Below are 141,767 nucleotides of genomic sequence, written 5' to 3'. Positions count from 1 at the left end.
CACAGACTTCTATCCTAGTACTTTTAACACGATTATGCTTATTTGTATATTTGGCTCCCTCTAGTGGAATGTAAGCTTATTGAGAATAATGGACCGTGTCTTAACTACAGTCAGTATCCCCAATGTCTCAGTATAGTACCTGGCGTGTGGTGGATACCCAGTAGATACCTGGATGGGTGAATGCCTCTCAAGTAACAAGGACGATAGCGAGAGGGGTCATGTAAGCCCTCCTACAACTCAAAAAGCTGCTCACAACACATGCTCTACCTACAGTGGTATCAGTAGCATCACTGTATGTACAGGGCAGAAACTTGCCTAGTTTACGCACTAGCCTTTCTTCCATTCCATTTGTAAGGCAGAGATCCAGGCAAATTTTCATAAACTCCCTAAGTATTTTGTTTCAAAGAATATTGCTGAGTAGTAACATATTCTCCTATTCCAGAATTCCAGGAAATATCTTAAATCATAAATAAAGGATAACCGCTCTCACCACGGTTTTGTTATGATTTCAATAGTCACAAAATACGATGGCATATGTATGACCAATATGAGATATGGAGGATTTCGGGACCCTCCCCCACATGTAAAGCCTGGAGGTGTGTGTGGCCTCATCGTTGAGAAGGTTTGGTCTCCCACATCAAGGTCTTCAATGAGTGGACGGAACTCAGGCCTCTCTGAAGCCTACCTCAGGTCTGCCCATCTCTGCTGACACTGTCTAGTCTCCCGGGGGGATCCTGCTACAGGAGCTGCCTCCCAGGGGATTCTGGGCCTATTGCTGTCATGGGCTTTTTTCAACCTATGGCTCCACATCTACAAATCTTTCCTAATTCCAAAAAGCCTGGGAAAGAGAAGTAAATTCATGGGGTTGGAGGTTGTCATCTCTCAATCTTCCCCCTTTCCCTCACTTTTTGTGTCTCTCTGAAAGGTTATTTCCTGAGCCCTTAGGTTCTCTCTGGCCCACTGGGTCCTCCCCCTGCTCTGTGGTCCAGTTGGGTTCTACCTTTAGAACTATTTTAATGCCTCTCTTCAGAGTCCTAGGCACTTTACTAGGCAGTCTGTGATGAAGGCTACAGGCCCTCTTCTTGAGGGATTTCATTCTAATCATTGAAGTACATACCAGAGCCTGTACATGAAATACACTGATCTCTAAGAGGAACGTGTGATGGTTGGTCAGATCTGAATGTGAATCTGAGCTGAATTCTTACAGTATCTTTATGTGGCTTTCAGTGAGCCTGGTTTCCTTATCAAAACCATCCTATGGCTCCTAATTCTCCCCTACACTGGCTCCCTGAAGCTGGTGGAAAGAGGAGGCAGCCCCCGCCCGCTGCCAAGTCTCCCTCTTATAATTTTATTTATTTATTTATTTTTCCCCAAAGCCCCAGTAGAGTTGTACGTCGTAGTTGCACAGCCTTCTAGTTGCTGTATGTGGGACGCGGCCTCAGCATGGCCGGAGAAGCGGTGCGTCGGTGCGCGCCCGGGATCCGAACCTGGGCCGCCAGCAGCGGAGTTCTTGCACTTAACCGCTAAGCCACGGGGCCGGCCCGCCAAGTCTCCTTCTTATTAGCTAGGCAGTTGTTCCCAGAAAGTAACATATCCACAGGAAAGTTTCTCTAGTTAATTAATACTTTTGTGTCTATAACCTGGCTAGTACCATGGCCCACAGGAGATCTAAAACATGATTCCACCTCTTAGGGAGCTTATTACATTGTTGGGAAGACAAAAGTTATTATATACAATCAGAGAGCAGATAGAGCAGGTAGATCCAGTGGTATGCTCAAGCCAGCATGTACCAGGTCAGGAGAGCCAACCATAAAATTTTTAGGAATTTTGTGAGCCAGTTGTTAAACTGTTGATAGTTTGAAATTGGCCATGGGAGAAGTATTTACACCACAGAAATTGGCAAGCACTACAAACCAGGGTTCCAGAAACTTGATTGTCAAAACACCTACCAACACACAAGTGGGTACACTCTCTTGTCTTATTCCTAGTCGTTCCTCCTCAGTATCTTGGAGGCTGTTGTAGAAAGCTTGAAACTTTCAGAAAACTTCCTGTTTGAGAAGTGGAGAAGTACTCCTAGAAGAAAAAGTAGGGAAGAAGCCCCTCAACGTTGGTCCTGGCAATGATGTTTTGGATGTGACACCAAAAGCACAAACAACAAAAGCAAAAATCAACAAATGGAACTATATCAAACTCAAAAGCTTCTGACAGCAAAAGAAACAATTAACAAAATGAAAAGACAAACTACAGAATGGGAGAAAATTTTTGCAATTCATATACTGAATAAGGGGTTACAACCAAAATATATAAACAACGCATACAACTCAATAACAAAATACAAACAATCCAATTTTAAAATGTGTGGAAGGACTAAATAGACACTTTTCCAAAGAGGATATCAAAATGGCCAACAGGCACATGAAAAAACATGCTCAACATTACTAAGCATCAGGTAAATGAAAATCAAAACCACAGTGAGCTATCACCTCACACCTGTTAGAATAGCTATTATCAAGAAGACGAGAGATAACAGATGCTCGAGGATGTGGAGAAAAGGGAACCCTTATACACTGTTGGTGGGAATGTAAATTGGTTCAACCACCGTGGAAAACAATATGGAGGTTCCCAAAAAAGTTACAAATAGATGTACCATATGATCCAACAATTCTACTTCTGGGTATTTATCCAAAGGAAATGAAAACAGGATTTCAAAGAGATATATGCACTCCATGTTTATTGCAGCATTATTCCCAATAACCAAGATAAGGAAATAACCTAAATGCCCATCAATGGATGAATGGATAGAAAAGATATGGTATACATATACAATGGAATATTATTCAGCCATGATAAATGAGGATATCCTGCCATTTGCAACAACATGAATGAACCTTGAGCATATTAGTCTAAGTCAGTCAGACAGAGAAAAACAAATATTGTATATCACTTATATGTGGAATCTAAAGTCAAATTCACAAAAAACAGAGTAAAATGGTAGTTACCAGAGGATGGGGAGTAGAGGGATAAGACTTATATTGTTTAAGGTACAAACTTGCAATGAATAGTAAAAAAGTCATAGAGATCTAATGCACAGTATAATGACTATAGACAAGAACATTATACCACAATCATCCAACTTACCAAAAGACTGAAACTTATTTATCCCAAAAAGAAAGGATAATTATATAATGTGATAGAGGCACTAAATATTGCTACAACGGCAATCATAACACAATATATAAATGTATCACATTAACATGCTGTACACCTTAAATTTATACAATGTTATATGCCAAATATATTTTTAAAAAAAGAAGTGGAGAAGTGGAAAAAGTTTTGGAAATCAGGAAGCCCTTAAGAGGCTAGCCAGGGCCGGCCCTGTGGCTTGGTGGTTAAGTGCGCGCGCTGCGATGCTGGTGGCCCGGGTTCGGATCCCAGGTGCGCATCGAGGCACCACTTCTCCGTCCATCCTGAGGCCGAGTCCCACATACAGCAACTAGAAGGATGTGCAGCTATGGCATACAACTATCTACTGGGGCTTTGGGGGAAAAAAATAAAATAAATAAAAAAAAAAATCTTTAAAAAAAAAGAGGCTAGCCAGATGGCAGATACACACTATGAGAAAGAACTGGCAGGTGTGGTGCCCTCTCCCACAGGCCGCAACCTGGATTTTTGAATATTTATGCTCAACATTAGCACAGTGACTCGAATTCCTATTAGAGTTCCATTCAGATTAGTAAGGTCCTCACTGGAATCTTATTAACACCTCTAGGAGTCTGAGCCATCACTCGCTCACCAACTCAGATGAATTCATTTCATTGCCTAGTCTCCTCCTCCGACTTCTCACTGAGATCAAGGGTCCTGAGAGGACGGGAGGTGTGACTGGGAAAGAGAAGAGGCGTGTCGCTGTGGGGAAAAGACTGCGCCTGGGTAGAATCCACAGGATGTGGGGAGAGTTCCTGGGGCAGGAGGAGGCGGGGGGCATCAGGAGGAGGCCCCAGGACATGGGGGCAGGTACAGGGAGGGAGGTGGAGCATGTTTTGCCTCCACCCAAGAAATAGAAAGGAAGCTCCTCCTTTCCCCTCCCAAGTTATTATTCCTAGACCTCAGAATTATTACAAGTGACTGCCCTTAGCTTAATTTTGGCGCTGGGCTCTAGAGTCAAGGAGAACGAGAAAGATGCAGAATCCAGTCACCTATTATTGAAATATCTGTGAGCACTTTCTTATGGCCCGGGCTAGGAAGATAACTTGGAAAACACTCATGCAACAAAAAAAGAATCTTGTCTAGAGGTGAGGACACTTGAGAAGCAGGTCATTCATAATATGAATCTAGGGGAGTCAGATTGAGGCACCCCAGTTTGGAGGGCAGACACTTAGCGTCCTTAATAACACTGGGACTGTGGAAGAGGGCTCAACCTTTCCTTCGGAGGCAGGAGAAAAATCCCCTCGGTGTCCACAGCTCCAAATCTTACAGCCTTGCCCAAATCTTTATAATAAACAAAATCTTTATTAATAAACAACATCTTTATTAATAAACAACCTCAGTCCACTGAGAAATTCACCCCAAATTTATTGAGACACTATAGTTTTCTTAGCAGGTAATTAAGCATAGAGATGCTGAACCCATCATCCTAATATCTTTGTGTGGTTTGGGAATTATCTTTGAAAATGTGGTATTTAAAGTACTTGAAATATTTAAGATAATTTAGCATATTAGAGAATCTAATGAATTGAAATTGTGATTACAACTAAAAAAGTATAGTTTGAGTATTTGATTCTAGACTTGCGATTTTAAATTAAAAGGTATGGGAGAATTTGGTTGAATATATAAATAATAGTGAGGTGGTTAAGATAACTTATAATTCACAATATTTATTGTGAATTTGTTATATTTAAAGTTTGTTATATTTAAAAGAGTTACTTTTAAATATAGGTAGCTTTTGTCAGACAAATGACAGAAAAATGAAGTTTACAAATGAAATTTAAACATTAAATATATATTACAAATTAACATAGTATTTTTATGTTATAGATTAATAAATTTACAAATGCAATTTAAAATGCTTAAGGAAATTTAATTAACAAAGTTTGCAAATGGAACTAAATATTAATCAAAAGCTTAAATGTGACTATAAATTTTGCTATAGAACAATAAGTATATTTGTGTATTTATAGAGTATAGTAGAGTAATAAGCTTTCTAAGTTGAACTTAAAACTTAAAGTTTTGCAATTTGTGTCCTTAATTTATCAAATACTAATTTTAAAAACCAAAGTAGCCATAAATTGTGTTTTCTGTGTGCAAAAGCTGCCCTCATGAGCCAAAAACAAAACCAATGAGAAAGAGCCCAGAGACAGTCGACACTGACAGGATTGTTTTACTGTGGAGGAGTCTGGGGAAACGAATCCTCAACTCCTAGTAAGTGGCTGACAGTTGTTGCAGAGCACAGCCCATTTCTGCAGTGGGGACTGTCACCATCCGGAGGGGGAAAGGACCTTGGTGTAGCTCTCCTTGGCTCCAGGGTGTCACCAAGCAGCCGGCCTGGGCGACCCTGCTCGCAGCTCTCAAACCCCCCATTTGCTGGCCACACGGCCAGAGGACCACACTATCCCCAACCTGGGGCTCCGAGTGGGGATGTGGCAAGGAGCACCTCTCTTTCCTCGCCCCCTACGTTAAACCTTATAAGGAGGCCAAACACGTCCGCTTATCCAGAGGGCTGGGGTGAAGGAGGCCTGCAGAATGAAAGCTCCCCTTTCTGCCTGGACCCTGACTGAGAAGTAACTGCAGCCTGTTTCCTAGCTTATCATAAAAGGATGAAAAGTATTTTCCTCACATCGCCCACCCCCTCAGCTGTGTAGTGGACATGAATTAGATCTTCAACTCAGGTTTGTGAGAAAAACAACTTTAATCCCCAGATTTCAACTTGTTTTTATTTCGAGAGCTCATTCTGCCAGACTCCAGAGAAACATTACTTCAGTCTGTCTTGGAGTTTTCATTCTTCTCCCAAAATCTAGACTTCAGGATGCCTTCTCAGTACCACAGTGCTGCAGGGGTGGGCATCTGTCCACGCAGATTCCTCCCGACACGACCACCGTCAGCACCCACCCCCATTCTCTGAGGCTGAAAGAACACAGCCGAGGCCCCCAAATCTGTCTGAACCCGTGCAGCCTTTCCTTCCTGGCCTCACCTGCCGGGCAACAGGAAGACCCACGGGCCTCCCCTCCCCTCTTCTCACTCTCCCTCTCCCTCTCTGTGTGGGAGGGTCTTTCCCTAGTCTCAGGAGGGAAGCCTCAGCCTCCCTCTTGGTTTTGGCCAAGAAATTTTGTCTCTTCCAGGTCTTCCCTTACTCATTCCCGCAAACCCCAAACTTCCCCTAAGGGCTTAGCTTGCAGGCTGGCTCCGCCTGGTACCTGCCACACCCGCTCTGAGGTAATAAGCTCTAGGTCCAACCTCAGTCTGAATGGGAGGGTGAGATGAGTCAGTGTCTCAAGGTGCTACCCCCCCCACATTCTGAATGACCTCAAATGTTGGTGATCTAAGGTGTAGGATCATATTTGGGTTTCTGGCCTACCTGAAAAAGTAAAATAGCCACCAGGGATACTGTTTGGAAGTCAGACAATCAAGGAATGAAACTGGAGTTGCTCAAGAGGCAGAGGGGGTGGCCAGAGGAAGGAGAGACAGGGATTCCCCAAGGCTGGTGGAGCAGACAGGTGGTGGGGTCTGGAGTGGCCACGTCTGCCCCACGCTCACATGATGTGAGAAGGTGGGAGGAGCCTCTGAGGGGGCACCTGCTGGTGACTGTGGACTGGACACTTAACCCACACCCTGGAGCAGAGGCGAGGACCCCAGGTAGCCGAGCCTGCAGTGGCAGGCCGGCCCACCATGAGAAGCACTGATGCAGTCATTCTGAAAAAAGCGCACCCCCTCCCATCCCCGCCCCGCTGTGCTATGGAGGCCCAGATCCCCACAGGAGTATCGGGTAGCCAAAGAGCAATGGTAGAGGGGGTGACCACCAGAGATAAGGCCCCTAGTCTCATCTTCTGAGGCCATGTAAGCCCAGGGATCCTAAATGGGGGGATGGGTCTGGGGAAGGAGCCCCAACAAGGACTGACATTGGAGGTTGGCTGTTTGAGAGGGCAGGGGGCAGAGCGAGAGCAGGGAGCTGGGCTCTGCTCAGCCCTAACAGAGGGGAGCAGATGGGAGAAAAGTCAAGTATGGGAGGACAGGAGGGGCAGGGCCAAAGGGACCTGCACTCAGAGAGGGAAGTGGGCAGCAGGGAGGGCCTGGAGGTGGTCCCAGTTCCTGAGGGGGTTTCTGCTGGCACTGTCCCTCCAACCTCCAGTCACCAGAGGCAGAAGCAGGCAGCCTCAGACCCGCATGCAGAAATGCATTGCTTAACGACAGGGATGCATTCTGAGAAATACAGTGTTAGGCAATTTCGTGGTTGTGGGAACATCGTAGTGTGTACTTACACAAACCTAGATGGTACAGCCTCCTACACACCTAGGCTCTGTGGTACTAGTCTCACGGGACCACCAGCACATTTGCGGTCCATCGTTGACCAAAACGTTATGCAGCGCATGATTGTTCTCTATTCAAAAACTCCTGCACGTGTATTGTTTCTGTAAGAAGGCATAGAATAGAAGTTAAGAATGTGTCGAAGAAATCAATGAGCAGTTTAAACTGGTTCAGCAGAATATTGGCTAAGAGAAGTACGGGTGATTAAATTACATAAATGGGAAAAATTAAAATAGAAATAAAACAATCAGCCTTGGCTTTATCTCCCAACTCACACCCCCAAGGCTGGACCCCAGCTCAGCTCCTTGAGCCACTACAAACTGGGCCTGCATTGTTCAGCTCCTACTGTTTGGATCTGTTCTTAAAAATAAAAGATGCCTGTGTGTAGACCAGGCCACGTCCTTCACCCTAGAAATTCCACGGACAGCCCCGAGCTGAGTGCTCCAGGTGGGTGCTGGAGCTGGGTCCCAACCTTGCCCTGGGGGGGCAGCCCCGGAAGTCAGGGCTTCAGTTCAAAGTACCTGAACAACAAATTCATTTCAATCCTCCATCCACACCGTGATCTAGCACGCAAGTCTCCCCTTCATTAAGTTTAACTTGCTCACTGAAATCCATTTATACACCGCAAAACACAACAGGAAATCACTGTGGGAGCGTGTGTGCCCACAAAAAGAGTTGTCAGACTAAGTGGGAACAGCTGTTGCCACGTTTTGAGTTTTTTCCTAAATAGTTGCTCATTAATTGCTTATTTTATAGCACCCACTAGAGGAAACAGTAGCAGATATCTAATGACCGAGAAAAACTTACGGAAGGAAAACTCCATTTGCTTTTGAGTTATGCTCACAAGTCCGCCTGCTCCCACCCCTCTCCCACCAGGATTCTGAAGATCAGGGTCTGAGGGCTAACGTCTGGAAAGTCCCTTCTGGCCCTGTGGTTCCTGTGAGCTCCCAGAGGATGGGGACTGGGTACTATTCCTCTCCGTGCCCCACCCTCGGGCCCTCAATGAAGTAATTGTGAAGTTAGAAAAGCCAACTCCCTGAAACAGAATGGCCTGAGGCTTCAAATTCTTGTCTTTCTCCATTGAATCCCCTAGGGGGCAGCAATCCTCCAAAAATAGCCCTATTGTGAACGAGCGGCTCTTTTTCAGCTAAAAGATGACGCCTAAAGTTCATTAAAAGTAAAAAATAACAGCTACAATTTATTAAACACTTACTCTACGCCTAGCACTGTGCTTAAGAACTCTTGTGTACCAAGACATACAACTAAACAAAAAACAACCTCACACGAAACAACCTAAATTTGAATTATTTCAAATCAGGCTCTGAATGAACACTGAAGCCCCCTTTTCTTAGTTTTCTTTCAGGAATTGCCTAGAGGAGACTTTTCCCTTGTCCTTCAGCCTAAATTCATATGATAGTCTTCTCTGTGATCCAAGCAAAGAGTCATTCATCCATCCATTCATCACTCATTCATTCATCCAACACCCATAGAGCAATTACTACGTGCCAGGCACTGTGAGGGACACAAACCCAGTCGCCTTTCGTCCAGGCATCTGTATGAGTGAAAGCTATTTTCATTCTAATACTGAGCATAATTGCACAAGGGGAATTTATTTTAGAACTGGATGAACCTTCAAGCCGATCTCTAGATTCCCTTGCTCTCCATTTATAAAGCATTTTTCTACTGGAAGAACCCCTGCTTACTTAATCCTGAGAGTTTTCAGCTGGGTCGAAAAGAGGCTTGTCCTGAATGTGTCACCAGGAAGCACGATTTTCCAGGGAGCAGAGGGCAGCTTCCCACGCCCAGACAGGTGGCTTGACAGAAGTTGAGTGAGTCAAAAACTGTTTGGCTTGCACAGTGTTTTTATTGTTGTTGGGTTTTTGCTTGTTTGTTTTGTAAACTTGAGCAAACATTTAAAACTTGGAAGAGTTCACATAAAAATCTGCATTTCGAGGGGCTGGCCCAGTGGCGTAGTGCTTAAGTTTGAGCACTCTGCTGTGGCGGCCCTGGGTTCACGGGTTCGGATCCTGGCATGGACCATCGCACCACTTGTCAAGCCATGCTGTGGCGGTGTCCCATATAAAGTAGAGGAAGAAGGGCATGGATGTTAGCCCAGGGCCAGTCTTCCTCAGCAAAAAGAGGAGGATTGGCAATGGATGTTAGCTCAGGGCTAATCTTTCTCACACAGAAAAAATAAAGTTTAAAAGAAAAAATCTGGATTTCCAGATACTCTTTAAAAATCAAAAGCTCTGACTTCACTATCTGCATTCCTGCACAGAAACTCGGCAGAGGGCCATGTCCCCCGCACCTCCCGTCCCCATTCAGCCCTCTTCGTTCGTTAGGCTCCTGCCTGGCCCCTGTAGGTGACTGAGTCTGAGACCCTGGACTTGCCATGTCCAAGGCCCCTGCAAGGCCTGCAGGGAGTGCAGAGAAGGGTGTCCGCTCCACCCCTCTGGCTGACAACCTGATAAGTAACTTGTCCTGGTCCCACAGCCAGTGAATGGCAGGGCCTAGCCTCTGATCCAGGTGTCCTAACTCCTTGTACCAGCCAAAGTCCACAAGAAACAGATGGGGTAACTGAAAAGAGTTTAATAAAGGGGCTAGTTATGAAGGTGGGGCAGGTTTCAGGCAATGGAAAGAGAGAGAGCGGTGTCCCTCCCTACATTCTTCTCCCCCTCCACCCACCAAACCAGCGAGGGGAGCTGTTCCCACCCCTCCCCCCACCCTTGACGGAGCAAGTAGAGAGAGTGGTCACCAGTACCTGCAGAGAGTAGGGGTACCGTGAAGGCCGGCCAACAGGGGCTGTGGCCGTGGCTAGAGGGGCACAGCCACCCTGCAAAACCCCCCACGAGGAGCCAATGAAACTAACAGCCCAACCTCAACCTCCTCCACACTACTGCTCAGACCCAACCAAAGCCAGCGTGCAAGGGGGTCCATTAGCGGAGAGCATTCATGCCGGCCCCCAGACAGAGGGCAGGATGGAGGCAGGTGGAGGGGGGGGCCCACTTTTGCCCCAGGACAAAGAGAAGACCCCCAGCCTGTTCCTACTCCACCTTAATTCGGCCGCACCACACTGCCCTCAGCCCCAGGCATTGCCAACAAAGACGGAGGCAAAAAGATTAACAATAACAGTAACAGCTCCACTTAGCCTTCCAGACACTTCGTACACATCACCCCTAATCCTGACAACAACCTCGCAAGGCAGGGGGGAGGCTGGAGAAGGTGGGGGGAGGAGAGGGGAGGAGGAGTCCCTTTCTGTAACTGAAGAAACTGAGGCACAGAGTGGTAAAGGGACTTGCCAAAGGACGCCTACTTTATAAATGGCAGAGGCAAGATTCAAACCCCATGTCACTGGCTCCAAAACCCGAAATTATTCTGTAGTTACAGAAAACAGTCATCAGTTGTGCAGAAAGGAGGTAACCCAGCAGGCCTGAGACTACTCTCCGTAAAAAAGCCTGCTTGCGGTTGGCCCTTGGCTGGCATCTGAGAACCTAGATTTCGGGAGGGCTCCCACTGTTACCAGAACTGATAAGAGTGGCTCGCTGGGCGTAAACTGTACAATGTGGTTTATGCTGAGCACCTGCCTTCCCTCTGGGAGTCTGGAACTTTGGTACGTGCTGGGCAGAGTGCGCTGACATGTCCAGCCCCCAGCACAAACTTGGGTGCTGAGTGTCCAGTGAGCTCCCCTGGTGGACATTTCACACGTCTTTGCAACTCCTTGCAGAGGGAATTAAACACATCCCGTGTGACTCCTCTGGGAGGGGAATCTTGGAAGCTTGCACCTGCTTTCCTCAACCAGCTCCATGTACCTTTTCCTTTGCTGATTCTGCCCTTTGCTGTAATAAATCATCGCTGCGAGCTCGACTCTATGCTGAGTCCTCCTAGCAAGTCCCTGAACGTGGGTGCGGTCGTGGGCACCCCTGAGATATCAGTCACCTCTCCAGCAGCTGAAAGGGGACTGGGGGCTTGCAAAGTGCAAAGACTAAATGAAGTGCTCTTTCCGCATCACTAATGAAGAAATAACGGGAAATAGGGACCCAGAAGTAAAAGTTGAGGCTAACAAGCGAAAATTCCCTGTTGAGCCAGAGGAGCAGACTCAAAGTGGAGACCACTGAGACTGGACACGTGTGACAAGGGGCAGAGACTAAATGGAGTGGCTTACATGGCTAGTGCTGCACCTGGAGAAATCTAAGGTGGGGGCAACGGCCCCCAATATACGCTCTACTCTTCTTTCATAGTCATAGAGGCCACAATTTTATATGGAACACAGATGCCCAGAGTGAGACGACATCTCCCAGATTTCCTTGTAGTTGGCTGTGGTCATACGATGAAGTTCTGGCCAATGGCATATAAGCACAAAATTTGTGGTAGCTTTGGGGAATCTTTTTTTAAAGACAGTTGATGTTTCCTCTTCATCCTCTTCTCCCTCCTCCTATGCTGGAATATGAATGTAATGGCTGGAGCTCCAGAAGCCATCTTGGGTTGAGGAGAGAACTTTGGGAATGCAAGTGTCATAGCAGAGAACAGGATAGAACTGACACCATGGAGTAACGTTCTGGCCCTAAAATTTCTACATCTAGACTTTTCGAAAATGAGAGAGAAATTATAATCTGTTTATTTGGGGAATTCTGTTACTCTCAGTTGAATTTAATTCTCCCTAATACAGAAGAGATTCAGGATGAGCAAGTGTTTATTAAGTTATGTATCTAAAACCATAGAATCACCAGATTTTACATCAGAATAAAAATTTTTTTTTAAGATTTTCTTTTTCAACCTCCTCATTTTATAGTTGGAGAAACTGAGGCCCAGTCCCCTGTGTGATTTGTCAGGGTCACATGGCTCGTTAGGAACAGAGCTGGGACTAGGTCCCAGGTTTGGGGACTTGCAGGCTCCTGCTCCTCCTTCTGCTGTGAGAACCACCTCAGCTAGGCCAGGTCAGGGGAAGGCCTGAACAGCCACTCCCCTCCAGAGCACCCAGACAGAAAGAGCTGATGAAACGTACATGACAAAATCCCAGGGGTCTCCTAGGAGGCCATCCCCACTTCCTGTGTTGATGGAGAAGACCCAGCAGTGGAAGGCAGGCACGTCCTGGGACCTCAGAGGCCCCAGCTCCCCTTCTCTGCACTTCCTCTCACCCCACCAGACTTCATGGCTTCATCTTCCTTCGGAGTCTGAGCCCGGGTCTCCGGGGAGTGCCTCTGACCCGTATGGTGTGTAGAGCAGAATCGAGGCTGGACTCCAGTACCCTTTGTCCCTCCTGGCCAGCCACCTTTATGAAGTGCACAGACCCAACCACGTTATACAGAGGCGCTGGTCAACCTCAGGCTTGAGACAGAGCTCCCTGGGACCCCGCTTGCCTCCCAATGCACACCTGGCCTTGCTCACATCAAGGGAACTTTCGTTCCTACTGTAAATCACCGTGGCAGATGCCACCACTCATCGCTCACTGACATCAGACTGCCAGCACTTGCAATCCTTTGTTTCAGAGCGTTCTCTGGGGCTGAGACCATGTTTTCTGCCTGAGTAGCAGGCTGCAAGTGCAGGGGAATTAACAGCCCCCAGGAACAGCCTCCAACCAACCCTGCACCTTGTGGGGGATGCCTCTGAGTCTTGTGTTCTACGTCGCCCCCAGCATGATAAACTCGAAGTGCCTCAGTGGTAATCACCTCCCTACCCCTGTCTCACTCTCCACTCCCCTACCTAGGGTTCCTTCACCTCCCAAATCAAGTTGTACTCAAAGCCTTATCTCAGGGTCTGCTTCCGGGTGAACCAACCAGAAGTAAACCTCCTTCAGCTCTAGTCTGCTCAGATTTTACTTAATCCAGAGTTAAGGAATCTGAAGTTTGAATGGTTACCCTGTGCTCATGAACACACACACATATACATATATAGAAATTTCCAACATCTCTCTGAACCAACTATCCCAAACACATCCATATCCCTCAGCCACTTAGCTTGGCTTTACTGCCCCTCCACGAATAGCCCAGGAGTCAAGTAAAATGAAAACTAGAAGAATGAGGGAATAATGGTACTGGATCTCATTCATCTTTTTAACCCCACCCACCATCCACCATCACATCCAGCCCACAGACCTTGGTAAGAGCTCAGTAAATATCTGTTAATCAGAGAAGAAGGTGGAAGCTGTCATCCACTGCTCCACAACACCCTGCCGCCATCCCCTACTAGATTACCTTCCTGGGCACCAAGGAAGATCCCCCACCCCTACCCCTACTCTTTACGCATATAATGGTGCAGAAACTGCACTTGTTTTTTTCAAACTATTCTTCTGCATCTTCAGGAGAGGGTGCCAGGAACACGTTCTTGAAACAGGCTGTGTGTTTGTAAGCACATTTCCATTTTAGCAAGCACAGCTGTGGCTCCTGCTAGAGGCCTGCTGGCTCACTGAGGACCACTGATCTCCCCCTTGTCACCTGCCCAAAAGGAAGGCATAATTCACGGAAACTTAGAGTGCCTAATTCAGCCTCCCTCCCAACTCAGGGATCCCCTCAAGAGCTCCCTGATGGTTGTCATCTAACTATTCCATGAACACCTCAAGTGACGGGGAACTCACTACTACACTGAGGCCTTTCTATTGCTGGCAGGCTCTAATTATTAATAGTTTTGATAAGAGACATTTATTAAACATTTACTATGTGCCAGGCACTGTTAAAAGTGCTTTCCCTGTGTGAACTCATTTAAGCACAACCACCCCATGAAATAGCTGCTGTCATTACCATCCCCTACTTCACAACACAGAGAAGTTAATAGTTTGCCCAAGATCGTTGAGCTGGCAAGTGGCACAATCAGATTTCAAACCAAGACAGTCTCACTCCTGAGTCTTCCTATTTTGCCTTTTTCTTATTTGGGGCAGAAGTCTCCCACCACATAACTTAGCCTTTTTAGGTCCAGATCCTTGTGAGATTGTGATGAAAGCCAAAGACCCTCCTCTTGCTAATGTGTACACGGACACAAGATTCCGCATATAATTTCAGGGAGTCCACCTGCTCCAGCCCATGGCACCGGGTTAAGAACCACTGCCAACACACCAACACAGAATATTCTGCTGCCCCATCTATTTGAAAGACCTTTGAGGAGGTTTTCTATATCCAGTGGGCTTCCTTATGTCTCTCCAGGCTGAATTTTCCCAGTTCCGTATGAAAGAATCTTCAACCTCACCAGGAACCAAAGAAAGACAAATTTGAATGATAATGAGATTTAAACAATAATGAATGCTATTTTGTACTTTTGAAACTAGCAACAATAAAGACAGACGCGAAAATCATGTGCTTGAAGGGTTGTACTCATTTGTTGCTGCTGACATTGGACCTGAATCCACTACCTTTAGAAAGAAATCTGGCAACACAGAGAAGAGTGATGAACATGCCCACCAGCTTCTGACCCGATAATTCCACTACCAGAATTTATTCCAAGACAATGATTCAGATGGAAATAAAAGCCACATGTGGGGGCCAGCCCCATGGCTTAGCAGTTGAGTGCACGCGCTCCGCTGCTGGCAGCCTGGGTTCGGATCCCGGGCGCGCACCGACGCACCGCTTCTCCGGCCATGCTGGGGCCACAACCCACATACAGCACCTGGAGGGATGTGCAGCTATGACATACAACTATCCACTGGGGCTTTGGGGGAAAAGAAATAAATAAATAAAATTATAAAAAAAAGAAAAGCCACATGTGGAAAGATATTTATAGAAAACTTACCTCTAGAGAAAAAAAAAAAGGAAAAACTTAATGCCCAACAAAACAATTGGGAAACTATAAGCAAATATAATCAGTAACGTAATAGAGCACATCAAACAATGGAAAGTGCTATAAAAATATCCAGAGAAGAAGGGGACCAGAGAAAGCCACACCACAATGGTTGCTCATTATGGGGGGATAGGGCAGGAATGCCCAGGGAGCTTTCAAATTCGTGTTTTACTGCCTCAGTCTAAAAGGCGCAAGAGCAAACTATCAGAATAAAAGTAACTCAGAGGGGGGAGAGAGGCCACAAAGGGATCAGAGGAACACTTAAAAGAAACAAACCATAAATAATACCCTCCATGAAATGAGAAGATATGTGCTATGGTCTGGATGTTTGCGTCCCCCCCAAATTCATATGTTGAAATCCTAACCCCCAATGTGAGGGTATTAGCAGGTGGGTGCTTAGGTCACGCAAGTGGAGCCCTCATCAGCAGGATTAGTGTTCTTACAAAAAAGGCTCCAGAGAGAACCCTCCAGAGTGAAGACACAGCGGGAAGTCACTGGCTGTGAACCAGGAAGAGGGTCCTCACCTGAAGGGGACCATGCCGGCGCCTTGATCTTGGACTTCCAGCCTCCAGAACCGTGAACAATAAATTTCTGTTGTTTCTAAGCCAGCCAGTCTGTGGTATTTTGTTATAGCAGCCCGAATGGACTAAGACAATATGCGTCCATGAAACAAGAACAGAATGTTATATTTAGGGAAGGAAAAGAATAATCAGAAAACAGAAAAGAGCTCACCAGAGTTGGAATTATGATAGCTAAAATAATAAATTCAACAGAAACTCTGGAAGATAAAACAGAGGAACTATCCAGTTAAGGGAACAAAATAAACAGAGAGAAAAGATGACTAATCTAGAAGGCTCACTACTACCTAACAGGAGTCAGAGACCTGTTCAGAGAGACCTAACTCTCTCTCTGAACAGAGAGAGATCAGAGATGATTTCCAAGACAGAGTTTAACTGGTCTAACCAAAAGCACGTGCCCCACTCCCAGCTGGGTAGGGCAGGGAGGATCTGGCTCCTTTGGGTTCTATAGGGAAAGGGCACACTACCCCCAGCATGACTCCACCAAGTGTGTGGTCCCCGAAAGGGAAAGTGACAGGTGCTATTAGGAAATGAGGGTTAGATGGTGGACAGCCAAAAACTACAAACGTCACCACACAGGAGCACATGCCCACGCCAAGTAAACAAACGTTCTTCTCTAACTACTGGTAGAACAGCTTAACTAGGATCTTAGCGTCCTACCAAATGCAAAATTTCCCCCTCTAGACCTTTTGTGCCTCATCACAGGTGAGATTTCTTGTGCAAGTCCTACATGCCAGATGCTTCACATGGGTTATCTCATTAAAGCCTTACAGCAAAGCAAAACAGAAAATACTCTTAATATCCCCATTTTACAAATGAGGAAATTACTGCCCAGAGAAGTCAAGAAGCAAGTTCACCAGCTAATGAAGAGTAAAGCCAGGGTTTGGACTGAGGTCATCTGACCGTGGAGCGTGCCCCCTTGCCGCGCACCAGAGCGCTTTGCATGCCTCTCCCAGAGGCTGCCCGGCGCTCCCTGAGACTCGGATGCCCCACCAAACTCGGGACCCCAAAGACGACCTAAGGTGGGTCATTAAATGGCCATGAAAGCCTCAGTAGAGCCACGTACCAGGAGCACCAGGCTCGGCCCCTCGGCTCAGAGAGCCCCTGGCATCCCCGGTCACCCACGGGAGGGCCGTCAGACCTCCCTCGGTCACTTTCTTTAAATTGACATACAACATTGTATTATTTTCAGGTGTACGACATAATGATTTGATAATTGTATACACTGTGAAATGATCACCACAATAAATCTAGTTACCATCCTCCACCACACAGTTACATGTTTTTTCTTGTGATAAGAACTTACGATTTACTCTTAGCAACTTCCAAGTATGCAATTCAGTATTATTAACTATAGTCACAATGCTATACATTACATCCCTGTGACTTATTTATTTTATAACTGGAAGTTTGTGCCTTTTGGCCCCCTTCAGCCACCCCCCACTCCCTGCCTCTGGCAACCACCAATGTCACCCTTCCTTCTCTTCTCACAGCTCACTCAGCAGCTGCCCGCGGGTCTGCTCAGGCTATGGAACAGGAACCCCGCTCTTTCCCACATGGGAAGCAGATTAAAGCAGAAGCTTGGGCAGTTTCGACGGCACCAGACAGCTGAGACTTCCCCCCAAGCAGCAACAGAGAAGGCGCCCAGTGCTTCACCATGTGAGAGCAGCTATGCAAAGAGCGTCTGGGCTGGTGGAAGGTTCCACGGGCACAGGCTGTGGGTTGGGTGGAGACCCGCCTTGGAGCACCCTCCTCTACCTTTTCTGCCTCTCTCTCCCTTGCTCCTTTCCTTTAAAATGCTGACTTGGACAGAGAAGCTGTCAGTATTTAGGAAACATTAATTCTAACTCCATCAGGCATGAGAAAAAGTTTCCGAAGTGGGTCCCAATCTCAGGCCACAGACTCATGTGTGCAGAAAACTGTTTTTCTATCACTGAATTTAATTTGTTTTGATCCTCATCCCACCGACGTGGCAGAAACGCAGTCTCTATTTGGAATGTACCTACCCCCTGAACCTAGGATTTTGTCCAAGTCCCCCAAGCTTTGAGGGATGAGGTCCTCAATGTCTTCTTGTTACCTATGTGTCTGGAGGGTGTCACATCTGGTCACTTACTTTGTGTCCTACGCAACTGAAGGAGAATCATCCAAAAACTTTGTATGGCTGCTGTAACCACAAACTCAATGGCTTCAAACGACACAGATCCATGATCTCACAGTGTCTGTAGGTCAGCAGTCCAGCACAGGTTTCCCGGGGGGAAAATCAGGTGTTGGCCAAGCGGGGCTTCTGTTGGAGACTTAGGGAAGAATCATCTTTAGCTTTTGGGCCCAATTCAGTTCTTCGTAGTTGAGGGACTGAGGTCCCCAATCACTTGCTGGCCGTCAGCCAGGGTCACCCCAGCTCCTGGAGGCTTCTCTCCGGGCCTTGCTCATGGGCCCCTCAGCACCAGCAACAAGGCAGCAAATCTTGCTCACGCTTGGAAGACGTCTGTCTTGGCCTTCTGCTGCACCTCTCTGACGGCCTCTTCCGCCTTCCTCTTCTGCTTGATTCCACTGGGCCCACCTGGATAGTCCAGGCTGATGTCCCTATTTTAAGTCAGCTGATTAGCAACCTTAATTACATCTGCAAAATCCCTTCCCAGTTGTACGAAATTGGTGTTTGATTGAATAACCAGGGATGGGAGATGGCGCAGGCAAGGGGGAGGGCTCTTTGAAATTCCACCTTCCACCTAGACCCTGGGGTGAAGGCACCCTGGATGTGTGCAGGCAATGGCCCTGCACACCCAGTGAGACATCCTTCGCCCCTTCGGCCCAGTCACCGGAACATGAGACCCCCTTTCAAGGTCATGGTCCTCTTAAGGCTGAAGCTTTGCTGCTACTAGTGTGGCTGCCTTGGGAAGGCACTGGCTCTGCTCAGAGCCACCCTGGGATAGGAACCTCTAGAAGCCAAGGTGTTACCCCCGCCTGATCACACCACACAAGCCATTTCCTCTCTGGGGTCTCCCAGGGCACAGCATATTCTCACCCTGGGAACCACCATTCCTATTCTGTCATTGCTTTCCTTCTTCCTCTCTCCCTCACCCCGAGAGGAATCTTTCTTCGCATCCGGAGGAAATCGCCCTCTCATCAAACCCCTGTATCCCAAATAGTCTGGCTAGAACCGGAGTCCTGTCTGTTCTGGAGTGGCTTTAGGCTTCTAGATTCTGAGGCCTGGCCCTGCTTTCCTCTCTATCACATTCCTGACCTGAGGCAACGGGCCTGGAAGTCAGCTGCTTTCAAGTTCAAGTGTGTGTAGGGGAGAGGGAACAGGGGTGGAGAGCCAACTTGGGAAATACTTGGGTTAATATTTCAAACATGTTTTTCTGCTATTCTCCTGACCTGGTCTAGTCTTTAAAATGCCCTTGGCAATGGGTCCATCACAGGATCCCACCCCTGATGAATAAGTTGGAGTCAGCATCTCCCTGCCCCAGGCTGCACCGTCAGGTGCTGGGCAAGGAGGGGCTGTGGGCAGCTTTGAGGCCTGCATTCTACTTGTGGGCCTTTTTTGTTCACTCTTCAGAGCCTAATTCAGAGGTCACCTCTCTGTGTGGCCTCTCCTTCCCTTCAGTGTGTGTAATCACCCCCTCCTTGGGGCCCCAGGGCACTTTGTCCTGTTATTGCACTGACCACATGGCCAGGAGGCTGGGCCTAGATTAAATCAAAACCAACCCAGAGCCTTGGAGCAGAAGCCTCCGCTGAGATTACAACTTCCAGCCCCTCCCTGCCCAGAAACACCACCACCCCTTCCTCCAGGAGCACCTCACCCTCTCTCTAGTCCACTGAGTGTCTTCCCCCTGGATCCAGCTGCGCTCCTAATGCTCTCGCCATCCCACTCAGCTCCCCCCAGCGCGCACAGCTGCGTGGGCTGCCCCTGAGGTTAGAGCAGAGGCTGGCATCCCAGACTTTGAGGTTGTCATCATCAAAGTTCAAATCAGACATGTTCCAAGAAGGGGCTGTGGGGAGACCAAGGTGCCCATGGACCCTGGTGAAGAATGGGGCTTCTGTGGTATCTCAGGACCTAGGGGAGACTTCCAGGACGGGGCAGCCAGAAGGCCCTTCAACCCAACCAGGCCACCCCTTTCCCCCACCTCACTCAAAACTCATAGAAGCCCTTTCCAGAGCCCAGGGCTTCTTGGGGATTCCCACATTTGTGCTTTGATGTCCTTTCAAGGTCATGGTGACACACTCCACTACTGAGAGGGCTTGTTCTCAGGATTGGTCTGGAAGGTCAGAGAGAGACCAAGTCACAGGAATCTGCAACCTGGATGAGCGCACTGCTGTGCCCAGGCCCACCAGAAGGACCACGTTAGGCTCAGCCTCCCACACTAACCATACCAGAAAGTCTAAGAGCAGAAGGGGAACAGGAAGGGAAGAAAATCCTTCAGATCTTGTGGTTTCATTGATCTTCTGGCCAGCACTGGGCAAGGGCCAGTGGAATTTTAAAAACGAACATGATCCTGGTCCTTGCCCTCAGGAAGCTTATGATCATTGAAGAGAACCAAGACTTTCACATGAGAAAGTTAGACAAGACACTGTTGGGGGATAGAACAAGGCCTCACAGGAGTCAAGTCTGTGTGTAATGGAAGAGTGAGCTGGGCAAACAAGGAGAGAGAAGACAATGGGGTAGGAGCTACCACAGACGGTATACTTGTTTGCTAGGGCTGCTGTAACAAAGAACTGCAGACTAGGTGGCTTAAACAACAGAAATTTATGGTCTCACAGTTCTGGAGAATTAATTGGTCTTGGAAATCAAGGTTCCCCCTGAGGGCTGTGAGGGAGGGATCTGCTCCAGGCCCTTCTCCTTGGCTTGTTGAGGGCCATCTTCTCCCTGTGTGCATCTTCCCTCTGTGCATATCTGTGCCTAAATTTCCCCTTTTTATAAGGACACCTGTCATATTGGATTAGAGCCCACCCTAAAAACCTCATTTTAACTTGATTACCTCTGTTAAGACCCTGTCTCCAATAAGGTCCTATTCTGATGTACTGGAGGTTAGGACTTCAACATATTTTTTTAGGGAACACAATTCAACCCATAACAGGTGGCTTCAGGAAGGAAGAAAGACTTGAAAGACTTGAAATTTGCCCTTTTGAAGGGGCAGGTCCCCAGGCACAGATGGGCACTGGCTGGTTCTGCACTTTGTGATTACTGAATAATTCCCCAGGGAAGTTCTTCCGGGGATTTAGAACTGTAGGAACCTCTTTGGGGCCAGAAGACACTGTGTTGGGAAGGTCTTCTTCATGCATGCCCCAAGCATGGAGGCAACAGACTGCTGGCCCCTGGGGAGACTCTGCCCAGCCAGGAGCATTGGATAAGCCAAGCCCTCAAATTTTCCCACGAAAGTGGAAATCTGCTGGGATCCACATGAGGACCACAGTGGAGCCTGGTTCAGAGGGCAGCAAGCAGCCAGTGTAGGCTAAAGCAGAGGGAGGATTTTCTCCCTCTTCCCACCCCACACACAAACACAGGAAAAGTCAGACACCTCCCTCCACCCACTTCGATGGCTTATGGGTCCAGGACACAGACAGGATAGAAGGAGGAGGGCCACTGGTCCTGGGCCTTACCTTCATGAAAGGGCTTTAATTTAGACTTTCGATGTTATTTCCAAATGATGTTTGTTATGAGCCAAACTGTATCCTCCAAAAATTCAAATATTGAAGTTCCTAACCCCCAGGACTTCAGAAGGTAACTATATTTGGAGATAGGGTCTATAAAGCAATAATTAAGTTTAAATGAGGTCATTAGGGTGGGCCCTAATACAGTATGACTGGTGTCCCCAAGAAGAGGACAACTAGACACAGACACACAGAGAGAAGACCATGTGACCACAGAGCAGCCAGCCATCTATCAGCCAAGGAGAGAGGCCTTAGAAGAAGCCAGCCCTGCAGACACCTTGACCTCCGACTTCCAGCCTCCAAAACTGAGAGACAATTTTTGTTGTTTAAGCCACCAAGTCTGTGGTACTTTGTTACGGCAGCCCTAGAAAACTAATACAAGGTTAAATCTATATTCATATTGTAAGTGTTTTTAAACATTAATATTTTTAAATGTAAATATTTTTAAAAGACTGTAACATTTTAACCTGTTTCAGCATTTCTGCATTTATTAATGTATTGGAAACCACTACCACCACTCCTCAAAAATTGCAAGTGGCCCGGGCATCTCTGTCCCTCGGAGCAGCCCCAATGCAGGGCCTCGGCTGTGATGAGAGAATCCAGCAGCCCAATTGGCAACTCCCTGGAGATCTGGAATGATGTTGTGCCTGGACACAGCCTTCATATCTGGCCCTAGAGCCAGCTGGCACCATTAGACCGAGGAGAGGGCTCTGAGCTTTCCAGCAGGCTGGCAACTTCCCAGCCTCCCTCCTCCCAACCCCCATAAAACCATCTGGAAAATAAAAATAATACCTTCTGCTTCCTACTAAGCTCCAGGGACCCTGTGAGGGACAGGGAGAGATTATCCACTAAACCCCCCACATTCCTAGAGAAGGTTGCCCTGGAATAGGCTAGTATCTGGCCTCATTTGCCCTAAATAGCAGAAGGAAGATGCTAACCAGTGCTCTCTCCAGCTGCCTGGCTTTGCCTCAGGTCTATTTCTGCTTCTAGCCCCCTTGATTGAAGATGAGGCTTCCCATAGGGCTCCTGCTCTCAGCATGTCCTCCCCCCTGCCCCCGCCCAGCCTGCTCCCCACAGCCCAGCCCGTCTGAGTTTCAACCACCCGAGAGGTGAGTTGAGCAGTGCTATGCAAAGCCAGCGTACTCTCCAGTCACCTGGGGATTTGTTGGAATGCAGTTTCTGATTCAGCAAATCTGGCGGAGGCCCTGAGCATTCCTCCTGGTAATGCAGATGTTACTGGTCCGTGTGGAAAAGCGCTAGACAGCACAGCAGGAGGGATTTTAGTCTCAAAAGCGTTCTGGCAGAAACCTGAACTCCCAGTCAAGCATCCTGATGGTTGTTTGGAGGGAAGTGTGCTACTCTCCCTGGCGGCTCAGAGAGGGATGCAGATCTGCCTGAGCTCCTGCCCAGCCACGTTTCCTCACGTTTCAAGGTGGGCACGCAGCCCCAAAGTCAAGGCAGCATTTATCCGGCTTTCAGTCCAGCCCAGCAGTTAATCTTTAAGTTAGGGGCCTGGGAATCCATAGATAGGCACAGCTCAATTTTGGAGCGTCCCTGAGAAACAACACAGCTCCTCTCCAGATGGGCTTCTCTGCACCTTCCCTCCCTCCAGCGGGGGCTGGCCAGGCCCCAGGGTGGATTCATTCTGGTTAATTGCATTTTTCCTGGCAGGGCTTCCAGGCTCATGAAATTCATCTCTTGCCAAAGGCAAAGGATCAGCTGGCAACAGAGAGCGCGGGCTGCAGCTAATCATTTGCAATCATTTTTTAATGACATCTTTTTTCTCCCTAATTATCAAAATTGTGCAACTTACTTTAGAAATTTTAGAAAATGTTGAAAAGAATAAAGAAGAAAATAATCTTGCAATCCTACAACTCAGAAATAATCTGTTTTAACATTTTGAAAAATATCCTTCCAATCTTTTATGTGGTTAAGTGTAATCGGTATACAGTCCCACACTGGGCTCTCCAAATTCTTTGAAAGCATGATTTCCAACAGCTGCATACTAGTTTTGAAACTGAGCACGAAGAGGTTAAAAAGTCTTCCCTGGGCTAGAAGAAGAGAGCAAAAACTTGGAGATAAGCTTTGTTGACTGCAGCTGTGCATGTTCAGCATAATCAACTGTTTAAAACTAACCAGGTCTTTCTGTCCCTCCTTAGTATATGAGTGAGCTGTCTTTCCCAGGAAATCAAGGTCCAGACATCAAGATTCAGCCTCACAAGGCCAAATGCAGGCTGAAGAGGAAAACTCACCAGGGGCCGGCCCCGTGGCTTAGCGGTTAAGTGTGCGCGCTCCGCTCCGCTACTGGCGGCCTGGGTTCGGATCCCGGCGCACACCGACGCACCACTGCTCCAGCCATGCTGAGGCCGCGTCCCACATACAGCAACTAGAAGGATGTACAGCTATGACGTACAACTATCTACTGGAGCTTTGGGGGAAAAATAAATAAATAAAATTATTAAAAAAGAAAACTAACCAGAAAAGTCCAGACAGTGAAGGGAAAGAAATTCAGTCTTCAAAGCCAAATGCAGGCTGGTGGGAAGGTGCCAACCAGCACGGCCACATGCTCCCCCTCCCCTACCTAAGACCCCAGCACATGCTCTCCCTCGCAACCTTTAAAACCCCTTGCCTCCCATCTTTCCAGGAGACAGGACAAATTTGAGAGCTCTCGTCTCCTGGCTGACATCACCTGAAATAAAAACACTTTCCTTGCCGTAAGCCTGGCGTTCTGTTTTTATTCGGCCCCTCTTGTGTGGTGGGTAAAGAATCTGGGTATGTGTCTGCTAATAGTTTCCCCAAACAGACTTTGAGCAAGTTGAGGGCAGAACTTGCTCCTTTTTATATTCCTAGAATTTGACAAACAGTAGGTGGTGAACAAAATTCTGTTGAATAAGTGAAAATTTCCTGAGTTTACTGTTTACTGCATAAAAGACTACACATACATTTTTGCTGTTTTACATTTACTTCTTTTAAGGTATCAGTATGCTGACATTTGGCAAATATAACTTCAATCCCAGTTGAATCTCTGAAGGCTAGATAAGAATATTACAAAAAATATAGAGTTCCAGTGCAGTTATCCTCTGCAAGCAAGGCCACCTAGAACTCTTCTATGGCTCTTAAACCTTCAGTGGGATTCCTGCCTCTGCTGACAAATGGGGAAAATTCTAGAAAGGATGGAAATCCTTGATTTGGGTGCTTAATGGATTGGTCACAAAGTTAATTCAACATTAGAAGGGGTAGAAGAGGTCAATTCCACACAAATGTAAAAGAAATCAACAGTCTGGCATCACCTGGAAAACCCATGCCGGGGAAAACGGGGTGATAGATGAGTGTGGGGTGGAGCGGACAGCCTCCTCTTTGCTGCAGCAACGCAAAATTGAGCCCTTACCTTTGGCCCCTCTGGCACTCATCTTGTCTCTCCCCGCCTTACAGAAAAGCAAGCTATGTCCCGTCACCTTTACAAATTCTAAAACCAGGCTTCCCTGTCACAGTCAGGGCCAGAGATTTTCCATTCCCTCTTGTACCGAGGATATTTTACCTGGGCCTTAAGTCCATAACATTGATAGTTTGAGGGAAAGGAGTAGAAATGAAAATCTAGCCTTATGTAACCCTCCTCTAACTGAACAGAGGGTGGGACCAGCCCAGTCAGTCCAGATGACTAGGAACCTCATAGGAAACTTCAGTCCGTACTCCCCACTCCCTTCTCTGGGACTTACACACCCGGCACGTGAGGCGGGCAGTGAGAGGGAGCGCTCACCTGCTTTCTCCCCCACTGTGGGCAGAAGCTCAGCAACAGAACTCAGCAACTGGTGGCTTACCTCCAAGAGGGTGTCATACACGCCTCCAGCGGCCCTGAAGGAGCCAGAGCTCAGCTGGCATCCCATCCCAACCATTCACTCACTTGTTAACAAACATCCGCGGAGCCAGGCCTGCTCTGGCCTGGACAGGGATGCCGTACATTGAGGACTCAGGGTGGTGGAGACCATTGCTCACCCCAGCCCTCTGGCTCTGGCCACCTGAGATGGTGGAGCCCTTAACTCAATGGCTACACTTGTGCGTGAGAACTAACTAAAAGGGAAGGTGGTGTAGGGAACTGCTTAAGGCAAGACTGGGGGGTAAGACAGACCTGAGTTCCAGTCCTCGCTCTGTCATTTGCTGTACAAACACAGGTGGGAAATCGCCTCTCTGAGCCTCAGTTTCCTCATCTGTAAAATAGGCTAATACTACACCTACCTCACAGAACGGTGAGAGGCTCCACTGAGGTGAGGCAGGGGAAGTGCTGAGTCTGGTACCCAGCACAGATAAAGTGCTGTGACGAAGATGATGATGATGACGACATAAGTCTGACACCAATAAGACAAAGGGACAGATACTGACAATTCCAGAGCCAGCTGGCTCCCCAGGTTCAGTTTTCTCTGGGTTTCCAGGGGTTTTTCACTCCGTCAGCGCACAACACTCCTTCAGCCCTGCATGCTCCCTGATGTTTTTACTTAAAGCAAACAGGTTGTATTACTTTCCTGTGGCTGCTGTAAAAAGATACCACAAACTGGTGTCTTATAACACAGAAATTTACTCTCTCACAGTTCTGGAGGCAGAACTCGGAAACAAAGGTGCTGCCCATCCTCTGCACCCGAGGGTCTCCATTCCTTGCCTCTTCCAGCTTCTGGTGGCTCTCGGCATTCCTCAGCATTCCTTGGCATTCCTCGGCTTGTAGCTGCCTCACTCCAATCTCTGCCTAGTCGTCACATCACCTTCTGTGTCTGTTTTCTGCTCTGTGTCTCCTGTAAGGACACTTGTCACCCACCTGGATAATCCAGGATGATCTCATCTCAAGACCCTTAATGTCTTTACATCTGCAAAGGTAACATTCACAGGTTCTGGGGATTAGGAGGTGGACATATTTTGGGGCAGCTACCTTTCAGCCCATTACTCAAAGGAACTAAGCACAAGGGCTTTAGAATCAGCCTGACCTGGAGACCAGCTCCATCACCACTAACTGGTTAGATCACCTTGATTGAATTACTTACCATCTTTGAGTCTCAGTTTTTGTAAAAGCACCAAGAGTGCCAATTTCTCAGGGTTGTTTTCATAAGCTAATATGTAAGAAGCCCTCGGTAAATGGTAGCTGCCATCACTAACGATAGGTTTACCCTGCTAGGCTGCAAGCTCCTAACAGCAGGCACCATCTCTCTCTGCTTCCTTTACAGGTCTATCTAGCATAGTCTGCCAACAGTCCATCCTCAGTGAAGACAGGGTGATAAATTGGCTGAACAAGTGACCTAAACAGCCAATGTCACCATTACATGAGATTCCGCAGATGTTAGGAAAGTTGGGTTCAAGTTCTCCAGAGATCTGAAGGAGGCTGTTAGAGGGGTCCACCAGTGACCCCAACCTGAGCATTGCAGGGCCCAGCTGGGTGGGCTTTGGGCAGAGAAGAGGACCACTAGGGCAGGCACGGACTGTACTCACTGGGCTCTGTTGCTACCATTCTTTGAAATCCGCCCCCATGACCTCATTCCTGTTGTGGGTGTTGGGAGGGTGCCTACTCTGGAGAAGCCCCAGAATTTCATAAACAGATCAGGACTTTAATTCCCAGAGAGGGGCACTTTTCCAGATCACAACTGGGAATTCACCTAATCATTTCCCCTGTTCCAGAAGAGTCAGCTGCACTGGCATATTACAAACATCACATTACATCTGAATAACCCAGGGAGCTTGCTCAGTGCAGATTCCTGGGCCCCACCTAGACTGCCTGAATGAAGCTTTAGTGGGGTAGCAATAGGAATTAAACATTTTAAACAAGCCCCTTAGGTAATTCTGATTCACTTGGAGAAAAACAGCCATAATAATCAAATTATAATCCAACCCATCTCCAGACATGAGCTTGATCTCCAGACATTCCAGCTAGGAGCCAATATGTCAGACTGGAAAGAATAAGATCTTGTGAGTCAAACAAGATTGAGATCCAGACTTAGGTCCTCCATATAATAATAGCTGTGGGACTTTGGGCAAATTACTTGACTACTCTGGATCTCAGCTGCTTCTTCAGTAAAGTATTGTGGTGGTAGTTGAATGAGAATTACATAAAATGCCAGCATACAGTAGGTTGAAGCAGAGACTGCTACTGTTCACTAATCCATTTCCTCTTTTTCATTGACACACAGTTAGACTGTATTTCCAAGCATCCCTGGCATTTAGGCACAGCCATGTGACTAGTTCTCACCATGGGAATGATTGTAAGTGATGTGTGCTTGTGCAGACAGAAGCTGAAGGAACAGATGCGCCTCCTCCATGTTCTCTTTCATCTTGTACCAACTGGATGCAGGTAACAGGCCCTCGGGAAGTGGAGAGCTACAATACGGAAGGAGCCTGAGTCTCTGAATCACTGGGTAGGAAAGCCACTCACCAACCAGAATCCTGCCTTGGACATTTTTGCAAATGAGAAATAAGCCCATATACTTTTGGGATCTATTTTTTACAACTAATATATAGGTGGTCAGGAAGTGTTCATCCTCTTTCTCCACCTCCAAATAATAATCACACATTACCCAGAATTGGTACAAGAGTTTTATTCTACTCAAAGTTCCTTTATAGTGTAAACCATGATCTCTCTGTGGTAGGCCAAATTCAAAGATGGCCTCTCTGAGATTCCTGTTCCCTGGTCATTCAGTTAAACACGAATCTAGGCACTTCTGTGAAGGAATTCTTCAGAGGTAATTCAAGTTGCAAATCAACTGACTTTAAAATATGGAGATTATCTGGGTGGGGCTGATCTAGTCACACGAGCCCTTTAAAAGACAGAAGGGGAAGTTGGAGAGATTCAGGTGTGAGAAGGATCCATGTGCCCTTGCTGCTTTGAAGGTAGAGGGTCCATGTGGGAAGGAATAAGACAGCTCTGAGGAACTGAGGGCAGCCCCCGGCCAGCAGCCAGCAAGGAAACAGGAACCTCAGACCAATAACCAGAAATAACTGGATTCTGTCAATAACTTGAAAGAGCTTGGAAGCCGATTCTGCCCAAAACCTCCAGATAATAGCCCCATCTAGCCAACATCTTGATTTCCAACATCTTGGGGTACCCTGAGCATAGGACCTAGTCAAGCCCACCCAGACCTCTGACCTACAGAACTGTGAACTAATTAATTAGTGCTGTTTTAAGCCACAGGTTTGTGGTAATTTTTTATAGCAGCAATAGAAACGAATACATTCTCTAAATCTGTTTCCCCACTATTTTTTCAGATGTTCTGTGGGGCGGTGGTAGAAAGTAGATTGGATGAGATCCAAGAACACTTTTAGCTTCCCATCTGCTCACTCCTGCTCGGTTGTATATTAGGGGCTCCTTGCCCTATGGCACTTACGAACTGGTGGGGACATGGCGCAGCCTGGGGATTAGTTGCAGCTTTAGGAGCAGAGATGATCCACTCCCCATTTCACCAGCCCCCAAAGTCAAAACTTAGAAGAGGGACTGCTGTCAAGGAAAATAAGGTTCAGCAAAATGATTTGAAAGGTGCTCACCTTCAATCTCCCAGTGGATTTCCAAGCTGGAGAATGTTGAAGATCCATCAGTACTTAATCGCTTCTCCACCAGCCCTGGGTGCATGGGAGGGGAAGCTGGCTTCTCCTGATTACATATCCTGGAACCCTCCTGGCCTGATGCATATACTCTGATTTCTGTGCCTCTTATCCTAAGACACTCTCCAAAATCAGAAAGTGTTCCTACACACATTACACCCTTAACCAGATGAATTTAAGAAGTTCTCTAAAGTTTCTCAGTAAACAAGACATACAGGTATCGTCATGAGATACTGAATATACAAACAGACAATGGCCAGACTGAAAATAAAACTCTGACCCACAACCTGTAGCAACCAGTCCAGGAAGCCAAACAATAACTCTTGTAGCAATCAACCCAAAATAGCCAGGACTTGGCTAATAACTGGCAACTTTCTTAATTTTTGCCCCCATTTCCAATTTAGGACTCACCAGAGAAAGCTACATATGGGCCCCTAACCCATCACGTGGGATGCCCTGCTTCTAGGTAGCCCGCCTACAGCCTCCTGACGCCATCAACCTCCAGTCAGGGCATAAGTGACTGGAGTCTTCCCTTTTTTCCACTAGAAAGCTTTCCCCCTCCTCTGCCTGCCTTTGAGTCTCTGCCAATCCCAAGTGATGATGGCTGACTCCCTTGCTACATAGCAAGCTCTGGATAAAGAGCCGTTGCTAGTTCTCCTTTAGGCAGTCTTCATTTATGTCCACCGTACTTACTTTACAAGCAGATTTAGGGCCCTGAGACAGAAAGTGATACAGTAGTTGTTTCTAGTAATGTGAATTATTCATACCAATTCCAATAATAAAAAGAGAAATTTCATATAGGGCTTTGGGAGTGTTTTGTGGAAACTCCAGATCAGGAAAGTGTCTGGGCCATAGGAAGATCCTAGAACCAGAGTTTGGAAAAGCCATCAGAGCTCTCTCACTATCCTGCATCTTGTCTCAGAAAGCTTTATCTTGTCTTGTTGCAAACAGGCTTCTCGCTTCTCTGGTCCATATGGCAGAAAACACGACCATGGACAGGGCCTGTAATTAATGGTGCTTGTCCAGTCACCTGCAGGGAGACGACTCTTTCTCTGTCCTGATTCCAAGTGCCGGGGGAAGGGACATCGTCTGGACCACCTTGGGTCAAGTGCCAGCCTAGAATAATTTACCAGCTAAGTCCCCAACCCCCTAACCTGGATGGGGAGTGGCTGTTGGCAGTCTTGTTTATGAACGTGGCAATCAGGAGCCCATCACTATAACTCTGTGGAGGGAAGACTGGGGAAGGGATTGTGCCTGGAGAAAATGTAGAGGAGCAGACAACCCAACTGGGGTTCACTCCTTTCCTGACAGCACAGTGAGACAGTAATGACATGGTGCCAGACTCTGTGCCTCCCAGTATCCCAATATCACTATCCAACGTGGTCTAATCACTGATTCTCCTTGTGAAGACATTCATCCATCTGTTCATTTAACAAACTGCAATTGCACACCCCAGCATTATGGTAGATGCTGGGTATACAATGGTGAAAAAACCCCATAATCTCTGGCCTCATGGAGAGGGGGATACCACCACATAATTGGACAATTACAATGCCATGGAAAGTATTATGTTCCATCTATAAATCAGATCAGGGGTTAGGCTGAGAGGGGGCTATCAAGAAATGCTTACTAGAGCCAGCCTTGATGGCCTAGTGCTTAAAGTTTGGCGCACTCTGCTTTGGCGGCCTGGGTTCGCTTCCCAGTTAAGGAGCCACACCACCTGTCTGTCAGTTGCCATGCTGCGGCAGTGGCTCACATAGAAGAGCTAGAACAACTTACAACTAGGATATACAACTATGTACTGGGGCTTTGGAGAGGAAAAAAAAAGAGGAAGATTGGCAACAGATGTTAGCTCAGGGTGAATCTTTCCTGCAAAAAAAAAAAAAAATCTTCAAAACAGCAAAAATTAAAGGGGAAAAAAAAAAAAAAGAAATGCTTCCTAAAGAACATGATACCTGAAAGGACTCTTGAAAAATGGAGAGGTTGGTAGAAATAGGGGAAGGAAGAGTGTTCCAAGCAGAAACAAAGTTCATTGTCGAGGAAGGACATTTGGCAGGACCAGAAGTAATATAGTAAGGTTGACATGAGGTATATTGGGGTGAGAGTACTGCGAGGTACACTAGAAAGGGGACAGAGACTAGATCTGAAAGGACTTGAAAGCCAGCAGTATGACAGCAATGGGCTTCCAACACAAGAGTGATCAAGGTGACGATTTACATTCCTGAAAGGTCACCATGGCTGAGAATGGATTGGGGGTATCTCTAGATGGGGAGACCCAGTTGGGCAATTGCTGCAGTTACCCTGGGGTTGCTAAGGTGAATTAAGACAGCGGCCTTGGAGATGGAGAAGAGCAAACTGATTCAAGAGATGTCATCACATGGGTCAAAAAAAGGCCATGGTAGGTGGGGTGGTGAGAGGAAGATATATAAATAAAGTTACTACTTGAAATAATGGAAGAAAGATTGAGAGATTGATTCTATCACCATTTATTCGGCAGAATCACAAGGCTGAATCACGAGCCTCCCTGCAAACCTGAAGTTTGTTCAGTTCAGAGATTATCTAAGCGAGGAGGAACTTATAAGTCACCCATCACCATGGTCTTGTGGGCTTTCTCATCTCCATGGGACAAAGAGGAAGTGAAGAATAGTTTAGGGTCATCAAAGAGCAAACTGATTCAAGAGATGTCATCACATGGGTCAAAAAAAGGCCATGGTAGGTGGGGTGGTGAGAGGAAGATATATAAATAAAGTTACTACTTGAAATAATGGAAGAAAGATTGAGAGATTGATTCTATCACCATTTATTCGGCAGAATCACAAGGCTGAATCACGAGCCTCCCTGCAAACCTGAAGTTTGTTCAGTTCAGAGATTATCTAAGCGAGGAGGAACTTATAAGTCACCCATCACCATGGTCTTGTGGGCTTTCTCATCTCCATGGGACAAAGAGGAAGTGAAGAATAGTTTAGGGTCATCATTACGAGAATTCAGTTAAATACACTGAAAAGCTAAAACGGTGCGGTTAGGGGAGAACTGAAAATCTGATTTAGTCCTGACCACCAAGTAGAAGTGGAACAGAAACAACCAACTAGGCAGAGATCCAATTTGGATTACAAAAAGCCAGTTCATCAGTAGGATTGGGACAGACCGGAAAATCAGAAGCAAAGGAAGGGTCAATTAAGCACACAAGTTTTGCTGTGGCAATATGCAGTGAAATCCAAACTGCACCACATATAAAGTTTCCTGCCAAGGAGAAACGTAATCTTCCCTGGTGGCAAAAGTCAGAATCTCATGACATCAGCCAGAGAAGCACAAAAGAATGTATCTCCTAATACAAGATGCCTCTAAGCCATCATGAGAATATGCTCTCCCCACCCAGCTAACCAACATTCACCATTTACTGATTTATTTATCTAACAAGCACATTCCATTTCATAGCCACATTCTTTCTAAGCTGACAGGTTGAATAGAGATATGCCTAAAACGCAAGCTCTCCAATGTACATTTTTTCCTTCAATGTTGTGAGATGTATCTTTCTAAAACACTGTTTTACACACACCACCCTTCGTGTATTAAAAACCACAAATTAGGGCTGGCCTGGTGGTGTAGAGGTTAAGTTTGGATGCTCCGCTTTGGCAGCTCGGGGTTAGCAGGTTCAGATTCCGGGGGCCGACTTACGCACCGCTTATCAAGGCCACGCTGTGGCAGCATCCCATATAAAGTAGAGGAAGATGGGCACGGATGTTAGCCCAGGGCCAATCTTCCTCAGCAAAAAAAAAGAGGATTGGCAACAGATGTTAGCTCAGGGCTAATCTTTCTCAAAAAAAACAACAAATTAGTTATCCACTGCCTTTTTTGTCCAAATAAAATTTATAAATTTTAATCTGGTTACAATAGAAATTTTTAAGTTAAAGTTTTAATTTAAAGATTTAAATCTGGCTTCAAAAGAAATATATTTTCAAAGAAGAAATTTTCAAAGAAGAAAATTAAAATCACCATAATTCCAACACCCAGAAACAATCACTTCTGTAAGTTAGGACACATTGATAACATGTGTGACGGGGGAAAAAAGTAAATTATAAGAATTTTTAAAAATCTCCTTATTCCTCCATTATGGTAGACTGTGTTATCATTTAAAAGATGTGCGGCCCCACCCTGAGAGAGGATAACACTTTCCTGCCTCATTGCATCAGTGTGGGTACATGACTGAGGCACCCCGCCTGGCGGGAGGGTTCTATATCCCCACCCTGTTGACCTCAGGAGTGGCCATAGGACTTGCTTTGCTCAATGAGGTGATAGAAGTGATGTTAGCAGAAGCTTTAGGAGTCACCATGTGCTTCTGCCATGTTCTCTCTTTCTTCCATGAGACTAGTGTAGGGGAGGAAAAATAATTTTCCCCCTACCCTTCTGAGTTCTTAGCTGAGACCGCTGTAATAAAAGACAGATTAACAAAAGAAAAACGAACAGAAGTTTATTGACATGTATGCTCATATATATATAGGAGATACCCAGAGAAAAATGAGTAACTCCCCAAAGTGGCTTAAAATTCACTTACATACCATCTTTTATAGGAAAAGGGGAGGAGGGATGTAGGCCTTTTAGAGGGGAGTAAGTGGCTTGCAGGAAAGATGAATGGGCCCTCAGAATAGATGGGAGGTGTGATAGTTTGTGACAGTTTGTCTGGGTGTCATGTCGACTTCTACTCTCCCCTCCTGTGATAAGGGTCCATCCTCCCTGGCTGACGTAACTCCTGGGGAGGGGGATCTATGACAACTGAGTTCCTTTTGGAGGATCCATCTGTAGGCAGATAAGGGGAGTTCAGAGAAAGTCTCTCCCTGCATTTGCTGTTTTTCAAGTGCTCAAGATAACCAATGTACCAAAGTGGCATATTTGGGGGTGGCCTGTTTCGCTACTCTTCCTTCTATACTTCATGTATACATATTTGGGGGTGGCCTGTTTCACTACCCTTCCTTCTATACTTCATGTATACGTAGGAGATATCCAGGGAAAAATGAGTAACTCTCAAAGTGGCTTAGAACTCAGGCTTAAATACCATCTTCAGCTAAAGGTGAAAGAAAGAAAGGTATGGGGCAGGCCAGTTACGGGGAGGTGACCAGGAAAAGCTGGTAAACAAGACCAAGGTTTGTTATGCAGATTTAAGGTGACACCTTCTCCACTGAGAAGGGTCCAGAGTTGTCTCCAGGGATTAATGTTTGTCCTTCCTCAGAGAGAGGGGAGGAGGGACACCTTTGTAAATTTATGTCTCACTTTTAGGCAAATAGGGGGAGGGCAGAGAACTTTACTTCTATCTTCTTCTCAATTACCTTCAGCTCAAAACAATCCTTCTGCCGAAATGGCATATTGTGGGGTAGCATATTCCACCCCTCTTCCTCAACAACGTCCCAAATAAGGACTGCTGTATCAGCCTTGTTCCCAGAGTGAAGACAACTCAGAGCAGAGCTGCAGACAGCCCACAACTGACATGTAATGTGAGCGAGACTGCACTTCAGTCATTGTAAACCACTGAGGTTTTGGAGTCACTTGTTACCACAGCATAGCTTAGCCTCTGCTGACTGATACACCCAAAGAGTCAACTGAGTTTTTCTTATGTCTGAAGAGAGCTTTTACGCATTAAAATAAATAAGTTGAGTTTCAACTTACATTTTATATATTTAAATTATATATTTTAAAACATAATTTTTAAGTTTTCAAACTCAAGCGTTATTTTATTTACAAATCAATTAATCTTGTGTTAATATTTTATTAGCCGATTTTGTTTTTTATTAATGTCTAATTGGCTTATAAATTTGATAAAGCACACCCAAATGTTTATCAAATTTTTAAAATTATATTTTACAAATTTCTGGGGTTGGGCCGGCCTGGTGGCGCAGCGGTTAGGTGTGCATGCTCTGCTTCGGCGGCCCAGGGTTTGCAGGTTCGGATATTGGGCGTGCACCATCGCACTGCTTGTCAAGCCATGCTGTGGAGGTGTCCCATGTAGAGTGGAGGAAGATGGGCATGGATGTTAGCTCAAGGCCAATCTTCTTCAGCAAAAAAAAAAAAAAAAAAAAAAGAGGAGGATTGGCATCTGATGTTAGCTCAGGGTTGATCTTCCTCACACACACACAAAAAAAAGAAAAAAAGAAATTTCAAAGTAAAATCTAATTTTAATACATTGATTCTCTCAGGCCCTTCAGAAACTCAACAAAGACGACTCACATTTCTATAGACAAAATCTTTCTAAATATTTAAAACACACTAAATCTAAAAAATTTAACCTTATAAATTTAACAAATTATAATAACTTAAACATTTAAACATTGATCTCAAACCTAATTACCTGTATCTTCTTGTGAATTTATATTAATATTATAAGTCTAATTCATCAGTCTCTTTGCTCACATTCTCACCTTAAAAGGAAGAAAAATAAACACAGCATACTATAACAATTACAAAACATGTCTAGATAAAATTCATTATTAGCCATAACTTAGCTTGTCATCAAAGGGTCTTTGAAAGTATTCTTGTCTTCTGGCAATAACAAGATATTCCAGACCCTCATAATTCCTGCCCTAAAATATGCAATGTGCTTCTCTCCAGGGAGCCCCTCGCCCTTCCTTGGTCTTCTGCCTGGAACACAGATAAGATGGATCTGCAAAGCAGCCCCTGAGGGCCACAAAAAAAAGCCAGAAATTCACAGTAACCTTTGTCCTTGAGATGCAGAACCAAAATCCCAGATGTTTAAGCTGCCGAGGTCCAGTCTTACTCAAATGCAATTCCTTACTGATTATTATATGAATAGAGAAGCCAAGAGAAAGCTCTACTCATGAAAAGGACAAATTGACCTAAAGAGGAAGATCTAGGGGTGGAGGGCGGTAAAGAAGAGAAAAGGAGATGGGAAAGGTGGTAGGGAGAGAGGTGAGATTTGGTAACCTCTGTAAAAACAATTGCATTTAGTAAGGATTTTTTAAAAGTTTGCCTTTTTTCCTCATGTGTAAAATGAGGATTGGAACAGTAACGTCCATAGGATCATTGTGAGAAATGCGCCAGGCAACATCAAGTGCTCTGCAAACGTGAGCTATCGTTATTATTTTAAGCTGGGTCTCCAGAATGGACTAGAACTGGGGGTTGGACACCATAGGAAATCCAGAAGTCCACTGTTGCTCTCCCCCCCCCCCCCTTTCACAACTGCTCCTCTGCACATCTGCTTTAATCCTATCTCTTCCTGCACATTGGCCTTCTCCCTGTGGCCATGATGCCTAAAACAGCCATTAACAACATCTTTTAAGTTTCCCAACTCCTTGGTTCAAGGCAGCAGGCAGGGGGCCGGCCGGGTGGCATAGCAGTTAAGTGTGTGCGCTCTGCTTCGGCAGCCCAGGGTTTGCAGGTTCCGATCCAGGCGCAGACCGACGCACCACTTGTCAAGCCATGCTTTGGTAGTGTCCCATATAAAGTAGAGGAAGATGGGCAGGACGTTAGCCCAGGGCCAGTCTTCCTCAGCAAAAAGAGGAGGATTGGCGTCAGATGTTAGCTCAGGGCTGATCTTCCTCACACACACACACGCACAAAAAAAAAGACAGCAGCCAGTCTAAAGCTGCATTTTCAGTTTCACGTTGAAATTTCCAGAGAGGCTGACTGCCCAGCCTGGATGGAAAGTCCACTCCTGGATCAGTTAACTGTAGCTGTGACGGGGGAGTTGTACGGAAAGAACATAGCTGCTCCTGCTATAACCATGAGAACAGTTTCCAAAACATGGAGGGGGAGAGCAGGGTGGGTCTGCTGCTGTGAAGACAGAACAACAGGTGAACACTTGGGTACACTTTCGCTGAGTGCGTGAGCATGCGCATGTGTTCTGACAAAGACCCTGACGAGAGATTCTCACATATTGAGCTATATGGGGTAAGTATTTGGGTTCAAAACTCATTTGGCTAGAACTAAGAAGCCTGATTTATGGCTTTCAAACATACACTGTACATCTGCTTAACCATTAAAGAACACACTCTCTTAAGATAAGAATGCATACTTCCACTCCTACAAGTAACGCCCTATTGGTAATGCCCAGATTAGTTCCCTTTCCCCGCATCAGGGTCACGTTGACCTACTTGCAACTAAATACCTCTTTGAAATTTTGATGAAAATGGTAACAATTTTACTAAAGAAATTAAAGACGATCTATATAAATGAAAGATATAATCATAGATCAGAAGACTCAGTGTTGCTATGACATCAATTCTTCCCAAATTCATCTAAACAATCAATGCCATCCCCATCAAGGGAATTGACAAGTTAATTCTAAACTTTAAAGGGAAATGCAAAAGACCTAGAATAGCCAAATCTTGAAAAAGAAGGACCAGGTTGGAAGACTAACACAACCTTCTTTCAACGCCTATCCTAAGTGTCATATTTCAGATAGTGGGTCACTAGCATAAGCACAGGAAAAAGGAGGCAGGTCACAGGGATATTCAGTAGCGAAGAAGGCAAAAAGCTTGGGTTTTCAGGTTGGTATTTTCATTCTCAAGAATCAGAACAGACTCTATGAGTCTGACTTAAGAGAAAGCTGATTGACATTTGAAGGCAACATCTTTGGAAACTACCTGGAGGACTTCAATTAAATGTATCCAACAGAAGGGAGAAAAAACAACGTGATTTTCAATTTTTTAATTTTATTAAAGTACAGAGTTAACAAGTTTTGAGTTTTCTACATAGGAAAAGACTGGTCAACTTCAGACATTTCATAGAAAAATGAGCATTCAAAAAACAAATATAAATCCATAGTTGCCTTTGTGACTAAAGGGAAAAAAATAACTATTTTAAAAGTTACCAAAATTCTAACCATATCCGAGACCATTATAAATTTCAAACAGTAGATTTACCACACATATTACATTTCCAAATTCTAATAGCAAGACATAACCACATAATTTGGCTACAGTTAATTGTTTCAGAAAAGTTAAAAAAATTAACAAAGTATGACTATAAAACTTTTGTAGAGTTTTTTTTTGCAAAGTAAAAAAACCTTAAATCTTCAATAAAGGAAAGCAAAAAAATCCTCTTAAATTTCTTATAAATAGCTCTCAAGACATATATTACGCATCTGCTGCAAGCTCTCTTTACCTGAGAGAATTTCCCAGGATCCTTTACCCCAAAGGATTACCTTAAAGAATTCTTCCATTACGTTACTCACATAAATATAATTAAATTTTATAGAAGTGGATTTGGACATATGTATTCTTAATCCGCCCTTCCCCAATTAAGTTTTTTCTGAAAGGATTTTGCTTTAAAAAAAAAAAACAAACCTCTTTGGTAAAAGCCAAATATTTTCCCCTTTCAAAATGAATGCCTCTGCAAATGATTTTCTAAGGGGAAAAAAGAGAAAGAAAGATCTTTAGAATGGCTAATGTTAGTTCTAAAGACCTGTGTAAACAGCTCTCCGGTCCTGTAAAGTAGTTCCAACATTAGAGCCCATCTCTGCCTGAAATGCAACACTAGATTAAAATGTCTGAGGCTTTACAAATATATTAAAGACGGCAGGAAACACAGCGGCCTTAACAACAAAGTCATAGGGAGTTAGTTCTATTAGCAAATTACAGAGATATCCTAGGGAGTTCAAAGAGCCAAGCGGCTACTGCACCGTCCCTGGTTAAGGAGGGCCCAGTGTTCTTTCTGCACATGCAGGGCCTCAGCTCAAGGTCAGACCCTCCTTAGCCGTAGGGTGAGCCCTCTTTCATTTCCCAGAGGGGTAGGACACGAATGGACACCAAAATCAGATGCTATTTAGAAAGGCAGGAAAGGGAGACAAAAGCCCAGACAGCTTAAATACAGACTCTGGGATTCCCTTTGCAGGGTGACTTGAAGCACCAATGGTGGGAAACTGGCCAACATTAAATGAGTACATACTCCTAAAAAGTCAGAGGTGGGCTGGCCTAGTGGTGTAGTGGTTAGGTTCACGCGCTCTGCTTCAGCGGGTTCACAGGTTTGGATCCTGGGCGTGGACCTGCACACTGCTCATCAAGCCATGCTGTGGCAGCATCCCATATACAAAAAATAGAGGAAGATTGGCACAGATGTTAGCTCAGGGACAATCTTCCTCAAGCAAAAAGAGGAGGATTGGCAACAGATGTTAGCTCAGGGCCCATCTTCCTCACCAAAAAAAAAAAGGCAGATGTGACAATGCCAGGGGTGATTAGTACTACACAGAGGACATCCAGAATGAAGAATCCTCTGAGGACTAGAAATAAACAGTGTGCTGTGGGAGCCCCCCGATGGTCATTCCCGAGGGGCACCAGAACCCCAAAGCCCCATCACCCCACAGACATACAGTCCAGCTACTCTACAAAGGAGCTCCAAATTCTTCTGGCAAACAACTCCTTCAAGCCATTTCCCAAAAAACTATGAGGACAAAAGCAAAATCAACTAACCAGCATTACAAAAACTCAACCCAGTAAGGATAAAGGAGGGTTTCCGAAGGCTTTGATAGAAAAGTCTCTAGTCAGGTGCCACGTCTAGGTACACAGCAACACTCCCTTCCCCCACTTGAGAGTTTCCACTCAGGAAAACGAGAGGGGAAAAAATTCCCACATCATATGAACAGCACAGAGGAAACATACACATACAGTTTTTTAAAAATCTTCTCGAGCTTTCATCATTAAGGGAGTCTGACCAGCAGCTTCAGGGAATGCACTTTTTAAATCATATACAAAAAGTTGTAGGAAGCAAAGGTCTATTATTTTAAAAAGGTATCAGCGAGTTTATCAAATGAACACCGTCATTATAGCAACTCAAAGCAATTGGCACAAATTTTCCAGTTTCTTAACCCACAATAGCACAAAAATGTAGGTTCTTTAAACCCATGAATGCTGACTCATCACCTGAGTATTGTTTATTACAATTAATAACATGAAAGTCAACTTATTTATATGCCCTCAGTCCTCAGAGTACATCCACATCTCTCTTGATCATTCAGATAAACTTGCTTAAACTTTCAGTTGAGAGTAAAAGTCAGAGTGACTGTAACTCTTCCTCCTGCATCAGACCAACCTTCAGAAAGGAACTTCAGGTCACAAACCGAGCCGTATGCAGCTGGAAAGCGTGGGTTGGCTGGGCAGGCTAAGGAAGGAAGCTCCGAGGGCCCTGCCAATGGCAATGTCCTTTCCTCTGTGTTTCCCTGAGCTTTTCTGCAGGGGAAGGGGCCCAAGAAAGGCCAGCCAAGGGATACATGGCCTTGTCAGCCTGACTGTGACCTGCTGTAAGGGCCAGTTCTAAAGGCACACGGCTGGCCAGACCCAGCGAGACCCTAGCAGGAAGAAAACGTAACGAAACGAGTTACTGATACCACCCCAGCTCTTGATCTGCCTCTCCTCGTGGCCTTTCCTAAAGCCAGTCTCAGGTTCCCCAGAGCCATGTGGCACTGCACCAGCCACTGCTACCCACACAACCCCTCCCTTCCACCCGACGCGTCCCACAGCACTCCCACTCCCACTGGCCACACAGGGAGGCTACTCATTCGTGACTCCAGACGACCTTCAACCCGCAGAGCTCAAAGAGCTCCTGGCCTATAAAAAAAGAAACTTGATCAAGTTTACAAAACAAGGCTCTCTCACACATACACATAAAGAGTACCTTTTAAAACTGAATCACAAACATTGTAAATAAGGCAATTCCTAGAGGAATTCATCTGTTGTATTTGTTTCCCCCCTTGTTTTCTTGGGAGGAGGGCAAAGGAGTAGAAATGAAGAATTTGACCAATTTCCCAGGCCGGCATTTTGGCACACTGGAGCCCAGCTTAGGTGGGACTCGTTTCTGCCAAGGCGTACAGTAGGGCACAGACAGAAAGCACAGGCCGAGTCCTCTCATTCTCAGACCCTCTCTGCCAGGAAGCTCGAGAGGATTCTTTCCATCCTGAATGAAATAATAACAGGAGCGTCCCCACCATGACTCCACTGGGGTCGCTAATGGACTTTCCACTGAGTAAAAACTCTTCCCTGACGGAGAACACCAACACTGAAAATGGACATATTGGGCAGCTGCTTAAAGTCAAATCTCATGAGTATTACTTCACAAGTATGTATTCTAGAAATTTCTGTGGATGTTGTTTATGGCTTAATTAAATGCCCCTACCACTCACCTTTTCTTCTAAGTATATGTGGTCACTTCCCAACTTGTACGATAGGCCTTACCTGGTCAGCCCTGTCTGAAGTGCTGCCTGGGATCTTCACTTCAGAAAACCTACTCCCCAAAACCCACAATGGACGTGAACGGTGTGGTCGCATTAAAGATCTAGAAAACAAAAGCGCTTTTGCTTTTAGGCCTCAAGGTGGAGGAGAAACCAGGGGGCTGACCTTAACAACTGGAAAAGGGGTGCAGCAGGCTTCAGCCAAGAAGCAGCTTTTCAGGTAAGGTCCTAAAGTATTATTACTATTAACAGCACAAACGAGTAAGAACTATAGCCCTCCGCCGTTAAGGCAAAGAAAACAACATGAAGATTGTTCCCTAATCATGTGAATAACACCACAAGAGTCACACTTATTGCAGTAACTCAGATCAGGTAGTGATAACACGGTGAGGGGCCACACGGGCGGTGACGGCAAATTGTGCTTCTTCACATTATAACAAAGATGCTGAACCCAGGAAGGATGCGGGACCTCTGGGAAGGGCAAGGGCAGAGAGCGAAGTCTGATTCCCAGCATCACAACTTCGAAGGGAAATGCTGGGGGCCAGGAGGAAACAGCACAAAGGTGGAGTTCAAAGCAGGTGTTTCCTCTTGTTCCCTATAAATACCAGGGAGCCGTGGGCAGGGGGCTGCAGGCCGAGGGGTGGGAGCCCCTGCATTCTGGCAGAGGCTGAAGGCTCACGATTTTGGCATATTTTTTTATTCCAAGAATAAGAAGGATGGCCACACAAAGTAAGTTTTTAATCCCTGTGCTAAGATGTTGTGCCCCAAACTCTGTTTTGGTAAAAACATGAAGAAGGAGAAGACTAAGCTAATTACCATCTCGGTTTTTAGGTATAAAACACATACAAAATATATTATCACCTATAATCACTTTGGTTGAAAATTTCAATTTTGGGGGGACAAACTGATAGTTTCTCTTCAAATTTCAGAATTAAAAAGCTGATTAGGAGATTTTTTTCTGAAAACTTTTTCAGACCCATTCAAGCCAGCCAGGGGATGCCAGCTTGCCCAAAGCGCCAGTCACTGCTCAGACCCCTGGGACACCTGTTCAAAGGACGTCACTTCCAGTCTGCAGGCCTGCTGAACCAAGGGGGCTGCTCAGATCCTCACACGGAGAACTGCCGAGAGGGACAGCAGAGGGGAGCGGCCAGCGTCCACAGGTATAACAGCACACACATCCAGCAGGAGGCCATCTTGACCCAGAAGATGGACCAGCTCCTGCTGAAGAAGGTTTCGATGTTGGCACTTTCATAGCTGTGGAAACAAGAGACCCGGCTACGGTCAGAGCAGGAAGAGAACAGGTGGGGAGAAGGTCTCTTCCGCCAAGTGTCTCCCTGCTTCTGCCCCCTCCAGCCTTTCTTTCTTTTTTTCGTAACAACTCAATTCAGATATAATTCACATCCATTTAAAGTGTACAATTCAATTTATTCAATTTATTCAATTCGATTTATTATGTTCGTAGACTTGTGTAACCACCACTACAATCAATTTTACAACATTCTCACCACCCCAGAAAGAAATCCTGCACCCTTTAGCTGCCCTCCCACTTCCAGCACATGTTGTTTATCCATTCATCAGTTGGTGGACATTTGGGTTGATCCCACTTTTTGGTGATTATGAATAATGCTGCTATGAACGTCTGTGTATAAGTTCTTGTGTGGACAAACGTTGCTGTTTTTCTCATGGGTATATATGTAGGAGTGGAATTGCCAGATCATACCAAAACTCTATGTTTAACATTTTGAGGAATGCCCAACTGTTTTCTAAAGTGGCTGCACCATTTTACAATCCCACCAGGAGTGTAAGAGTTCCAACCTCTCTATATCCTCAATAACATTTGTACTTCCCTCTATTCTTCCTCAAGCTTCGCAAGGCGAAAGTCTCCAGGAATTCTCAAAGTATCACTGGGAAACATTAGAAACTCTGCCCCCGCCTTCTCCCTCAGGAGGATGTTTGGGAAGAATTTCTTCAATGAAACCTTCCTGATCACTCTGTTTGAAACTGTTTTGCTCGCCACCCCCACCCCACTGGTCACTCCTTATTCCTCTTCCTCATTTTATTTTTCTCCCCATACTCATCACGGTCTGACATACTAGATTTGATTTGATTCTCCCCCATTACAATATAAGCCCTGCCACCCAGAACAGTGTGCACATAGGAGCCACTCAATATTTGTCGAATGAATGAATAAAAGAGCACAAGGAGCCTGAATGTCTATCCTAAGTTATAAAAAATTATGATCCAACAGAAACTCTGGATCAGTCAAAAAATGATCCAAAAAGAAACAAAAAGAATCTCTATGTAGTGGCAGGGAAGTCAGGTACAACATGTATCACCAAGTTAAAAGATCTCTCAAGAAGGAAAATATGTGTAATCGCATTTATGTCAAAAAAAAATTACATAGGCTTGTAAATGCACAGAAAATGAAAGGATGCACACCATGTTGTTAGCAGTGGTTACTGGGCGAGGGTGCTCTCTGTTACTTTTCAGACTTCCACATTAGTCAGTTTTTTAAAAAAAAGATGTTTCATACTTTTGTAATGAAAGTGTAAAAAAGGGAAAAAAAAGACTGACAAAATACAAAGTAGAAAGACGGGTATTTTCTCTTTCTTGAAAGCAGATGATTGCTTAAGAATTCCCAGTTTTTCCTCCAACACTATTACTGTGTTCTTCAAGGCTGCTCAGGCGGAGTTAACCTTCCATTTTCTTAAAGGCGCAGTAAGCACTGCCAACTCCCAGGGTTAAAAGCGTGCTGACAGACTTTAAGAACTCAGAACTGCTTCTGTAAAGGTTGTGAGGACAGCAGGACTTGGAGAGGAGTTCAGTGGACTCCAGATTTGAGCTGTGTCTCAGCACTTTAAAGAACAGGACTTGGGGCCGGCCCGGTGGCACAAGCAGTTAAGTGCACACGCTGCGGTGGCCCGAACTGGGGTTCTCCAGTTCGGATCCCAGGCGCGCACCGACGCACCGCTTGTCAAGCCATGCTGTGGCGGCGTCCCATATAAAGCAGAGGAAGATGGGCATGGACGTTAGCCCGGGGCCAGTCTTCCTCAGCAAAAAAAAAAAAAAAAAAAAAAAAAAAGGAGGACTGGCAGATGTCAGCTCAGGGCCGATCTTCCTCACAAAATAAAGAAAGAAAGAAAGAAAGAACAGGACTTGACTTGAATTTTTAAAAGACTGCCCCGTTGAAACGTCTAAGACAACAGGCCACTCACTTGAACCAGTTGGTGACGGTCATCATCACATAGAGGGAAGCCAAGAAGAACACGAAATGGAAATAGGAATAGCTGTAGACGGTGCCCTTCTTCTCATCATAAATGACCCGCGGTCCCTCTTTCACATTCTGCTGCTCTTCAGTGTCTGGGAACCACAAAGCCAGCGCAAACTCAGTGAATGAACACGCACACACGTGCTGTTTTAGCAAAGCCACACTCACTAATTTCCACCCCAAGGGCTGCTGAGTGGAAAAGATGTCAAAAGCCATTTGTACCCTCAGGTGATTTTCATCTATGTCCTAAGTCAAAACCTCCACCCACCCCAGAACCTTCCTTAACAGGATGAGTCACCTAACATCACATTTATTTTAACAGAGCAGAAGAGAAACTTAAAAACAAAGCTTATTTTAAGCTCAGAAGAAAGTGAGAGAGAGACCCAAGCCCCCAGGATCCTCCAATCCAAGAAGAAAGTTCAAGGAAATAAATGGTCCAACAGTGAGGTGTCGGGGCCTCTTGGTATTTTCCAAATTGTTCCTTTAAAAAATGTACTTCCTGCTTCTCTAAACCTCACTGGATAATTTAACAAATATGAGCCAAAATACAGAGTGATTCTCGCCTGCCAGAACCAAAGCAAATAAAACGCAGCAACCCTTTGGGAAGAATGTGAAAAGTATACAAACAGTAAACCAGCTTTGGAATAAAAATTGCCCCTTACCATTTCAGTTACTTGTGCCCACAGACTAGAGATACAAGGCTGCAGGCCCACAGGGACGCACAGAAGGAAAGCTCCCCACTTACCCTCTCCACTGGGGCCGAAGCAAAAACAACACCGAGCTACCTGCGAAAGCAAAACCAACAGTCAGGTGGCCTGCTGTCCGTTCTTCGCTCTCCACATCAGGAAAGCGCTGCAGGCCACCCACGTGCCACGCCTTCCCCTGCCTGAACTACTTTCCAGGCCCCGAACTGCCCACATTACCCTTTCAGAAAGTTCTAAGCATCTGTTCTTCCCAGATGCTCAGGTGCTGGTGACAGGAAATACAGTGGACATGGAGGTGAGCCACCTGCAGCCCCTTTAAAGGCACACACTGAGAGCTCGCTCAGCTACTGTGAGCGCTGGGAGCAGATGGAACCCACTGCTCCAGGCTCTGCCCCAGCTGCAGAGTTGCCTTGCCCTAGAGCAAACCCCTCCTGGGCATCCCACACTGAGTGCTCCTGGCAGGGGTGTAAAGGCCCAGCCACTGATCCCTGGGCACAGCCCTGATGGGTCCTATCTGCTCTGGAGCCCCCACGGGGTCGGCAGAGGTTTTGTCCAGCCTGCAGCACCCTTCAATTTCACCCTCTACCCAACGCTGCCTCTTCCCCTTCCTTCCTTCCACATGTGTTGATCCCTAATAAATATCCTGCACGTCCTGCACTCCATCTTGGCAGCTGCTTCTGGAGAACTCAACCCGAAATGCAGGGTGAGCGAGACAAGATGCTCTCTTGTCTCCTGCTGCTCTGCTCTACTCCCTACTCCATTCAGTCCCCTTCTACCTCGGAGGCTGGGGCTATTATCCTGTTTACAGTTGAGGAAACTGAGGCCAGGCAGGTTAAACAACTGGCCTGATATCACAAAACTAGCTTAGTGGCAGGGCTGAGACAGAATGCAGGATGGGAACTCTGAGATCCACAAGAGGCAGTAGGCAGCATGCAGCATCCAGGAGATGGCGGACCCGACAGAGCCAGAGCCGGTAAAGCTAAGGAGTCTGGGAGCAGGAGGCCTAGCCTCATCTCCTATGAAAATCAGGCTGCTGAACTGCTGCCTCGATGGAGGCAGGGGGCCGGGGCCGGGGCTGGACGGGATGCTGTCCTTTGAAGAGTCTTTGGTACGTTTCAAATTTCGTACCATGTTTCTGACCTACCCAAAACAATCAAGTTAGTTAAAAATATATCAGGTTATGGAAAATTACTGCATGATTCCAGAAGGGCTCTGGTAAACAGAATAAGGAACATTACATGTATCAAGACAGTCTGGGAAGTTCTGGGTCCTCAGCACTTTCTGGCTGATGATATTTTTACTACAGAGAGCCAGAGACAAGGACGTGGGAGCTTGAGCCTTCGGCCCATTTATACACCTCAAGGCCAAGGCCTGGTTTCCCTCCTGCATCCAGGAAACTTGTAATAGAGGGATTGGCCCTGGCGGAATCTTGGATCAAGGACACAGTCTGAGATTCGCTAATCCATTCATTGGGCCCAAGACACGGTGTGCTGGGGTCCTCGTTCTTTTGAAGCTCATGCAACCACAAGAAACCACTAACTTTCTCTCAAAGGTATATCCTGTGAAACATCATGCGAGGACAGCAAACCCACTTCCACGCTGCCTGCTCCCCAGTTCCGAAGGAAACACTGGGACGTTTTTCCTTGGAATGAGAAGAAAAACATCCTCTCTGAAATCTAACTGAAAGACTGTTCTTTGAGCTTTAACTCTGTACACAATGGGGATACTGAAACCATAACAGTGCAGCCTCAGCAGGTGGCCACCCAGTCAGTGGTGAGAACAAAAGCCTGCCTTCTAGAGACCATTCTCTTCTGCAGAATAGGCAGGAACCTATTCAAACTCAGCACAGTGCTCTCCTTTTTTAAGTGACAGAAAGAGCTGGTAAATGATGCTGGCAGATTGACAGCCCTTCATAATGGTTCACTATCTCTAGGTCAGGTGCAGGAAAGCCCATCCCCAGAGACCCAGCTGCAGAGAAAAGTGCCCATCTCTGCACAGACAGCAGGGCTCTTGCACCCAGGGAAAGCGATTAGAGTGCAGCCAGGGCCAGGTGCCAGGCCGGGTCAGCAGCAGGGCCAGGAGACGGCAGCTGAGCTCCTGGGCAGCAGTGGTGAGGAACACAGACTCTGGAGCCAGGGTGCACGGTTTACATGCTGACGAATCAAGCATAAATGACTTAACGTTTCTATTTTTCCCTTCTGTAAAATGGAGATAAGACCCTCATTGGGTTTGTATGAGGATTCAACGAAATCACACACATAGCGCTCAGACCAGTGCATGGCACACAGCAAGTGCTCTATGTCTTAGGCCTCAGTGAAACCTCTCATTCTTTCCATTCTTGGGGTCAAGGCTGGGTCTTTTCCTGCCTGCCTCCATCTGATTGGACCTTTTTGGATGGACGTTTGGGGGGTGTTCCATTTAGGACCCCAGAAAAACACTTTTACACAAGTAAGAAAATAACAGACATCTGCGGACTACCCTGATTCTTGGGACCCGCGTTGTTCACAATCCTGTTCCCAATGAAAGGCCCAGGGGGTGGAACTGATGCAGTTAAACAAGCTAATGTATAGGCGATGCTCAGGAGTGTGGCACAGAGCAAATGCTTGTTCCTTTCCTCCCTCATCTTTCTCTCCTCCTCCAAAACAGCTAGTATATAACCTCGTGGTCGTGCTATGTATGGAGGGCACAGACAGGTATAAAACAAAGGAATGGACTAGAAGTTTAAAACACCACACATATTCCATTATGACAAAGGAAAAGAGAAGAGAGAAGCATGATAAAGCTAACCAGGCCTCTGGTAGGAGATGGGCAACAGGACGCCACATAAGAAGAGGCCAATTTTATTGGAGAAAAATCAAGGTTCATTTTAATCCCATTGTATACACAGGACATTTCTTTTTTTGTACAAAAATTGTATTCTTCTTCCCCAAGGAGAAAAATGGGATCATAAAATGCAGATCAATGAAAATGCAAATAAACATAAAAAGGCTTCCTGAAAAATGGGTCTTCTGAGATGAACAGGACAAGAAAAGGAAATGAACTTACTTCCAGTTCAGGAGCTGCATACCGCCCCTGCAGAGCATCAGAACTTGATCTTGTTGTCGATGTCAAACTAAGAAACAAACAAAAAGGAGAGAGCATATAACGTGTCATATCACATCACAGAAAGGGCAGAGCCGCCCGGCCAATGCTCCAGGGAGAGGCTCGCTGTAACCTACAGTTCAGGCTGCTCAAATAGAAGTACAGTCATGTGCCACATAATAATGTTTCAGTCAACGATGGACCGCACATACAATAGGATCCCATAAGATTAGTACCACAGAGCCTAGGTGTGTAGCAGGCTATACCATGTAGGTTTGTGTAAGTACACTCTATGATTGCACAATGACAAAATCGCCTAACGATGCATCTTTCAGAACATGTCCCCGTCATTAAGCAACATATGACTGTAGTCTGTTTTAATATTCCACTTTATTTCAAAAACGGCAGACCGATTCTACAGTTGATGTCTTTTTATATGGACTACATTAGATCATTTTATGCCAAGAGAAATTTGTAGGTAAGAAATAAGATGTCTCTTGGTCCTGTAATCTTGATTTTCACTATTGGTTTTTGCTTCTTCTCCCTCAAATGCCAAAATAATTTTCCGATTTTGCTTTTATCTTTCCCCTCCCTTTGACTAGTCTCACAAAAGAAATGAAAGAACCCAGAGACGGCAATAAAAAGCAAAGGCCTGAAAAGCAGAGGTCACAGTTATTTACTGTGATAATCAGCCTATGGCAGAACAAGGTTTTCTGTTGGGAAATTCAACACTGAGTATGTAGGTGTCAGTATGATTAAAAAAACTCTTCCGGGGCCGGCCCGGTGGCCCAAGCGGTTAAGTGCGCGCGCTCCACTGCGGCAGCCCAGGATTCGCCGGTTCGGATCCCGGGCGCGCACCAACGCACTGCTTGGCAAGCCATGCTGTGGCGGTGTCCCATATAAAGTGGAGGAAGATGGGCACGGATGTTAGCCCAGGGCCAGTCTTCCTCAGCAAAAAGAGGAGGATTGGCAGATGTTAGCACAGGGCTGATCAAAACACAAAAAAAAACCAAAAACAAAAACAAAAAAAACTCTTCCCACCACATTCCCCATATCTACAAAGACAAAATGCTATAAAATTTGGCTTACGGGGGTAAAAAAGGTATTTATTTTTCCTGGAAAAAAAAGTAGGGGGGAACATTTTAAGCAAATAGAAATATATACAATACTTGGAGTTCCAGCTAAATGTATAGGTTCATTTAGGAAATATTTGCTGAAGGCCTGCCATGCGTCAGACCCTGTTCTAAGCACTGGGGACTCAGTGAAAAAGACCAACGACGCAGAGGCGGGTGTTGTTGGCTAGTGGAGAGGCAGGAATTAACAGACTCATTTCAACCAAATAACCCACGTGAGGCAACACTGCCTTCTCCACTCCTTCTCCTCCTCTTTTCCAAGGAGAGAAGAGATCAGTGAGATGCAAATAAACAATAAAAATCCTTCCTCACCAAAAGGTCCTCTGGGATCCAAGCGCATTGCTTCTTTTGTGCTCCACTCAAGCCCAATAAGCATCACTTTCATTTCTGCTGTGAACAGACGGATGCTAATCAAGGCCCACTCCACCCCCACTTCCCGACTTTGTGCCCGGTCAGAGGAATGACAGAGACGTTTCCCAAGGGCTGTGCACCCAAGGAAGACATACGCCTTGCTCCTGCATTTATGAGTGTGCTATATTTTGTGCATGTGAATTATGATTTAATACAGTATATAGTTTCCATGGGGGTGGGGATGTAACTTTCAATTTTAGGAAGAGATTAATATCTGGAATTTTCATCTGAAAGACGATATTCCTTCTTTAAAGAGCTAGAATAAATATTCCATTTTACAAGGTCTTTGGAATAAAATGGTTTCAGAAAAACAAACTTGATTCTGGTACCTTTGCCACTTCACTTCCACCATCAGAGAGCACTGAACGGGGAAGTATTCCTTCTTACTTCTAAAAATACCTATATTCAGTTCATCGTTAGTGACACGTGACTTCTACGAGTATAGATATCACTGAAAAACAAGGTCTTTATTCAGTCATGGCCTTTCCCTGCAAAACACTCTTCGTGGAATTATCAAGAAAACATTGTTTTTACAAGCTCTTAAAAGGCATCACAAATTCTTATTGTCTGCATTCTGGCTATAACTGACCCATCTGTTTGGTCAGTGCAAGACAAGTTGCTATGAAACAATTCCCTGATTATCCCTATCCTCTTCTCTTCCACGGCTAAGGTATGAATGACTTTAACCCAGTCCTTCCTGTGCGGGGTGGAAGGAGACTAACAGCATTTGGTTGAGACAACGTTTTTACGGTACAGAGAATGTCAAGTGCACCGAGTGTGTTGACTCTCTCTCACCCCCACTCACAAAAAGCCAGTGGTGCCTTGCAGTCTGTGACAACCAACCTGGGAACCACTGCCGTGCCCAGGACCTCTTCCATATTGACAGAGAGATTCGAAATGCGGGTACCCCTCTGTATCTGCTTCAGCTGCTTTAGAACTGGCCAAACTCCCCTAGATGACAGAAAATCTCTAAAAACCACGTCCAGACTTTCTGGTTGGAGACCACACATTCTATTCTGCCTCCCTGACAAAGTTACAGGGCAGGCCCTTGAGAGATCTTGTGACTATTCCCAGCCTTTGTGTGATGAAGTTCAATTATGTTTCCCGTACCGTGTAATTGGTGACTCAGAGCTCCCAAAGGAGACCAGAGTCCTATATGAGCTGGAGGCGCACCTCAACATGCCCCCTGACACAGAGCCATGGACATTTCTAGCTGGTAGTTTAGGGAGTGGCACGAATCCCAAAATAAAGATACAGTGCCCCCCTCCCTTTTTTCCTAAATAAGAGTAGCAGATCCAGAACACACCAAAAGAATAGATACCCCTCCTTGATTTGCCAACTTTTCTCAGTTTAAGCCAATCTTCTCTCCAATGCCATTGTACCAACCTTGTATCTATTTCACATGGTCTGCCATATTGCTGTGAACGTCCCATTTTGAACTAGTAAGTTGTTTGACATTTTATAAAGATTCTTAGTTTTTCTAATCTTGTATTCAAATTCCTAGACAGCTTAAATAATATTTTTTCTCTTATGCATAGCTAAAACTGAAGTAGCCAGGGACTGTCTTCCAGCACAAATGCCTCCTAATAATATAATTATGCGAGTCATCCGGCTTACCCTTCTACCTCAGTGAAGAACCTACCTTACTCCAAGCCAGCCCAGGAAAAAGAAAATGACCCGTCTCTCCAAACACTCCAGCAAAGGAGACTTGAGGAAGGTTTCCTGAAATTGGGGGTGGAGAGCTACAGGATCGGCTCCATGCCTCAGTTTCCTTTTATGTACAATGAGGGGATTGAACTTGATTGACCCCAGGATCCTGTCCAACCTGGCAGCTTGAACTTGAAGCCAACAGAATAATAATTTCAATCAAAATCCAGAGACCAAGGAGGGAATTAGGAATAGTTGGAGGAAGCTGGGGCCTGTCACAGCAAGGATCCAGGGCTAAGGGGCGTGGGGGCCTCGGCCTACAGAAGGAGCCATTGGGGAACTCGTGCATGGGTCCAAGTCATGATGCTTCTTCACAGCAGTAATGCCTGGGTACAGTAGAAGGGGCTTCTGGAGCAAGGGCAGCCTGTCAAAAAGCCAGGGAGTGGGTTTTGGCTGACCCCTTCTTCCACGCTGAGACAGCGAAGAATAAGATATAATCACAGTGAGTGTGCCAGAAGTAGGACTGGGGACAGAAAACCAGAACCTGAGGATGGAGGTCCTCATGACAGCCCCCTAAAGAAGTGTGTGTGTGTGTTGTTGGGCGGGATGTTTAGAGGGGACTCCAGAGGGGTGAGAAGATAATGCAGTGAGCCTTCTATGACCTTACAGAAAAGTCAGCCCCAGGCCATCTTGGACTTCATTGAAAATGGGAGATTGCTTCTCCCTTTAATGTACACACTATCCAGTCTTGTGGCGTCCTATAATTTCTATCAAGAATTCTAGATATTCCTGCAATTGTGTTCAAGTGACAGTGTCCATCTAGCCTCTTTTTGTAACGTCTTCCCCCCTTTCATTCCTCTGAGTCTGGGAGGAAGAGGTAAACCCTAGGAGTCAAGATGTGAAAGCCTCCTAACCGGGCGCCTCCCACCCCAGCAGCATTCCCTTTTTTCAAGGCCCTACAGGCCTGAACTCACTTCCCTGTGAGCTCCAAGATGCTGGTTATAGAGTTCAGTGAGCTGGCTCCTCCTGGAGCTACAATGGATGATCCCAGCAAACACTAACCCCCAGATCCCAGCGCGGCCTTCACTGACCCCTGGGAGGAACCAGCTGCCGTCGCAGGGACTGTGCTCAGGCCACGTGTTGCACGAACAGCCCAGAGCTGCCCGGTGTCTCCTCCTCTCCACTCGGTGCGGCTGCTGTCCGTCTCCTCATGCCACAGGGCACTAACGGTTTTGCAGTTTAATGACCAGCATTCAATAACGTTTGCTATTGGCATTTAGAGGTTTTAAGTAGCATCCGTCAGCTTTGAAAATTGTTATCTTTTGGGAACATCAGACTAGACCATACCAACCTCCACTAGGGTGCCTCTGAATTCCAGAAGAGGCAATGTTTTATTTATCATCTTTCACTCAAGGGTGGCAGCAAAAATCGAACAGGGTGAAAATTCTGTGATGCAAAATAACGCCATTTGTGGCAATTCTATCAGCCTGCTAAGTAGAATTTTTGCCCCTTTCCATCAATGGGTTTATAGCAAATCTAAGCCTTGTTTTATCTGAGGGGCAAACATTTTTTTCATGTGCTATTAGGCATCCAGCAACCCACAAAAACATATGATTTTATTCTGTCAAGTTATCTTTATAGCTTTTTTCTTTTTTTGTGAGGAAGATTAGCCGTGAGCTAACATCTGTGCTAATCCTCCTCTTTTTGCTGAGGAAGACCGGCTCTGAGCTAACATCTATTGCCAATCCTCCTCCTTTTTTTTCCCCAAAGCCCCAGTGGCTAGTTGTATGTCACAGTTGCACACCCTTCTAGTTGCTGTATGTGGGACGCGGCCTCAGCATGGCCAGAGAAGTGGTGCGTCAGTGCGCACCCAGGATCCGAACCCGGGCCGCCAGTAGCGGAGCACACGCGCTTAACCGCTAAGCCACGGGGCCAGCCCCTATAGCTTTTTTCTGATAATACAAAAACAAACAAGAAATGCTAGCTCACTGTAAAAATAATTTTTTAACAAAAAAGCGGTACAAGAGAAAAAAATAAGTTATCCCTAACACCACCATTATTTTAAGTGTGGTTTATCTCCTTCCAGGATTTTTTGTATCTATGTAAACATAATATATTTTATTTTAAAAATAGAATATTCTATATTTACACTTTATTTTTTTTGTGAGGAGATCAGCCCTGTGCTATCATCTGCCAATCCTCCTCTTTTAGCTGAGGAAGACTGGCCCTGGGCTAACATCCGTGCCCATCTTCCTCCACTTTATATGGGATGCCGCCACAGCATGGCTTGCCAAGCAGTGCGTCGGTGCGTGCCCGGGATCCGAACCAGCGAACCCCGGGCTGCCGCAGCAGAGGGCGCACACTTAACCGCTTGCGCCACTGGGCCGGCCCCTACATTTACACTTTAGTAACCCACTTTCTCCTCACTTGATTTACCAATATTTTTTATCTATCAATACAAAAAAAAAAACGGAGTGACCAATAAAATTAGCCATGTTGCTCCCATTTCTCCCCAAAGCCCAACAATAACAGTCTCAGCAAGCAAACACTTGCAAGAGGACCTAAGAATCAGGACTCAAAATTTGGGTGGCTTTATGGTAGTTTCCTGAAAACATTCATTGACTTGGGCCCAAACTCCATCTGCTGCTGAGTACACAGCAGATACTTACTGAACAATTACGGAGTTAATAAAAACGAAGGCCTGAAAGTGGGCACCACGTCCCTTCTGCTGCAACAAGGAGACTGTCACCACGTCAGAGACAGACTGGGAATCAGTGCTACACAGCCTTCGTTGTAACCACCACCTGCAGCACAGCAAGCAGTCTACGGCGCGCGCACGACTGAACAAGTACTTGACACAACTCCGCTCTCCGGTCTCTAAGATGTCTGTGTCTGTTGGTCCCCTCCTAGCATTAGGGGTGTTAGAAGCCGTAAGAGAAAACGCCAACGTCCTCAGACAGACATTTTATTTATACAAGCTATCATCACCAGGATTGTTTAGTTTTAGCCAAAGGAAGATTATAACGCTCCTATGACAAGCTGACATCTTTATATGCTGAAACATAACACACAAAATATAAAACACAGAAGTAAAACCTAAATGGGAAAAGGTGACTGTCAAAGGCAAGTTCAATTACCAGTGAAATATGTACCCAGAATGAGAAGTTAATCATTTCTGTCCTTTTCTAGCCTTCTAGCAATCTGTGAAACATCTTAAAGGTGGCATCAACCCCACCATGAGCATCTGAAATGTCATACGGACTTTTAGCAGCTGCCTCCCCTCCTTAACAGCACTGTGGGGTTTTACATAAAAGAGAAGGGACGTTTCCTGTCTTTCTTGGACCAAGCACAAAATGACCCTGTGTGTAGTGCTTCGTACTCTTTCCATCAACAGCAAAACAAATGGTATTTCCCTTGGATTAGAAAGTTGCCAAAACATCCTGGCTCATACCATCTCTTCCTCACTTTGTGCTCCTCTGTCCTCCAATAATGCTTTAGCAAGTAACAATCAACTGTCTTTTAAAGGATGGCAACATACCATATTTATTTACCCCATATAAATACGAGTAAGGCAAATAAAGTCCAAACACCTAGATTTCATGGTGTAAGACTACCTTTTTACTTCGGGCTATTTTCCCTCTTCCTCAGATGGTATTTGTTTTGCTGCCTCATGGCTGCTGAAACTTATTTAAATTCTTCTCCTGTACTTTTAAAGTCTGCAAAGACAGCCTCAGGTAACTCCTAAGACTTACCATGAATATAAGATGCACGCAATTAAGAGAGCGGTACCCAGTCCAGTCACCAAGTTTTCGTCTCTGTACAGGTCCTGACCAAAGTCAGGCACACAGATCGTAACGTTCTTCCCATGTTCATCTAGAACTTGTAAAGAAAAGACAAAGTAATCATAGTCAAATTAGAAAAGCCTGTTGTAACTCACAGACGCATTCATTCTGGGAAAATTCAGGTAGCTTAGAATAGCGAAGACTTATCACTGGGAACTTCCACTCCACAGTCTGACTCGACTCAGACTAGACTGCTGCTATGTCCGAGTACCCCTCTCCCATCTCAGCACCCTCTCAGAGCAAGACCCTCAGATTCCAGCTTAGTGCTAAAGGGTTCTTCAGTTCCAGGACCTTAAAGAGTCTTGCTCTTTTTCAGTACTGTTTAAACAATAATACAAAGTAAATTTAGATCCATTTGATGTGGCAGCCTCTGAACAGAGGTGGCGTGCAGATAATTGAGAGCCTGCTCCGTGTCTGTCCTCTCTGGAGGACTGTCGAGGCTACTCACCAATCAAACACGTACCAGCAGCATAAGAGCCGTCTGGCCAACAGCCTCCACCCAGATGAGAAGTCGTTTTACCATCGGTAACAGGATGGTCATGACATCTTTCAGGCTGCACCCCGGGAACCTCCGAGGTGGTCTGGATTTTTTAAAACTTTGAGAGGCTACATCACAAAGATTTCTATAACACGACCAGGAGTGGTATTTTACTTTTTATCTAACAGAGTCTTCAATTTTGAACCCACAAGCTGGGTCTGATGGCCAACTGTACCCAAAAATCAGGAACAGAAACATAAAATAACAGTCTAGAAACCATTTTACAAACATGCACAGCCTAAGTGTTTGAAGTTGGACTAAAATTATCACTGGTACTCACACTTGACACAGTAAACATAACTGTGTAGGCTGTGGTTTAGGGAATCTTTATTCTCAGGCCAATGAAAAATGCTTTTTAAAAAACTGACCAAAATATGGACTTTGTTATTTAAGTAGTACCACCCAAAATTAAAAATAGAAGTTTTTTTCTGTTTTTAAGTGATAGCTGCCATTAAAAAAAAATTCTGTAACCAAAAACCCCATTAAATCAAAACCACAGATTAATAAACAGGCATAAAAGAAAGTCTTAGGGAGACAAGATTTAAATAAACTTACAGATCCAAGAAAGATTTTTAAAAAAAAAAAAATTATATCCATGATAGACTATAGTTAATATGACCAACAGTTATATCACTCTGCACTATAAATGGCTATAAAGACAAGACCCATACACAGCACATGTATATGCTAAAACTTTCAAAATTATCTTTGCATTTGCTTTCTAAATTTAAAAACTTCAATTTTCTATTTTAGAGAAAAGGGTACATTTATTTAACTTGATTTATACAAGATCAAATGTATTCAAACATGCACACATTTATATACACTTATGTGCATATATGTGTGTGTATACATTTATATATTACAAAAGTGATAAAGACGATGAAATAGGACGAGTTTGGAGGTCAAAATAAGATTTGGTCTTTTACTGGCAAGGCTCCAAGGCTCATCTAACAACACCTATAACATAATCATGTTTTCCAACTCTCCAGGACTCACGGCCACTGCTCTGCAACAATAAAAGCTAACCCTTGTACAGCGCACACCACGTGCCAGGAACCGTACCTACATATACATATACACACATACTCACTGAATTCTTAAAAACCACCTTATAAAATAGGAATCTTACCTAATAATCTGGTAAAAATAATAATTAAAATTCTTATTTTAAAGGTGAGTTGTCTGGGCGGAGAAAGGTAAGTCACTTTGTACAAGTTACGTAGGTGGCAGAACCAGGCTATAAACCCAGGCAGTCCAACCCCAAAGCCCATGCATGCTCTGTCGTCTCTAGAAATAAATGTCATTTAAGATGGCAATTCAAGGTCACACAGCCAGCAAAGGGTGCAGCTGGGCTCAAAGCCTGTCTCCTGCTTCCCACTCCTACGCTCTTTCCACTCTCTCTGTTACAGTCAGAGAAACGACCACCTGAAGAAAAGTAAATTAATAACCTGCTAAAAACCAAAACAAAATAAACAAAGCACAACACAAATGTTCCTTGAAAACACAGAGCAGGAAAATGTGGATCAGGCCTAAAAGCAATTTCAACAGCCCACGGCTGTCCATGTCTTTCCTCCACAGCAGGAAGGCTCAAAGGAAGGAATTTTCATTATCATATCCCACCTTCCCACCTTAAGGACTTTATTTAATGAAAAAGTCTAGACCCTCTCTCTATTTTGATTTATTGCAAGCAAGGGGGCACAGCTCAGTGGGAGAGCACGTGCTTGGCATGCATGAGGCCCTGGGTTCAACTTCCGGCACCTCCAATCATTAATTACTCAGCCTTCAACGCCACCCCTGGAGAAACACAGGCTCAGCTTGATTTATTACATCCCTGATTTTAAACAATAGCTCACAGAGACATATTTCTTCCTCCACAAATGAAAATATTCATACTGCAAGCACACGCTCCCTAACAAGGCTGGCTTACCTACTTCTACAGGTTTGCTGGACAGAGCCGAGAAAGTGAGGTACGTGACATAGCAGCTTATGAGACCCGACTGCAGCAAGCCGGAGTTCGGCTGTCCTGGAAAACGACAAGAGACACGCTTTAAGTCAGTGTTTTAAATTTCAACAAGAAAGTATATACCAAAAAAAAAAACAGGTCTTCCCATCCCCTAAATGATATTCCTCCAACTTGGACCCTCACCTTTAAAGGAAAGAAGGGTATATAATGTCTTTCTCAGATAACACTAAAAAGACTTGAGGGGGAGGGAGTTATACACTGACCCTCACTGCTATCGTAGGGACGCCGCATTCTGCCAAGTTCTCTACCAACACCTTATTTTGATAACAACTACAGCTGTACTTAAACATACTGCCTCGTCCCCCTGAGATTCGTAACATTAGTTCTTAAATCACAAAATCTCAGAAGAAAATTGACTATCATTACTTGTGAGATCACATAGCTTAGTGGGGTAAATGAAAGATTTCACAGGGCATGGATTCCGATTCTACAAGGTCATCAGATACTTACAGTCCATGACAGTGGAAAATAGCCCTTATCTGTCAAGGGACAAAACCCTTTGGGAATATCAGAGTTGGTCCAGGCCCAAGAGGAAGGAGATGGGGCTCAGCATTCATCGGCAGAAGGCCTTTAATGTTACAATATTTAAATTAAACTAAGTGTCTGGATGGTTGAGAGTAACCAGGATGTGATAAAAGGGATTTAACATTTTTTGGTGAAATTTCAACCAGCTGTTGACATGAAAGGATTTAGTTTTACCCAGTCTTTCCTCTGGTTAAATTTGTTGCCAGAATTAAAATTATTAAATTATAATGAACAATAAAGATATAGAAATGGACCCTTTTATAAAGTTGCTCTTTGGCATGGGAATAAGATTTACCTTAGCACCTAATGAATGGCATTAAACCAAATATTTCAAAATATTATAACTATTTCAAAAGGTAGGATTTAAGCCAAAGGATATTTTAATCTGAATACTAATAACATTTTAGGAAATTCTTAACTGACCAATTAAAGGGATTGGGATAATACTACTCTCAATTTCAATAATGGACTTGAAATTTTTAGTACAGAAAAACTTTTAAATTATTCAATACCAGCGGCCTTTTTAAATCACCATTTTAGGGCCAGCCCCAGTGGCCTAGTGGTTAAGTTCTGCACCCTCTGCTTTGGCAGCCTGGGTTTCAGTTCCCAGGGGCAGACCTACCACACCACACATCTGTCAGTGGCGATGTCATGGCAGTGGCTCACATACAAAAAGAGGCAGATTGGCAACAGATGTTAGCTCAGGGTGAATCTTCTTCAGCAAAAAAAATAAATGAATAAATAAATGAATAAATCACCACTTTAGAAAGGATTCAAGGGGCTATACATTTTTGGCCATATTTTCCTTTTCCTATCCAGAAACATGAATGTCATGTGCATTTTCATCATCTATAGAGTTAGACACCTACAAAAGACCTACAGATACCTACATTTTACTGTAGAGTAAGAGAGCTACACTAGACAGGAAGGGACACTTCTCTCTACAACCAAAGACAGCAGACTGACTTCAGATATCAGTCGTTTATAGAAGACAATCTAGACCTATGCTTTCTAAAGCACTTTCAAATCCCATCATCATCTCTTCCTTTTGGCTTTGAAACACCCACGAGCAAGGTCAGGCTCACAGGTTTCTGTTGGCCTTGCTGAGGAAGGACTTGGGTCTGAGGAAGGTTAGCTCAGGGGGCCGGCTGCTGGCTGCGTCAGGATCGGATTTCCCGCTTCCTGACTCCTAGATCACACCATCCCTGATTTCTGGTCCACAGGCCTTGAGTGAAAGATGAACCCAGAAACAGCTCCTTCCGGAGCCTTCTCATTCAAGTTTTACACAGGGATTATAGAGAAGAACTTAATACACACTAAGAGCATTTTCCATTTAAAGGCTCCTTATGGTACATGATTTAATAATGGCAATATTTATCACCTTATTTATTGACTTCACTATGTTCAGATCTTTCTCAACATGAGGCATGGTTGACTGTCACATTCAGCCCAAGTGTGGGATATGAAGAGGAGACTGGAATCTCACCTTTCCTATTGCTGACCTATCCACGGCATGTTAAGGAATGACCATAATTTTTTTAAAAAATTGGATTAGCTCAAAGACACTTATAACATAAATAAGGAAGAATAGAAAAAACTGTGCTTACGATTTTGGACACAGGGCAAGATGGCTACCACTGAAATTAGCAGACACAGGCCTCCGTTTGCCCCCAGGAGAATTTTGTTTTCCATGCAGCCATCTTTCTGTGTATAAAACACCGCCATCAAAATCAAGCCTCCGGTGGCAATGGAGTACATGACGAGCGTCACCAGGGCCAGCGAGGCATACCACAGTTTGTTGCTGGCTGTGCCTGCAGTCCTGTTTCTCCAGGAAGTGGGTGGGAGGAAGGGGAGAGAAGACAAGTCAGTGAAGCCCCTGATCGATTCTCTGACAACATCTACCATCTCTGAGGCAAGAACTAACGCTATCAGGCCCCAGGCCATCTTAACCAAGTTGTCCAGAAGACCTACCATTTTACCAATGATGGTGCCGCATCAAAGCTAGGAGGTACAGTAAATATACAAAAACTTGTTGGTTCAAGCTTAGAATTTTTTCGAAACACTAAAAGAATTCCGTGTTTGACTCAAGTGTATTCATCAACTAAAATGAATATCCACAGACTTCATTCTAGCTTCCCCATTCTGAATGTGAATTACCCTGGGACAGGTTTTGGCAGTATTAAAAAGTGGCTCTTTGCTGGAGTTCTCTTCAAGTTTTCCCTATCAACACAGAGCCTGGAGGTACCACTGTCTCTTACTCCAAGTGCTGCCAGCAGCTTCTGCCAATGCCCACCCTCTCTTGTGAGAGAAGCAAATTAACTTCCCTCAGAGAAAGACTGGCTGACCTCAGCTCTTTTATCTCCACACTGAAAAGAAGGATCTGTAATAGTGCTGCTTCTCCAAAACAATGCAAAGTACGATTAAGGGAGAATGTGACATTAAAAAAAGTGGAGAATAAAATCAGCCAGAAAAAGAATAAAAATTCTACTGGGATTTACAATAAAGAATCTTAAAGAAGAAACTAATGTGCTTTCTACTTTATATACATATTAATAAAGGGATGGGAGAAATAAGTGGTGGTTTAACTATCTACAGAAATTGTTCAGAACAAAGAAAACAGTGTTTATAAACACTAGATGAAGAGACAGAACAATAGGGAGCAGGGACTGAATCACTGTCATCTGCCTCATGAGTAAATCGCCCTTTGTAACCACATTCTCACAGACCTTCACAGAGAAAGCAACTTAATGTTTCACAAAACTGGAAAGTGTTCAAGAAACCCAGCAAAAATGTTTTAATGATGAAAAAGTTACTGCAGCCAGAGACAAAGAAAATAGGGAGGAAAGGCCAAAATGATAATGACCATCCTATTCCTGAAACCAAGCCAGGCGCTCCAATAACCACAGAATAAATCTACAAAAGGGACAAAAAGGAAATGAAAGAAAAGGAGACAAGAAAGAAAAAAAATCTAAAAGCCAAATAGTAATCGATGACAGAATGCATTATATAGGAAAGGGTCAACAGTGCTGACAGCGCGTGGGTGGGGTCCAATTGTTCTTCTCTAGTCTTTTGGGTTATGTTACGAGTATATGAAGGACTTCCTTTCAGTCAATTTATGCTTATACTCCCAAAGTTAAATCTCCAACCCTAACCACTCCCCTCAACTCCAGACTCACGTCATCCAACTGTTCAACGCCTCCACTTGGAGGTCTAATCAGCATGTCAAACTTAGCAGGTCCAGATGAACTTCCCAATATTCATACCTCCACCCCCCAAATCTGCTTTTCTTTACCTTGCCAACCTCAGAAAACGATGGTTCCATTCTTCCCTTTGGTGGGAGAGGAGGGTAGAGAAACAGAACAGAACTGCAGGTGCCCTTAACCGCTGTCTTTCTCTCCCTGCTGCCCCACCACCGCCATGCCATCGCCATCAGCAAACCCTGCTAGTTCCAATTTCAGGATAAATCACAGTCTGACTGCTCCTACCATCTGGCTCCAAGCTACGGTCGTCTCTCACCTGGATTATCTCCCGCTGGCCTCCTTACTTACACTTCTGACTCCCTCCAATCTTTTCTGGACATAGCATATACATTAGATCACGTTCCTCCTATTTCAAAACCCTCTGATGACCTTCCATCTCATACAACGGCCCCAGAAGCCCTACATGATCTGGTCCAGCGCCATCTCTGATTTCATCTCTTGCATCCATCCCTCATCACTGGGGTCCAGCCACAGTGGACACCCCTTTGCGCCTTATACAAGCCAAGCACAGGCCCAGCACAATCCTGCCTCCAGCTCTCCCCTACGTGCTTCCTTTGTAGTTCGTCTCCCTCACACCTTATCATGAAGCCTTTCCCTGCCCTGCTCTCAATCTCCACACTCTGCTTTCTTTTTTTCCAGAGCTCTTTTCACCATTGAATCTGTTACTTATGTGCTTGATTATAAACTGATTATCTATCCACCCACCAGCAGAAGAACGTGAGCTCCACACACACAGCAGGACAGAGTTGTGCCCATCGCTGTTCTCCTGTTTAGTAGCTGGCACACAATGAGTGCTTAATGAATAGTGGTACAAGGATCGTCAACCGTTAAAAAATAACTTTATGCAGCAATATCAGCAGAGTGGCTGCTACTCCTGCTGCTCTAGATTCCCTTGGTCCTCCTGACGACATCTTGTTTTTGCAGACATCCCAAATAAGTGCCGTGACTTCTTTATCTTTATACTCTCGGTGCCTACACATCGTCTGGCACACAGTTAATACTCCAAAAATTCTGAATAAATGCTAAACAGAAAGCACTTGGATGGAGATAAGAAAAGGACCAGGCTGCAGAGCAGAGTGCACGGACACAGCAGGAAGCAGGTACCAGGCTGGGAGTGTTGGTGAGCTCGGGCTTAGGGTGAGGGTTAGGAATAAAAAAACCCAACAACAACGTGAATGAACAGTCCAGTCCATTTAGAAAATGGGCCTTCATCAGAAGCACCTGAGTACACTATCTACTTTTTACTCCAATTTTGATATAGAATTGACACTTCAGATCACAAAATTTGACCTAGAAAGAAAACAACACATTAAACATCTAGTCCAACCACATCATTTTACAGGTGTGAAAACAGGTCAGAGAGGCCAAGTGATATGCCTCAAGTGAAAGAGCACGCAGTGTCCTGGTCTCCAAGGCCACGGCCTTTCCAGCCTCCTGCCTTTGGGATCTTCTCCTCCTCAGGATGGCTAAGAAAAGGGAAGAAAGAAAAGGGAAGAAAAGGCACTTTGGCTGCTCCCTGAAGAGTGATATGAGTATTATATTTTCTAGACTCATCTTGTAAGCAAAAGTCTCTGTTGAAAAACACAGCAAAAAAAACCTACTAAATTAGATGAATTTATCTGAAAAATAACAATATTAGTGAGCTTCCTAGCTTAATCCTAACTTTAGGCAGACAAGTCAACTATGAATATATTGACAAAAGGGATTTTGTTGGGATATCGGCCTCAAAGCCCAGACAACAGCAACGTCATTTGTTGCAAAGCTCTTAAGCCATTATTATTGAGTGGTTTCTGGAAAGTTTTTAAAGCAACCAAACTCTTCCAAAATGCCTGTTAAAAGTTGGCACCAATTAGTCCCAGAAAATGGTTTCAGAATCAATCAAAACATTCAAGTCAGAGTGAAGAAGCACAGGCATTCTCAAGAGAACAGACTATTTAATGGACAAATTAGGCACTCATGGTTATTATTTTACCATGAAGTACCCTATTTTGAAGTACATTTGTGAAAATTTTAGGACGACATATTTTTTCTGTCTAATAAAAAATTCAGAAAGTACATTAAGTACATGAAAGTACATTAAGAATTATTATAGAAAGAGTGATAATTAAATTAATATCATTAAAATGCATTTCTAACCTACTGTGAGTATTTCTTCTGCACAACTGAGAAAACAGGGTCCCATACAAGATAGTCACCCATTTGGCTTATATTTAGGAAAACTCCACTGCCTCAAAACAAGATCTAGTAGAGAACCCAAACACAAATCTTGGGTTTCAAGGATGACTCAGAAAGCAGGACAGCATGTAATACTTTATATACAAGCATAACTCAGACCCGGAAATCTGTGTTATTGTAGAGACTGAGACTTGAGAAAATACCAAAACACATCCGTAGTGCTATTTGTATGATTATTCAATGTATCATAAACATTTCAAAACTAGGCTAAGTGTTTGAGTACTTACTCCAATATTTACCAAATAATAAAATGATCAACATTATCCTTTTACTCATGCATCTCATGATTTGACTTTTTAAAAACAAAACCAAAGAAACAGCAACTACTACTACCAAGCTGAGGAATATAACCATAATGAAAAATATTTTGAGAGCATTTGGACAGTACATTTTGTTTTGTCCAAGATAAATAAAATTCACACTCATATAGTACTTTCTGATTTTTTTCCCCCAAAACAGTATAAAATAACATTAATGCCCATAAAATCTACAAAATAACAAAAGCCTTACTGGGCACAACAGGCAGTTATTTTCATTCATATTTTGTAAGTAAAGTAAGACAGAGAGTAGCTATGTGCTTTGCCCAGAGTCACAGAGAGTCATCATGGCCTCAGCACTCCAGGGGCTAGACCCCTGTCTAGCTGTCATTTCTTCAATGAGGCCCAGCAAGACATAAAACTAGCTATTAATAGTTTGGCATTTCCCACTTATCCTGGGATGTGAATTCTATTTTCACGGCACTGAGAAAGAACCCATATTTTTAAAAGTCAGGATGGCTTCCCAAGGCAACAACAGCTCTTCCTAATGAAGGGGTCCTTCCACTCTTAGGCAGTTGAGAAGGAACAAAAATTTTTTTTAAAGTAGAGAACTCTTCCATTGCCTCTTCTTTGCAGAAAGTAAACCTCCAGCTCCAAAGTACTTTTTCTTTTCAATCTCCTAAGGATGGAAGCTTAGGATAAAGCCTACCCAAGTTTTCAGCCACCACCACAATCATAGAGCCGGGACCAAAAGGTGCCAGCAACACGGCTGAGTGAGGCTAGGTCACACCATTGGTTGACTTGGAGCCCAAATGAGAGACCGTGGGGGAAAAGAGAGCCAAAAAGGGAAAAGAAATGAAGTGGAAGAAGGAACGTAGAAAGGAGAGAAAAATAGCACGGGAGAGGAGTGAATGAAGAGGTCCCAGGAGCAGGGGTGAAGGGAAGGCACCAGCAAAAGCTGTTTTTGGTGTCCACAGGCTGCTGATCCCTGCCAACACAACTCAGATCAGAGCTTGATCAACGCTGTTCCACGGGCAGTTTCTCTGAGTCAGGAGGTGAGTTCACTGGAAGCTCTCCATAAAGGCACATACCAGTTCTTGTTCCATTTATGTGCAAACTCCACAAGCAAGATGAGCTGGATGCCAATAAAGATGAAGCCTCCAATGGCCCCCACATAGCGCCAGGCTGCAAAAGAAGACCATCCAGAAGGAGATGAGGTGATTGCTCCAAGTGTTTAGCTCAAAAGAGAGTAATGACTACAGTTCATTTTTACTGCATGCTCACCATACCTGCAATACATTTAATTCCCACACAATCATATGAGTTGGGTACTACTATTATACCCACTTTACCGACGAGAAAGCTGAGAGTCTATGTAAATCCACAAAGTCCTGTAGCCAGTAAAGGATGTAGCTGGGAAGTGAACACGGGCAGTCTGGCTCTGGAGAGTCCAAGCTTAACCTCCATGCTATCACTGCCAGACATCCTAACAGAGCAGTAATTCATAAAATCAACAACAACCCACAATTTAAAAGTAAAAACACTTATCACCAGAAAAATCAAGGGTTCAAATTTTATTGGACAGGGAACCACCAACGTCTGGTGAGGAAACGAGGTTCAGACTTGGGGTCAAGGACTCAGATCCTACTTCTGGCTCTGCTACAAAAAGCACTAACCTTGGATGAGCCATGTCACATCTCTGGGTTACAGCTTGTCTATAAAAATGACTGAGCTATTTCTCATTCTAAATATATTATTCTAACACATAAAAGTAGGTCTGTGGGGAATAGAAAACTAGTTAACAGCATTTCAAGTAAAAACGAGACTTGGGTATAACTTCCCTAAGGACTATGACCCTGAAAACTAGCCAGACTCTGATATGTGACTATTAGAGGGACTATGGCTGTTCCTTATGGACCAACACAGGGTGAATGTTTTGCTGTCTTAACGAGGAAGGTGAATCCACTTGGGCTGAATAGTGTTTTGAACCACTGAAATTCAGGCTTTTTTTCTCCCTAGCTCATAGGAAGAAGGGTCCCCTGTTTCAACTCTGATTGAAGGCTTCACATTAAACTCATTTTGGTAAGTTCTATCAATAAGGAATGCAGTTCAGTGTCACACGGTTTCACATCAGGTACATTTAGAAATAGACTGGAGGATGCCTTTCTCATCCCACGAGAGCTGCCACAGGTTTGGAGTTGCTGAGAAGCCCTGTGCTCGGTGTCCCGGGCTGTTCTGGGTACTGCTCAGAAGGAACCAGGTCTCCCTGGGCCTCTCCAATTATGGCTGGTGGTGTCATGCTGACATGCTCAACTGCCTTTCAAACAAATTTTAAGTGCCTCATTTTCCTTTCAGGCCAATAACCTTAAAATTACCATTTCAATCTTCAGCCCACAGAGTAACTAAAGGTCTTATCACACGCGGCCAGGGAGAGGAGGAGGTGGGGGAGAGGGGGAGAAGAGGTGGTAGGGAAGGAGGGGGACCGGGGGTGGAGAGGATAGATAAAGTATGGGCAGGTAAGGCAGGAATTTTTTTTAAGCCATAAGAAAATCAGTAATTCAAAACATCAAAGGCACCCTGGACTACGCTTTTGAATAATTTTACAAAACGGGTAAAAACAAAATAGGTACCCAAAATACCCCATCTGTACCATTCAGAAAGGTCTCCTGATCTGGAATGAAGAAAGCTCCTGAGCACATGGCGGCCAACAGCAGAAGTTTGAAGAACCAAAACCTGGAAGAAAAAAAACAAGGAAATGTATTTAAATGATATTCAAAGAAGGACAAAAGGCCTCTTAGAACATAAGCATGTCAGCCATGATTCTGCCACTGGTAGTGTTCTCTCCAAATCGAGGGGAAGTAATTAAGTGACTGGAGACTACCTTTTCCCATAATTAGACAGCCTCGGCGTGGCCTTTGATTGTGCAAAACACCATTTCATTGCAGGGGTGGAAATGACCTGGGGAAAGGTCTTGGTACAAGAAATTAACTCTTGTCTCCAGCACATGTCTCGTTAGGGTACGGGGTGTTACACATAGGATTCTAGCTCTCAGGCCTCTGTGTGGCAGCAAGTCCCACCTTCCCTGAAGTCAGTGTCACCAATTTCAACTAGAGGAAGAGCAGTGAGAGGGCTGATGGTAGAAGAGGCCCTGGAATACTGTTCTGAAAGTAAGGAAAGGGGAAACCACCCCCTGAAGAGCCAGGACTGACCCATTGTGAACACGCGCTCGGCAACTCTTGCTGTTGTTGATGTTTAAGGTCAGGAGGCAGAAGATGAAGAAGAAACAGGCCATCCCAAAAGAGACTCTGTACACGGCGGAGTAGCCCACCAGGTTCTGGCAGGTATCTCCCGCTTTAATGCCTTTACAGAGGTCTTCGTAAAAAGGAATCTGAGGAAAAAGAGAAAACAGTCGTCTGTTCAAGCTGGGTGAAGAAGGGCTGTCATGCCCACAGGTCAAAATCTAATGTAGAGGGCCGCCGGTGGCTTAGCGGGTAAGTGCGCGCGCTCCGCTGCTGGCGGTCCGGGTTTGGATCCCAGGCGCGCACTGACGCACCGCTTCTCCGGCCATGCTGAGGCCGTGTCCCACATACAGCAACTAGAAGGATGTGCAACTACGATGTACAATATCTACTGGGGCTTTGGGGGGGAAAAAAAACAAATAAATAAAAATTAAAAAAAAAAATCTAATGTAGAAACGCACCATGCGCACAGAAAACGACGACTGAGGAGAAAGTCTCTCTTCCAAAGACTTTTTCTTAATTTTCTCTGAATCTTTTTAAAAGATACAGTGTTCATAACACACCACTCAGCTTTTACTTACCTGAATGAATTCTGAAATCCAGCATCAGGATTTTTTTAAATTACACTTGTAATACATGGATATATTTTTCTTGAAATGCATAAATATATAGAAAAAAGTGAGCAATTTCCTTCACTCCCACTCCAAAATGTCACTCCCCTCCTCAGGAGAGTTAATTTGGTGGGTATTTTTATTATTTTACATATATGTATGTGTGTGTGTGTGTGTGTGTGTGTGTATACATACCCCCATACCTATATACCACACACACACATATATATACTTGTATGGTACCATATCCATACCTATATAGAGAGACAGCTTTATTAAATAAGAGTATATGTATTGTTCTGCAATATTTTTTTTCCAATGGACAATAAGCCATGGAGATCTTTCCCTATTAATACATAAAATCCCACCCCATTCTTTTTAACCACTATGTAATATTTTATAGTAAGGCTGGATCAAAATTGATTAGCATTCCCATATTGATCTTTTTGGGAGGGTTTTTTGTTTTGTGTATTTGTTTTTGCTATTATGAACTCTGATTCAATAAACCCCATTGTGATGCCTCATTGCACATATGCTGTGATTTATATAGGAGACACCCCTGGCCTAGAAATGGAATCAATGGGTCAAGTAGTATCTACATTTTAAAATTTCAAGAAATAAAGTCAAATCACACTTTCAAAGGCTGCAACAATCTATATCCCACCAATAATATCTGAGAATGCTCACATCCCCAACCTGAACACTCAATTTAAAGATAAAAAACACTATCTTTTTGGGGACCGGCCCAGTGGCGTAGTAGTTAAATTCGTGAGTGCCGCTTTGGCGGCCCAGGGTTCACAAGTTCGAATCCCCGGCACAGACCAACACACCACTCATCAATCCATGCTGTGGCAGTGACCCACACACAAAATACAGGAAGATGGGCACAGATGTTAGCTCAGAGCCAATCTTCCTCAGCAAAAAGAGGAAGATTGGCAACAGATGTTAGCTCAAGGCCAATCTTCCTCACCAAAAAAAAACCACTATCTTGTTTCAACGTCCATCTTCCTCATCACTAGCAAAGTTCACATCTTTTCTTAAATTTATGGTCATCTGTAGTTTTCTCTATGAATTGGTTGTTAATTGGGTTTTTTTCTTGATCCACTTTATTTACGTGTCTTAGTCTTCTAATAAATGTTGACAATGGTTTAATCTAGTCCAATTAGAAGGTCTTGATGTATTTACATTATCAGAATAATTAAAATCTTACATAAGGAAAATAGCAGTACATTTCTATTACTGTCAGAACATACGGACTTAGTCAGTGGTAAAAAACAAAAACTTGCTTCTTATCAACATCAAAGTTGAACACTCTTCAGAACAGAAAATCAGTTGAAAATCATATTATAGCTGTTATTCATAAGGCAAAAATATCACAGAGAAAAAGTACCACAAAGCTGGAGGTAAAACTGAAGCATGCTAGTTTAGTTTCTTCTCCAGAAAAGATCTTGAAGAAATAATAATAACTGAGGCTATTAAGATTTCCATCAACAAAAGGAAGACTAAACTTAACTGGAGTTCACCTTCCTGAATGAGGATTCCCTCCCCTCAGAGAAGGTCTGCAGTCATTACTGCACCTGAATCTTAGACATGTTCCTCCAAAACAAAACATGTTTTTCCAAAGTAGTGCCTCAGGCAAAAAGGCATTGTTCCGGAGACCCTCCCTATACATATAGCATCATTTTCATGAACAGATACAAAAGATTTAATAAAGAAATGTCAAACATTTTGCAGTCAGCAAGTTCCTGCAACCACAATTTTTTTAGATCAGAGCAAGATATAAACGCATAAAGAGGCTACTATACTTTTTGACCAGGCTACAAAACAAAGTAACACATGTGTAGGGTTGCCAGATAAATACAGAACGTCTATTATTTTGGGGCCAGCCCTGGTGGCCTAGTGGTCAAGTTTGGCGCATTCCGTTTTGGTGGCCTGGGTTTGGTTCCCGGGCACAGACCTACACCACTCGTCTGTCAGTGGCCGTGCTATGGTGGCAGCTTACACACAAAAAAAGAGGAAGATTGGCAGCAGATGTTAGCTCAGGGCAAATCTTCCTCAGCAAAAAAAACCCAAAAAACAAAAATATTTAATTTCAGATCAACAATGACTAATTTTTTAGTGTAAGTGTGTCACATACAATATTTGGGACATATTTAGACTAAATATTGCATGGGGCACACTTATACTAAAAATGTATTCCTTGGCAAGAGACAAAGCACAAAAGGCGGCAGAGTCTTGTTGGGAAGGGCCAGGTGTACACCATGCTAAGAAGTCCGGCCCCCATCCAGCAAGCAAGCAGAAACAACTGTTTAAGCTGGAATGGCTGCAAAGTGGAGGACTTACTAGAAAGGGGGTGGGTTTGAGGCAAGAGGGTAAGTTAGAAGGCCACTGTTTTAACAGTCCAGGTAATGGATGAAGAGGGTGAACCAGTGCCAGGGAAAATAGCAATTCTGTGGGTAGAAGTCACAGTTGGTAGGATTGTACAGATGACAAGAATCCGTACAGTGATTTGTGTAAGTGAAGGATGGGGGAGGGCTCCCTTTTGCTTCTTTTAACACGTTGCTGTTTGGGGTGGAGGGGGAAAGGGTTGGCAGGGGACAAGGTGTGGAAACAGAAGAACAGATCAGAAGTATGTTCTTAACATACAAGTTGGAGGCACCCTGGGCATCCCAGTGAGAATGTCTGTTCTGGAAACTGCTCCAGAACAGCAATTAGGACTAGACACGAGGACACAGGAAACACCTCCACGAGGGTGTGGGAGGGGTCAGCAAGTGCTTTCTGAAGGGCTCTGAATTGTCAGCTGTGTGTCACCACGAGAGAGCAAACTCACAGGGTTAACATCTTCAGATAGTGAAGTAATGGGGGAACCCCACACAAAGTGAACATTGCAGAGCCCCAAACCGGAAACAAAAGCTATACCCACTGAGTGTTTGGGTAACAAGGAGGTGATAGTGCTTTAAATCCGTAAAAGCTATACTCACGGAGGAACCACACCACCTCACTCCTTAGGCTGTTGTATTTACATGGGATTTATCGCTCCATAACACTCATTCAACTCTTTTCTTCCCTCCTTTCTCTCTGCCACTCTATCAGCAAAGCTAATTCCTGGCCCCACTATAATACATGCATGTCAGCACCCCTTCCGTCTACCCCAGCCTGTCTTTCACCTTCAGGCTCTTCTCCACCTCCCCACCCCAAACCCACTTCTCTCCTCTCCTTCTCCTAGAATCCATTTCAAGGAGAATGCTAGACTTGAGCTCCACACCTACTAGCCCCAGCAAAGCCCTTCCCATGTTTACTCCCAGAGGCCCCTTAGGTTCATCATAGGGTGAGTATGTGGCAGCGCATATTTCATTCAAAATACAAGTATGCAAACAACCCCTGCTCCACATACTAAGACCTGCTTTATGCTCTGTGGGTGACTTAGTCATTTAGCCTTCAGTAAGTGGTGAATATTTTTAGGCAAAGAACCTTCCAGTTGAACAAGCTGGCAGGATTTAGCAAGGGAAATTTGCTCTGATCAAATATTTGCTGTTCCAAGCTCCAACCCAGTTTTGAAAAAAGAAAACATACATCACACACAGATTCCACACTGTGGGGTGAAGGGGAGGGGTATGCTCTGGGTGGTGCCTCTTCAGTTTGGCTCTGGGCATCCAAGGACACCGCATCCGTGTTGGTTCTGTGCGCAGCTGAGGCAAGGGGTTTCCTCCCAACCCTCAGGGAAACCAGACTCAAAGCCACAAATTATCAGTAAGAATCAATAGCTCACATGGACTTCCAACCCCAACTCCACCATTAACTTGGGCAAATCACACAGCCTCCTCGAGCCTCAACTTCCCCATCTGTACAATGAAATAATACTGCCATCCACCTCATGAAGATGCCCTGAGAATTAAATCAGTTAATCCTTGTAAAGTGCTGGCACAGTTCCTAATCCACAGTAGCCATTAAGTAAACTTCCTCAATGCTAAAGTACTATCTATTTTATAAAAAGAATTTCTGGGGGAAGGAGTCAGGCACGTTACATGAATCACTGACTGGCTGACGCATTCTGATTTAAACACGGAGGAAATGAGCATCTTAACACTCAGCAGATACTCTATTCACTTCACCAAAGGATTCATATGGAAAGATACAGGGTATAACTTTCAATAAGGTGATCCTTCCCTGGCACATTTATATAAGAACTGAGCTCCAAAACAGCACTCACTTACCTGTCTTTCAGAAACCTGGTCACCACCCAAAAGAAAATATATCAACTTCCAAATCAAGGAAGACATTTTCAAAACATCAACACAAGTATTAAGCTCAAAGAGAGGGGAGCTAGAAGAAAATCCACATGATTTTGTCTACATAGGAGAGATGCTAGCTATACCCCCAAAACAACTTCAATCTCAGGCAAGTAAATATAAAGAAACAACAGAGAGCCATAGACATGCTTACAGGTCTAGTTGGCCAGGGACCCAGACACTGCAAACTTAGGAATAAATGCTAGACTTTGGGAGTGGTTCTTACAGAAATGGAGAGGAGGAAGATGAGAGTCATGTTCCTGCAATATTAAAGTATTATTTGGCAGAGATGAGAAAATGGTCTATTAGCAAAGCTAATGATTCTTACATTTCATTCTATCAGATTTCTAGGGCACTGAATGAAACCAAGCTGCAAAGAAAGCTATGGGCAGCTCAGCATCAGTAATACCATGAAATCTAGAAGAACTGGATCTACAAATTCTGTTTAATATCCCTCACTTGAATATGAATTTCAGAACTGAGAGCCTCTCTCAGTCTGCCTCTCCTCTTTCTGATATTCTCAAACTTTTAAGACAATTGATTTTTCTCTGTGGAATAATCCCAGAGTCCATCACAATGCTGTCTGTTAGCACGAGTGGACAGGAGCTGTGAAATGCGGGCCACTAAATTCAGCTTCCATCTTCCGATGGACAGCCCCTCGGCAACCAAGACTCATTTCCCGATAAGTAAGTATTTTTGAGGACCTTTTTGGGATGTGGGGGCTATACAAAAACTGTAACAACAACCAGCACTCAATTCTCTTTTGTTTGGGTTTCTGAACATTTTAAGAGAAAAATCGACATTGTGTCATTATTAAAAGCCACAAAAGGAATTAAAATTCCACAGAGTCTGGTTTTATTCAACTCTGCCACCTCCAAAATCAGGAACTTAATACCCCCAAACAGTAACTCCTCAGAACCTGGGAAGCACACAGGACAGAGACTGACGCGAGCGCTCACAGCTCCCCCACCACGAGCATTGCATCAGGACCAAACAGCCACAAACACTATTAGACAGTTAGAAAACAACTCAAATCAAACTTCAAACAGTATGCTTTCAATCCAAACAAGACGGGCCTGGAGGACTGGCTAATTATGACAGTATGAAGGGCTCGTCCACAGAAGGGGAACGGGGATCAGCTAATGCCAATCTCTGTTTAGAGAATGAGGTAATGTGGAGGCGGAATGTACAAACAAGAACCACACCAGTTACCATCTTGAAGGAGAAATAAGAGTTAATCTAGTGAGAACCGATGTAGCCCTTCACGAGGCAATGGCAGTAGGGTTTGGGGGCCTCGGAAGGGATAGGTCCTGTTTGCTGATTTGATGTGGCCCATGAATAAAGGCAGAGGAACCCAGGACTAGCAATCCCGGTTTCTAGCTTGGCAGCTGATCCGGTAGCGGACTGGTGGCGTACAAGAATGACAGGAGAAGAGCGGTTTCAGGGTGGCAGAGCAGTAACTCACTTAACAACAGGTTACGGCGGAGGCGCCTATATCAAGGGGAAGTGTGGGCTGATGCCTAAGTGGGCAGCGCTCCAGAAAGATGGCTGGACTAGAGATAAAGATTTGGTAGTTAGCAGCAGAGACGGCAAAGGAGGGGTTCAACGGGAGTAAATCAACTCCCCAGGAGAGGAATGCGGTGAAAGAGGGCCACAGCCCAGAACCCTGGCGGATGCAAACATTCAGGGGCCGGGAAGAAGAAAAACCCCAAGGAAGAAACTGAAAAGGTTCTGAGCCAGAGAGAAATTGAAGGAGAGGCTTTCAAGAAGCAGAGTGTGGGCAGCAGTGTCAAATACCGCCAATGGGATGAGGCCTGAGAAGTACCTGGATTCGGCAACAGGCAGTCATCTGGGACATGGATCAGCATATTCTCTAGAACAGGGTGGGAGCAGAAGCAGGACTGCAGGTGGCTGAGGAGACGGTCAGGGGGTCTGGGTCTGGGTCAGGAAGTGAACCCAGCAAGCCTTTTACACATGCTTTCAAGAATCTAACTGGAAAGGATCCAAGGTCCAAGGATCCTTCCTAAATTTTATTTATTTGCAATTATACAAGCAATACATAATTATATTCTTGTTGCCAAAGAAAACGTAAATTACAATAAAGATGCAGAAAACAGAATCACCTTGATCACCATTACCCCAACCCTAACTTGATTGCTTCCCAGAGGTAACCACTGTCCTGGTCGCACGTGTATCTTCTAGACCTTTTGCTGTGTTATTCTACACTCATGATGGCTTACAGATTGTTACATGTTGAACACATAAATCTATGTGCATCCTTTTTAACTACTATACACAATTCCACAGTCTGGACGAACCACAATTTAGTTTCTGTTACCCAACTGGCAGACACTTAGGTTGTTTCTGATTTTTCACTATTATAAATAATGCACAATGGACATCATCTGTATTGTGCTTATCCATGTAAAGCAATAAGAAGGACAGACAGCAAGAAGGTGAATACTGGGTCATAAAGTCAGTATGTTTTAAATTTAACAGATACTGCCAAACTCTCCCCAGGGAGGGTTTTTGAAAACTCTCGAGTTGGAAGTAACAGGAGGGTAGAAGAGAGAAATAGAAGTGCCAGCAGAGCCACACACACACCCATCTAGTAGCCAGGAAATTCTCTGCTGCCCCTCCCCACCGGGGTCAGCATCTCAGTCCTCATTTCTGAGGGTCTTTGCCCATAAGCACTGCCCTAGCAATCAAAGGGAGTGGGGTGGGAACGGGGCCCTCTGAGTCAAGGAAAAATCTACACCTAACCCCAGAGACAATGTAAAACCGTGGCTATAGAGGTCTGGACTTTGCTTTAGCTGGAAAATACGGCCATTGCCCCCCACCCCCTCCCACAGAACACATGGTCTGATGGAGGGCTTGGTGCTGCCCTGAGACGAACAAGGCTGACCGAAGGATATCTCCTGAACACAGAGATGCTGGGGTTTCTATAACAAGACAACTAAATGTCTAAAGAGGCAAAGTTTTCTATTTGGACTACTTATCGGATGGAAGATGTACTTATAGCCTAAGTGAGCCCCAAATCAGCTTTGTTCTTAAACGTGTGAATTTGGAATATAGTGGTGATGTATTATATGCAAATTCAACTATGTGCATGACTGTCTCCTGTAAATAATTTTTAAAAACCCAGTGACATTACAGCTGGCATGTGCATTCTTTTTCCCATACTATACATTACACTATACAGTTAAACATATATTCTTGCAGAGTTTGATCTTTCACATCTACTAGGTGCAGGTATTGTTAGAGGTTATGGGGATACAAGCAGGGAACAAAATGGGTTTAAAAAGATCCATGCTGGGGCCACAGCCAGTGGCCTAGTGGTTAAGCTCAGCATGCTCTGCTTCAGCAGCCCGGGTTCTGTTTCCAGGCACAGACCTATACTACTCGTCCATCAGTGGTCATGCTGGGGTGGTGGCTCACATACAAAACAGAGGAAGATTGGCAGCAGACGTTAGCTCAGGGAGAATCTTCCTCAGCAAAAAATAAATAAATAAATAAATCCGTGCTAACAAGGAGATAACTTTCCAGTGAAATGCTGTATAAACAAAACCATGTGTGCCCTACTTATGGATATTTCAAGCATTTTCATGGTTAATTTTGACTATTCGTGATTTTTGCCTTAGGTGAGACACAAGAAGCTAATATCCCCAAAAAGATCGGACTCTATGGTACCTATAACCTCAAGCTTCTGAGAGCCCCTAGTTACTTGTTGCCCAATCCTAGTACTGAGGACCAGGACATGGCAGACATTTAGGTTTCTGGCCCAGCATCTTTCCCATTTTACCATTTCTGGACCTGAAATTGGGGGTCCCCAGCAGCAGAGGAATTAGGGTACCCACACACTCATTTTCTCCAACCCCACTTCTTCCCTAATCACCAAAATGCTTGGTTTGGATACATAAAAAGAGTACTAATTATTTCTACCTGTGAATGATTTACCATTTATTTCAAAAAGTCACATACAATAAGATATATATACTGTCAACTATGTCATACTAAATTTATTGCTACATTACTCTTGCCTAGTCTACCCAGTATGTGGTTCACACAGCCCAGTTACCTGCAACTGAAGCAACACCTCCAGGACCCTCAGCACAAAGTTCAGGCCATTGAGGTTTCCCCTTTAGAGAGCAGGAGAGAATACATGGATGGGATATCCACAGAGCCCTGGAGTCTAACACAGGAGTCAGCAGACGACAGCCTGTGGGTCAAACCCAGCTAGCTCCTTGTTTACGTACCTCAAGTTTTATTGGAACACAGCCATGCTCACTTATTGGCATATTGTTTTGGCTGCTTTTGCCCTACAATGGCAGAGTTGAGTAGTTACTAAAGACCACGTGGACCCCAAAGATGAAAATGTTTCCTAGCAGCCTCTTTACACGAAAAGTTCGCCCACCCCTGGACCACCAGGAAGAACAGCTGAGGAACTGTGCTGAACTGCTGAAGTATAAATTAACATCTCAAAGGCAAATGACAGCTGGTGATAACTTACTCTACAGATTAAAAGCTAGAGGAGCAGCAGAGAACAGAGCAGCTCACTGGACTGTCTTCTGAGTGTCCCTGCGCTGTCCTGCCTTCTCGCCTCCACCCAGACTCTTCCCCCTCTCCACAGCTCACTGCTGTCCCCAGAAAGAACTGGTGCTTTAAATGAATCAAACTGTATATTTCCCATATGTCATTTTCAGAGCAGCAATTTAAGTATTTTAATTTATCTGCCTGCAAAAAAACTTCTGTGGAGGGGGTGGTGGAGGGACTAGGGGAGAACATGCCTGTGAGTTCCAATGCTTCTCTCTGTGGCTCAGAGCCCTCAGTAGCTCTAACAGAAACACGTCCTCACATCTGTTATGCAAACACAGCCCATGGTACCAAAAATAAAACCCACACTGATGAAAGCTGGCGTGTTGAAAGATAATTTTAGACTTATTTGAAGACTGTAGAAACAGTCTCACTGAAATTTAAAACCACACCCCCAAAATACCTAATCTCCTTGTGATTAAGCTCAGGCCTTCTTTACAGGGGTTTGTAACACCCTCCACTCCCTTCTGCAAATGTCCGACCTCACCTCAGCTCCCAGTCTCCAGACAGGGACGGAGAAAGCATTCCTGAGTTCTAACAGGACCCCAAAGGTCATCAGAGTCATAGCTAAGCTGACACCACCGTCTCCAACAGTCGCTAATGGAGTTCACATATTTTTAGCTTTCAAACAACCATGTGCTCACACAGTCTAAGCTGGGGGCTCCTTCTGTATACACTTACCACTGTTCTCTCTCCCCTACCCGTGACCCAGTCCTCTAAGGACATGGACCGTGTGTTATTCAGACCGACATCCCCAGCACCTCCAATGGTGCTTGGCACATACATGGGAAGGAAGGAAGGAAGAGAAGGAAGGAGGGAGGGAGGGAGGGAGGAAGGGAGGAAGGAATTACGTGACTTAGATTTTTTAAAACAGGAACTCAGATTACAGTTTAACCAAGTAACACGATCACCCTTCAAACGCTTAGAAGAGTATCAAGACAACGATTCACAATATTTATGTTTCCTGCGCCCGGCGTTTTAAAGCTACTGTCCCTTAGTTTGTTCTGTGTTGTGCCATTTATTTGTCTGTTCCCTGTGGCCTCGTTTTTATAAGGACAGAGCTGTTGTTTCCAAGTGCAAGCCCTTGTCTGTCCCATTTATCTGCAGAGCGCTCCAAGGCCCCGTCTGGACAGTTGCTAACACGTGCTTTTCATGATGGCAGAACAAAGGGTTAGGAAAACTGCAGTCCCCACATCCCCTCATTCTCCCCCTCCCACTGCCAGACTGATCCTGAAACAGAGGTCCTGCTAACATCCGATGCCCCCCAACAGCTTCCGGGTACCAGACCCTCCAGACCAAGGACAATGACCATTGTTTCCTGCTCTCTGGCTCCTGGCAAGCTCATTATTACTGGACAAGGATCAAACCTCCTTGTCTTTGGTTCAGACTCAAAAAGACTCTCAGCAGGGTATGTTAGTTCAAATCGCTGCCTGAGTACAAAACTATTTCCCACCCTCCTTTTCCTGGCAGCCACTTGCGTGCGGGAGGGTGGGGCCTGAGCTACGCAAGGAGTGAGGGATGGGAGGGCTGCAGGGACTCCTGTTTTCTGCCACATGGTGCTATGTTTGGACAGAATTTAGACCAAAGATAAAGTTGCTTGGAAACATGTGTCTCCAGAGTCAACCCTATTTGGTGGGGAGGGGGACACAGAGGATTTAAGAGGTGGAATCTCACTGCCAGCTTCCCACAGGGAAACTCCGATTAGACCACAGTGAGAATTTTCCCTCCATGTTCTACAAACGGCTTGAGGTTCGATGGCCCAAACCCACCTTCAACCTCAAAAACATACTTGCTGATACACTTGACACATATAAGGTACAGCAGTACAATGAACTCAGCTGCTCTTCAGAAAGAGAACTTTTGAGGGGCCGGCCCAGTGGCTTAGCGGTTAAGCGCGCGCGCTCCGCTGCTGGCGGCCCGGGTTCGGATCCCAGGTGCGCACCGACGCACTGCTTCTCCGGCCATGCTGAGGCCGCGTCCCACATACAGCAACTAGAAGGATGTGCAACTATGACATACAACTATCTGCTGGGGCTTTGGGGGGAAAAAAAAAAAAGGAGGAGGATTGGCAATAGATGTTAGCTCAGAGCCGGTCTTCCTCAGCAAAAAGAGGAGGATTAGCATGGATGTTAGCTCAGGGCTGATCTTCCTCATAAAAAAAGAAAGAAAGAAAGAAAGAGAACTTTTGAAAAGCATTCTCTCTCAGCTGGATTAAAAAAATACTCCAGAATCAAAGAACTGGTCAACAATATTTTTTTTTTGCTAATTCGACACTTGTTCTGATACAAAAACATAAAAGTCAGCTAAGAATGGAGAGTTCTACCCTACAGAGCTTCGGTGCTCTGTAGCCACACCTGATGCCAAGTCTTGGGTCCACAGTCCTCTTCACACTCAACCAGTAAACACCAAAATCAAAACCAGAGCCGGACTTTCCAGCTCTGCCTGAACACCTGTCGTTTCATGCTGGGACAAACGACACGGTGTTTTAGACCAAAGTGGAATATTTTTCATCGCTGATGTTTACTTTAAAAAGATGGTTACACCAAACACAATTTGAAGGCAGGTTCCATTTCACATGCAAAGACACCAAATAAATAAATACTAGATTTGCGGTTGCCCCTATTTTCTACTTCAGACTAACAGTCGTCCCTTGAGCCCAGCTTTTGGACTTCTCAACAGGAAGGAGGTGGGGGTGGGGGGACGGGGGTAAGAAAAGCTAAGAAAGCTGCCAAAGGCCCAAGGTGATGCTGTTTCCAGAAGGAATACTTCTCCCTCACCACTGACTCCAGAAGAAACACTAGGAATCAGGAGGAAGGATAGGTTTGCTACGGCTTTCCCTGTTACTTCCATGAACTTCCGAGCAACAACCACACCCAGTCGTAAGGCGGAAAAGCACTGCCTACGTGGCCGCCAGCAGTCCCGGGTTCTAGTCCCAGCTCCACCAGTGTCACCTCCTGGGACAAGCCACTTACCTTCCCTGGGCCGCATCCTCTCACCTGTCAAATGAGGGGGTTGGTTAGGATTATGACTTAAGATTCTTCCACTTTTAAAAAATCCTAACATTTTATTCAAATTATACTCTAAAAGAGATCATTATTTTCTCTGTGTAACACCTAAGACTGCCTGATATTTGTTCTGATCATGGGGCAGAACACTTATCATAAATGTGAGCTGCATCCCTTTTCCCATTTCTTACCTCTTTAACTAGATCCTTTAACTAGTAACTTTTTCACGCATGTTTTTGCCCCCGTCACTAGCACAGCGCGGGCTTTCCCACAAACACTCTAGTGCCTTCACATTCCTCTTAATAGTGCAGGTTAAAAATAGAAAGCGAAGTAGCTCAGCTACCAAATTTCAGGGCCTCAAACATGTGGGATCAAAGCTCCGTCAACTCCAGGAACCACCAGAGTGCTGCTGAATGTCACTGTGACTGACTGAAGGATGCTCTTATTATAACAGTCTTTAGAAATCTAAGTTGTTTCTAAGGGAAGTAGCTTCTGTATTCATCTATGTCACTAACTAGGGTGACCCCAGAATTCGGAAATGAGGCATCACCTGGGAAGAAGACAAGTAGCAAACAGCACTCTCGGGTCACCACGGGATTGGTTATCTGGAGACAGAAGTCTGAGGGAAGGGAATATGTGAAGCTGGGGGCGCTCAGGAACAATCCAAGTCCAGGTGAGGCCACGGCAATGTGACATCAGGGAGCCTGCCGCGGCTGAATCAAGATGACTGGGACGCGCAGTGGAAACCCAGTGGTTTTATAACCTGTCTGGGGAGAGTACGTGGTTAGCACTGGATCTAGAAAAAAGGGGGGAAAGGATCTGTCAGGGTCCCCAGCCCTGTCCTGAGAAAAGTGTGCCCTACGTAGCAGATATACAGGGAGAATAACCTTAGCCAGAAACGGGAAAGCAGGCGCATGAGAAGGGCAGGGGGCAGTGTTGAAGGCTCCGGTGAAGAGGAGACAACTTCAGGTCTAGGCGATGGGTGGCAAGATGTGGATGTGGCCTTAGGACTAGACTGGCTACAAATAATCCTTCTTCAGCTATTTCACTTTCATCTACTTCCACATAATCTTAGATTAATACTGCTAATACACACGAATTTCCCATTTCTGAATCTCCTTCTCCTTTCTCCTTCTGATGACGACAATAATGAACAGTGAAAAAGACTGAGAAATACAGACCAAAAAAAGTTTATGTATCACCTCTAGGGAATGTGTTGTGAGAGACTGGATTTTCTGAATAAATAGAGAAAAATCCTTTAAGCCCATCCTGCTACCTTTGCTCAAAGGGCCTAAATCCACAGTTAGCAGCCTCAACATACATCCCTTTTCCCCTTCCCTGGCAAATTTTGGACTTCATGATAAATGTAGAAACTGTGATTAGAATATTTACTTAAGATTTTAAAAGGGGGTGGGGTGGGTGGGGTAGGTGATGAATTTAACTCTGGGAAGAAGGAACTGGTTTAGATCTAATTCAGTGTCCCACCTCCACCCCACATTAGTCCTGAAATTGAGTGGTCAATGGACCAAAGTGATCAGGACAACTTCTAAATAGTTACTTGGATAAAAATGCCAGACACCAGCGTCTAAAGGGGTAGACTAGTTATGGTGTAGACGGGGTTCTGAGGCACCAGCCTGGGGCTATGCATGTAGATTTGCACAGACCACTCTGGCACACTCAGCAACTTCCATGTTGTCCACCATAATGGGTGGGGGTCAGAGGGCTCCCCTGTTCATTTTTTTTTTTTTTTAATAATTTTATTTATTTATTTTTTCCCCCAAAGCCCCAGTAGATAGTTGTATGCCATAGCTGCACATCCTTCTAGTTGCTGTATGTGGGACGCAGCCTCAGCATGGCCGGAGAAGTGGTGTGTGGGTGCGCGCCCGGGATCCGAACCCAGGCTGCCAGCAGCGGAGCGCACGCACTTAACCGCTAAGCCACGGGGCCAGCCCTCCCCTGTCCATTTTGACATTTACAGCCTTTTCAGAAACCTGTGAACTCAAAGGATTTAAGCTATTTCAGGAGCTGCAAATTCAAATTCTTCGGGGGCCAGAAGAAAGAGTAAGGGTGTCAGACACAATGAAAGTCAACATCCAGTGATGAGGCCTGCGGTGACCTACAGCATGCTAGCCCTTCCACAGGCAGCCAAATTTAAATTTAAAAATATATATATACATATATCTGCTGGCCAAACAAGAGCCTGTAGGCCAATTTACAACTCCGAGGCTACATTCCCAGGCTCTCCTGAAATCTCTGGGTGTGGCACTGGCTAATGGGTGGGGCTGGGGGGCCAGGGCTCTAAACCTCAGACCAGCTGACTTTCATCAAGTCCAGGGAGAGGATGGAATTCAGGAGCTGCTTTTATGACACTGAGGAAACTGCAGCTCTGAACCCCCTTCATGTCCGGATCCCGTTAGATTTCGTCCAGTGTTCCTCTGAAGCCCACTCTACCCTGCAACATCATCCTTTTCATCCAGGGCAAGAGTAACCAATCATAGGAGGATACAGTTTCCACACCAGCACTCACTCAGAGGAAAACTGACCCAAACCCAGCAGCAGAAAATAACATGTAAAGTAAAATATGTTCCCAAAAGAGATCAAGTAAGATTACAAACAAAATATAATGCCTTCCAAAACAAATGAAGGAACAATAAAAGACTATCAAAATAAACCTCTTAGTTGCCTCTCCTCTCAATACAAGAAATAATACTTCAAAATTTAAATTTATTTTTTATTTTTTTTGTGAGGAAGATCAGCCCTAAGCTAACATCCATGCTAATCCTCCTCTTTTTGCTGAGGAAGACTGGCCCTGAGCTAACATCTATTGCCAATCCTCCTCCTTTTTATCCCCCAAAGCCCCAGCAGATAGTTGTATGTCATAGTTGCACATCCTTCTAGCTGCTGTATGTGGGACACCGCCTCAGCGTGGCCGGACAAGTGGTGCGTCGGTGCGCGCCCGGGATCCGAACCCGGGCCGCCAATAGCAGAGCCGCGCACTTAACTGCTAAGCCACGGGGCCGGCCCTCAAAATTTAAATTTAAAAGAAACATATAACGGGGCCGGCCCTCAAAATTTAAATTTAAAAGAAACATACAACGGGGCCGGCCCCCATTGTCCGGCCATGCTGAGGCGGCGTCCCACATACAGCAGCTAGAAGGATGTGCAACTATGACATACAACTATCTGCTGGGGCTTTGGGGAGAAAAAGGAAAAAAAAAAATGGAGGAGGATTGGCAATAGATGTTAGCTCAGGGCCAGTCTTCCTCAGCAAAAAGAGGAGGATTGGCATGGATGTTAGCTCAGGGCTGATCTTCCTCAAAAAAAAAAAAAAAAACTGACTAGTTGTCAACAATTAGTACATTTAAAAAGAAACATATAACAACACCACAACAAAACCAGTCTCCTGCGATGTGGAAGATGTGTTTTCGTTCTGAAAAAATAAAATGCAAAGTTTCAGCCATCTCAGGCACTACCTACTACCCAGCTCCATGAATCCGAGCAGCCCTGGGACCAATGGGACATGGACAAAGAGAATGGACCTAAGATGCTTCAGGTTAGGAACATTTCAGGCTCTTCCTACCTTGGCCTGGCACTGAGCTCACAGGGAAGAATGCCTGAGGGCCACATAGGTCACCTGTCCTCCCTTCTCCAATGCAAGAAAGAATCTTCTTTTCTCCTCCCTCCCAAAATGCCCACGTAGCTTCCCAGTGCACCCACACTCCAAGTGTCATCGTCTGCCTCCAAACACAGAAGTTACATCTTGATTTAGTGGTGCAGGGTTAAATCTCTCACCCATTTTTACTTTTTTTTTTTTTGGTATTCTACATTCTAAAATGTAGATTTTTAATCCCCCAGGCATCAGATATCTCAAGACTGCACCTGTTTGAATAACACGATTATTGACAAGAACAACCTGCAATCAAATGGCTCCCACGTTTTGAGATGGGAAAAACGCTCCAGGAGAAAACAGAAATCAAGCCCTATTCAGCCAGCACAGTAGAACTTTCTCTGAGCCAAAGTTCTCATGGGAAAGAGGAGTTTCCCTAGTGAAAACAAACAAGACGAAGGTTGGCCCAGCATCTCCTCGCAGTTCTCTCTCAAACTTAAACACAGGCTGTATTCTGAAACCAAGGAAAAACTGAAAAGGGGCTGCCCTCGTGTCCTTAACCCACACACCAGAGGCCATGTGGCCTTGGACGGAGCCCAGTCCACTGCGCACAGAGGCGAGAACGCTGGGTGGGAGGCAATTCCACACTCCCATCTGGGCTATTAGAAGCATACATGCCTTCTCCTCTTCCCGTCACATCCTCAGACATTTCCACAGGCCAACAAAGAGGGGGCGAGGTTTGCAGCAGAAGCCCAGTGTGCGTCCCCACAAGGGACCTTTCAACGCCCACCCTCAAGCACTGCCTGAGGATGAGGTCAGCCTCCATTCTATAGGCCACAAAACAAGCTGACTTTGTGACTAGCAGGCTGGACCTGTGAGGCCCTAAAGATGCAAAAGGATTGGTCTCGCCCACAGGGACCTCATTCCCTACGCAGGAAGCCCAGCCAAACCATTTTTAAATCAGTCCATTCAGGGGACAGGCCTCAAGACATTTATAGGAGCCTCTGGGAGGCGTCGGACTTAGCCCTCCCTCCTTCTGCTCTGACCCCAAATCACACTGCACACACACCACTGCAGGGCTCACCTCCCTAAATACCTCTGTGTTTCCATTAGAACCTCCCACCAAGAATCTATAAGAGCTGCCCATTTGCCATCAGACCGTGGTCAAATGCCTCACCTAGCACTGAAATTCATGCAAGATTTGGTCATCTGACCTACTCACATCTCTCTGTCCTTCAACGCGTGCCTTGTCCTTCTTCTTCTCTCTACATACGCAGCCTAGCAGCTAAGAACACATTCAGCCTGGGTTCAAATCCCAACTCTACCACTTAGAGCTGCAGATCTTGGGCAAGGTACTTAAATGACTCAATGCCTCCGTTTCCTCATCTGCAGAGCAGGGATAATGACGGTACCTACTGCTCACGTGCGTACAGAAGTGGTAAAGTGAGAAGATACAGGTAAAACGCTCAGAATAAAACCCAGCACGTGGGATCACCCAATAAATACTAGCAGTTAAAATACTTATTATTATTAAGCAAGTCACTTCTTCCATGAAGGGGAACATGGTGTTCCCCCAGCAACACCAGTGCACATCTTCTGTTTCTCAAATGTTCTATGAACAGCCAGAAAGCAGAGATACTGACTGGAGTTGTTAGGGACTGTTTCATGGGGCAGGTGACTTGAATGGTAATCAAATGTTAAAATTATTATTATGAAAGTCATATCCTAAAATATAGAGCTGTGGCTCCCAGATTATCTCTGCCTCCAGTAATAATGTCTCCGATGGGCTCACCACTGAGAGATACTATATATTCGTACAGTTTCAGATTTTGTCTCTTGGATCCAAAGCTTAATTCTACTGAGACTGAAAACTTCTGAAGAGCTGGGATAGCAGCAGAGACATCCAGTACCCACTGGGAGTTGCTACCACAGTACCACAGTGGATCCTCAAGCTAACGCTAGCTGAATTTAAAACAGAAAACAGGGCCGGCCCCGTGGCTTAGCGGTTGAGTGCTCGCGCTCCGCTGCTGGCGGCCCGGGTTCGGATCCCGGGCGAGCACCGACGCACCGCTTCTCCGGCCATGCTGAGGCCGAGTCCCGCATGCAGCAACTAGAGGGATGTGCAGCTACGGCATGCGGCTGTCCGCTGGGGCTTTGGGGGGAAACAATAAAATAAATAAAATCTTTAAAAAAAAAAAAAAAAAAAAAAAAAAAAAAAAAAATAAAACAGAAAACATTAAGTTACCTGAAAAACAAAGGGAGTAAATGGGAGATTAAGTGGACCTACAGAATAAGAGTCAAAATCTACCCTTTCGGTAATCCTCCTCTCAAACTTCTTGCCACAAACACACAAGATGAAACCATCATAAGAGGAAGAGAATGGGAGGCAATCACCACCGAGACTGAGTGAAACCTGGTAGAGACTAATGAGGCAGCCTCCATTCTTGGTCTCCTTGCCTCCAAACTTCCACAGCACTTCATGCATCCTCTCATACGGCACTTACGAATTTCCACCTTGTTTTATGCCTCAGAAGACTTTGGACCTTGTCTTCTGGATTATAAGCTCCATTTCTCCCAAGTCTGAATGCCCCATAGCTCCTCCGACTATGGTGCCTTACTGAGTTGAGAGCCAATGTTTAAAGCAATCAGAGGAGAATCTAAATTTCACAAGTCTGACAGTAGTTCTACCACATTCCAGACCGTACAACCACAATTATAAAATTGCATTACCCAACAGAAAACTTCTAAGGGCCTATTCTAACTAATGGATGGGAATATATCAAGAACTTTTAAGAAAATGATTGTTTTGAAGCCCTTGAGTGTATATGAAGTCATCTGTAGTTTCAGCCTAAGGTCAGGAGAACAAATACTTCCTGGGGAGTTGCTCCTGGCGATGCCATCTCCACTGTAGGGGGGTCCATCAGAGCGCTGCCCTGGCCTCTCTCCCCCTCCTCACTCCGCAGTGCTCTGCGGTCAGTCTGTAAGGCAAATGCGGTTTGCATGGCTAGGCTTTCCTCTCCCCCTTTCCCTCCGTCTGTAAGGCAAATGGGGTTTGGATGGCTAGGCTTTCCTCTCCCCCTTTCCCTCCGTCTGTAAGGCAAATGGGGTTTGCATGGCTAGGCTTTCCTCTCCCCCTTTCCCTCCGTCTGTAAGGCAAATGCGGTTTGGATGGCTAGGCTTTCCTCTCCCCCTTTCCCTCCGTCTGTAAGGCAAATGGGGTTTGCATGGCTAGGCTTTCCTCTCCCCCTTTCCCTCCGTCTGTAAGGCAAATGGGGTTTGCATGGCTAGGCTTTCCTCTCCCCCTTTCCCTCCGTCTGTAAGGCAAATGGGGTTTGGATGGCTAGGCTTTCCTCTCCCCCTTTCCCTCCGTCTGTAAGGCAAATGGGGTTTGGATGGCTAGGCTTTCCTCTCCCCCTTTCCCTCCGTCTGTAAGGCAAATGGGGTTTGCATGGCTAGGCTTTCCTCTCCCCCTTTCCCTCCGTCTGTAAGGCAAATGGGGTTTGCATGGCTAGGCTTTCCTCTCCCCCTTTCCCTCCGTCTGTAAGGCAAATGGGGTTTGGATGGCTAGGCTTTCCTCTCCCCCTTTCCCTCAGATGAGAGTGGCCTCCAAGGAACACACCTGCTGCTCTTACCAACACACTGTGCCCCTGCAGAGGAAGTCTGGCCCAGCCCAGCGAGACTGGTGCGCGGGTGGGGTCCCCAAGTAGGTGAGTCTGGCTCACGTTGGGGTTCAGTAGTAGGAAGCCCACTTCCCTGCAGACATGAGCTATACTGTCTCACATCAGCTTTATGAGGGATAAAGGTGATGTCTGGCATCTACCTGCTGACATGGTAGCCTTTTTTGTCAATTTGCTCAGAACCTGGGGAGGAAAGGATGGTATTATTTATTGGGCCCCCTCAAAAACCCCAACACATCCCGCCCCGGTAATCTGGCTGATCAAGAGGCCAACTATGGGGAAAAGAGGGAAATTCCAGAAAAGGGTCCTCTATGTGTCTCCACCAGCATCACATACCAGGCCTCCTTCTGTATACATTGCCCAAGAAATGGCTGAAAATCCATCCCTTATCCTTGGAGACACCCACCCTACAAGAGACATGTCCAGAAAAGTAAAAATCGCCCCAGAGCCCACTCCTCATTCTCTGTGGGATTACCTAAGCTTTATCATACTTCCCATAGAGGCCAAATTAAGTGTTTATAACAGCTGCTACTTGAGAGACTGGCAGCCATCCTCATGACAAGGGAAAAGTACAAAAGGCTACAAGACAAGGCTACCTGTACACATCCAGTCAGGAACAGCTATAAACAAGGCTAAGACAAAACCCACAATCCTCTGAAATAAGCATTCTCCACCAAAAGCATCAGACTGCATCTGTAGCACTACTCAAGATCAAGACATTGCACAGTTCACCCGCTTGGCAAGAAGGCACTGAAGAGGCTTCAGCAAGGTTGAGAGAGAGCGAGTGTACCCAAAACCACACTGCGGTGGGTGGGCCCCATCCTCCAAACTGCATGCTTCCCCCACACCCTCATCAACCATCAGAAATGGGAAAAGTTGAAAAGACGCCCACTCACGTGCTCTTTCATCTCCTTAGGCATGGTTTTTGACATCATGAGGCAGCAGAGGAGGGCGACGAGAATGAAGTAAAGCGCGTACATGAAGCGGGTGCTCCGGGACTGTCGGAACTTGGGGCAGCAGCCGCAGCACAGGGTGCAGCCAGCAGACCCACAGCAGCAGGCCAACTAGAAAAGGAACACAGAACATCCTCTTAAAGCCACTACTTTACAAACCTATTAATCCCAGACCTCTGCTGCAGGTTGACCTTTCAAAGCTACCATTCTTCGAGGCATCCTGCCCATAAAACATGCAGGAACAGTTTAGTGTGTGAACAAGCTTTCACCAGAACTGGTCTGATATTGTCTTTAATGATAAGCATTACAGCTTGGGAGATGCCCAATAATCAAACAGAAAAGGCACAGCTCACCTGAAGCACTGTAATCACTTCTCTTAGACAAAGATTTCTGGGATCGGTGAAGAACAAGAGAAAAAGCCGAGAACTAGAAAAAGGACAAAATGAGGCGGGAAAAACGTGAAAAACAAGAAGTTGGGCCCAAGAAAGGGACCTGTCAAAATCCCTGAGCCTAAGAATGAATTGTACAAACACATGGGGACATGTGTCCCCATGGGGGATGGGAAAGGCTATGTATGGTCACATCCATCCACCTTTGTGGGAGACGATGGGAGTGTGTAACTGAAGCTCAAGGGGAACAGGCGCCTCCTGAGATGCACTGTTGACCAGAGCATCATAATGGTAAGCTTTTAGGCTAACGAGTGGGGCATGATTGGGCTTTACTGGTCAATGCAACTGGACATAACTTGGGAATATTAAATAAAATAGGGATTAAGTTTCCAAATTTGGGTCTGTTGTTAATTTTTTTTTTAAGATTTTACTTTTTTAGAGTAGTTTTAGGTTTACAATAAAATCGAGAAGGCACAGAGATTTCCCATATACCTTCTACTCCTACACATGCGTAGTCTCTCCCATTACCAATATCATTCACCAGAATGGTACATTTTTTCTTTTACCAAGGATGAACCTACACTGACACATCATAATCCATGGTTTTACCCTTTTATTGGCACGTAAAATTCCATGGTTTGACCTAAGGGTTCACATTTGCTGCTGTATACTCATTGGGTTTGGAAAAATGTATAATGACATATATTCATCACTATAATATCCTACGGAGTGTTTTCACTGCCCTAAAAGGAAACTAGATCTTTAGGACAGCGTAAGGCAATAGAATACAGTGCTGTTAAAAGCTCAGGCTCAAAGTCAGCCTGCCTGGGTTTCGGGCCTGGCTCTGCCCCCTATTAGTTATGAACCCTGGGCAAGTTATTTACCCTTTTAAGACTCAGACTCCTCGTTTAGTAACGTGAGGATGGTAACAGTACTTATGCTTATGCTCTGGTCTCTTGGACAATCTAATCAGACACACATGGTGTTACGGAGGGATTTCTGTTTAGCAAATAGGGTATTCTACAAAAGAGATTACCGTAAACTGCAAACAACCAAATCTACATGCATTAACTCTATACTCTATATAAAACCTAACATCTAAAAATTCAATCTCTTGATAATGATTTGGAAGGAAGTTCAGGACTTTGCATGGCTTCAAAGCAAGCATCAATTAGAAGGTCACACTATAAACATCACCTACAATGAGAAGAGATCCTGGGTATACAGGTATAAGACAACAGGTTGTAATCACAATGGTGGTATGACAGATGTTCGAAACATAGACATTTCCCAAGTTATTTCACCTACATCATGAAACTGCTATTGTTTGAGTCCTTTGACACTCTGTACTATTTCATTACTTAAAATTTTTGCAAACATACTCTCTCCATCTTACTTTCAGTTTTCCAAGCCATCTTCAACAGACTCATCTTGCCTCATATGACTAGGCCACTGCTTTGTAAGATAAGCTATTCTATGAGGCTAAGCTAACAGATCACACAAGTGGGATCCTAACACTATGTATGTGTGGTGTTATAGGCCCACCTTCCTTTACAACTCTCTCCCTCTCTCTCCACCGGCTCCCCACTAGCTTAGCTGGCTTTTCTCTGGGCCCTGCATCCCTCCTCCTCTGCCTCCCAAATTCCTTCCCAACTGCCTCCTCTTTCACTGGTTGCCAACTCTTTAAGCTCTACAGTCTTAGATAACCAGTCTTATTACATTTGAAATTCAAACGTGATAAACAAAATATTTATCCTATTTGGAAAAATAAATATTTTAGAAGAAGTTGATGTTTCCCATGATAGAACTTCCCCACAGCAGAATCAACATTTAAACTTAACTGTCTCCACAGAGGGGAAAATGAACAGATAACATTCATAATGTGAGACTAATTGGTCATTTAAAGAAGACAAATAGTGACAGAGGGATGTGATTATGGAAAATGTAAAAAGAAAATCATACTGGTTCAATCCTATTCTATCATTAAAGTCATGTATCATTGTATGGATCTGATTTTTTAAGCTTTCCTTATTTTTCACTTTACTTACTGCTATGGTATTAAAAAACATATGCGTGTGTGTATATATACATATATATGTGTATATATACATACACACATGCCCAATATTAGAATCTAATAGCCGGTCTCTACTAGCCTAAAAGTTATTTATCAAAGCAAACTACGCCAATAACCAACGGTACATTACCTTAAACTAAACATTGATATATACACCAACTGAAAATTCAAACCAGCATCCAAAGAAATGTTACGTTAGCCCTCAAGGAAAATCTCATAGTCCTCTTGACTTGCTGTTTCTTTCTGGAAGGGAATAATTTAGAATAAAATGGGTTTACATCCAGCCCTGCCACTTACGGCTTTATTACTCTGAGCATGTCACTCCGGATCTTCACCTTCAAAACTAGAAAAATCAACTCCTGGTCAGCCTAACTTCCAGGGCTGTCACAAGCTTGCAGAATTGTCTTTGTCGTGTTACCCCTGGCTCCAAAGGACCTAAAGCTTTCACTGAATAAATCAGGATATAAACAACAAATAAATGTAAGATGTACAACACCAAGAGTGAATCCTATTAAACTACGGACTTTGGATGATAATGATGTGTCAATGCAGGTTCATCGATTGTAACAAATGTACCACTCTGCTGGGGAGTGTGGATAATGGGGGAGGCTGTGCATGTGCAGGGGCAGGGAGTATATGAGAAATCTCTGTACCTTCCTCTCATTTTTGCTGTGAACCTAAAACTGCTCTAAAAAATAGTCTATTAAAAAAAAAACCAACATATGAATAAATGGATGCTGAATGAATAATATATTGTAAAGTCATAATTGCAACACTCCTCAAATGAAAGGGCTGGCAATCCACTCCACGCGGCCAAGTGCACAAGTCATGTGTTGCACCCTGAATTTCTCACACCAGCATTATATCACAGAGTATCAAGGCTTTAGTTTGTAGATACCGCACACTCTCCTTTTCCTTATAATAATAAGAAATTATTACACATTCTAGAGGAACCCAAGACAATCTCTTTAGAGGGCAATGCTTGCAATTCTAGAAGTTCACCCTGCAGGTACACTTGCACAAGGGCACAGAGATTTAGGTATAAGGTTGTTCATTAGGGCCAGCCCCGTGGCTTAGCGGTTAAGTGTGTGCACTCCACTGCTGGCAGCCCGGGTTCGGATCCCGGGCACGCACTGACGCACCACTTCTCTGGCCATGCTGAGGCCGAGTCCCACATACAGCAAATAGAAGGGTGTGCAACTATGACATACAACTATCTACTGGGGCTTTGGGGGGAAAAATAAATAAATAAAGTTTAAGGTTGTTCATTAAAATCATGGAAACAGTCTTATTCTCCAGCTACACAGGGATTGGATAAATGAATTATGGACTATCCATATAACAGGATATAGTTAAAAAAAAAAAAAATAAGTCAGTGTTATGGGCTGATTTGTCCCCCCTCCCACCTCCCAAAATTCATATGTTGAAGTCCTAACCTCCTGAAAATTCCCTAACCATAGACTGTGATTGTATTTGGAAATATGGTCCTTAAAGAGGTAATTAACATTAAATAAGGTCACTGGGTTGGGCCCTAATCCAATATGATTGGTGTCCTTGTAAGGTGAGGAGATTGGGACACAGACACACACGGAAGGAAGACCACGTGAAGACACAGGGAGAAGATGGCCATCAACAAGCCAAGGAGAGAGGCCTCAAAAGCGACCAATCCTTCTGACTCCTCGATCTCGGACTTCCAGTCTCCAGAAATGCGAGAAATTGAATTTCTGTTGTTTAAGCCACCCAGTCTGTGGTATTTCGTTATGACAGCCCCAGCAAACCAACACAGTCTATGCCAATATTTTATATTTGTGCATCTCTGTATGTGGGGCGTACGTGTGCATACACGAAGACCACTAACACTGATTACTTGTAGAGTGGGCCTAGATGTGGAGACAAAAAAAAAGACACCTACTTCTCACCCTTCTGCCCTCCTGTTTAGGTTACCATGTGCATGTATGACTCTTATGACTAAAAAAAAGAAAAGAAAACTGACTATTTAAGAAAAGAAACTAAGTTTGAAGACATTGATATAAAAGCATTTGCAAATATGGCATTGACTTATGTGCTTTTTTTCTTTCTGAAGAACCTTCCCTTCCCCAAAACATACCAAAAAAGAAAACTTTCAAAGAGCCCTGCACACCCTCTAACTTCTTTTGAAAAAGCAAAGTATGAATAGCAAAGGCTTTTCTAAATAGAAGGTGCTTTGTCCTCCCAGGGCAGAGTCTAAAGGAAAAGGGTCAGCCAGCTGCTACCTGGAGCTGGGACTCCCCCGAAGCATTACTGCTCTTCTCCTACTGCTCTTCTCCTAAGGACCACATACACACACACACACACACACACACACACACACACTCTAAATAAAATACCAGTCTCTCTCCCTGTCCTCCCCACTGGCCTTGGGCACAGACAGCTCTTCTAACGACTGATCCTCAGCATGTGAAGAAATGATCACAGAAACGTGAGCTAGGACTGGTAGTAACTTCCGGGTTCTTCTTTTCTTAAATTAGAAAGCACAATTCTTTTATTACCTAGAATTCCCAGTCGGCAACAACATCAACAGGAAACAGCAAGAATTAGGAAGAAAGCCAAATACATGTTACAGAATGAGAGAGCGCATGCACACACGCGCGCACACACACGCACACCCCATGAATCTTACTCATAAGAGTCCCTCTCTCCCTCCCTCGAGTCTTCTTTTCACAGTTCCTCCAGGCTTGCTTAAGCCCACAGCGACCAGGAGGGACAGTGGTGGGAAGAGGACAGGTCTGAGAACCAGAGGGCCTGGACTCCCAGTCCGTGCGGCTCTGGTCTCGGTTTTCCTCCCCTGTAAACTGAAGGAGCCCAGGTAGATGAGAGGAGGTAGGTAAATAGGTCTCATCTCGCTTTCAGCTCACTCAGCTCACGGGCAGCGGCAGCCTGGAATGCCGTGTGGGGGCGGGTTCTAAGGCTGAATGTCTCAGCAGGGAAAAGGCAACGATCAATGTGTAGTATCTGCCAGAGGCATGGTGGCATCCAGGCCGCAGTCTTGTCACCCCTGCAGGAGGTGATCGGACGTCCCCACCCTCCACAAATTCTTAGATGTTGAAAAACAAACTGCGATAGGCAAGCACACTGAGTTAACCCCAAAGCCAGAAAAAGAGAGAGAAATCAATCAGAAAGAGAACTAAAAAGTGAGGCAGCCGAAGCTCTTCAAGCACCCCACAGTAACAGGAGCATCACTACCGCTTCACCGTCTCGGTTCCGCACGGTAGCGCTCACACGGCAGTGGGACAACTCACACGCACGACACTGGCCCAGGCGTCACGTGAACTCACGTTCCATCCGGTCCACTGAGGAAGGCAAAGAAGTGCCTCGGCCGCTTCTGGCCCAAGAATCATCCCAAATGTGGGTCTCATTTTTTAGTTTCGGTGCTTTAGTTTTTGGAGTGTCAATCCCTGAGCAACGTGGAAACACCCATTCAGAGAGACTCATTCCTCGAGAGCTCTGGACAGCCAAGTTGGCTTTAGTGTGACTAAATAAGTCCAAACTGCAAAAGGAAAGAAATCTTCCGATGATCTCACACCACCCTTCATTCAGTCCTTCTTCCCGACTTGGAAATACAGGAGCCCTAGCAGAACTGAGGAAGGACATGAAAGATTTTTTGTTAACTACAATAATTATAATACTGTTCCTTAATGAATAGTGGGGTGAAGGGGCAGCAGCAAGGAAGTGCCTCAAAAATCGAACTTGTTGAAGCTGTGAGAAGCAGAACCCAGGTGTTCCTGGGCATGCTGGAGGGTTATAACATCAAGGAAACAGAAGAAAAACATTAAAGACAAAAAATTGGGTTCAAAATTTTTTATTAAAGTAGACAATGCTCTCTACACTTTACTATATTTAGATTTCCACATCTTTCTGGAATATATAATACTGCTCATACAATGTCATGGCCCACTTTCCTTTCTTCTCTTTTGAGGTTTTAGGATTACCTATGAATCACCTGTGGTCAGTGGCAAGGCAGTGAACAGTTGACTCTACTTTGATAGTAATATTTATTTAAATTCTGGACCCCACAACCAACATTTTGCCGCTCATTCTCCTCACTCTAAGCTCAGAAACAGCTTCCCATTGAGCTTATACAGAACTTTTTTCCACTACAACAAGAAGTCAGTGGTGGGGGTAAATAGCAACTCTTGCCACCATGGTGCCAGGTGCTACCCTTTACTGGTAGTATGCAAGGGAATGATGCAACCTGAAAGCTAAGAGAACAAGAACATACACGTCTTCTGTTCAATAAAGGAGTATCTTACTGCACAACCAGTATAGCCGCAGGTAGTCCCTAATTCACAAAATGATGTGTTTCAGAAAACTCAACACATAGTATACATGTGCTAGTAAGTAGGTTTATTTGGGGCCTACACTGGATTTCTCCCAAACAAAAGAACACAGAGCAACTTATTAAAAAGGTTACTTAATCTATAATAATACTAGCTAACAATAGTTAACATTTAGTAATCTCTTACTCTCTACTCTCTACAAAGCACAACTATTACTATTATCTATTATATCACCCCTACTTCCAGAGCTGAGACTGAGGCTCAGAGGTTGGGCAACTCAAGGTCAGAAAGCTGCTAAGTGCAGAGCCAGGATTTAAACCTGGTAGGCTCTTTGCCATTCTGCTCGACTTACTGCTGGAATAACGCGGGTGAAAAGGACAGACAACACTGGCCCGAAGCTCGATTTCCTACGGAAGGGAAACTGGCTGTGTGGGAAGGAGGAGGCAAAAGAGGAAGCAGTTTTTCTCTCCTACCCTTAGGTGTACAGTAAGCATTCAACAAATACGTGAAAAAGGCATCACCCCTTCTGTGCCCCTTCCTCTCTGCCAGGCAACCTCTGGCCTCAGTGGACCTGGATGACCTCTGTTAGAGCCCTGCCCCCAGCAGCTCAACCACCCCAATCACCAAGATCCTCCTCTCACCACCAAGACCTACCCCATATAAAAAGCCCTATTCCTAGTCCTATGGAAATAACCAGGCCATTCACTCACTCAACTAATATTTATTATACTACATACCTACTATATGCAGTGGTAATTCCTGGCAATGCAGCAATAAACAAGGGACCTCGTTTCTATCCTAAGCAAGAATACCAAGATATATAAAAGAATGTCCATTTATGTGTTGTTTAGAAGAAAGAAGGGAAACCTGGATGTTCAATGAAAGACTACTGACCACTGAAATTATGATACATGCATCTTATTGAATACAATGCACTCACTGAAATGATTACACTGATTATACAGAAAAACTTACTGCCATGGAAAGATGTCCACACTCTATTAACTGAAAATAGTTAATAAGACAACAGTATAGAGTATGATAGCATTTGGAGTAAAAACATAAGACATAGATCAGCAATAACAACAACAAAAAACATCTAGAAGGATAAATACCAATATCTCAACAGCAGTTAACAGAGTTGTAGGATTATGAATGACTATGCTTTTCTGTATTTTCTGAACTCATTGCAACAAGCACATATCTTATAATTAGAAAAACATTACAAGTTTCTATTTTGGAAGAAAACAAAACAACATTCCTGTTCTACTCCGTAGGTGGTAAGCACTCAAATATTTGTTAAATGAATCAGCCAACGAGTAAATGAAATCTACTTGAGCTACGTGATCAGTAGAAAACAGCCAGAGTGAACTATCACTGTAATTGAGGCACAGAACTAGAACATTCCTAATGTACTGTACCTTTAAAATGGTTACGGTAAATTTTCTGTTTTTTACTACAATAAAAAAAATGAAAATTCCTTAACTCCTGTAATATTTTTTACAGTTTAATTGATATAAATTAACTCCCACTTGGTATAATGTGAAGCAAATAAAAATGAAATGAGAAAAATTAAACAGCTACCAAAAAGTTCAAGGAGTGGAACAGAGAGCTGCCTACATATTCGCCCTGCCCCGGAATTCTCCCTTGTATTTCCTTCATCTCAGTTTCTTAAGTTTTTCTCTCCTGAGTTCAGAGAATCCCTTAAAGCTCCAAGGTTTTCACAACCGTTCCCATAACCACGGCAACAGGACCCTGGGGGTTTGTCAGAAAGGAGTTTCCGACAGGTGGTTTCTCATACGGGTTTCAATATACTACGAACATGCGAGTTTCCATCAAAAGCATCTCCAAGAAAAGCACCGTCGAGGGTCAGCGTCCTTCCTTAAATGGCACTTAGCACCCACAGCCATTAGGACCGAACCTGAAACGGGCAAGGACAGGCTGTGAACACACACGAAGCCAGCACCGGCTTCTGCGTGACAGGGTGCCTGGACAAAAGCGTTCTTGCTGGGAGTCTCTTTCTCACGGTGTTAGGGTTACCTTCAGCACCAAAAGAATGTTGATAAAGTTCTCAGTTCTCAGACAGCAGTGGATTCGTTGAATCATTCCACCACACCACCCTCCACTTTTATACCTTCTAAAAATTACCACGATTGATATATTTTAGTAGGTTGGAGGAGAGACTCTATAAGGCTTAAGGTTAAAAGGTAAACTACCTCCTCTCTCTTTCTGACAGTTCAACAGAAAACAAACACTCCTGGGAGCAGACCATCTAGAGCAGGGTTTGTTACACTCAGCACCATGACGTCTGGGGCTGCATAGTTCTTGGCCGTGGGGGCTGTCCTGTGTACTGTAGGAGCTTTAGCAGCATGCTTGGCCTCTACTCACTAAACGCCAGTAGCAAGGGCCCCTCTCCTTCACAAGTGGTGACAATCAGAAACATCTCAGACAATTGCCCTCCCCCTTCCATCGAGAACCACTGATTTAGGGGCTAAGAACAAGAGCTATGGAATCAGGCTGTCCGGGTTCACACCCCAGCTTGAACACTGCCTCGTTATGTGGCCTTGGACCAATGCTTTACCTCCCTGGGCATCAATTACCTCATTTGTAAAACGAGAATAAAAATACCTACTTCACAGGGTTGTTAGGAGGATTACATGAGACAATTCAGGAAAGTGCTTAGCACACAGCCTGGCACATGGTACTCAGAAAAATCCAGCTGTTCTCATCATCTCCCTCCTCCACAGAGATGTCCATTCTCCTCAGTCCATCAGAAGTCAATATGGAAAGAGGTAAAGATGGGAGGAGGTTGGGATCAAATAATTAATAACTGATTTATAACAATGTTTTCATTTTCTGCTCTAACATGGATGATAGATGCATCTGTTGTGGGAAAATACTTTTAGAAATAAAACTCCTGAGATCTGACCCAGGAGAGCATCCTAGCCTTGGGGAAAAGCTGTTCCACGTTTCCACATGTGTAAAAGTGCTTGCCACGTGCCTGAAAGCTAAAGCCATCTTTGTACCTTTGTTGCCACTAAGGAACAAACAGGTGGTTGGAACATTCATTTGTACCCACTGAAACCACAAACGTCTGCAGCAGAACAGGGCTAAGTCAAGCAAGTTCTCGAAAAAAAGGTGTCAGAAAATGAAACTTTGAAATTCAAAATGGAAAAGTGTAGGGTGATGGGAAGAAAAGTGCTCATTAGGTTTAAACCATTTTTAAAAGTTAGTTTAAATCTTCTCATCAAAATAAGAAGGGAAAAATCCTGCTGCTTCTACTTTATAATAGCTTTATCAACGAGCAGTTAATGAAACACAAAACCCCAAATTTGCCTGATTGTGTCATGGAGATTATGCTGCGATGGAGAAATCTGCCAAGCCCTTTCCAAGAGGAGCTGCACAACAGCCCAATCCACAAACCCTGCCAAGCCACAGAACGCTTCACAAGCTGGCGACGGAGGCCACAGAGCCAACTAGATCCAAGTGTGCTCTGGGACGGGGACCAGAAATGAGCTGGTTTCACCCGCACACAATTCAAGTGGGGATGACCTCAGAGTTCAGGTGGGCCAGCAGTTTCTAGGGGTTAACAGCGCACTCCTCTCCCGTGAAATGAAATTCTATGTGCAACTCCAATGCAAAAAACATACGGATGCACTACAATACTGCAAATACACTTATATATCCACACAAGTATTTATGGATGCTTACTAAGAATGAGCTTATGTATTCATACAACAAATATTTATCAAATGCTTACTAGAAAGCAGGCACTGTTCTAGTAGTACAGTCCCTGCCTTCATGAAGCTTACATTCTAGCAGATTTACCTCAAACTCAGCATCCCAAAAATTCTACCCAAACTGGGACAGGTCACAGCACCGAGGTTGAAAACCTCTGGTGCAGTCCAGTCCTCTCATGTTCCTGACGTGAAATCTGAAGCCGAGAAAGGTTAGGTAATTTGGCTCAAGGACAAATCTAGTGATGGGTATCCCTGAACCAGCAAAACACACACCGGTCCAAAGAACTCAGTGGTCTGGAAGAGGGACGAGCTAACAACTCAGCCTTTGGATCCCACACTTCTGTATCTATAGTGCCATAAACTAACAGACATTCAAAATAACTAGAAGTCGTCTTCGTAAATAGGCTTTAAACGATGCTCTGTTGACCCTAGTAAGCAGGCAGTAAGTGTCTAAGATCTAGTACATTTTGAAAGGTTTCCATCACAACAGTTGAAATGAAAGGCTGGCACATGATGAGTTACCCTTGGGGTGGCCACAAACTGAATGCTCCTGAACAGCTCGGGCTATGGCTGGTAAGTGCCCAACCCCTGATGTACTTCCTGCCCCACTTCTGAGAAGCAGATGCGGGAAAGTTCTTCCCCCAGCCCACACACAACCCCGTGCAGGGTCCACTACTGGCCACTCCCCAAGCCACCGAAAGGGGCCACTACTCAAAAGACCCTCTGACCCGCTGCCCCGTGACAATACACCTCTCTTTCAAGGTTACTCTGGCTCCAGTGGCTCCGTGCAAGAAACAAGCTGCGCACCATACCTCCCTGAGATTGTGCAGCAGTCAGCATCTCACAGAATCCTATTCTTTACGATTCACAAAATGCCCAATAAAACGTGACATTTCAAACCTGTTTTCACATAAATGAACAGATAAGTTGGAAACAGAAATTTCAGACAACAAGCCACGGCCGGCCATACCTGGACGGCACCAGCACTCAGGGGCAGTCGCAGGGAAGCGGGGAGCGAGGGGAAGGCCCAGACCCGCTTAGACTCCTGTTTGCCCCGGGGAAACGCAGGACTCTCGTCCCTCCCACAGGGTCACCCTCACCCCCTCGTTCTGGATGAGAGCCTGGTGGCCCCAGGAAACGCCCTGGTTTGACAGCTTCCTCCGCAGCTGAAGTAACAGCTGCGCTGTTCTCCTGCAGCCGAGAAAACAGCTTCTCACAGTTCCTCTCACCGCTCATCAGTCCCCCAAAACTTCAGGAAGCCTCCTCCCAGCTCTCGTCTCCCTTCCTCCTCGAGATTCATCTCCTTCCCCACTTCCAGCCCGAAGAGGAAGGGTCAATAGATGTGCACCTGTCCCCCAGAGCAAACAGCTGCAGTTAATGGCCCGTTTCAGCGTAAGCAGAAGCGCTGCCCAGACGCCCAGTGGATTTTCGCAGCATCCCCACCCTCTTCTGAACCAGGTCCCCAAGATGCAGCGGGAACACACCTGAGCAGCACTGCGAGGGTGCTTTTATTCAGACACAGGCTGCCTCGATGGCACCAACTGGCCGAGAATATTCCCACACATGCAACTCCCCCCACACCTGTCCCGCAACTTGAGAAACTTCCTGTCAGCGCTCTTAAAATACATTTGCAGGGCCAGCCCCGGTGGCCTAGTGGTTAAGTTTAGCGTGCTCCGCTTTGGCAGCCCGGGGTTCAGTTTCTGGGCACTGACCTACACTGCTCTGTTAGCGGCCATGCTGGGCTGGCGGCCCACATACTAAAAAAAAAAAAAAAAAAAAATAGAGGAAGATTGGCACAGTTGTTAGCTCAGGGTGAATCTTCCTCAACAACAACAACAAAAAATACATTTGCAAAAGGAACCAGGGCCAAACGCGGGAGCCCATGAATCATATTTTTTCTATCAAAAATATCAACAGAAATGAAACTAGTCTTATATAGGAGCCTACCACCCCAACCGTCACCTTCTTAGTTTTTATTCACCAGGGCATTGGCTATGCCACCAAGTGGGGCAGGGGAGTCTAAAGAGAGGTTTCCCCCGGGGTGTTCATTTTAATGAAACAAGTCACTTCCTCATGTTGGGAGTGGTGTTCCCTCTGCTGTTTAGAATCACCAAGATGGAGCTCTTCTATCAGCCCTAGACTGTGAAGAACTGCAGCCCAGCGTCAATCCAAACACAGAGGCCCACAGGGCTGGGCTGAGCACACGGTAATGAACTGTTGTTGGGCTGCAAGGTAAACAGGCCCCAGGGCAGGCAGTTCAGGAAACAGACCTTAATCACTGCTATTTGTTCAGTCAAACCTAGCATTTCTCGAGTCACAGGGTGGAGTGGATGCTGGACTGAGGAGAGGGCTCCTTTGAAGACTCTGGATCTGTCTCGCCCCTCCTTCCTTCCCCCAGGGAGAGCCAAAGCCTTGGTGTTCAGGGAGCCCCCCTCAGGGGGAGCCAGGTTGGGGTCAGGGCAGCGCTGACAGCCAGCACCTCTGAAGTGGGAGCCCCACCCTCCATGGAGAGAAAGGAATCAGACAGCACCAGGCCTGAGCTCCCAGACAGGAAGCGGAAGGCGCGGGGAAGGAAGAGCAATGAAGTGGGAAGTAACTAAAATATCTCTCTGGACCTAGCCTGGTGGTGGTGGTGGGAGGGGGAGACCTGGGGCAACTGAAGGGCTGGCTGGAGTGCTGGAGTGAGGAGAAGAGCAGGTTTGCTGGGAATGTGGGCGTGAACCCAGGACCACAGGGAAGAGCTGCAGTCTTGAGCAGCCTGCATGAGGGGCTGGAAAAAGGAAGTGGAGGAAGGCCCCAAACAGACCAGCCCAGAGCAGAACAAAAGCAGAGACCGCTTCACGGCAAAAGCGGAGCGCACTCGGCAAATTCTGAAGTGCCTCAGCTCAGCAGTGCTCCAAGTGTGGTTCCCGGGCCAGCAGCCTGGGCGTCACTGGGTACCTGTCAGGTCCCACCCCAGACCTATGGACTCTGAACTGGAACCCGCACTTTTAATAAGCTCCCCAAAGCCCCACCCAGCTCAGGAACTATGGTGAGAGCTTCCTTTCTGCAGTGGAAGGGCCTCCCGTTCTGAATATCAGAAACACACCCTACAGCAGGCACAGGTGTGGGTTCAAACAGTCCCGTGTCTAAAGACGACATCCCACACACCGGACAGCAGGTTTCCCTAGCTCTTCATTCACAAGGACTCTTTGCTGATGGCAAACAATTAAAGCCAGTTTCCAGTGAGATCAAACGCTACCTCAATATAACAAGATAAAGGAATTACACAGACTAGCAGGCAGTCCCTGAACAAGATGTCTTTAAATAATTTAACATGGAAAAATACTAATGGACACATCCTCGGGAAAAGATAAAGTAAATACACTAAAATACTAACTGGAGTTGTGATGTTAGATTATCTTTCTTTCCTTTATTGTGTCCCGGCTTTTCCAGGTTTTCAACATTAGCACAAATTTCATAATAAGTTTTTTAAATTAAGAGAAAATTACAAAAAAATTTAACAGATGAAGAATCAGAGAGGAGAAATCTGATCCAGAAAAAAATTAAAAGCCCTGTTAATTTGCTATCTTCCACATATGCTATGACTTGCTGTCTACCTTTATTTATAAAATTCATTTTACTGGGGTACATTAAACGTCAAGACAACAACCTTGGCAAAATCAAAGAATATCAGAGGAAAAGAAATATCATACAATGGGTTTCAAGGATAGCTTTAATAAAAATGGTCCCAACTTCAGCCTCTGGGGTAAGCCCTTCTAAGACACTGCTTTGACACAGCGCAACATTCTATTGTACCATCCTCCCTGAAGAAGGCTCGCCCCGTGAAGCAACCACCAATGGGCCACTGTTCCGAGATGATTTCTCAGTGACAGAACAGAGCTTTGCTGATCCACCATCCCCAGCCATTACCTCTCGCACACACCAGCAAGTTCGATGTCTACCAGGAGACTTGAGAATTTACAATATGGTGGCCCCTAAACAGAGATTTACTCTGTAAGCACACAATTGGGCCACACAGGACCAGACCCAAAACTGTGAACTTGTCTGCTCCAACCCAGGAGTCCTCACACTCTGCTCCTTTCACTGCTCCTGCGCCACATGCTGGATCACGGGGTCCATCACCGAAATTAAATTACGGTCCTCTTCTCCTAATTTGCAGGAACAAAATATAATACAGTTATTTTCTTATTTTCCATATTTTTGATGTTCTGGCATTTGGGGCCTTGCTGACCCAGGAAGGACTGTCCCTCCCAGGGCTAGCTAATTCCTAGAGACAGCAAATTACTCCCCTGGGAGTAGCCTTTCATAGGCAAACCAATAATCCACATTCTGGACCACCTCTTCTACCTGGCTCTCACACTCCAGGAGATATTTCTCTGTTCTAACCACCCCAGGGCCGGGTACCAGAAAAATAGCGATCACCCCTACACCTGGGGCCTGCTGAAATTATTCAAACTAGCCAATCCTAAACCTGCCTATCCTGCCCTGCCTTGCCTTGCCCAAGGAAGCCACAATAAAGGTCAGCCTATACTTTCCTCTCACTCCTTCTGTCTCCTGACAGACGCTGGTGCTTCCCCAAGTGGCCCTGTATGGCATAGGTACCCCTTCTTCTTAGGAATTGTAACAAACTATCTTTTCAGTGGCAGTTGTCTCTTGATCTGTTGGCTTCACCATACCTGAATAATAATAAAACCTACATTTTAAAACACACCCAAAAAATGGCTTTATTTTCTCAATTTTCATTTTTTAATCTCATCAATTTTCCTTAAGCCTTTACGGCCTACTCCCAATTATGTATGGCAGGTGGCAAACAGAAAGAACACATCACAAATATTCATAGAAAACTAAGAATCAGAAGATGACATTTTGTTTGCTTTTTCATGAACAAATATGCTTGGGATTTTACAGAACATATATAATAATCATATTCTGCTATAGAATCGTATCTAGTTCCTGTCACTAACTTTCTCATGGTACTCAGTAAGGAACACCATGATTTACAAAGAGTATCCAATCCCGAGAACAAGTTTAAGAGTCAATGTTCTAATCAAAGTAAAACCCATTTTATAGACTAACTTTCTGGTACCCTTAGGCAGGCAGAATAACTCGAAATGAAGAATTTCAGAGCAGGAACAAAACGAAAAAAAGTAGCTGTCAAGAATAAATGGAAACCCGAAGATCCAACCTTTGATGACACAATTTCCCATCACCAACTAGAAAGCAAGAAGGGTTGACGGGCAGGCATTTTAGCCAATGTCCACTCTTCCCAAAGAAGGCAAGAGAGAAACTGGGGAAACGTAGAGAAAACAGGGTAAAACAGGCAGCAGAACCAAGTCACAGAAGCAACAGCTACTGACAAGTGTGTACAAATGTGCAACACATACTGTACTAGATTCATGATATACATTACAGAATTTAATGTTCATCATAACCCACGTTGTTATCATCAACCTCCTTTATACACGAGAAAGTGGATCAAATCACAAAGACACACCTAGTAAGTGGAAGAACTGGGATTTCTGCCTCAGGCGGGTGCCTAAGTCCATTTCTTTCCACTACTTTATAATGTTAAATTATCAGTACCACTTTGATCACGCCTTCACAAGCTTCCTCTCATTCTCTGCTGATAACCATCCTACCTGGTAGGCAGGGGGAGCAGCATTATTCCCAATACGGAGATGAATGTGAAGCCTGGATAAGTTACATTACTTTCAGAACTCATTCCCGGTCCTTCTAACAGGGAACCCTGCAAGGACGAGAGGAATGAGCAGCAAAACCTTGATGGTGCAAGCAAGAGAGGAGACTGTAACACCAGAAAAGACGAAGAGATGGGCCGGCCCTGTGGCTTGGTGGTTAAGTGCGCGCGCTGCGATGCTGGCGGCCCGGGTTCGGATCCCGGGTGCGCATCGAGGCACCACTTCTCTGTCCATCCTGGGGCCGAGTCCCACATACAGCAACTAGAAGGGTGTGCAGCAGTGACATACAACTATCTACTGGGGCTTTGGGGGCAAAAAATAAAAAAATAAATAAAATCTTAAAAAAAAAAAAAAAAAAAGACGAAGAGAGCAGGTCGGCTACCTCCATGTGGCCTTGAAAGCACAGGGTTACTCCATGTGCGTGTGATATGCACTTGCACGTGCACATGTTCACGTGCACCCAAGAAAAGCAAACAAAACTCGGCAGACAGAACAAACCCCCAGAGCCCCAGCCCTACTTCAAAGTGTCAAACTTTGCAGCAAGTTCCATAGTTTAAGAAGGCAGAGAATTACATGTTTTGCTGCCATCAAAACACTGAAAGTTAAAGATGGGAGTGTCTTAAGCAACCAAGGAGATCCTTCCTTCTACCCAGTACTCATTATACATAATAGTTACCCACCATGTCTTAAACACTTCCTCTGTATTGAGGCACTACATACACTATGCTGCTTTCAAGATGTTCTTTCATTTAATCTTGAAAAGAGCCCTGGGATGTATCACAATCCCCACATTACAGATGAGGAAACCTGAGTCTCTGATCGCAAAGCCCACCAGGATTCCAAAAACTGTTTTGATATCACCACATCTCCAGGAGACCTGGAGTACACTGTTTTGAAGCCTCCTCTACCTGCCCCCATATAGAAACATAAAATCAAGAGACCCTAAAGCCAGTATATGCACGTGAGGCCTGAGGCAGTCTGAAGAGCCTACTGGACCTGCATCTTCCTCACCTGCCCTCACTGAGCACCACTCCAAAGGCTTTCTGTGCGAAAACAGCCATGGCCTTAGGCATCCCAGTATCATTCTGAAAGGCATTCTTCATTCTTCTTGTAAGTTCCAGCAGTGTTAGTCATAATAATTTTTTGAATAATATAAAATTGTATTGTGTATTTTCTAGGTGCCAGGGAGAGTCCTAAGCTCTCGACATAGATTCATTTCATCTTCACATCTCCATGAGATAAATACTCATTTACCATTTTTTTCATTGGTATTTTTGCCATTTTTTCACAAACGTGAAAGTATTACTTAATTTTGTGGCATGAAAATGTACTACTTTTAGAATCAGAAAGAAACTATATAAGCTACACCAACTTTGAAAAAGTGATAGAAAGACAGAAGAAGTAGAGAAAAGACACAGGAAGAGAAGAGAGAAAAAGGAAAAGCAACGTCAATTCCATTTTTTCACAAATGAGAAAAGTGAGGTGGACAGAAGCGCAGCAACTTTCCTAAGGTCCTGAGATGAGAACTCAGTCAGCCAGGTCCTAAAACTCTTACCCTAACTTCTATGGTGCCGTCTCTGGAGTGCCGCAGCCACGAAGGGGTGCTGACACACTCGCGACAAAATGATGTTAACAGAGAGGGACAAGGTTCAAGTTTCTAGCAATTATTTTGGCCTCTAGTTAAAAATACAGACACTAAGCATAAAGCAGCAAAAACCGAGTTGGGCACTGGCAGCAAGCAAGCAAGCTGATCCACGGTCCACATCTCCTTTCATCATTAGCTGCCTGCTTTCAACTATGATAGTAAGCAAAAAATTGTAAAGTTGCCTACATTCTCATTCACTATGATTCTGCACAAAATGTCCCACAGTTCACATTTTTCTCGTTGCTAACATGAGAATACTTCCCGCTCTTTCTAAGATACATAAGAAGATCATTCCAAACTCTTCAAAGTTAACTATTACAACAAGATACAAAGGCAAAAGACAGAAAACAAAAATTACACTTAGGGGGCCAGCCCAGGGGCAGAGTGGTTGAGTTCGTGCGCTCCACTTTGGCGGCCCGGGGGCTCGCAGGTTCAGGTCCCGGGCATGCACCGACGCACAGCCTGTCAAGCCATGCCGTGGCGGCCTCTATAAAGGAGAGGAAGAAGGGCACAGATGTTAGCCCAGGGTCAGTCTTCCTCAGCAAAAAGAGGAGGGTTGGCAACAGATGTTAGCTCAGGGCTAATCTTCCTCACACACACACAAAAAATTATACTTAGGCTTAAAGCAAATTTAGAGATAAGTTCAGAAAATTCCCTTTCCCTCAAAATACCACCTAATATGTTACATACATATAAATCACGTTTTTTGCTAATTTAACATCTTGGGATCATCATTTTCAGAGACTAAATAAAACAAAATAGTTTTGCAACCAACCTTGGAAGTTATTGGACAACTGACAAATGATCAATACAAACAAACCAGAATTTGAACTCACATATATTAAACATTCATGGTGTAAGTCAAGATGAGGAACAGGCAAAGTAAATAACAGAAACTTGTTCCCTAATGTAGGTGGGAACCTCCCAGCCAGTGGAGCGATGCAAACAAAATAGACTAGTTCCCGTGTATCAAAGTTATGATGATGGACATCGGCAAGGATTCCATGAGATCAGCCATGTAAAGACTTAACCCACGTGCCTGCATATAATAAGGGTTCAACACAGCTTGTATTAAATGCTCAGTGCATTCAATCAAGGTTACTTAACTACTCTACTCCTTGGTCACCTCATGTACAAAATAGAGATAAGACTAGTTCCTACATCATAGGATTAGTAGGATGGGAAATGAAGTATTCAAAGCACTTAGAACAACAACGTTAGCTACCAATATTATTCTTAGTACCCTCAAAAAGGAAGCTCAGAGGTTTACAGGACTGGGATCTGAACCTAAGTTGCTCCAAAGCAGCTAGTATCTCATTTCCTCAAACTCAACCCGGAGCTGATGCTTAGGGAGACTCACCTGGTTGCCAGCTCTCTTCCCAATTCCAAGGAAATTCCCAGGGGACAAGGAACCCAAGGGCTCCCTTCCTCTTGGCAGTTCAAAGAGGTCCAGGAACTTGCAATCTTTAACATCTTCAGTCCCATCACCCAAACCTCACATGTGACTAAAGAGCTAGTCCCCTTTGTGTTTCTGTTTGCCAACTTTTTCCAAAGGGGCTTTGGGGGAGTTTTATAACTATCTAAACAAACAACACCAACAAAGGCAACAGCTCCCATTATGCAGCACCCACTTCCACGTGCTATGATGGACTCTATCACACGTGGACAATTTCTCCCAACATGAGAGGCAGTTACTTTTATTATTATCCCCACTGTACCAATGAGAAACTTGGGCTCAAGCAAATAAGTTGCCCAAGGTCACAGCTCATTAGGGGTGAGGCCCAAACTCAGATGTGACTTCAAAGCCAGCATTCTTAACCACCTCGCCAAACTGAATGCGGAAAAGAAAAAAGGAAAAAGGGAATAGCACTTTCTAAAAAAAAATAATTATTTTGGAAAACCCAATCAAAACTCATTTTCCAATTAAGTTATTGCTTAATAAATGAAAATATTGAATAAAGAACCAGCGACTACTCCATATGGCAAGGAAGTGTACTTTAGTCCTGACAATTCCTCTACTCAGGAGCAGTTTAACTGTGATAGGTGGATGGCTCCAGCTTCTGCTGCCACAGTATTTATATTTTGTGATTTGTATAAACAAAATCATCTCTCATGCCTCTAACGACATCTACTACAGTCCTTCGTAACTTACAATTAAGCCTCTGTAAATATTTAATCTCATGATCACACAAAGATGAGTCAACCATCTAAGAATGATGTCACCAGTCCCCAGACTGCAATCTCCAGCCCACTGGCTGGCAGTCCCACTGTGTAAATCCCAGAAGAATAACTCCTCCAATGGAGAGTCAATTAGAAAAAATTAATAGAATTGAGAGTCTAGAAATAAACCCTAACATTTATGGCCAATTAATTTTTGACAAGTGGGCCACGATAATTCAATGGAGAAAGAACAATATTTTCAATAAATGGTGCCGGAACTGTATATCCAAATGCAAAAGAATGAAGTTGGACCCCCTCCTATGCCATACACAAAAATTAACTCAAAACAGATCAAAGACCTAAATGTATGAGCTAAAACTATGAAACTCCTAGTAGAAAACACAGGACTAAATCTTCATGAACTCAGGTTAGGCAAAGCTTTCTTAGACACAAGACCAAAAGCAAAAGCAACAAAAGAAGAAATAGATAAATTGGACTACATCAAAATTAAAAACTTTTGTGCTGCAAATGATACCAACAAGAAGGTGAAAAGACAACTCACAGAATGAGAGAAAATATTTTCAAATCACATATCTTATAAGGAGCTGGTATCTAGAATATATAAAGAACTCTTAAAATTCAATAAATATAAAACAACTCAATTTAGAAATGAGTCAAGGGTCTGAAGAGACATTTCTCCAAGATAAATATATGAACAGACAATAAGTACCTGAAAAGATGTTCAACATCATTAGTCATTAGGAAAATGGAAATCAAAACCAAAATGAGATACCACTTCACATCCACTAGGATGACTATAATGAAAAAAAAAAAAAAAGACAATAATAAATGTTGGTGAGGATGTGGAGAAATTAGAACCCTCACACACTGCTGGTGGGAACGGAAGACGCAACAGCCTCTTTGCAAAATTATTCGCTAGTTCCTCAACAGGTTAAACACAGTTACCTTATGATCCAGCAATTCCACTCCTAGATACAGACCCAAGAGAAACGAAGACACGTCCACAAACAAACCTGTACACAAACGTTGATAACAGCACTACTTAAAACAGCCAAAAAGTGGAAACAACCCAAACAACCATCAACTGATAAAGGGATGAGTAAAATGTGGTACATAGTCCATAAAAAGGAACGAGGTACTGACACAGGCTACAACACGGAAGAACCTAGAAAACACGCCAAGTGCAAGAAGCCAGTCATCAAAGACCACATATCATGTGGTTCCATTCACGTGAAATGTCCAGAACAGGCAAATCCAGAGTCAGCAAGTAGATTAGTAGCTGCCAGGAACTTCTGATGAAGTTTGGGGGGAAATTGGGAATGACTGCTAATGGCCACAGAGGTGACAAAAATGTCCTAAAATTAGACTGCAGTGATGGTTGCACAATTCTATGAATATACTAAAAATTACTGAATTGTACACTCTAAATGGGTGAGCTGTACGGTATGTGAACTTGATCTCAATAAAACTATTTTTTAAATTATTTTCCCCCCCAAAGCCCCAGTAAATAGTTGTATGTCATAGCTGCACAGCCTTCTAGGTGCTGTATGTGGGACGCGGCCTCAGCATGGCCGGAGAAGCGGTGCGTCGGTGCACGCCCAGGATCTGAACCCGGGCCGCCAGCAGCGGAGTGCGCACACTTTAACCGCTAAGCCACGGGGCCGGCCCTATTTTTTAAATTTTTATAAAGAATTTCTTTAATTAAAAAATAACCTAGTATACTCCCTTTAGACAAATAAGGAAGTGTCTGAAAAAAAAAATCTCAATTTTGAAAGGTTGGACATTTCTGCTCAACAAAGAAATAAAAGCTTGGGCATTTCTCCAACTCTACTTTAAGAATAAAAATAAAACTGAGGTTTTTTTGGACACCTGTTAATTTAAAGAGGAATAAAGCGTCCCCAAGGGCAAATTACCAGCACTTTGGAGCTGAAATTGTTTCATGTATTTCTTAAATTATTGGTGGGCTGTAAAACGCTTTGTAAAGTTTACACAAAGTATTTCATGGATCTTTCAACGCTTAGTTTTCCTAAAAGACTGCACACTGGAAACAGCTGAATCTTAGTACTGGAGCTTCCATTTCTCTAACAATTTTCTTGTCTTGTACCAAAGCAGCCCTTTCAATACCTCCTAATAACCCACAGCCAGCTGGGGCACAAAGACTAACTTGATAGTTTAACTGTAATCTTGGTACCCACTTTTATGGGTGGCATACTCTTTTTTTTCTAGTTCTATTCACCTCAGTACACTTTAGTTAAGAAAAATCTACATTTACATTATGTAAATTGTGGATAATGCAGATAAAAATAAATTACATCACATATCCATACCAGCTGTGCAAGTCAATAACCTCAGTTTCCTGTCTTAATGCAAAAATAGGTTAAATGTGTTATCTCTAAACCCACTAAATACATCACACACACACCCCCCACCACCATCACTTGGAGGGGTAGGGCTGATACCAAAACAAAAACAGTGCGAGAAAATGCAATTACACAACATGCTGAATTTCACACGTTTAGGTTTGCTAAAACTTAAAGCTTGCTAAAACAAGCTTGCGGATTTTAAAAGAAGTAACCAACACATGCTCATGATAAATTCAAACAGCATAGCAAGGTGTCAAATGAAAAACAAATGCCCCAACATTATTCCCTACCCCCAACCTCCTATTCTTTCCCCACTGCAGCAACCACTGTGGACAGTTTCTAGTATATCCTAAAAACCCTCAGAAATCTTTATACATATACAAGCATCTACATACTTAAATACGTATGTGCCTATTCCTTTTGAAAACCATAAACATGAGTTCATCATACACAGACTGTACTTTAACCCCTACGTGACACTGTATCTTGGACATCTCTCCCTCTCTGCACACACATATTCACCTCATTCTTTTTAATGGCAACACAGTATTCCATTGTATGAAAGGCTAGTAAATTTATTTTAAATTAGTCTCCACTAACAATGATCCATTGAGATGTTCTGCGTTTACTTCTAATACCAAAAATAGTAGAATTGCTAGATCCAATAACACGGACACATTTAATTATGATTTCAAGAGATTATACTAATTTAAATATTCCTCCAAAGGTGAATGAACATGAACCCACGAAAGTAGGTCTTTCTATCACTTTGTCAACTCTGGGTATTATTCTTTTTCACTTTCCCAATCTGATTAGTGAAAAATATCTTCATTTTGAATTGTACTTTTAAACTATGAGTAAGACTAAGTATCTTTTCACATATTTATTCGCCACTTGCATTTTTTCCTAAACTATCTACCCCTGACCTTTGTCCATTTTTCTATTTTGTGTCTTTTCTGTTGATTCATAGGAACACTTTTTGTAAATTAAGGGAAACAGATCTCTGTCCTATGAATCACTCTGCGTCATTTGTGTTTTGACTTTGTTTATATTTTGCTATGGACAAGTTTCTAATTTTCATATAGTCAAATTCATCAATTTGGCTTATGTATCTTCTGTCACAATTAGAAAAGCTTTGGCCATTCCAAGATTATCATTTAAAAAGTTCACTCTTTTCTCTTAATAATACTGTTTATGGATCCACTTTTAACACATTTTAATATGGTTATATATTACAGCTACATACTATTTATTCTGATGTAAATAAAGGGTATGGATCCAACCTCAAAAGAAGCTTATTCACAACTTATGATTTGGGCACTGCTACCCCAAGGGAGAGGGCCAGGCCTCCCCATAACAAGGAATATTTATGAACACATACTCTGGGCCAGCTACTGTTCCCAGTGCAAAATCATCTGAAGACACTAGTGATCACCCCTTTTTACAGATGAGGTGACTAAAGGGCAGATCAAGGGCACAGCACTGGTAAGGGGCAGAAACTACATCTGAACTCACGCTCCCTGTCACCAGAATCAGCTCTTAACTACTGAACCAGACTGCCTCTGGACAGGCAACCAAAAAGCCTGAAAATGCACACCAGAAATGCGTCTAAGTGAATTCTCTCCTGCAAAGCATGCTTTCCCTTTTCCTATTAAACATATAACTTTACCTAGCTTAGCTTAAACACTAAATCTTAATATGATACTTCTGAGCAACATCAAACTACATGCAAACCTCCCATGTTCACATCAAGTTGTGAATGTATGTTACATATGTCAAGGTGTGCTGCGGTGCAATCACCTACCTTTCTCATTGCGTCCATTTTCATCCCCAATCCCTAAAGCTGTGCACCACTGGAAGTAGGATTCAGTCCATTTTGCAGGAGTTTTAAGCTGTATGAGAAGTCCAAACCACTCTGTGGTTCTTATCTGAGCAGTACCACCCCAGCCCCCTGGGGCCTTGTGGGTCAGTGGTCAGAAAGATGGGGGCAGTGTTTTCACAAAGACTGATAAGTGCTACTGACATCTGGGGGTTGTCAAGCATGCTAAATATCAGCTCTGCACAGGCTCCCTCAAGAGAAACAACTGCACCACTCTAAACACCAACAGCCCTGCCCCCGGGACACACTTGCTGAAATCATTGCTCCCAAATGCCACAGCTCACTTAACAACCTTATGGCTTTTTCTTTATCTCTTCTAAAATAGCCTTATAGAATAAATACTTTTTTGATCAGGAGCTCTGGACTTTCTTTACAGTACCTAATTTTTTTCACTCTCAAAGTCTTACAAACACCAGGAAGGGGGAATGGAAGGACAATGCTGAGTGGAATAGAGGGGGCACCTCCCTAGTAATCCGGGAATACCTTCAGGCTCTCCATAATGAGAGGCAAGTGGAATGAGCATCAGCCTTGCTCTCCAGCACTCTGAGCCCTTTCTTTCTGCCACGCCACAGCAGGAAAAAGAAGTCAGAGACTCAGCTCTGCTAGACCTCCTGCTTCCAAGAAAATGCTATCCCCTGACAACTCTCATCCCTCCCCCCACCCCCCATCATAAGGAAATAATTTACTGCTTCATGCTTTTCAAAGCCTGCAGCCAGAAGCCGCCGCTGGGCGTAACGATTTGCATAGAGCAGCTCACTGGTTAACCAACTTTCTAATAGGCCTAATACCCCTTACTCAACAACCTGCAACATTCACATACTACATGGCTTGGTAAGAAAGCACACTCTTAAAACTGCTTTCTGTTAAATCCTATGATCCACAGACAGAACTTTCTGAAAAAAATTTAAACAACTGCTTGGGAGTTTAAGAGAGGCGACAAAAGGTTTAACCTGATTTTATTACAGCAAAATACAGTGTACAAAAAAACGATGTGAGATTTCAACCACAAGATTATGCTTAAAATCTGTAGCCATGAGTTCTTTGTTGAACTGCTCTGCAAAGACAGCAGATGTCTTCAGAAAAAGCCCAATCTGCACCCATTTACTCTTTTGTCATCTACCAAGTATCAACCGTGTCCTGGGTGCTGGAGCATGGCAAAGGCCAGGAGAGCAGGTGGCAGCCCCTGCTGCACACTGATTAGCCCTTTGGCCTTGAAAGAAGCCCTGACCTCGGGGGGCCTATCTCCTACTCAGTGACATAAGAAGGTGGACATGCCACTCCCTTAAGACCCTTCTAGCTCCAGAAGACCACTGCGTGACTTCCCAGATTCTCACAGTCCACTCGGAGTACGAGCATCACTCTCATCAGAAACCTCCCAGTCAGCAGCGAGCCTTTCTCTGCTTGCTGCCAACCAAACTCTTCCTAAGATGGTTCTCATTTCAAACTGCCTGACCATTATTCTTAAAATCTATCTGAGTGTGCTAAAAGTTCCAATATTTTGGCTTCCAATGAAAATTTCTCATACCCAGAGGCACAATTCCCCTTTGTCAGCACGTCCCAACGTGCAGTTTATGGTTTGGGTAGACGCTAGGGAGTCCCATAACCAGGAGTCGCAGCATCAGCCCAACTGTGGTCCTCTATGGCCCATGAGCCATCGTCCATTCCCACCTTCGACGCTGCCTCTTCTACTATACAAAACCACTGCATCCCTCCAGAAGACCCAGGCGAGCAAGTCATTCCAGGCTTGGGAGGCCGGCAGGAAGAGGAACTAAACCAGAGCTCCCTAGAATGAAGTCGCGCTGCTTCTGAAGATAGGAAGTTCCCGTCTCTGGAGTTGTTCACTTATTATAGTACAAGAAATCTGAGCACAACTGGGCAGGAGGAGCAGAAGACCCTTCCAGCCACTTCCAGCACTAACTTTCTGGGAGTTGGTCCAAATGGAGGTGGGGGGCCAGCTCCTCCCTCACACACCTAACAGGAGTGTGAACTGGTCAGTCTCTCTGAAGGAGGTCTGCAACGGCTAGGGCTTCTGAGCTCATCATCCTATAGCCGGTTCTGCAATACGTACTTGCTCTGGACATGCAAATTTGTTCCAACAGGATTGATACTGAAGGAGTTCAGAGCACCTCACCCCAAAATATGCTGCCTTTGGCATATTGATTATTTCGAGTTAAAGGCATTTGAGAAACAGCAGGTGCAAAAAGGGCACTGTGACCTTCCTTTTTCTTCCTGAAAGCAGGAGATAAAACTCCCACATGAAAGATGTCCTCCCTGTACCAGGAGGAAGACATTCTTATCAAGGATGAGAAGCTGAGATGGAGAGAATTCTATTTAAACAGACCTTGTTAAAATCATTCTTATCTTCCTTTCGCCTCCCCACATAGATTACTCACTTTTCCACAATTGCCTCTCTTTGTGCAGCCTACTATAAAAGCAAGTAGGTTTTGCTGTTTCTTTGCGCCTTCATTATGGGGTCTCCCAAGTCACATAAAACTTACATTCAATAAACGTGTATGCTTTTCTCCTGTTAATTTGTCTTCACCAGTTTAATTTCTGGGCCCAGCCAGAGACCCTAAAAGAGTCAAGGAAAGCTTCTTCCTCCTCTACCATGTTAGCGACACATTTGAGGATAACAGGACGTGCAATTTTTGTCTGAGAAACACTAACTGAAGGCAGAACACTGCGCCCAGCTTAACTGAGCTGCGTCCATGAATGCACACACTTCAGTTCAGCAAGTGCATTAGAGTCTCTCCAAAGACCATATGGAGTTACAACATTCCACCCAATTTCAAATAACCCTTCGGCTACTTCACAACAACTAACAAGCTGCCACTCTTCCAACACTCACTTCCACAAGCAAATTTGAGGTCTTTTTCAAGGTCAAGTGCCAAATTTTTCATAATATTTATACATTTCTTAACCATTTAACATTTGTAAAACTGTAATACCATTTTTTCTAGGTTCCTTTTTTTTTTTTTAACATCACTGACAAAGTTTTTGAATGCTGTGCCCCTAACCCCATTTTTCCCATAAGGCCTATGGTTTTTATTGTGCGATTTCGCATAGTGTCATTTTTAGGATTGCATATTCACGTTGCATTACAGTAGAACTATTTCCTTTAGGCTGTAGCCTAAAGTAAGACGCATGGGCTTAGAGAAAGATTACATGAGTTATTTACAATAATTTTTTAAAAAAGAGCAATACACTAAATGTCTAATAAGAAGAAAATAATGAAATAAATGTTGAGATGATCAATTAAACATGATACAGCCATTAAAATGCTTGCTTTTAAGAATTCTTATATGTGAAAATATTCACAATGTTATGTGAAAATGAGTTAAGATATAAAACAGTAGAGAATAGTCTAATTTATTTTAATACTAGAATAAAATAAAATACTAACAGAGCTTGTTCTGAGATTACAAATGATATTTATTTTCTTTATACTTTTCTATATTTCCCAAATTTTCTATGATAACTATATATTACTTTTAGAAAGCAGAAAATATTGTTTTAAAATTGGTTTTCATATAACATTACTTAATTTATCATTTGCTATAAAGATTCCATCAGCATCTAGTAAGATGACCCACCTGTGTTTCCATCACTAATGCTGAAATTCTGACTCTTATCCCTTCTTCAAGGTGCTACGTACTGTAATCCTTACAACAACATTTTAAGAAATAAAAAGGCAATAGAGGAGTTAGAATACTGAAAAATATTCAATGAATGTCCCCCCCCCAAAGATAAGAAAGAACAAAGAACAGATGGGGAAATGAAAATACCAACAATAGGGGCCGGCCCCATGGCGTAGCGGTTAAGTGCATGCACTCAGCTGCTGGCAGCCCAGGTTCGGATCCCGGGCGCGCACCAATGCACCGCTTGTCAGGCCATGCTGTGGCGGCGTCCCATATAAAGTGGAGGAAGATGGGCAGGGGTGTTAGCCCAGGGCCAGTCTTCCTCAGCAAAAAAAGAGGAGGACTGGCATGGATGTTAGCTCAGGGCTGATCTTCCTCACAAAAAAAAAAAAAAGAAAATACCACCAATATATAGCCTTAAGTTCAAACATGAATAATTACATTAAACGTAAAAGATCTAAACATCCAATTAAAAGGCAGAGATTGTCAGACTGGATCAAAAAGCAAGGCCCAACTATATGTCATTTATTGGAGACACACCCTTACATATAGTACACAGATGGGTTAAAGTTGAGAGGATGGTATGGCCATCAGACAAAGACTTGAAGATAAAGAGCATTACCAGAGATAAAAAGGATCATTTTATAAAAGGATCAATTCACTAAAGAGACATAACAATCCTAAATGTGTGCACACCTAATAGAGCTTCAAAATATATTAAATAAAAATTGGCAGAACTAATGATAGAAACAGATAAAAACACAATCATAATGGGAAACTTTAATACCCTTCTCCCAGTAACTGACAGAATTAGATCCACCCCCCCACAAAAAAATCAGTACAGATGGAGAAGATTTGAGCAACATCAGCAACCAACTTGAACACTATACCCACTAACTGTAGAATATATGTTATTTTCAAGGGCACATGGAACATTCACCAAGACATACCATATTCTGAGCCATAAAACGATAGGTTCAAAAGAAACAAATATATACAGAATATGTTCTCTGATCACCACAAAAGTAAACTAGAAATCAATAGCAAAAATACTCGTGGAAAATCCTCAAATATTTGGAAAATAACAACACACTTCTAAATAACCCATAGATCAAAGAAAAAAATCATAATGGAAATTAGAAAATATTTTGAACTGAATGATAATGAAAATACAACATATCAAAATCCGTGGGATGTAAAATATGGCTTTAGTTACTTATTTTAAAGAAAAAAGAAAGATTTAAAATACAAGTCTAAGCTTCTGCCTTAAAAATCAATAGAAAGGCAGACTGAACTCACAGTAAGTAAAAAGAGGGAAATAAAGAACAGAAATCAATGAAATAAAAAACAAACAACTGACAACGAAAAAAATTGTTTCTTTCACAAGATTAATAAAATTGATAAACTCTTAGCTAGAGTCATTAAAAAAGGTGGGGGCACAAATTACTAACATCAGGAATGATCAAGGGGACATGTATTAAGTACATTGTTATTTAGAATATGTAATCTTGAAACAAACCCATAACAGATTCCCACAAAGGACTTGCATTTAGAAAATCCATTACATTAACCCCAATCAGTGTTGAAAAATCAGGCAGGGGATGACATGATTAGAACTGTACTTGAGCTAGTGGTGTGGAAAAATGATCATGCAGTGAAAGGACTAGAGGGAGGAAAATCAGTTCTATCTTCCTGCCTCTAAGTCAACCCCATCAACACTGGCCTTACTCTGAGGTTGTCGCTCCCTCTTTGGTCAAGCCACAGTACACTACAGTGCTCACTAGCGTACAGTTTATCAAAGTAATTCCTCATAACTTGTCCTCCACACGGACAACTGTCTCACTCAGACTCCATTCCCATCTTCTTCTGTGGGTCTTCCAGGACTGAAGAATCGAAAAAGTGAAACCACGTTTCCCAGACTCTTTGCTGTTAGGGTCCTGACAATTACCAACACTCATAATATTTGGAAGGTGACAACAAGGTGGGGGTCACCCTTCTGCTGTTGTGTCTGCTGCCAGGCAAGGTCCTGGGACAGGACAAGCAGTTGCAACTGCCAGACTCAGGGCTCCTACATTGAGCCACCAGCTGCGTGGGTGTCTAGAGGCAGCTACAGTGGTAGCAGCAGTTTTGGCTTCCAGACGTGTGGATTACTGCTGCAGCGGTGTGTTCTTAAATCCAAGAGCTCCAAGGGGAGCCCCCTGATTCTTGTTCCTCTAGTTCTTCTTTCTTAAACAGCTAATTCCCTACATTAAATCCCCTTCTGCTTAAAATATCTAGAACGGTATCAGTTTCCTGCATTGAACCCTGACACACCTGCATTACCACTTTACAGATAACAGGGAGTCTTAATAACGTCTTGTTTTAATCCCTTTCAACAATCACATAAGGGAGACAAGACACCATCTGATGAACAAAGAAACTAAGGCTCAGAAAAACTTAAGAACTGGGAACAGCAGTGAGCTCCCCAACACTGGAGAAGTTCACACACACCAGATGTACACTTAGGAGGGGCATTAACAAAAGACATCTAAGCTTCAGATGGGGAATTAAAAGGGATGCCTTTTAAAGTCTCTTCCAAAAGTTTCTCTGATTTCACAACCTGCCTCAAAAATCACCACACAAACAGCAAAACCTGGATCTCTCCAGAACTAGACTTGCCTCTCCAAAATTTTCCAAAGAACAATAAACTCCCAGTGGATTAGATTCAACAGACTTAAACAGAAAAAAGAGGGGTCGGGGTTGAAGGAGGAGGAAGAAGAGGAAAATCAGGGGGTTGGAGGCTATCTCCAGACTACATTTTGGCAGGTTACAGGAGAACTGAGAATAAATGAACTTCAGTATCCTGCAATCTGGAGACAGGAAGCGCCCAAGCCTCTTCACCACCCATCACGGGCCAGCCCCCAATGTGCTCAGGCTGTAACCTGCTCCTCCTTTGCCCTGGCAACCTGCTCAGATTCCTCCCTAAAGTCAACCCCAAACCATATTCCACTGAAACCCCACTAGCTACTGGTCTCCCCCTCCATTGCCAGGTCTTAAAAGATAATAACCGACCCTCCCTGGCTTCAGTTCCTAAGCTCCCCACTACCCCCCAACCCACAGCACTGTAGCTTCTGCTCCCTGGAAACCAATGCTGCCAAACCCCCTAGGATTCTTGGTCTCCCTCTTACTGACTTCTTGGTGTCATCCAACAGCTCCCTCCCACTTCTCAGGCTCTTTCCCCTCCAGGTAGGCTGTACCCTCATTTAATTTTCTTTCTTTCCTTGTTTGCTACAGGGAATGTCTGCCTTTTAAATGGAGATGTCTCGGTTGTCGGTCTTTCCCATCTCCTTCTACATCTGGTTTTTTTAGATCATAAGATTCCTTTGAGAAGCTAAGGACCCTCTTCTAGGAAAAGGGTTCAGAATACACAGAGACACAACTGTGTGTGTGACTGCAGGGCTGCATGGAAACCCTAGAGCCCATTCCTGGGGACCCAGCTCTCCACATGCTCCCACGGTGGGTTCATCTACTCCCAGGGGAGTGTCTCCCTCAAGGAACCGCCTGCTTCCTTCCCCTTCCCAGGCATAAAAAGTCCTAAGCTGAGCTACACAAACCTCAATCTGGGTCTGCGAAGAAGTTCTGCCGGAGGAGAAATCTTATTTATACACAAGGAAATCCAGCATCAATTCACTAGTTGCTCCCAAGTATGCAAGTCAGCCTAGTTACTGCCTTTTAATTACATTATGCTAGGTACCCAATTAATATTTATCAATTCACATATTGCTTTAGAGGTCGTTGGGATTTTTTTTTAAACATCAAATGAAATAAGTCAACAATGTCCTAGGGTCCTTAGAAGTAATGCCACCAAAGCCAAAGAAAATTCACTTTGCTAAAGAATCCTATTACAGAGAACAGTTTCATTCCTATGGTTACAAAATACTGCCATTGTTTCTGAGAACGCCACTGGAGGAGTTCAGTGAGCATGGATGGAGTCAAGAACAAAAGGCTGAATTCTTCCCCAGTTTTGGTGAGCCACACACGCCAAGGATCAGAGCATTAAGAGACTCAGCCCTCTGTTAAATTGCTGAGATACAAAGGGAGAACAAAAAACTGGAAAATAAATCCCATTAAGACCTCGCCAGCTTTGTTTCTAAGTATGGCCAGTTTATAAAAACGATACTTAAACAGAAGTCTGATTTTCCATCTCTCCTGGTTATCTTCGCAAAAATAAGATTTAAGGGGTCGTATGTACGTGTTTTTCCTACTTTTGTTTTGACTACACAGTTTTCATGAGAGGGAAAAATGCTGTCTAATCACTATATATTGTAACCTTACTTCAAACCCACAAATTGTTTCAAAATTTATCCTGTGATAAAAACTCACTCTAAGTTTTTCCATAACAGCTGTTTTCCTTACACATCAGCTCGACTTTAATCTCACAAGGCAAACTACAGAAGAAAAGCCTAAAGTAAAAGCCTGTTTCCTTTAAAATTCAAACAGATGTTTTATGTAATCAAACCAATCCACTATTTGAATGTCCTACACACATACTACGCTGACTACCAGAAAATGTTCTAAAACCTTTTAAAATATCGTTAATACACAAGCTAGGCGATAAGAGGATATCCTCACTGGCAACATTTTAAAATACACTTTAATCAGGGATGGGAAGATTCACTTTGGACTACTTGGAAAACCTGACCATCAGGGACAATCACAGTGGTTTAGATTAGTAACTAGATCGACATTGCTCTCAGCCTCCAATCTCAACCCTAAATTCCACTGACAACAGCAACATGTAACGAAAATTCACTAACAGTGCTGCTCAGGACACTAAGAGAACACAGGATCTTTATTTATAATTATAAATACTGAAAACAGCTCAGTCAAAGGATAAAATGGAATTGCGTCTAATGGCTCGTTCTGCAGACGTACCATCTTCTATGAGGACTCCCTTTTTAACGTCAAATTATCATAGATGAATTGGCCACTGCTCTGAAATACAAGTAGACAATGCCATCATTCTGGCTCTACCCTCTCTGAGTCTTCTAAATGGTGATTTACATTAAAATACCTGGGAAACAAGTAACTTTCAAGCTGCAGAGTTGACTCACTCCCAGATATTCAATAGCTGTGGGAAATCTACAGGTGAAATTTATACAGAAAACAGGGCGGAAGCATGCAACGGGGATGGGGGTGTTACCTGCTATCTCATCAGCAGAGAGGTGAGTCAGAGGCTGCCTTCCACTCCCTACAGGTCAGCCCTCCTCAGCTCTCCCAGACTGGCCGCAGCCCAAAGCCCTTTGTCAGCTCGCCCACAGCAGCTATAAAGCTGCCCAAGAAAACAAATGTGCAAGAGCAACCTTCATGCTAACTCTCCACCTAACACGGCCACCTTCACTCTCCTTACTGTTCAAGGTAAGTGACAGACTCAGCTTTCCAACACTCTGAACCTGGCTAACCACACAAAGACGTCTCCAAACCACCCTTTCTGTATCAGCTCACCAGTGAGCTACACCAGCCAACAGTTCCACATCAGCCAAATCACCACCACCTTTGTCGTGTGGGAGAGCAATTATGTGGGCGTTTTACTGCATTTTGCCTGCGTTTTATAAAAAAAGTATAGAAAAATAAAACTGCCGATACTAGTGATAAGAAGCATAGGATTCAAACTTTATGTAATTGAAACAGAGATGAGCACCTTCATAGAGCAGGAAAACAGGGACTCCGATACCATCTAGACAGTTGGTATCTGTCTAAGTAACTGGAAAGAAAAAGATCTAAGTTCAAGAAAATGTTGAAAACGACTGAAATATATTGATGATGGCATCTAAAGGGGGCGTAATTAGGAATTTTCTCCATTTTCAGCCTTTTGGGAATTGAAACACAAACTTATTAGCACAGAAGCCTATTAACTGACTTTCATGTGGTCAACTTCAATGCTTCTGGAGAAATCGTCATGTTTGAAGGCAGAGGATGACTTACACCCGAATCTAAGCCCAGAAAACATTCACGGCTGCAGAGGAGTGGCTGCTGTGTGTTAAAAACATCCTTGGTCACCCCACATCTCAGCAAAAAGAGTAGGATCAAATATAGCACCTACAACATAATCCCAATTTTGCAAAGTAAAATCATAAATATCAAATGTGAGTGACTGGTTTATAAAATATCAAAATACAGTTCTCTCTGGGTGATGACATGTGATTTTTTCCTGTGTTTCATAAATACCCCAAATTGTTCAAAAAGCATCAGTCATGGAAAGAGTGAACTTTTGCGCCTGGATCCCTTCCAAGGGTGGAAGCAACACGTGATATGAGGGCCTAACATTTCCAATCACTATAAACAAAGAGCTGCGGGCGGGGTTGTAACCAAAAGCACTCCAGGGGGTTCAGCCAGGTCACAGCAAGTGCTTGTCTAGGAGAGAGGAAGCACATCCACACAGTCACCAAGAGTCGATGCCTGGGCATCAGATGACCAAGTGCCGGAGCCGTGGGCAGGTCTAAGAGCAAGTTCTGAGAGAACGCTCAAAACAGGGGAAGATCATTACGGAGGAAATGCTTCTTGAGCTCGTCCTTAAAAGTAGAGATTTGGGTTTTACAAAGAAGGAAGGACATTTCAGGGAAATCATTACTATTATGTGATGTGTACCTGACTTTTTAAAGTCTTCAGGGACTGTGTGTTTCTGCTTTAAGCGACAATCTAGAGGTGATCAGATGCCCTGATCAGGAAGCCCCCTTCCAGCTGACATTTAATCTAAGGCCACACTCTTCAAGTCTCCTCCGTGGGCTTCGGTTACCTCTAACTCAGATGACCGCAGGTTTTGTTAACCAGCAGAATGGTGAGAGGGTGAGAGCTGCAAGAACTCTTGGCACATAGCAAATCCGTCCAAATCCTTGCACCAGGAACCCGACCAAACGTTAGCATGGCTTCCAGCAGCCTAAGGCTGCATCCCTGGGATGACCCGGCTGCCTTTTGCCTTTTGAGTTCTTATCTGGAAAAGCTCAGGGCTGTCAAAAGAAATTTACTGTTGGTTCTAGCCAACAGCTCAGATAGGCCCCGGCCTCCCTTTCTTAGAGAGTTCACTAAAGGGGGCTTACAATAGTGACTCCTTCCTCTGTCCTTGGAGGTCTTTCTGTATTTCCTACAACTCTGGAGTATCTCTCTCAAGGACCCAAATGCCATTCCTTGGAAATGTAGTCATCTGGAAGGACGGGGCCTGTGTCCCAGTCTCTGTGGAGGGACAGAAGCTAGCAGACACAGCTGGCCTAATCCCCTGTGCACTGACCAACCCCCTGTAACTTTTTTCTGCCCTGACTACTCGGGCCCCCACTCACTCCTGCTCCCTACTCCCTCTTTCTCCCTCTAAAACCCCCAGTTACCTCCACACAAATCGGAATAGAGCTCAGCTATTTCCCCTACTGTCAGTGGTTACTGAATGAAACCTGTTCTCACTGCTTTAACTAAGGTCCAGCTTTAGGTATCCTTGATGATGGATAGTCCCTGGTGGCATTTGTGGCTTTGTTAATTAACATAAGAAACATCAGAAATGAACTTTCATTGGGGAATATCTCAGGGATCAAGTAATATGATCTGCCTGGAAATACCTTGGCCTGGGCATGGCTGCCCTTACATGAACTGGCTATAAGGACAGAGGGAGTCTTCACCAGAGAATGGTACCGTGGGCTGGATGCATCCCTACAGTCCACTGGTTTGACCATCTTGGTCAAGTTCTGCCTACTAGATTGTTGTCACATCTGCCTCAGGTGAGCATGCAAACTGCATGTTGGTGCACCAAGGGCCAGGAGCTGGAACTTCGTGAAGCCTCAGATTAGGCTGCAGGACTGTTCTGTGCCTGCCCGCCAATCAAGGTCTGCATGTGGGGCAGAACTGGTTTTCCTCATAACCTGGACCACATTATGAGGAGGAAGCCACACCTCGCCCACCCATAACTACTGGCAACCGCCAATATCTACCAAAACAGCCTAATAGCTGTGTATTCAAAACTGCCTTAGGTCCATTAAAAGTAACAATAATGAGCAACAGGTACTCGTTATTTACTCATATTGTAATACGAATAACAAGGAATAGCAGTCTCAGTTAAGAGCCCCAACTCAAGTCTGGTGGACCAGGGTTCAAGGCTGGCTCCACCCCCACGTAACATCAGTCAAGTGCACTTATTTCTCAGTACTTCAGCTGCCTCCACCTGCAAAAGGAGGCCATTCAGAACATTACCCACCCCAACTTGAAGATATAATGTAGGTAAAAAGAGCACACTGAAGGCATGAAATAATCTTCAGTATTATTATTATCATTAATTCTCATACTTCCCGGAGTAAACCCTGCCCAGCCTTACTCTCAAAGTGCCTTGAAAAGGTTGTCCAGATTTTTCAATTACACATCTCATTTCTCATCTGACAGTGTGTACTGTCATTTTCTGTGGCTAGCTTCCTCCACACTTCCACCCGCAACTAGCCCTTAAGTCCCAGGAGAGCAGGGAAGCCCTTTGCCCCTCACCCAGTCCCCAGGGGGCTACCACAGTGCTGGGTACCCAGAAGGTGTGGAGTGGCCACTCTCCTGTAATCTCTGCTCCCATTAGTATCCATTAGCCAACAGCCTAGGAAAATCTAAGTGTATATCAGAGTCAGTGCAAAAATAAGATGACCTGGAGACTGTCCAGGCACAGGTAGGTAATGGCCACCAACAAACTAAGATTTGAGGGGTTCCTGACTCTGTGCCAAATGCTGGACTAGAGACTTTATGTCTGTTATCACACTAATCCTCATAATAACCCTAGGAGGTATCACCACACTCATTCTACAATTGAGGAAAACTGAGGTTGACAGAGGGTAACATGTCACAGACACCCCTTGTTGTCCAGATTTCCCAATTCAAACCCAGACCTGAGTCCAAAGCCCAGGCTCTTTCCTGGATTACACACTGTTCCTGACTGTCCTCAGTTAAAGTCCTCACAATGTCTATCTCCAACCTCAAACTTCTGACTTAAATATCCAACTGGTGACTTGCCATCTCCATTTAATTTATAATAGGCATCTCAGATGTAAGACAGCCAAAAGAAAACTACCAGTTTTCCTCGCCAAACATCCTCCTCCCTTCAAGCCTCCTCCCTCACCTCAGTGAGTGGCACCATCAGCTCTCCAGTTGCTTGGGCCAAAAACAGAACCTCTCATTCCAGCACCCGACTTCTAACCCATGCAGAAGTCCTGCTCTGCCTCTGCAGTATGCCCAGAAGCCAGCGCCATCCACTGTGAGCCCCATTCCTCTCTCCTCCTCGGACTACAGCAACAGCAGATGGCCAGGACTCAAGCTCCAGCCGGAAGGAGTTTTGCTCACTGCTGAAGCCCAGAACACTGCCTGCACACAGGAGGAGGCAGTTAAAACTATTCACTGAATGAACAGCTCTGACTGCTCTCCCTACCTCCACTCTAGTCCCTGATCCAGTCGAGCCTTCACAGCACCAAAAGATCTTCTAAGTCAAACCACAGCTCTCACTGTAACAGGCATAAAACTCAAACTCCCAATGGTGGCTGACAGGCTCTGGCCACATCTGGCCCTGCCTGCCTCTCGAACTCATCTGTGACACTCCAGCCGCCCTCGACTCCCTCCTGTTCCTCGAACACCCTGGAAAGCTCCTTACCCAGACTTTGTTATGGGTGCCTCTCCTTACTGATTAGTCTCAATTCCAGCGACATCTTCGCAGATAGGCTTCTCCAGCAACCCTATCCAAAGCCACTCTGCCACCCAGCCTCATTACAGAACCAGTACTTACTGTGTCATTGTTCACATGCTTATGGAAGGCCGCCCCAGCCCCAACTGGACCCACCACTGAGGGCAGAGATGTCTGTCTGGCTCACTGCCATAGCTCCAGCTCCTGGCACATAGTAGGTGCTGTGATACTGTGATATAATCAGAAATGTATGTTTGGTCTTTGTCCCCAGTAGGGGAGACCCAGGAGACTTGTGATTGGAGTCTGAAATGGGGCGGGGTGGGGGGGGAGCATTCTTGTGGGACTAAGCCCTTAACCTGTGGGATACTAACTCCAGATAGTTAGTGTCAGAACTGAACTGAATTGTTGTACGTCCAGCTGGTGTCCAGAGAGCTGGGGAACTTGGGGGAGGGGGGACACCATACATTTGATGTCAGAAGTGCTGTAAGTTAAAGCAGTTCATAGGTGCTCAAATTTAAAAAAAAAAGGGTCATAGACTTAGCTTCCGATGGTGCTGAGTCTTTTTTAAATGTAAACTTAGCCCCATGCAGAGGAAATCAGTGTCATCACCCCCTCAGTGCCCTGAGACCCACCGCAGTGATGCCTCAAGCAGTCCCAAGAAAGCAGAAGTCAACTTCCCTGTGATGAACAGTCAGGACTGGGTTCTTTCCAAAGTCCTGAGAGGGGGATTTTAGAAACAAGTTATTAAATCCTGCCAAAATATCAACCATACCAATAATTCTTTTACAAGACCCACTTGAGTACTGGTAATAATTTTCAGAGCTCTAAATTAGCTGCTTGGAGTCACAGGGGCTTTCAAGGGACTAGAGGACAGATGCCCCCTAAATCTCTGTAATGTAATTACTATATAATGAAAAGAGCTGCATCAGATTGGAAATAAAACAACAATGAAAGATTTGCAAAGCTTTCTTGAGATTCATGACATTCAGAAAACAGCCTTTTCTGGTCCACCTTGGTCTCAGAAGCCACGGTAAGGTGGTAGGCATCCTCTCTCTCTCCTTGCCTGACACGCGGCAAGTCATTACACTTCAAGTCAAAAACCAGCCTGAATGCATGCCAAGTACAGTATCAGACCTCAAAAACCAAGCAATAGCTTCACATGGCTACTCGAAAGAGGACCGATCATCTGCCGGTATAATCGGCCGGTTACAGAAACCCACACTTAACCCCTGCATCACTCACGGGCTGGCCCCGACTGTCACAGGGCTGCATGTACTAGGAAGCAAGAACATCCCCGTACCTAACGCCCCGCGGAGTCACATTCATTTGTGAAAACACACCATTAAAACTCTGTAAGAAATGCTGATCATCAATATGAGTAAGAAGGAGGGTGCTCGAGTCTGGAAGATTTTACCTACTTCGTTTTTTCTAACTCTGCAGGAAGGAGTGAAATTATCATTAAAGGGTTAAAACCTACTAATCCGGCCCTGATGCACCACTAACTGGTAAGAGACGCCTATCTCAAGTGGACGTAGGTGTTTTAACGTATCATGAGTTTAACAGGCGAGAGCTGCAAAACAAGTTTGGACAAGTTCAGTTGGAAGGAGGGACGGGAAGCCTCGCGCTCTGCCAGGGAGCCGTGTTTGGCTCCAGCCAGGGCTGGGTCGGGAACCTCAGGGAGCAGGGCTGAGTCTTCCCTGCGCCCAGACCTGAGCACCGGAGTTGGGAAACCAGGCTTGAGACGTTCTTGAAGGTACAGAGCTAATGCCATGCGCAGCCTGTTTGGGCCATATGACCCGAGTTTTGTTCAGGGCATGCGAAAGGAGACGTTGCCCAAACCCATGTCCTTCCTTGGGTTCATCAGGTGGGCAGAGCCGGGCATTCTACGGAGCTCAGAACTACACACTCGCGCCCTAGAGGGAGGGCGACACGCTTCAGAAGCAGAGGGGATCCTCCGCCAGAGCCCTGCCCGCCCCGCCCTAGGCGAAGTCCCTAAGGCCGGACGGGAAGACCTCGGGGTCACCCCTCGGGCTTCCCCGTGTCCCCTTACCGCACAGGGTTTCCCCGACGGTTGAGCGCTGCGCTCGGGCCCGAGGCAGTCACCCAGGCGGCGCGGAGTCGGCCCCGAGCGACCCACCAGCCACCCAACTTTGGGCCGCGGAGCTGGAGCGCGCACCCAGGGAAGCCCGGGGTGCCTGGGCTCCCGGCCCGGTCCCCGATCCGCCGCCCCCGCTCACCTGGCCGGCACAGCACTGCGCTGACATCGCGGCGGCCGACGACCCCGGGCGCGCGCGCTCGCTGCCAGCTCCCCGCCGGCCCTCCTGGCTCCCTCCGGCCTCGGGCGCCCCTCTCGCCCCAGCTGTCGCCGCCACGCCGAGCAGCCCCAGCTGAGCGCCAGGCACCGCGGCCTGGCTACAAACAGGCGCCGCCAAGCCCCGCCCCGCGCCGCAGGCCCCGCCCGCCCCCTCTGGCCGCGGCGGCCGCAGCCCCGCCCCGCGCCCGCCCCTTCCCGGGCGCACGGCCGCCGAGCAGGCTCGCCCCGGGCTCGCACTTCCGCTGGCGTCAGGCGGCTGGCGGCCGCGGTCACTGCCGGGTGAGGCGCCGGCCCGCAGTCCGCCCCCCGTCGGGCCCGCCCGGCGCGCCTGGGGTCCTGCGCCGGCCTGCTCGCGCTCGGTCCCTCGCCGAGGAGGGCGCAGCGCCCATCTGGCCCCCGGCTCCCGCGAAAGAGCTGGTGGCCGACCCCAGTAGAGCTTCGAGCCTTTAGTGAGCGAGTCCCGAGTGTCCCGCCCTAACGCGGCGCGGTGGGGACCGCCGGGTGCCGGTCTGCGCTCGGCCTCGCGCCAACTGGGATATCCGCGGGATCCCCGTTCCTGAAATCCCGATACCCCCCTCATCTGCCACGAAAACTTACCAACTTTTGGGAAGGTCCCCTCCGCCCAAGCTTCCTCGATTCCTTGGCTGTTCTGCCCTGACGTTCCCACGGCACTTTGGGGGATCCGGTGAGAGCCGTTTCTGCGCTTCCCTGGATATTGAGCTCTTTTCCAGCCTCTCCCCCGCCGCCCGCCTGCCGGAGAGCACATCCCGGCCCGGGGACTCAGTTTGCATCCCTGCTTCCTCACACGACCTCATTAACAGATAGTCCCCGATAACTGCTTGTTCTATGCAGAAGGCAGAGAGGACGCCCCTACTTTATCGCCCTACCCAAATCTGCTCTCCTCACAGCCACTTCCCCAGGAAGAGTAAGCGAGTTTGTGTTAGTGCGAGCTTTGCGCCAAGCCCTTTTACTCTTTAAAACCGACAGTACTGTACCCACTTTAGAAATGAGGCCACTGAAGCCCAGACAGGTTAATTAACTTGCCCAAAGCCTCACAGCAAAGCTGCAGAAGCAGAACGGGGACTGGAATCCACGTGTCTGACCCCTCGCGCAGGATGCAGTCTGACTGGACTCGCTTCTAGACAGAGCCCTTGGCAAAGGATTGTCTTGTTGGGCAGTTTAGGAGCTGGAAACTAAGAGGAAAGTCGCGTGGGAACCAGTCCTCGGTTATGAGCTGCACAGAATCTCCTAGAATCTCAGATGCGGTGTTTAGAGAAAGAGAAAGAATGGAGCAGGCCCTACTCAGAGCCATGGAAAGTGATGCGAGTTGGCTCTTAACTACAATTAGAAAATAATAATAAAATAGAATTTTTTTTACACAGCATAAACAGTATGAGATCAGCGCAGGAACCTGCTAGATTGTGGCCTGTGATTCATCAGAAGCGGAGCATCCGGGCGGCCCTGTGGCCTAGTGGTTAAGTGCCCGCGCTCTGCTGCTGCCCGCTGGGTTCGGATCCCCGGTGCGCACCGCCGCCGGCTTGTCAAACCCTGCTGTGGCGGTGTCCCATATAAAGCAGAGGAAGATGGACACGGATGTTAGCTCAGGGCCAGTCTTCTTCAGCAAAAAGAGGAGGATTGCCATGGATGTTAGCTCAGGGCTGATCTTCCTCACAAGAAAAAAAAAGAAGCCAATGATCTCACCAAGACACTTGCTTGAGCTTCATTGTTGGCTGAGGCGGTCACTGTGACCCACTTCTCACCTAAGGAGACTAGCTGGGCACCTAGAGTTTCTCAGCCAGGCAGCTTCCTGCAAAGGGAAAGGTGTGAAAGCTACATAAATTTGAGCCAGCTGGGACTCCAGGCCTCCTTGCCTTTTAGGGACTGGGGCTCAGGAAGGCGGAGAACCGTCGCCAGGGACCACTGGGTTAGAGGCAGAGTGGGTCCTAGGATCCAGGCCTCCTGAATCCTGTGCTCTTTTTGCCAAATCCATGCCAATGAGGGAGGATTCTGTTACTATATCAATGTCGGCCTTGCAGAGAAAGAGAATGCAAGTCTTATTAATCCAGGAATTTGTAGACTGTGCCCCAAGTTACCAGAAAAGCATAGTGGAAGCCAGAGCTCTTGGAACCAGGAAGTTGCAAATTTTAACTCCCCCAAGAACTGGCTCGGTGACCTCTGAGGCTTAGTTTTATCATCTGAAAAACAGGGCTAATAGTACATTCTCCAAGGATTAGATCAACTCACCCCTACAGACCATGCGGTACAGGGCCTGGCCTTCTTAATCACTGACTAAATAGTAGCCCTGAGTGGTGTTAATAAACGAGTTAAAAAGATGTTAAGAAATAATCTATGTAGGCTGATTCCCACTCCCTGCTGGAAGATCTCAGAGGACTGTGGCCAGGTCTGGAGGTTTACCACCCTCCTGGCTCTGAGGGCTGCACAGTTACTATTTAAGGTCTTGTTGGTAGCATCGTTTGCGTCTGGTGGTCGGTTAACAAGAATAGAGGTAATGTCAGCAGACATAACATAAAACAGTGGCACCTTAATTTTATTTTAAGTACTCTGCAGACTTTTTCAAGGAAGACGGTTGTACACCGTGTCCCTACCATGCAGGCGGTTTTACAGTCCATCTCTTTTTATATGGATTTTTCAGGAATAAGCAGTAATAGATCGTTTTCTTAAGACTGTAGCTCTTGGCAGACCATATGAAATATTTCCCCCACAAAAATTTTCTTAAATTAACTGAATTAGCTCCTTTTATACATTATAATTATATATGTATATATGACATATTATAAATAACCAGTTTATAATTTTCTTTTTTTTCCTCTCAATTTGAAGATTTTTTTGGCTTTTCCTTTTTAGGAAGGAGAAAATGTTGAGTTTAAAAACACTGCTCACTGAACTGAAAACAACAGTGATATACATTAAAGAAAAAAGCATAATAATAAATACTCGCTTTTTTTTACCTTTAATGAATTTAGAAAACTTCATTACAAATTTAATTTCTAGTCCAAGAATGGCTTACAAGTAAACAAAATTAATTATTCTAATTCCCTAGAACTTTCTCAACTTTGAAAAAAGCCTAATGATGTGTTCTGTTGGTTTTCAAATATAAAAGGAAAAAATTCTCTAATTTTGACTTACAAAGTCTCTAGGGACCTCAGTCTAGTAGTGGAAGTTTAATTTATTTCAGTTACAAGTAAACAAGAAAGTATTCATTTAGAATAACTATAAATTTGGGGCCCCACGCAAAAAATAATCAGAGCCTTGTAGTGCCCCCACCCCTCTCCTGGCAATTTCCTTTATTTCATTCTCCTTTATTTCTATTAAATTAATATATGCACAGTGTTTTTTAAACGGCAAAAATATTACAAGACATAAAATGAAAAATAGCTCTCCCTTCACCACACCCTGCCTTTCAGTCTCCTCCCCACAGGCAACCACTTTCAATTATTTTAACAGTTTTTCCCTATTTACCTTCATATTTTCAAATAATATTCTTATGCTGTTATTTCCTGATCCGTTGATTGTGTTTCTTGTGTGTTATCTTTTATGTTCCATGTGGGCTGAAAGCTTAACCCACTGAGCACTTTCATTTGCTATCTTGCCAATATAATTATATCACAGTTTTCAAAAAATTAACAGTCAATGTTTATGGAATTATGGCTAGTAAGAATTATTCATTGCATAGCCACATAGTGTATGATGATAGCATTTCTTTCATGTCAACCTTTTACTTTTCAATCCCATCTCTCTTCCTGGAGAGCCGGGATGTTCTCATGTTTAGGGGTGGGGACTCCGGACCCAGACTCTGGGATGAGATCTTTGCATGGTCACTTTTTAGGTCTGTGATTTTGAGGAAGTGACTTCATCTGTCTGCCCGTCAGGTTCTTCCTCTATAAGAGGAAGAGGATTAATCAACGTATGCACATTAAAGCACTAAGAACGGCACCTAGAATGTAGTAAGTATTTGGTGTTATGTTTTAGTATTTGGTGTTATGTTTTACTTGCGTGGTTTTCTATGTAGCTAATCTTGATTTTTCTCCATTTGTCTATCTAATCTGTCATAATTCTTTTTTCGCAGATAATCAGCCATGTCGGATAATCTATCAATTTCATTTCTTCCAAGAGCCCTTTCTTTCTCCCAGAACTCTCCAAACTACTGCAGTCTGGGTCCCTCCTGGCTGCCACTGCACCATGGCCCTCCTGGCCTTCCCCTTGCTCTCTTCTGTGGGATATGTCTTTCTGGACTTCTCTTTCTTGGTTTACTCCCTTCTTCTGGTGAGCACGTCAGTAGCTTTGGGACTCCAAACCCCTGCTTTTAACCCCATAGTGACCTTCCTTGAGCTGTCCAACTTAAAATAAAAATTATTCATCTTTCTTTTTAACACGGTGGGGGATCAGAATTGGCCACCTCAAAATTTGTCTCTTTGGCTTGATTGTTTTTAAGAACAAAAGACTCTGAAAGAAACTTTGACCTCCCCACTAACTGCCTAAAAGAAATTTAAGATAAAAAGCTGTCCCCAGGGGCTCACCCCGTGGTGGCGTAGCAGTTAAGTGCACACGCTCTGCTGCTGGTGGCCTGGGTTTGCATCCCGGGCGCGCACTGACGCACTTGTCAGGCCATGCTGTGGCGGCATCCCACATAAAGTGGAGGAAGATGGGCACGATGTTAGCTGAGGGCCAGTGTTCTTCAGCAAAAAGAGGAGGATTGGCATGGATGTTAGCTCAGGGCTGATCTTCCTCACACACACAAAAAAATTAAAAACAAAACACAAAAAGGCTGTCCCCAGGCAGGCCATCACTGTAGATAACTCTGGGTATCGTAGACTGGGAGCATCCTTGCTAAGCCCATTTTTATCTAAGTTCTACCTACCAAACTTTTGCTTTTTCATTTCCGTGTGAATTGCGTTCCTCGCCTTTAAAGCCCCAAATCACTACCCCCAACGTCCTCCTTTGTCTTTAGCTAAAGATGCTATTTAAGTTGGCAGCTTAGGCCATTCTGGCAGAGTTACCCAGTTTTCTTGGGTTTCTCCCATGTATACGTGTTATAAAGCTTTGTTTGATTTTTCTCCTGTGATTCTGTCTCGTGTCAATTCTTAGGCCAGCCAGAAGGACCCGGAGAGGGTAGAGGATTTATCTTCCTACCCTACAACACAAATCCTTTTGTTGTGCCCTCATCCTGCTTTTAATTCCATTACCTCCTGTCTCCTCAATTTTCTCTCTTCCAGGCATTTTCAATCCTTTCTTTCTATTGAATCATTCTCAAGCTATGCTCAAATTTCTCCTAAATTAAACAACACATGAAAACCTCTCTTTGACTCAGCTACCACCCTTCCCACTTTTCTTTGTATTAAAACTTCTAGAAAACAAAGATTGGTGCTCCACTCTCCTGAACCCTGTGGCCTGGCTTCTGTCCCTCCAGGCCACTGGAGCTGCTGCTTCCATGGTCACTGGGGCTCCTGCTCCTCAGCCCTTCCCCCTTACTTTGGACAGGAGGAATAACTCCTCCTTAAAATAATCTTATTTTCGTCTCTTTATCCAAAGGCAGAAAGAAAATTGAATGTAATTCTACTGATTCCTATTGATAGTAATTTTTAAAGAAATGTACTTTTATTTTTTCAAATTCAAGTAATGACTGCAAATAAGCCAACATTGTGTTGCCTGGTCAAGCCTTTTAGAGTAGATGCTTTAGGGAACTGGAGAAATCTTTTGTAATTATCATCAGTTATTTTGCAAGTACAGAAAGCTAATGATTCTTCAGCACTCCAATGGTGCTTTAGGAGTTTTGCCTCAGGGCCAGCCCGGTGGTATAGTGGTTAAGTTCCCGAGCTTCAGCGGTCTAGAGTTTGCAGGTTCGAATCCCCGGTGCAGACCTTTGTACCACTCATCAAGCCATGTGTGGCGGTCTCCCACATACAAAATGGAGGAGGATGAGCACAGATGTTAGCTCAAGGCTAACCTTCCTCAGCAAAAAGAGGAAGATTGGCAACAGATGTTAGCTCAGAGCCAATCTTCCTCACCAAAAAAAAAAAAAAAGATAAGAGTTTTGCCTTGGTATTTTAAAGATTCTCCCTTTAATCCATTTCACATTACTGATCTGCTTGGCAAGTCCTTTGAGTATAGATAATAACAAAGGAAAATACTCGTTTACAACACCCCAGGGAACCCAAAGTCCAAATTAATGGAGAGGGTAGAGAGTTGTTCAACAGGTTCTTCAGCGTTGCTCAACTCTTCTGGGAACAAATTAATTTTTTAAAAATCCTCTCAGATTAGGGGCCTAGTCTTAATATATGGAGAGAATATATACTTTTTTTTTCCCTCCACCCCCATCTCTGAGTTGTATCATGTGCACTCAGATTTTGAGTTAACCTTTGTTAAGAAAACTCAGTGGGAATGTTTAGAGAGGCTTTGCCTCTTTAACTTAACTAAAATACGTAATGTATAGTCTAAGTAGATTTTGGAAAGTCTTCATTTTCTTGTCTTAGAAATAAATATTTGGGTAAATCAGGCAAGTAATCCTTATAGTCACTATTCAACTATATTATGAACTTTAGAAAACATTTCTGAAAACAGCATACCAAGGAAAATTATTCTGACTTCTTTGGTTTTGAAACTCAATCTACAAAACTTTCCATATCCCGATTTCAAGTAAACACCTTCAGAGAGGCTTGAGGTTGAGGGGGGTAAGAAAAGACAAAAGAGAGAACAGGCGCCCATCTCAGTTTTCCGGGTTAAGCCATTCTAATTAATTTCCTGAGGGGAAGTACAAGAGGGGAGCCCGTTTCTTCAAATCAGAGCACATTGTGTAGTCTTACCTTTTTAATGTGTATTTGAAGGGACTACTGTTGGTTTCTTTTAAATTTGCTTTTTATGATGCATCCTTTAAAATAAGCGCTCTTTGGAGGCAACTGGTTTTAAAAGAACCACAGCCAGTTAACTTCCTGTGAAACCGTATAGTTTCATGAAAATCAGTAAACGGCTTTCACTGAGGGTTTCACTTGTAAGATGTTTACATTGTGTGAAGAATGGAAAAGCGGAAGGGACTTCCTGAGTTTTCGCGGAAAAACAATCCAGCTTATTTATTCATAATAGGATTTAGGTTACAGAAGAACATTTTAGATTCAACAGTAGGAGAATTTTCAGTGGCCGAGAAAAGATAGTAAGAAAATGTTCAAAGACCATTTTATTTTTGTTTCCCTCTTAAATGCAAAAGGAAGAGGAATACACCCAATGAAGAAAGTTAATGACTCTGAAGCCCAAATGAGAAGTTTAGAAACAGCTGCTTTAAAAAAAAAAAATAATAAGATTGGCAACAGGTGTTAGCTCAGGGCCACTCTTCCTCACCAAAAAAAAGAAAAGAAAAAAGAATGAAAAAATAAAATAAAATAAAAAGAGAAAAAGAAAAAAAAGTATGCATTTATTGAACTGACATCAATCAATCAATCGACAATTTTCCATATTTTCTTTTTGTGTTTTTTCTCCATTCCAATTCTACAAGTTCAAAGCTAGATTAAACACTCCTATTCTTTTGCTTTATTTAAAAGCAATGGGCTTCTATTCTACAACTGGACTGCATTTTCTGAAGAAGCAAATGGAGCCTTAGGTGTGTTTGTTTCTGACCCACGCCTCAAAGAATGAAATCCAAAATGTGTGACTTGAGCCACAGTAAACTGAGGTAGGGACCAGGCACCAAATTTTTTTTGCTGGGACATGGAACCAATTAGTGGAAAATACATAGTTAAAGCCACATTGTAGACTTGAAGGCAAAGGGGTAGAGACAAGGAAAGAAAGGGGAAAGCAAAAGACTGGCCATTTAACAGAGAAAAGCCTCAACTGAAATCTCTCCCTAGGAAAACCATAGATACCAACCTGTGAAAGGCCTGTGCTGTTGTCAACCTCCAGATTCACCATCTAGCCCCTGAAAGGCTAATGGCGATGACTTAACACACCCTCATCATGAGATAACTTTGGAAGATGTCTCTTGTAGAGATACGTGCCAGATTTCCTGGTGCTGTTACTTTTAAATTCCTTTGGAACACAGAGGCTTTTGGAGAAGTAGGAGATGGAGTAGAAGGTCTTAGCTTCTACCCTAAGAATAAGTGTGAGGTTCAGTGTTGGAAGAAAGAAATACTAGTCAATGTAAAGCGTTCTTAGCCTTTACGTCTTTAAGAATGTCAAATTCTGCCTCTACCTCTATGCCCGCTGCAGGCGGATGCGGGCAGAGACCAGCCTGGGGTCATCTGTACAATAGGAGATGTTTGTCTCCATCTTCCCTCAAATGATGCTCCATGGAAATCCCCAGGAGGAGACAATACTTTAATCTAATCTAAATTCTCTAACTCTGGGACTCAGTCACACAGGGAGTTCCTGGAGGCAAACAGGTCTTTGAATATCTGTTAGTTCAGATGGGATCAAAATTTTCAGATGTGAACCCCTGTGGCGTCTGTTTTACCATAGGTGGTATTGGGGCCCCTGGATTTCAGGGAAGAGCCTGAGCCAAGAACTACCACCTTTTGTGTGACAGGAGGCTGGGGCAAGGGAACCTCATCATGTCCCACTGATTTCCACTTATATATCATGCCTACTTCAGCTGTTATGTCCAAAGCAGGACAAGGGTTCACAAGGGCATTCAGGATGAGGACAGCTCTACAGTGAGGCTTGCCTTGTATTTTTGTTCTGGTGAAATAATTTTAAAACGAAGGGGAAGAGGTTTCAGGTTCAAAATGGCAGACTGAGTGACTACATTTACCTCTCCTCTTAATATCTACGTTTATTTTTTTCCTATGAGTTCAGTTTTATTAGATTTCACCTGTAAATGAGATCATACAGTATTTGTGTTTCTGTGTCTAACTTACCTCATTTACTCTAATGCCCTCAAGTTCCATTCTTGTTGTCACAAATGGCAAGATTTCCTTTTTCACGGCCAAACAATATTCCATTGTGTATATACCACATCTTCTTTATCCATTCATCCATCGACGGACACTCATGTTGTTTCCATGTCTTGGCTGTTGTCAATCATGTTGCACTAAACTGGGGGTGCAGGTGTCTCTTCCAGATAGTGGTTTTGTTTCCTTCAGATATATACTCAGGTGTGGGATTGCTGAATCATATAGTGGTTCTATTTTTAATTTTTCTTTTTTTTGAGGAAGCTCCTTACTGTTTTGCATAGTGGCTGTTCCAATTTACATTCTCACCAACAGCGTACAAGAGTTCCCTTTTCTCCACATCCTCACCAGCACTTGTTATCTCTTGTCTTTTTGGTAATAGCCATTCTGACAGGTGCGAGGTGATATCTCACTGTAGTTTTGATTTGCATTTCCCTGATGATTAGTGATGTTGAGCACTTTTTCATGTACCTGTTAGTCATTTGAATATCTTCTTTGGAAAAACATCTATTCAGGTCCTTTGCCCATTTTTTAATTGGATTATTGCATTTTTTGCTATTGAGTTGTATGAGTTCCTTGTATATTTTATATATTAACCCCTATTGGATGTGTGGTTTGCAAATATTTTCTCCCATTCCATAGGTTGCCTTCTCATTTTGTTGATCTTTTTTTTTTTCTGTGCAGAAGCTTTTTAGTTTGATGTAGTCCCACTTGTTTATTTTTGCTTTTGTTGCTTGTGCTTTAGGTGTCGTATACAAGAAATCATTGCCAAAACCAATGTCAAGGAGCTTTTCCCCTATGTTTTCTTCTAGGAATTTTATGGTTTCAGGTCTTATATTTAAGTCTTTAATCCATTTTGAGTTAATTTTTGCTAGCGGTGTAAGATAGTGGTCTTACATTTATTCCTTTAAAATGGTAGTAAATGAATAAAAGGAACAAGTTCCCCACATTAAAGTAAATGGAGGGGGCTGGCCTGGTGGCATAGTGGTTAAGTTCATGCACTCTGCTTCAGTGGCCCGGGGTCTGCAGGTTCGGATCCCAGGCGTGGACCTATGCACCGCTTATCAAGCTATGCTGTGCAGGCGTCCCACATATAAAATAGAGGAAGATGGGCACAGATGTTAGCTCAGGGCCAATCTTCCTCAGAAAAAAAAAAGAGGATTAGCAACAGATGTTAGCTCAGGGCTAATCTTCCTCATGCACACAAAACATTTTTTTAAATAAATAAATAAAGTAAATGGGGGTGGATGAGCGATATGGACAGACTTCTGAAAGAGAGAAAGCAGGAAGGGGAAAGGTGGTGGATGAGGCAGGGTGGGGGAAGCTGCTATGAGGAGTACCAGCCACAAGCCAGGGAGATGCCCCCAGGGAGGGCACTAGTCTGACCAAAGAACCCTGGAGAGTTCTTCTAGAGACAACAGAGAGCCAGAGTGAGACTCCATGAAAAAGCAAGATTATTAGAAATTCTGTAAATAACAGTAGATTCCCCACCCTCACCCACACCCCCACCCAACCTCCTGTGGATAGAATTCTTGGGAGCAGCATTCCCCCTACCCCCACTCCCCAAAGTCAAATCAAGCTATCTCATTTGCAACACGGGACTTTAGTAACACAGTGGAGCAACACCTTCAAAATTCTGAGGGGAAATTATTTTGAGCCTAGAATTATATTATGTATTAGAATAAGTAAACCCTGTTTCCTGATTTTTCAGCTTTTAGAATGAATCCATAAACAGAGCATAAATGATATAATTATAGTTATAAAACAGTATATAAATGAGAAAAGTTTGATGTCAAAGTGTAGATGGGAGAGGTCAGAGGATGAGAGGTGTGAGGCCAGGAGGTTAAAGGAAAGGTAGAACCCTTAATACTCTTGTCTTACTAAGTCAGGAGTTGTGGTTGGCAGAACAATGGCCCCTCAAAGATGTCGTCCTAATCCCAGGAACCTGTGAATATGTTAGGTTACATGCAAAGGAGAATGAAGTTTGCAGACGGAATTAATGTTTCTAATGATCTGCCCTTGAGATGGGGAGGTTATCCTGGATTATTTGGGTAGGCCCAATATAATCATAAGCCTCCTTATAAATGGAGGAGGAAGGCATAAGAGAGAGAACCAGAGAGATGGCAGCTTGAGAATATTGATAAAGGAGTATTAATTTAGGATAAGGAGGTGACCATCCAAAGAGCTGAAAACAGAAACACTGAGATTCAGGAAGTTGTTCCTGAGAAACACTTATGCACTGGTGGTGGAAATGTAAATTGGTAAAACCATTATGGAAAATAGTATGGAAGTTCTTCAGAAAATTAAAAATACAACTACCGTGTTATCTAGCAATCCCGCTTCTGGGTATTTACGCAAAGGAAATGAAATCTGGGTGTGAAAGAGATATCTGCACTCCCATGCTCAGTGCAGCATTATTCACAATAGCTGAGATATGGAAACAACCTAATGTCCATTGATGGATGAATGGATAAAGAAAATGTGGTCTAGTATCAATAGAATATTATTCAGCCTCAAAAGAGAAGGAAATCCTGCCATTTGTGACAATATGGATGAACCTGTAGGATGTTATGCTAAGTGAAATAAGACAGACACAGAAGGACAAATGCTCCATGATCTCATTTATATGTGGAATCTAAAACAATCAAACTCATAGAAGCAGAGAGTAGAATGGTGATTGCCAGGGGCAGGCCAGGGGTGAAGGAGAGAGAGGAAGATGGGGAGAAGTTAGCCAAAGGGTACAAATTTCAGTTATGCAAAAAGAATAAATCTGGAGATCTAATGTACAGCATCGTGACTATAGTTAACAATACTGTATGGTATACTTAAAACTTGCTGAGAGTAAATCCTGTGTTCTCACCACAAAAAAAGAAAGAAAATGATGACTATGTGAGGTGATAGATGTGTTAATTAACCTGACTGTAGTGATCATTTCACGGTGTATACATATATCAAAACATCAAGTTGTACATCTTAAATATGTACAATTCCTATTTGTTAATTTAAAAAAAGTTGTCTCTGAGGAGCAAGACCAATGGTGAGGAGGAGTAGGGTAGAGGAAGCTCCTTTTCATTATCAAACTTTTCTTTCAAGGTTGTATTTTAAGACATATGCAGGGGTGATTTCATTAAAAAAAGGGAAGGACAACTATTGGTTTCAGAGGGGACATCACAAAGGCCCAAGGAATGTCAGATTTTCCAAATTCCAAGGTTGACTCTGTCTGGCAACTTCTTTAAGAGGAAGTTGACCTCACACCTGGGAGCACACACATAATCAGTGCTGATATGTATGGCAATGTTTCATCATTTAATAGTTAATGTACCAGTATTCGATAACGTTTTGCTTTAAAAAACTAATTAGAGCAGTTCTAGGTTCCCTGTCCCTCAGTTGTATTCCCAAGTGTTTTCTTGGGCAGATGAGACAGGAGTGGAGCCTGAATTTCATACTGCCCTGGTATGCCATGGAGGTGTCCCAGGAGTGAACGCCATCCATCGAGGGTGTCAAGGACCAAAGCCAGACAACTACTGTGCCAGAAGACTACCCTAGGTAAAGAGCTGGGATAAAAACCCACCCACAGTTCCTGCCCTGAAACAGTCCTCAGGAGCATATGCTTTGGGAGCACCTGCCTACATTTGTTTAACTGTAAAATATAGCAATCATTTACTAAATGCATATTGGCAGCAGTTTAAAGAATAAAAGGAATACCTGTGTATGCCTTTCTTCCCCCTTCAGAGGGAAAATGTATCCTCAGTTTTGTCTTACTCATTCCTTTGCTTTTCTTTATTGTTTTACCAACTATGTATTCTGTTCTGAATGTTCTGTAAATGAAATCTGATTTTATTTATATATATTCTATAAATAGTTTCTTTGGCTCAAAATTATGTTTTTTAAATTAAGCTGTGTTTATGCACATAGTTATAGTTCATTAATTTTTACTGCTGTATAATATTCCCTTGTAAGAATTAATTGCAATTGATTTATCCATTCTACTGTCAATGGCCATTTGAGTCGTTTCCAGGTCTTTGCTATTATGAAGAACACTGCTGTGTACATATTGGGAGAGGCAATCTACCATGAGCCCAGAACGTCCCTGCACATTCCTGCTGGGAATGCCAAGACTACAAGGCCCTGACTGCTCCTTGCTTGGGCCATTTCTTAGGTTGGCACTTACAGCAAGCAACCTTGAAGTGGTGGAATAATGTTTCCTTCCAGGACAAAGAACTGGCTTGCTATAAAAAGAGGTAGATTCCCCAAGCTCAGCATTCCTCAGCTGTGACGCAAACCCACTAGGTGTGCAGCATCTATCTGAGCCCCTCCAGTGTCCCTTACTTGGGACTTAGAGGACGAGGAGAACTCTTATAAATACGGTACTCAGGCAGCTTGCTGTGCTGTGCGTAATAAAGTCCTTTGACTCAGAAGTCTCATTTTCTGCCAGTATCCATAAAACAAGCTAACGTAACCACCCAAAGTTCTAAAAGCAGAAACAGTTTGAGATTCAAGTAGTTGCCCCTGAGGAGCAAGACCAGTGGTGAGGAGTAGAGTAGAGGAAGCTGCTTTTCAATATGAAACTCTTTTTTTAGGGTTGAATTTTTAGCCATATGCAGGTGTGACTTTATAAAAAAAAGAGAGAGTGGGGAGGGACGACCACTGGTTTGAGAGGGGAGATCACAAAAGCCTAAGGAATGTCCGCTTCCTCATAGGGTGAAGTTCCAGACCCTGATGGTACATTCTTGTCCCTTCCTCTTCGTGCATGTGTCCAAGGGAGTTAGGCTTGCTGGACCGTGGAGTTTGCACTTTACTAGGTAATGGCAACTCTTCCATAG

At 44.5% G+C, this 141,767-nt stretch overlaps 1 protein-coding gene across 1 annotated transcript; it reads right to left on the bottom strand.

Moving 5' to 3' along the window:
- Nucleotides 1-37,715: 37,715 nt before the first annotated feature.
- Nucleotides 37,716-128,128, bottom strand: SERINC5 (serine incorporator 5). Its single transcript, XM_087430124.1, has 12 exons — nucleotides 127,974-128,128; nucleotides 88,089-88,256; nucleotides 67,381-67,559; nucleotides 66,822-66,904; nucleotides 65,263-65,356; nucleotides 60,027-60,238; nucleotides 57,799-57,894; nucleotides 55,241-55,367; nucleotides 48,262-48,328; nucleotides 45,258-45,297; nucleotides 44,460-44,604; nucleotides 37,716-42,498 (listed from the first exon to the last, which is right to left on the bottom strand). The coding sequence occupies exons 1-12, from the start codon at nucleotides 127,998-128,000 to the stop codon at nucleotides 42,351-42,353; spliced, it is 1,386 nt and encodes a 461-aa protein (XP_087286250.1). The 5' UTR covers nucleotides 128,001-128,128; the 3' UTR covers nucleotides 37,716-42,350.
- Between the last annotated feature and the right edge of the window lie 13,639 nt (nucleotides 128,129-141,767).

The sequence above is a fragment of the Ceratotherium simum genome, chromosome 4 (genome assembly GCF_057802395.1).
Source record: "Ceratotherium simum simum isolate JZ-2026a chromosome 4, ASM5780239v1, whole genome shotgun sequence".
NCBI classification, from domain to species: domain Eukaryota; kingdom Metazoa; phylum Chordata; class Mammalia; order Perissodactyla; family Rhinocerotidae; genus Ceratotherium; species Ceratotherium simum.
This window is presented reverse-complemented; position numbering and strand designations above follow the sequence as displayed.

What these genes read in the sequence shown, in the direction of transcription:
- SERINC5 (XM_087430124.1), bottom strand. Translation starts at nt 128,000, where the DNA reads ATGTCAGCGCAGTGCTGTGCCGGCCAG. An exon ending in CGAGCGCGTGTTCACAATGG is followed by an intron (nt 66,905 to 67,380) that starts GTCAGTCCTGGC and finishes TTTTTCTTCCAG; the next exon opens with GTTTTGGTTCTTCAAACTTC. An exon ending in CTTGCCCTGTGTCCAAAATC is followed by an intron (nt 57,895 to 60,026) that starts GTAAGCACAGTT and finishes GTCGTTTTCCAG; the next exon opens with GACAGCCGAACTCCGGCTTG.